Source organism: Cryptomeria japonica, chromosome 10 (genome assembly GCF_030272615.1).
Source record: "Cryptomeria japonica chromosome 10, Sugi_1.0, whole genome shotgun sequence".
Classification (NCBI taxonomy): Eukaryota; Viridiplantae; Streptophyta; class Pinopsida; order Cupressales; family Cupressaceae; genus Cryptomeria; species Cryptomeria japonica.
In genome coordinates, this window is record NC_081414.1 from 295,073,763 (window position 1) to 295,217,941 (window position 144,179).

Sequence of the window (144,179 nt, forward strand, 5' to 3'; positions counted from 1 at the left end):
AACCAAAGATAGGGCTGACTCGATGGAACACTGTGTTCCATCAGCACGGTTCTTCCAGCTTTCATGTTCCCTTTGATGTTTTAGAGATGATCTCCCCTTCTTTTTGTTCTGGCTTCCAACATCTGCCTTTTTCTTATTCCTACTTCTAGTTGATATACGTCCATTGAGTTCCTCCTTATTCAATTTTCCCTCTTTCAAACCAAGAATCCTAAGATTTCCTTCCAGGATATCCATTACCACACTATGTGATGGGGTTTGGATTGAGGAGGCTTTGGGCTTCCATTAGTTAAAAGCAATAAGGGCTCAATATCAGATGGGTTAAACTCTTGAGCTTCATTGAAGTTTTCCTCAATTGATTTTGAGAAAGAAGAAATAGGCATAGCTTCATTAGGACTTACCTCTTCCTTCTCCTGACTGACAAATCCAACCTACTGGTCCTCTAGGTTATTTTTGTTGTTCAACTCTCTTCCTTGCTCCCCCTATTTAGTACTCTCTATTTGGTTATTAGAGTAGACACAATCCTGTTTTTCATTATTACTATTCTCACCCTTCTTAACCTCATTTACTAGTTCCATTACTTCCTTATTTGGATCACACTCAACTGATGAGTCTCCTTTTTTATCAATCGTTTGCCATATCTTTTTATACTTCACATTGCTATCAGTCTTTCTTTCCTTACTCTTCTTAAGAGGACATGATTTTTCCCAATGCCTTGATTTTTTGCAATAGAAACAGGCAAACGGGAGCGATTCATATTCAATAGCTTGGATCCATTTCCCTAGTTTAGAAATAATCTCTATAGATTGGGGCATATTCATCATTTGATTAACATTTACACAGATGCGAGCAAAGACTAACCTTGATTTAGCCATCATCATTGGATCAATCGAAAGAAGTTATCCAAAAGAATTTGCAATACCCTTAAAGACTTCCTCATTCCAGAATTCCAGCAGGAGACTCGGGAGGCGTGTCCAGACTGGCGCCGATACAAAGAAGGATTCATCAAGGGAGAGGTTCGGGACCCATTTCTGAAGAGCCAAAGTTGACTTGCAGAACATCCATGGACCTTCACATAGAGCCTTATTCATATCTTCTTTAGAGTTAAAAGCAAAGGAAAAAAAAAACCCTAGGCAACGTTGCCACATCCACTTTACCTTTTAAAACCCATTTCCTCCTTATGAAATTCCTGACAACATCAATGTTAGGCCTAAAGCCAATAAATCGTCCAACTAAAGTCATGGTTAAACCAACGACAGTCGGATCTACCAGTTTATCTGAAATAGGAATAGCAACCAACCCTGAAACTAGATCAGAGATGTTTGTAACTTCTGGGAGCCCTGATTTAGCCAGCGGCTTCACTCCAAAGAGCGAAGACCATTTTTTTCCTTTACCTCTATCATGTGGGTCCCCAGTTTTGGAATCTTTGTCCTCCATTGATTTGATTATTTCCTTGTCCTCTTCTATACCTTGAGATGCCTATCCTTGCCTGATTGCCAGTTCCGACCCCAGAAAAACTACCTTCCACAAGAAATCCGCCATTCCTAGATTTGAAATTTGGGATTCCTACTCCTTGTCACTCCGCACCCATGTCGGTGTTAATATCTTCATGTAGTTTGTTAAGTTGTTATTGTATTCATTCCATTTTTATTTTCTTGTTTCCCTAGTCCATCTTTTGCAGTTTATTTTGAAAGAGAATCTAAACCATAAAAATACAAAAAAATAAAAATAAGTTAAGCTATTGGAAGTTGTTTCAACCAATAGGCCCCTATAACATGTATGACCACATCAACCATTGAGCTTCCCATCACCATCGAGAATCGACTATAGATAACTTGGAGTGGTTAGTTCCCAAAAACTTATCACTTTTCATGAAAGGTGGGGAGTGTTCACATAAACTACCTGACTATTAGTGAGTGTGTCAAAACACCTGTCAACAATAAGACCAAGAGAATGAAAGATAAATTTTATTGTTGATAAAGGCACAAGACACTATGGATGATTGGTAATTATTGTAACAAAAATTTTCACCCTACAATGATCATAATTGACCATCAACCTCCAAGTGTGGGACCTTATGCTATTGAGGTTGAATCTCGAGAGGAAGTTGACTTGCTTACCAATCTAAGTGCAGAGTGTTGGACCAATCCAACACTGGTAAAACTAATCTATCATTTGATAGGGAAAAGGGAGAGAGAGAGAGAGAGAGAGAGAGAGAGATAGAGAGAGAGAGAGAGAGAGAGAGAGAGAGAGAGGTTGCTTGAAAGAAGGGAAAGAGATTTGCACCTAGACTAAAATGTAATCTCCCTGCTTATGACTGCACAAAACACTAATAAAAATACCCAAAAGATGCACAATCTCTATCCTAATCAATCACCTAAGCGTGAGTGAGGGTTGAAAAAATCAACACAATCACCTACAGTTAAGGAAAGCAAGACGAAGATGCATTCAAAAATGAGGTAAGAGAAATGCATGCATTATAACAACTGAAATTAGGCAAGGCAAGTAAATTTCTTTAATGTGAAGGCAAGGCAATTTTTAATAGTTTTCGAAGAACAAGAAATTTTCAAGAGAAAAGAAAAGAAGATCCCTATATAGGGTTACAAATTACCTCTAAAGCTCAGGAATAACTCAAATTGAGTTGGAGTTAGAAACCCTAACCCACATAGGGTTAGGTTACAAAATATCAGAGAGAAAGAAGAAGATCAGATCGAACAATCTGATCTGATTGTGCGCAAAGGCAACTCTAAAAATATCTTACCCATCTGGGAAGAAATAAAACCCTATGCAGAAGGAGGAAATTTTTTGTGCAGATGCACTTGTGGGGCATAAAATTCATTAGTCCACATTCAATGGGCATGGATAGTGTCTAAAACAACTTACAAAAGTCATGTTTGGAGTAATAGTGAAGAAATCTAGTGGTTGGATGAAATTTGATCCAACATCAGCTACCAACCGGGTTGAAAAGGGGCCTCAACCATCAGGTCAATCACCACCCTACAAAGAGGTTTGAATGCTAAAAATCACTGTGTGTTTGAAAAATAGTCATCAATATGAGAGATTCACACAAAGATGGACACACGAGATCTCTCCAAAAGGCTCAAAAGAAGATTAAAACATGGCCTTTGATTGACCTCTTTATTACAATCTGATGACCCCATGGGTCACATCTCCATCTGCAAGGTAGGCCCCACCAATTCCTTTCTCCCAATTGTATCACTTGTTGTGGCATCGTGTGAAAATGGAACACCAGAACACTAGATCTTGTTCCAAAGGCCCTTTATAAAACCATCGTTGTGAAACAACGATGTCCTTTTTGTAACTAGGCCCCGCAAATGACATGGCATGGAGGTCCCACCTCGTTTGGAGTTTGACAAGACAAAGCCTTTCAGCTAGACACCCTTTTCCCTCTTGTCACCATTGAAACCCTTACCAAAAAGGACCCTCCTCACTATCTCATAGGCTAGGTCCCACCATCACTCATCGTGTTGTCGAGAAAAAATGGAATATTTGAATAGGGAACAAAAGTGGAAGTGTTCATATTCTATGTGACAACACGATAACAAGGAACTCCGCCAACTGATAGCATTGCTTATCGCACAATCATGCGAAAGTGGAAAAGTCACAGCAGGGAACAAAAGTGGAAAGTTCTCAACTGCGTGATGAGCGATTAAAAAAAGAACTCCCAACAGTTGGTATTGGGTGAATGTGGTTGGTCCTACCATGGAGAAGAGACCCTTTATCTGGTGATCCTTAAATGATTTGACCACCGCAACTGGTCAACTTTAAAATAAAACTTGGGGCTCAAATAAAACTTGGGGCTCAAATAGATGAAAAGATCCCAACTTCTCACTGCCAACATAGTGTGCATAACACATTGGTTATGCAAAACTCAGTTCGGTTATCTGAATGGCTAAAGTTAACACAAAGATGGTCAACATTTCTGGTGACTCAGAGGGGATGGAAAGCTTACTTGGCACAAGACCAAAAGCCTTAAGGTATCCATTAGGAATGAGTCAAGGATTGAAACAAAATAGATACTCTTTTCCCCTACCATCTGTAAAATGTCAAAAATTTCTCTGCTATACTGAAAGAGTGGAGTGTGCACATGCACTTCTTGGAAAGCTGGAAAAACTACAAAACAACCTAAACTGACTATATATACTATGTCTCATAGAGTGGGATAAAAAAAGTTGTTGACTAGCTTGTCAATGTAGTTGTCTTTCCTAACCAGCGTCTGATGCTCTTCATGCCTATTGAAAGCCATCTAGGGAAATAAAATTGACAAGAATACAACAAACTGTTGGGATGACCCCCAAAACTTGAGAGTGAAGAAACTCACCCATGCTTGAGTTTTATCCTCCTAAGGCGGATGGGTGAAAATAAATTTCTCTCCTTCATGATGCTCAACTTAATGCTTAGAAATAAACATGACAAGGGGTGAATTGTAGGTCCAAGCCAAATGTCTGATAGGGCATCCCCTTAAAGGAGATAGATTAGGCCATCACTGTTGGCTTGCCCTTCTCTCTATCGATTTGATGACAAAATAGACACCTCTAAGATATGCCCCTTCTCTTCAAATTTTATTGCATCTATTGGAAATGCAAGATCTTTCTCTTTCTCCTTTTGATTCAACTGATTGGAAGATGTTAGATCGGTGTCAAAACTTGAGCAAAATCCCTCAGGATCATCCCAAAAGGAATCATCCTTTGACTCCTCTACCCCTAGCTCAGTTTCATGTTGCAGCTCAAATGTAGGAACATTTTCCTCTTGAAAGAAGGAAGGAAACTCATCCCATAATGAGAAAACAACCTCCACCTTGTTGTCATCTTTCTTGCTAGCCATAGGGGAGCTTTCTAATTGGTTAACATCACAAAAATCTATCTCCTACCAGTTCGAAAAAAATAAAAATCTCTCTATGCCACTAAGGCTTAAGAGGCATCCTCATTCCTAAAATCCATCAAATTAGCATGATCTAACTACACAGGGACAAGTGTTTTTGAGGTGCTTATAGTTGTATGGTTTAGGCTATTCAAAGGCTTAGGGCTTGTCCATCAGTTTTGCTCTTGAAAGATGGGTCTATTCTACTGATAGCCTTAATTTTGTGGTTTATAAGGCCTGTTGTACTGAGACTGTTGCTTCTTGATTGAGGATAACTCATTGTTAAGTCCCTACAACATCTTCTACATGGAGGTATCCAAAGAGGACTACATAGCCTTATGTGAAGCCTTGAGCTCTTGAATCATGTAGATAGTGGAAGAGGTGCAGGTAGTTGACATATTGGTGTCATTGGTATTGTTGCCAAATTAGGCTATTATGTAGGAAATTCTAGGAATAAGGACATTAGAGGCCTTGGATCTAACTTTCCAACTTGAATTAAATACCTTTCTACCTTGATAGCAGTGTCATAAGCTCCTGGAAGGTTATCCTCGCCCATTGATTGTATCATTACAACTATGTCACTGTTTAGAGCCCCGAGGAAGTATAAAAAGGCATAATTGGCAAATGGCCTAACTAAAGCAAGGATTTTATTTCAAGTCTTCTGAAGCCTGTAGTTAAACTCTGCCATAAACTCATATGGGGCTCTCTTTATAGTTGTTAGTTGTTTAATTAGTGACAAGGGGTCACTCTTGTCTTCAAAATTATTGCATAATCTTTCCCCTAATTTATCCTATTTATGGATTGAACCAGAGGGTAGATCCCTATACCACTGTAGAGATTTTCCCTTAAAAGAAGAGGCTAGAAGCCTCACTACAACATTATCCTCTATGATGTCAAAAACAAAGTAGATGCCTACAACATCATTGGTGTGCTCATTAGGAGTAACAGAGGTTTTCCTAGTAAAAAATGGGATGGCGTTTATGGCTACAACTTGGATATCATTCTTTTAGGTTATAGCTAAGGGGTGGCCACCATTGAAGGTAACAAAAGTATGTATTCTAGGGACTACCATGAGAAATAGCAAATCCCTCTTCTTCTAAAATCTGAAAGTTCATACTATCAAAGAAAATACCTCTAGAAGATGCTCCTGTTGAAAACTTGATGTGAAACAACAACTGGTCTTAAACAAGAGCCTGATTTGATCCTCAAAGTTGCCAAGTACTAAATGTGACTGCCTCTAAAGGAAAGGTTTCTAAGAACAATAGTGGATTCTTTGCAAGATATTGAAATGTCGATCCCATCAGGTGTGCCAAAAATTATGGTATGGTCATTGGCTTGAAATGGGACTATATTTTTTCTTGAATGCTTTAAATGTCTATCCCACTGGGCATGCCGAAAACTATGGTATGGTCGGTGATTCAAATGGGACTAGATTTTTTCTTGAATGCTTTAAATGTTTGTCCCATGGGGTGTTCCAAAAACTATGGTATGGCCAGTGGCTTGAAATGGGACTGGATTTTTTCTTAAATTCTTTAAATGTTTGTCCCACCGAGGGTGTAAAAAATTGTTGTCACAAAAGTTTGCACCCTATGATGATCAAACTTGACCATCAACCTTATGAAACATTGAATCAACCTCCAAGTGTGGGACCTTGCATTGTTGAGGTTGAATCTCTAAAGAAGGTCACTTGCTTTCCAATCTAAGTGTAGAGTGTTGGACCAACCCAACACTGTTAAAACTAATCTATGATCTGACAAGGAAAAGGGAGAGAGAGAAGGGTTTCTTGAAAGAAGGGAAAGAGGTTTGCACCTAGGCTGAAATATGATCTCTCTGCCTATGACTGCAAAAAAAAAAATAAAACTACCCAAAATATGCACATATCTCTATCCTAATTAGTCACCTAGTCATTTAAGGAAATCAAGATGAAGATGCATTTAAACAATGAGGTAAGAGAAATAAATGCATTATAAGAACTAAAATCGAGCAAGACATGTAAATTTCATTAATGTGAAGGCATGGCAATTTTTATAGTTGTAGAAGAACAAGAAATCTATAAGAGAAAAGAAAAGAAGATCCTTATATAGGGTTACAAAATTTCCTTTAAAGCTCAGGCATAACTTAGATTGAGATGGAGTTATAAACCCTATCCCACATAAGGTTAGGTTACAAAATATCAGAGGGAAGGAAGAAGATCGAATCAAACAATCTGATCTGATTGCATGCAAGGAAAGCTCTGAAAATATCTTCCCCACCTAGGAAGAAACAGAAACCCTGTGTAGATGCACCTACATGGCATAAAAGTCCTCATTCCACATTGAATGGGCATGGATAGCATCTAAAATGGCCTTCGAAAGTCATACCTGGAGTAAAAGTCAATAAATCCGATGGTTGGATGAAATTTGATCCAAAATCGAGCACCAACTGGGTTGAAAAGGGGCCTCAACCATCGGGTTGACAACCACCCTACACAAAGGTTTGAATGCTAACATTCACTAAAGGTTTGAAAAATGGTCATCGATTTGAGATATTCGAGCGAAGATGGACATGCGGGATCTCTCTACATAGCCCTCCAAAAGGCTCTAAAGAATATTAAAACATGGCCTTTGATCGACCTCTTTATGAAAATTTGATGACCCCATGAGTCAAATAGCCATCTGCAAGGTGGGTCTCTCTAGTGCCTTTCTCCATTTTGTATCGCTTGTCACGACATCACATGAAAATGGAACATCTAAACAAAAGATCTTGTTCCAAAGGAATTTTATAAAACCATCATTGTGAAACAACAATGTCCTTTTTGTAACTAGGCCCAACGGATGACATGGCATGGAGGTCCCACCTCAGTTGGAGTTTGACAAGACATGGCCTTTTGGCCAGACACCCTTTTACCTCTTGTCGCCATTAAAACCCTTACTAAAAAGGACCCTCCTTGTTATCTCATAAGCCAGGTCTCACCATTTCTCATCGTGTTGTCGGGCGAAAATGGAGGATCAAAACAGGGAACAAAAGTGGAAGTGTTTCTATTTGATGTGACAAAGCGCTAACAAGGAACTCTGCCAACCAGTAGCATCTCTTATCACACAGTCACACAAAAGTGGAAAATTCACGATAGGGAACAAAAGTGGAAAGTTCCTGACTGTACGATGAGCGATAAAAAAAGAACTCCCACCAACTAGTAGCGAGTGAAAAGGGTTGGTCCTGCCATGAAGAAGAGGCCCTTCAACCAGTGATCCTCAAATGATTTGACCACTGTGACTAGTCAGATTTGAAATAGAACTTGGAGCCTGAATAGATGAAAAGACCCCAACTGCTCACCGCCAACATAGTGCGCATAACACACAGGTTATGCAAAACTCAATTCGATTATTTGCATGGCTAAAGTTGACACAAAAATGGTCAACAAGAATGATGTAGATATTAATGAACAAGATGTAATGATAGATTGAAAACTCATATTGCCCAATTGTTTAAGACTCTAAAATCCCAACAACTACAAGAAAATATTGGTAGGAAAATGTATAGGAATAGGCATCAAAGGTGTAGACAAATTAATCAAATGTGTCATTAGAAGGTTCAAAAGAATAGGTATACAAATCAAATGCATAGGAACATAGATCAAAAGCATAAGAAAATAAAGGTCATAAGTATGACACAAAATTGGTAATGCACAAAAATAAGAAGAAATTACACAACAAAAGGTGACAAATGCATAGAATCAGCCACATATACATAATAGCATTGACAAATGTGCAAGAACAAAACAAGTGCACCAAAATACTAAGAAATTGCCTAAAATAGCTAGACAAATACAACAAATAGTGAAAAGACAACCTTAATAATCTGACAACCTTAATTTGAAAAAGTATGTCAAGGTGCTCAATTCTATAGATAAGTTTGGCAATTTGGGTGAATAATCAATGGGCGAAGATAATTTTGTTTTTGAAGGCCAATGATCAATGGGGTTGATAGTTTATACAAGGTAGTTTTATGGTTGTGGGACAAATCAAATGCACAAGATTACATATCAAATATGTAGTAATAGATCATAGATTCACCAAAATAGAGCTTAAATGGAAAAAATCAATAATCAAAAGCATATGAAGAAACTTCAGATGTGTAGGTATATAGTGCAAATGAATAAAAAGGTTGCGTGTTGCTAATTTTGCCCAAAATCTTAATGTTTTTGCTAAAATATGAGTTTTTTGTTTGATAAATGTGCCAAGAAGACACATCAAGCAATAGAAAATATATATTGTTTTGGTTGTTTTGACTTTCTAAACTCTAAAAAATTAATATCAAAACAGGGCCCTAAATGGGGCTTAAAGGATAATTGGCTTTACTAGTTTAACACAACACAGAAAAATACCCATCAGATAAGCACAATCTAGCTACTCAAGTAGGGTCAGTTATTGGACTATGCCAAATTGTTAAAATATCAGAGTTGATAGCTAGAGGTCTAATGGCATGAGCACATAGCCACTGGCTCACCTTTTCTCTTACCCCAAAGGTTCAAAAACCTTATTACTCAAGGAGTTTCTATCTTACAAAGGAGATTAAATGTTGAGTATCTTTAGTATATGATCTACATCCCTTGCACAAGTTCAATAATTCTTTAGGCTTCCTCGACCACTACAGCAAAATGGTTTCCAGTAGGTGACTATTGTGAATAGTGAGTCAATCTGAATTAGCCTGATATTGGAGGGGTCTCCTCTTACTCCTCACCAAACAAATCTTGGAAAACTGAGATTCTTATGGCTCATCTTTGAATGATGTTGGTATCTCCTCGGGGTACATCTTTTGCTCTCCCCCTTTATATACCCCATTCAAAAGCATGGTTGAGTTCAAACCCTAGGGTGATGAAATCCCTAAGAAGGCCTCCCATTGAAAAATAAAAAAGAAGTTGTGCATATTTCTCTTGTCCCCAAGGTCCCATGAGATTGCGAGGGGAGAGGATACATACACACAACTTCAAGATAACATAATAAATTGTACAAGAACACTAGACATGACAAGCAAAGTTCATTAAACTTAAGAAATCCAAATGTGAGCTAATTTAAAAATAAAAGACATAATGTTACAATTGCCAAAATCTTCTACCAAACACATGTTGAACCCACAAATATTTTGGTAGTTTCTATTCCAATAAATGGATGCACAATAGACAAGTTGCACCACTTGGTTAATTCACAAGATTAGGTGAAAACAAAAGATAAATCTAAAAGGCAACAAACTTAAACAAAAGTGTAGAAACAAAAAATAGAAACATAGATATACCTCACAAATGCCCAAGCAGAAATAGAAAGTACATAGAAAGATAAAGCAAATGCACAGGAACCTAAAGAAGATTTGCAAGAATAGACAACAAATGCACATAAACCTAATGCTTGTAAAAAATAGAAACCCCAACAAAATAAAATGAAACAAAAGCACATTAATGGTTAGCAAATGCACAAATCTATACAACAAATGTGCAAAAGCACAAAAAAACCTAAATATAAAAAATTATTACCCTAATAAAGAAATCAAATGCACATATCTAGTTGCAAATGTGCAAATCTAGGTGGAATTGTATAGGTATACTAATAAAAAATGTCAAAACTCAATTTAGATGTGTAGTAGAACCCAACAAAAGCACATAACTAGAAATCAAATGTGTAGATCCAACTTGTAACTACTAAAATCACTCCAAACTCAAGTAAATTTTTATAAAAATGGGACTAGGGTTCCACTAGTGTGTCAAAAATGTGTATGTTAAATTTTAAACCTATTGTGAACCATAATTAGCCCATCTACAAACCCAAGATCTAAAAAATCATTCAATAACATCAATGGAGCTCTAAATCAAATGCATGCAAATGAAATCATATATTCTACCTCACACAATCAATAAGCTTGACTCCATTTTCCTCCTAAACTCAAAGTCATGTGCCAAGTGTCTCACTTCATTCCTTATCTAAGGGCAGTCAAATGTTGTATTAGTGGTCTCCCTTCTTTGTTCATCTAGTATTCAAATTAATTTAAGCCCCTCAACTCTCTAGGAGTGCTCCCAATCAAGATGTGCTCATTGATTGCTCAAGCATGGTTGAGATTCATAGGAGTAAATCCAACCTTCCATTCTCAAACTCTTAATAAATGTTTGCAGAGGTTGAAGTAAGTTCTCTTGACATTTTCCAAGAGTGATCAACTGGTTTTGAGTAGGGGTTTGGTTCTTTTCCCCATTGCTCCTTCCTTTTCCTAGTTTCTAGGCCTAGTAGCCCTAGAGCCCCCAATTAGCCCTACCTAACCAGTTTTTGTGGATTTTCTCACAATTTCCCCAAATATCCACACAAACTCCTAGGTGATTCAAGTACCCTTTTGGAATTAATTTCCAATTTATGAAGTGAGGAATCTCATTCTGACCGTACAGGTATGAAACCTGAGAAATGCTTGTTTTAGAGGGTTTTGGGCTTGTTTTGGTCTTTTTCCAAGGGTTAAGTGTCTTCCTTGATCTGCCATGCCTCCAAACTCACACATATGCTTTGCCACACCCCACCTACTCATTCCAAACACTCTTCACTTCTAACCCTTCTCATCCCTACAAGCACTTGCATAATTTCTTCAATCCATTAAGTATGGGCTGCTGCTCTAATTCTTGAAAAATGCAAGGTAAAACTCAAAAATGGTCTCCAATTTGTATTCCAATCTACTCCAGGTGTTCAAAAACCTCATTAAATTCATTCTCAAGGAATTTATATGCCATTTTTGGCCTAACTAACTCTCCATTGGTTTCCTAACCAACCCCTTGCTCAAAAATGCAAAAAGTTGTCAAGCAACTTTGACAACTTTTGCCAAAAAGTGCATTTTTTCCTTACATGCTTTGTTTTATCCTCCAAACCATCTAGGATGATGAAAGAACATTACATTAACATGTCCCAATTCCAAACAAGTCTATTCAATGCATTTTACATCAAAATGCAAAATTATGCCAGTTTAGGCTTACAAGGGCTTACAAGCCAAAATTGAGAAAATGCATTGTCCTAAGGACATTCAACCTACCAAAACATTTCAAAAACATAAGAGGACCTAAGAGAATACTCTTATTTATCATCTCAAACCAAACTATGAACAAACACACCAAAATGAAGAAGTTGGACTCAAAACTAGGTGCTCCTGCACCATACTCCCCCAAAGAAAAGAAGTCAAGTGACTCCTTGAGGCAACAAATAAAGTGGAACTCCATGCTTAAAGAAGTCTACCTTAGGTATCCAAGTAGCCTCTGATGTTGGGAAGTGTTTCCACTTGACCAAGTGCTCCATGTAGGCAGTATGCCTTGTTTTCTTCAAAATTCTAGAATCTAACACCTTCTTAGCTTGGGGAATGGCCAGCTGGTAAGGGAAGGTCTGAAAGTGCTTGAGAGACCTCTGAAACTCTTCTATCTTCAGCTAGAAGTGTGCCCTTATAGTGCACCAAATCTTCCACATTGAAAATGGGTGACAAAGCCATATCACCGGGTAAGTCTATCTTGTATGCATTATAGCCATACTTGGCCAAACATTTGCAAGGACCTATCCTCCTCATCTGAAGCTTGCTAGGGACACCTTTCTAAAGTCTTTCCTTGTTCAAATGCACCATCACCATGTCACCAACAACAAATTGGATATCTTTTCTTATCTCTTCTACTTTGTCCTTGATCCTTTGAGTAGTATCCAATAGGGCTGTCCTAACCTGCTCATAAACCTCTTGCATTGATTGAGCCATGTCTAAGGAATGTCCACTTTTCTATCCCATATTTCCCACATATCTGAGCTCCAAAAATCCTCTAGGATGAATGCCATACACCACCTCAAAAGGATTTTTACCAGTTGATCTATTCACACTATCATTGTAAGCAAACTCAGCTTGATGGATGATCTGATCCCAAGCTTGACCATACTCTTTTGTTAGGCATATAAGTAGATTTCCAAGTGTTCTATTTACCACCTCAGTTTTTCCATCCATTTGGGGATGATAGGCTGAAGTGAAAGACAAATTAGTACCCAATATTTACCACAAAGTCTTCCAAAAATGACCAATAAACTTCACATCTCTATCTGATACAATGCTGATAGGTAAACCATGGATTCTAATAACTTCTTTTAAAAACATGTGAGCAATGTGGGTAGCATCATGACTGACCTTGCATGGAATAAAATGAGCCATCTTACTAAACATATCTACCACAACATAGATGCTATCAAAACCTGATTTGGTTTCAGGCAAACCAACAACAAAGTCCATACTTACACACTCCCATGGCTGGTTGGGAATAGGTAGAGGCTGATAAAGTCCAGCATTGGAAGATGTACCCTTAGCTCTTTGGAAAACCACACATTTCTCCACATATCTTCTGATATCTCTTTGTATTTTATGCCAATAATAGAACCTTTGGACAAGTTCCAAAGTCTTGTTCAAACCAAAATGTCCACTCAAGCATCCATTATGCTTTTCTTGCATCAAGTTTTCTCTCATAAACCCTTTAGGCACACATAGTTGTCCTCCTTTGAACAAAAGGCCATCTTGCAAGGTGTAATCTGCATATTTACTATGAAAATGGTTTCCAAACCCTTGGCAAACCTTGTAGGCAACAACAAAGTCTTCATCTTCTTCATACAATTCCTTGAAACCATCCACTCCAATGCTTTTAAGCTACACTTCTTGCACTATTAGTAACCTGGTACTCAATGCATCAGCTACCTTATTACATTGTTCTTTTTTGTGTTTAATGGTAAAGGTATATGACTGCAAATATTCTACCCATTTGATATGCCTATGGTTTACCTTTTCTTGAGAATTAAGAAAGCTAAGAGCTTGATTATCAATGTAAACCACAAATTCCTTAGGTAGCAAATAATGCCTCCATTTCCTAAGAGATTGGACAAGCGCATACGATTCCAAATCGTAGGAGGAATACCTTTTCTTTGCATCATTGAGTTTCTCACTGAAGAAGGCAACCGGTCTATTGTCTTGACTCAGAACTGCTCCAACCGCTATGTTGCTTGCATCACATTCAATTGTGAAGAGCTTGTTAAAGCTTGGTAGGATAAATACCAGTTGAGTAGCCACCTTTGTCTTCAAGAGATCAAAACCTCTTTGTGCTTCCTTTGTCCATACAAACTTGGTTCTCATACCTCCCTTGATTGTCTCAAGCATGGGTGCACATATTTCACTAAACCCTCTGATGAACTTCCTATAAAACTGAGCCAAGCCATGGAAACTTCTCACTTCACTTGTTGTCCTAGGTGTGGGCCAACTAATTATGGCCTCCACCTTAGAGGTGTCCATCTTCAAATCACCTCTTGAGACTACAAACCCAAGATACACCAACTCTTGTTTCACAAACTCACATTTCTCCAAATTGATGGTTAGTTGTTCATCATATAGTTTTCTCAATACAATTTCTATATGCTTAAGATGCTCATCTTTAAACTTGCTAAAAATTAAGATGTCATCTAAGTAAACAACAACAAATTTACCAATTTAGTCCTTGAGTACTTCATTCATGAGCCTCATGAATGTGCTAGGGGCATTTGTGAGTCCAAATGGCATAACAAGCCATTCATAGAGTCCTTATGTAGTCTTGAAGGTTGTCTTCCATTCATCACCCTCCTTTATTCTGATTTGGTGGTAACCACTCTTGAGATATATCTTGTTGAAGTATTCAACACCTCCCAAACAATCCATCAGGTCTTCAATTCTTGGGATGGGAAATCTATAATTGATAGTAATCTAGTTTATGGCTCTAGAATCAGTGCAAAGTCTCCAAGTACCTCCCTTCTTTGGAGCCAAAATAGTGGGTACTGCACATGGGCTGATGCTCTTCCTGATTAGTCCATTGTCTAAGAGTTCTTGTATTTGCTTGGCTATCTCCTTGTTTTGATCCGGTGTCATTTTATAAGTTGCCTTATTGGACAAAGAAGCTCTGGGTATAAAGTCAATTTGGTGAATTATGGCACGTTGAGGAGGCAATATAGCTAGTGCTCCATCACTAATGATATCCTTAAAATGATTTAGGATCTATTGTACTTCTTTAGGAATTCTTACCTTCTTCTCCTTGTTGTCCTCTTTTCATTTTACAACAATGGCAAACCCCACTCCTTCTCCCTCCTTGAGTGTATTGATGAACTCTTTCTCACCAACCAGCAACACATTAGGACCTTTGGATCTACCCTCTACTTGGTCTCCTATGGATTGGATTTTGTAGGTGGTTCCATCCTTTTGGAAGGTATAAGCATTCTTCTCTCCATGGTGTATTGCCTTTCTGTCAAACTGCCATGGCCTACCTAAGAGTAGGTGGCAAGCATCCATGGGAAATATATCACACAAGATTTTGTCTTTATAGCCTCCTATAGTGAACTCAACCCAATTTTGTTCATTTACAAGAACATGTTGCCCTTTATTGAGCCATGTAACTCTATAGGGATCACTATGTGGTATTCTTGGCAAATTGAGTTTACTTGCCGCTTCTTCTGACACTATGTTGTCTGTGGACCCTAAATCCACCACCACCCTACATACCTTACCCATGATCTTACATTTATTCTGAACAAAGATCTCCTTTGGCTAGGTTTCTCCTTAATCGATTCTTTGATCAAGACTCTCCTTATCATGAGGTTGTCTCCAACCTCTGAATTCAAACTTACTCATGATGCTTTTATGTTTGCTACATCCTCTTGAGCATAATTCACTCTCCTCTCACCTCCTTGTGATGAAGAAAACTTCTCAGGGAATCTATAGGTCGAATGTCCAAGTTGATGGCAATTGTAGCATTTCATGGTGGCAAAATAAGATCCTCTTCCTGATCCACTAGACCTTCCTCTACTAGAGTTGCTAGATCCTCTTCCTCTATAGCTGCTCTTACTATTAGAATCCCCACTTTTCTCAACTAGCTTGGATTCCCCTTGGGATCTTTGGTCTACACTTCTTACACCAAAACTACCTCTCTAACCTCTGCCATCTCTTCCCCTACCTCTGCCTCTATTGATTTGTTATTGTTTCTTCTTGCTCTTTTCATCCACTTTTAGTGCCAACTAATAGCACTTGTGCATGGTGTTGGGGCATAACAAGCTTAATTCCTTTTGAACATTCCATCTCAAGCCATTTAAGTATTTGGCTACCTTGATGCTCTCATTCTCTATCACCTTGGATCTCAAACACAACTTTTGAAATTCCTCAGTGTAGTTACTCACATTCAAGTCTCTTTATCTCAAATTTTGTCTCCTCTTATGCATCTGGATCTTATAATCTTCAAGGATGTATGCCGCTTTCACCTTGGCTAACATACCCTTCCAAGTAGCTATGAGGTTCTTGCCCTCTTTTTGCCTCTCTTCTTGAATAAATTTCCACCAAGTCAATGTTTCCCCTCTCAATCTAGACTTGGCCACCTTCACCTTTTGTGCCTCACCGATTCCATCACATTCAAAGTGATTCTCCAATCCCTCTATCCATTCCAGGACTACCTCAGGCTCCATTCTTCTACAAAAATGTGGCACTCCTAGGTATTTTCCTCCTAAGGATTTAATTTCTTTAAGGAAAGGTTCTTCAAGTAGAATAGGGTCTGGTTAAGGTGTCCTGTCCTCTTTTACAACTTCTTTACCCTTCCCTTCATTGACTTTTATGATCACTTTCTCAATTTTGTCTTCAACTACGTCTAGTTTGCTCTCTAGTTGCACTAATCTTTCTCTGAGGAGTCTATTTTATTCTTCTTGGTCTTCTACCTTCTTGGCTAACTTTGCATTGGTCACCATCCTTAGACTATTCTCTCCTACTGATTCAGTGTTTGTCATTTGATGGCTTTTTCCCAAATCTTGCTTACTCTGATACCACTATGATGGGGAGGTAACCTCAAAGAGAGTTAATTCCTTGTCTAAGGGTAGTCAAATGTTGTATTAGTGGGCTCCCTTCTTTTTTCATCTGGTCTAAAAATCAATTTAAGCCCCTCAACTCTCTAGGAGTGCTCCCAATCAAGATGTGCTCACTAATTGCTCAGGCATGGTTGAGATTCATGGGAGTAAATCCAACCTTCCATTCTCAAACTCTTAATAAATGTTTGAAGAGGTTGAAGTAAGTTCTCTTGATGTTTTCCAAGAGTGATCAACTAGTTTTGAGTAGGGGTTTGGTTCGTTTCCCCATCACTCCTTCCTTTTCCTAGTTTCTAGGCCTAGTAGCCCTAGAGCCCCCAATTAGCCCTACCTAACCAGTTTTTGTGGATTTTCTCACAATTTCCCCAAGTATCCACACAAAATCCTAGGTGATTTGAGTACCCTTTTGGAAGTACTTTCCAATTTATGAAGTAAGGAATCTCGGTCTGACCGTATAGGTACGGAACCTAAGATGCTTGTTTTAGAGGGTTTTTGGCTTGTTTTGGTCTTTTTCCAAGGGTTAAGTGTCTTCCCTGATCTTCCACACCTCTAAACTCACACATATGCTCTACCACACCCCACTTTCTTGTGCCAAACACTCTGCACTTCCAACCCTGCTCATCCCTGCAAGCACTTACATAATTTCATTCATTTCCTAATCGGGCTATGACTGAGCTCGCCTAGGAAATGATACTCATTGGCCTTTCAATGAACTCCAAAGGAAAATGAAGAATATTTACATTGTAAAAAAGTTCCATGGCTCAATTACCAAGGGTTATCAAGGATAACTCAAAGGACTTCAAGCTGGAACCATGTTTGGGCCTCTCAAACCCTTACTAAGGCCGAGAGCTTGCAAAACTAAAAACTCAATTCAAACCTACAATAAAACTAACCAAAATGCTTCCTGAGCACTACAAAAACATTTACAGAACAAAAAGCAAAGAACAACAATGCAATCAATCCATTATGTACAGACTCCTACTCTAATTCTTGAAAAATGCAAGGTAAAACTCAAAAATGGTCTCCAATTTGTATTCCAATATACTCCAGGAATTCAACAACCTACTTACATTCATTCTCAGGGCATTTATATTCCATTTTTGGCCTAACTAACTCTCCATCAGTTTCCTAACCAACCCCTTGCTCAAAAATGCAAAAAGTTGCTCATCGTTGCAAAAAGTTGTCAAGCAACGTTGACAACTTTTGCCAAAAAGTGCATTTTTGCCTTACATGCTTTGTTTTCTCCTCCAAACCATCTAGGATGACTAAATAACATTACATTAACATGTCCCAATTCCAAACAAGGCTATTCAAATCATTTTACATCAAAATACAAGATTATGCCATTTTAGGCTTACAAGGGCTTACAAGCAAAAATTGAGCAAATGCATTCTCCTAAGGACATTCAACCTACCAAAACATTTAAAAAACATAAGACGACCTAAGATAAGACTCTTATTTACAATCTCAAACCAAACTATGAACAAACACACCAAAATGAAGAAGTTGGACTCAAAACTAGGTGCTCCTGCACCAGGGACCTTAATCCCTTGTTCTTACAAGTTCCAAGTCCTTGTCCTCTATATCCTTGTTTTGGAATCATATCATAGCTAACCTCATAGTATATTTTTTAATTTTGAAGGAAAGGGACTTTGATCATGAACTTCCCTAAAATTTGTTGTGTAAGGATAAGTTGAAGGGCCAAATGAAGAAGGAATATATTTTTTAGGGAGATTAGTCTTTCTATCATAATTATTCATGTTCTTTTTGGTAGGTTTTGAAGGATGGTCATCTTAAGCTTTATCTTTACTTAATACTATGTTAGTAGATAGGTCATGAATAAAGTGCATATCATCATCTTGTTTTAGAATATTTTGATAACAAAGATAAGATGTAGGAGAATAAGAAGGATCTAAAATGATTGAAGTGATTAAATTAACATGTTTATCTTGTCCCTCTTGCACCAAGGTATCCTTGTGAGGAGAGGGTCTTGAAGTGTGGACTCTAGCCTCATTAACAAAAGATAACCTAAAGAACCTAATAAAGTGTTGTTTACTTTAATGTCATGTCTAGGATTATAACTTGCTACAAAAGCTCTTATGTGATCTACATATGTTGTGCATATTCATAAGAATATCTATTACAAGGTGTGCACCCTTGGTCTCCTTGTTTTGTGTAGCACATTTCTTGGGTTTGTGACATGGCTTAACTTCCTCCTATGGATTCTATAAGTGTAGTGGTTTTATCAAGCATTAACAAGTCAATCTTTTGGTGCAATGACAATCGCACTTGTAACAAGTGGTATCAAATTTGGGTCATAGGTTCAAACCCCTCACTTACACTAGGGGCGATTGTTGTAAGGTGTGTTCCCTTTCTTTCCTTGTATTGTGTAGCACAGTGCTTGGGTTTGTGACATGGCTTAACCGCCTCATGTGGATTCTATAAGTCTAGTGGTTGTATCAGGAATTAACAAGTTGATCTTTTGGTGCAACGACAACCACACTTGTAACAATATCATCATAAAACAACATCCAACATGGATATGTGGGATGATGTAAAAATATTATAAAATCTTAAGGAACACCACAATAAACAACCCAAGGAAGAGGATAAAATGGACAAGGTCATGAGGGCCACAAAATATTTGAATTACAAGAATGCTAGGATTGAGAAAGGCTTATCTCATGATTAGCCTAATTATGAGAGACATGATAGGCCATGACTGGATGATGTGCCTTACAACAAATATTGGAAGGATGGAAGACCCCAAAATAATAATCTAAAGTCTTCAAACAACAAGGAAACCCCCAACCCTTTAAAGAAGCCAAGGGGAAATTTTGTAGAAGAGAATCCATGGTGTATTATGTGTAGTTTTCCACATGTTCAAGCCCAATGTGCTATTGCTAAGGTAGTAGAAGAATCTAATGAAATCTATGCCACTTGCCAAGAAGATAATTATGAGGTCAATCATATGGTGAACATGCTCTCTATTGGTGCTTATAGTGAATATGTAGGATATGATTCTTCTAAGGAAGATGGGGCAGAACTTGATGTAGATGACCATAGAGTGGAGTAAAAGAGCGCACTAGGAGGATTTTTAGATGATGAAGTTATTGATAACTTCAAAATAAATGCAGTTGATGCCCAATCTAGGGAGGTGAGCTTCATAAGGCCTACTAAGGAATAAATTAAGGAACTTACAGTAGCTACAATTTCTCAAGTTAAAAGTGACTAAAACTTGAGAGCTAGAGGTGCTCTAGCTAGTCAAGCGAGACCTAGAGAATTGTTTATAAAAGAAAACCAACCAAACACCGAGATGAAATCTACTCCTCAAAATGACAAAGACAATAATAAGGCCCACAAAATTCAAAAGACTCACCAATATGTTCCAAAGGCCACTCAAAGAGGTAAAAAGCTTGATAAAGAAATTGCTACAGAAATACCTTCAAAGCCCCTGATAACAATAGAAAAAGACAAACAAACCTACGCGATCGCGCATGAAGATGTTATTCCAAGTATTCCTAACACACCTCCATTTGATATGATTTAGAATTTTTCACAAATAAAGATATTGTCCCCTTACTAGAAAAGATGAAAATAGAGGAACAAAGAGATAATGTTTTATCCTTAATTTCAAATGCCATAAATGCATCTCAGAAAACTAAGAAAGAGGTAAAAGCTCCAGAGAATAGAAATGCACATGTAAATGATGTAGAACCAGAAGTCATGAAGGTCCCTTAAGTATCTTTAGGAACCACCATAACCAAAAACCCTTCTCAGGTTGACCCATTTTACTTGACTCTATTAATCAACAACAAATTTTTAAAAAATTGCATTCTTGATTATGCTACTACTATTAACATTATGCCTTTAGGTGTCATGAAAGAGTTAGGGTTATAGGTTGATAGTACTTATGGGTAGAGTTTACTTTAGTGGTGAATATTCGCCAATGGTGAATTTTTCATGCCGGCCAAGTTGGAAATGGCGAATATTTTGTACCATTTGGGGGTGGCCATGTCGCCAGAACATTATCAATTTCCGTCAAAGTCACGACCCAATCGCCATATGTTTTATGCAAATAAATGTTTCTATGCAATGATTTTGCCAATACAATATATGGTGGACACACGGTAAATTTAATTGTTTTGCCTACACTCTCCGAGGTTGCCTTAATAGATGACCTTAATTCGCTTATAGGCATGTGAAGATTTGTTAGCCAGGGGGACCCAATTCACCTAACATCTTGCCAACGTGTGTCTCCATTCACCCCAACTTTCACCAACTATATTGTATTCAACTATTATTTGGACCACCTATAATCGCCTTGAAAATTATATAAGTCATATTTGGATGACCTATAATCGCCTCAAAAATTACATAAGTCGTGTTATAGTTACGCGAGATTCGCCAAATATTTGTATACCATATAAAATTCCTGCAGAATTCACCATATAAGGATTGGTATAAATACATGCAAAGATCAGATCTATCTCAACACAATCTGGTGGGTTCTAAGCTCTGAATTCTAATCAATAGCAAAGTTTCAGACCAAGGAAAATCATTGTTGTTGAGTTGTTGACTGTATTGGCAACTGCTAATGACCTAAAGCCTAAAAGTGAGCGATCATATTTTTGAAGTGGTATATTATACATTATAGCCTATTATTGCTTCTTCAACAAATTGATATTTTTTTGGCAGCCTTTATTTCATTGGAGAAGTCGAACAGGAAGAGGGGTAGGAAACCTAAATGTGGGAAAGGGCAGGAGAGGCCAATGAAAAGCAGAACGTTGTCTTCGTACTTTGGCATTGGAAAAGATTATGGTACTCGTGAAAATCAGGAAGGTACATCATCACAAGTACAAGTATAAAATTTTCCACTTGCACCACATGTTGAAGACGACGGTGAACCTGATATCTTAGATCAGGATGATCTTGAAGAAGATTATCTGGTAGATACCCAAGTTATCTGGATTGATATAATCGACTTGGGTGATAATGCCATTGATGATAATGCACGAAAGGGGAAAAGAAAATCCATATCAAAAAAGGGTGAACCACAATCAAAAAAGGATCAAGAGTGGGATATGTCAGTGAGGAATTTTCAAATTAATTGGGCATCAAACTATCCATTCATTGAACCAGTCGAGAATCCAATTGAAGGCGAGCCTCCAATAGAATGCAGGTGCAATATTTGCACTTGGAAACATAACAAGGAAATTAGGTTGCAACTAAAATTTGACACCATAGAAAAGCATATGGGTAAAGTTTATGAAAAACAAATGATAGACGGGATTGAAAAATCAGTGATAAGATGGAAAACAAAGGATGAATGTAAGCATGTGAGGAATGTTGAAGAGTATTATTTTCATGAGAAATTATAGATGAAGCCTGCTGAAGTTAAAGGTTCTATTGAAGCTGTTTTTGGAAAAGCAATGCAAATAGAACAACTAGGAAAAGTTGTTCAGTTAAGTGTTGTTTTTCATATTTTGAGCAGAGGGCATACTATTACAGATTTCCCATCAATTAGTGGTTTATTACACTTTTTAAAAGTTCCTAACTATCCTAATAGACACTGGTCAGTAAATAGTGGATGGGAATGGGCAAGTTGTCTTGCTGAGGTTGAAAAAGAAGATGTACAAGAAAAATAAGAGAGTCAAACTTAATTGCATTTTCTTTAGACGACGTTACTGCAGTAGACAATACTTCATGGGTATGCATGCATTGTTATAGTGTAGAGAATCATATCAGCCAACCTGATCTACTATCTATTGCTAAAATGAAGGAGAGTGTGACAGTGGAAAATTTATTTCAACTAGTAAAGAGAAGTTTAATTGAATATGGAGGTATGGATGACATGACGGTAGCCAAAAAATTGGTTTGTGTTGGAGCAGATGGAGCTTTAGCAATGCAAGGTCACAAGAACGGACTTTGTACAAAGATTGAAAATTCATTTGCATCGTACATTACTACAATTCACTGCATGGCTCACAGAATGAATCTAGCTTTTGGAATTGTGAGTAAGTTTACTTCAGTTAAAAAAATTAAAATTTTAATTAGAGAGCTCTACTCACACTTCTGTCGAAGTCCCAAGCGATTTATGGAATTTCAAAACTTTGCTGATGGATTAACTGATGGGAACAAGCTTCTCAAGGATAATGATACCAGATGCATCTCTTTGGATGGTCCAACGCATCGAGTGTTTTCAGAATATCCATCCTTGATTGGACTATTTCACACAACTCGCAACGAATCAGATCAACCAAAATTTCCTGAACTTCTTGGTAGGTTAAGTAATTTAGAGACACTCTTAACTTTAGCAGCTCTTCTGCCCATGCTAGAGGAAATGAGGAATATTATGAAGGCTTCCCAAAAAAGAGCTCTGTATATTGTAGAATATGCTATGCTGCGTAAGATGACATGCTTGACCCTCGACAATCTCTATCGAAATCAAACAACACTATCTGATGAAAAATTTGTTAAGTGGTAGACACTCACAGATTTGAACAATCCTGATAACTTTTTACAAATCAGTGCAGATGGGGAGGTATGTGCCAATGTATGGGGAGTTGAGATACCAATGCACTTCTATGTCACGGTCGACCCCGAGGAACCAGGAAAGCGCCCCAGGAAGAAACTAGCAAGAGTTACAAAGGAAGATTTCAACAAGATTGTTGAGATTGTAACTACTTCGATGAAGAAAATTGCATATGATCTTTCCTCACAAATTAGAAGCAGATTCCCTCCTGACAACCTACTCGAAGCCATGTCTATTGTGTTTCCTCATTATTGGAGCCTCAACAGTGCATCTAATTTTTGAAGTAAGCTACTGACTTTGGTAAAACAATTTTGCATATCTAGAGAATTTAATGGAGTAACTATAAATGGAATATTAGATGAAACTCATCTTCAAGAGCAATCAACTCATTTTGCATACACTATGAAAGAACAATATGCCAAAATGGATAACCCCCGCGAAGAGGGATCAGTAACAAGGGTTTGGAAATATATAGCTGAGAACAAATCCTTGCGTGATTCAATGCTAGAATATGTGAAGCTTGCTGATTTATGTCTTACCATGATATTGGGTTCGGTGGAAGATGAGAGAGTTTTCAGTGCTTTGGGGTTCCTAAAATCAAAGCTAAGAAACAAACTAGACAAAAATTTGGAAAATTGCTTGAGGCTCTATACATCTAGGTGTGATGTCCACACTTTTCCTTATGATAGGGCACTACAAATCTAGAGGTCCAAATGTGAAAGAAGATGTTTGAGCAACACTTCAAACCAAAGTGCTAGTGGGACTACTGGAGCTACTAGTAGCATTGAGATGCAGTTCGGCGAAGATATGCAGACTCAGACTCAGAGTGAAGAAACCACAGACGGGAATCAAGAAAGCACTGAATTTGATGAGGATGGATGGCAACTGTAAGAGATTGGTATTTATTAATCTTATTACTGTATCTCATCATTCATATTATAAAAGCATATTACTTTTTGTAATTAGAATTTAATATTGATTTGTAATTATATTTTTCAACTTTCTATTTCCAGATTTAAAATAGCATAATAAAAAAAAAACCATAATGTGTTTATTGATATAGAGATGTTTATTGTTTATTTATACATGTTTGAGTCTCAAATCTGTGTGATACATTTCAGAACCATATGATACAATTCATTCAATAGTAATACACATGTTGAGAACTTAGATTTTCATTAATTCTTTCAAAATATAGCCATATGATACAATTCATTAAATAGTAATACACCAAATTCCAATCTGTGTGATTCTCCATACCAATTGCAAAAGTGAATACAAAGTTTCAGAACCCTTTGCAAATGACCCTGAATTCCCTTTTATAAAAACAAGAGAGCAACAACAACTCCTGTGTGATTCTCCAATGTCCATGCAAAAGTTAATACAAAGTTTCAGAAGTAGAACCCTTTACAAAATTTCAAATGACCTTGAATTCCCTTTTATAGAAACAAGGGAGCAACAACAACTTCAGGTTGAATTGCAAGTTTGCAACATGTGAACAATGAACTTCAAAATCATAAACTCAGCACATATTTATATGGCCATCACAGGGCGTATTAGCAATTTAACATCTGCTACATGTTTGATGTCTCCTGTTCAAAAAACAAAGTTCAAAATTAAATATTAATTCACGCCATGACAAATTAAACATAGATAATAGTAGTGCCTAAAACCTACTAATCAAAAATAGAGAAATGCATAAATGTTAAAGAAAGGGAGAATTTGAGAATACAAATTTACTGGCTGAGGTTTTGCACTATGCATCATAGATTCATAGGCTGGATTAGCAAAATAGCAATAGCGAGTGCTATTTTTTTCCTATTCATAAAATAGATTCATAGGCTGGATTAGCAAAATAGAAAACAGAAAATAAATAAAACTGTGAAATTAAGAATAAAAGAAGAAAATTGTGCAATACATACTATGATTCTTAAGAATTTTGTGCCAGTTTTTGTAGGGTGCTCCACTCTTCATCTGATGGAAGGTCAATATTCTGTAAACTATGGAAAGTCAACTCCAACTTCATCAACATTCCATATTTATAAGATTTACTTGACATCACTATTTCATCCAATACCATATTTAGAGTTGTAAATGGTTGGATGAATTCCAGAAAGCTTTTGGGAGTTGTGTCCTTTGGAAGCAAGTCTAAATCAGACTTCATTTTTATCTCCATGATTTTTTTGTAAGATTCTTCTCCAATGAATTTATTTGATGTGTCAACAGGCTTAGGCAAACCAAGTTTAATCAAATTATTTTTCATTTCTTGCAACTTCACTATCTTTTTTCCACAACTATCCATAACTTCTGATGTTTCCCTTAGCTTCTAGCATTTTTGAATGATAGATGATGTCTTAGCTGTGGCATCAATGCGGCTCTTAATTCCCTTGGATGCCAAGTAGCTGTCACTGGAACTGTAGACTACTTTCAGAATCTTTTATGTCATTTCCTCTTTTGAATAAACATGTGTGCTCTTCTCATAGTGCCCTTTGATTTTTATAAAAAATTGTCTCATACTTTCAGTCAATTGAAACCATTCACACAACTTATCACTACTCTGCATTATTCACTGCCAAATGTTTTCTTGTATATACTTCATTGTATTTTTCATATTATCTTTCAATCTATCCTCCAAAGTTTTTATTTTATCATTTGCATTGTGCAGGTCTTCTTTCATTTGTGCACATTTTTTTCTTTCTTCCTCTACTTCCTCTTGCAAATGTTTTTCTTTTTCCTTCCCATGATCCAATAGGTCCTGTAACTTTCTCATTTCTGCGGCAGCAGACTCATAACTTTTGTATAATTTTTGAAAACTGGCTTTTTCCTCAACAATTTTTTTGCTGCTTTTAGCTAGTTTTTCAATCAGGTCCTTCAATTCTGCATCCTTCTTCTCCTGCTCTGCAATTTCTACTGCACAGCCTAAATTTTTAATCCTTTTCTGTAAATCATTACACTTGCTATCTGTTGCTTTCCTCCTCGATTTTTCGTTTTCTAGGTCTACCTGTAACTTTTCTATTTGTTTCTCCAGTTTATTTTTTTCTCTCTCCACCTTTAGCAGTGAAGTGTAGACCACTTCATTAGTCCTTTTTGACACACTAATTTTGTCCACATTATGTACTTTGGAAAAATCCATTTGGAGGGTGCTAACTTGAAATTGAGAGGGATATATCTAATTGTGTGGTGGATTTTTATCTTTAGATGTGTCTGGGGGCATAACAACCATGAACTCCATCATATCTTTCTGTGGGTCATATGTTGGAATTACCCTGTTCCTTGCAGGTTGTTCATTTACAACTTCAGACACGGAATTCCTATGAAATGCTTTCTTTTTTTCTTTATTTGCTTTTGTTGTGTGTTCATATTTTTCATAGTAATCATGAAATTGAAAATATGGGCTTGCTGAAGCAATTGAATGTTTGAAAGGTGACATAGGAATACCATAGGCTCCAGTTCCACTTATTCCTGTGGTTTTAACTAATGCTTGACCAAGATTACCAACAACAGTTCCTGATGTTGTCCCACTCCCACTGACACTTTCATGTGTCATTTTCAGTCTTTTGAGGTGTGTGATTTGAAGCTGCAAATGATTGATTTATAGTATCAATGGCACTTGATATAGGATTCTCAATAGTATGAGATTGAGTATCTACCTCTAGTGGCCTCTTGCGAGAGATATTTTATTGTTTCCCTTGTCCAACACCAAGACAACTAGTATCAGTAGTAGACCCCATGCCAACCCCACCAATCACAGTGGCACTTGACTGAACAATAATAGGAATACTATCCCTAGATTCCCCGCCAGTGGCAGTGGCACTTGATTCAGCACCAATGGGAATACCATGATGTGGTGGTGGTTGTGGATTTGAACCTGAAACAAATGAAGGTGGACCCTGAGGGTAATGAGTAGTACCTATCCGTGATGAATCTGAAGAATCAAGTCCAATGATTGGTTTATAAGGACCTTTTGATTTTGACTGTAATGGAAGTTGTACCTGAAGTGGATACCAAATGCCATCTCCTCTAGCACCTAGATCACCACCTTTAAAACCCATTTTTTCCACAAGGTTTGCCCCTTTGCTATATTTTTCTTTCATGGACTCACTGACTCCACCTGATATTTTTAGGATTGTAGTAGTTGTTGGAGGGGGCTCAACGGCAACCTCATGCTCCTCATCATCACCTTCAGTCCCGCCATGCTCCATATCCCACAATTTCCTAAACTCTGCATCCTCATCGATGCTCTCAAATTCTGCACTTGTCTTTGGTTCACCGAGATTCCTCCTCATAGTCCAAAAATCATTTATTTTGGTTTGAGTGAAATAATTCTCTTTACATTCGTGCAGAATTGATTTGGGAATAGATTTTTTAGATGGATTAGCAGATTTTAGGTAGAAATTGTAGGACCTCTTATTTTGGATGCCTTGGCCCTCCTCTATTGTCCTCTTTGTGTGCATTTGCAATGCCATAATTTGTGATGAAATTTCTTCTGTTGAAATGTTATTGTCAGCTGCAATTTTCTCCATCTCTTTTTTAACCTCATCCTAGGAGTCCTTGTTTCTAATCTTTTCTAGAAATGGTTTACTTTCATGTTGACATAACGTTGAAGAGTTCCCATTTTTCTTAAGCCTTGCTTGAACTACACCGATTGGATCATACTGCCAGAGACCCTCATCACCAAAGTTAAAAATTGTCAAGAAATCATGTGCCACAATGAATGCTTTTCTCTCAAATGTGAACCCTCCACATGAGAAAGGCAAGGAAGGAAATATGCTCTTCTTTTGCTGACCATGGAAGTGTCTATCTATGCTCTCCAATTGTCATACATACTCTAATGCAAATACCCTCTTTATCACATGTATTGGAAGTCTATATGGTTTTACTATCGATCCGTAAAACCTTAACATAGTGAATTCTTCCATGAAGAACCAGTCAGCCAATTCTATTTGACTTCCAAGTTGAATGCAATCTCTACAAGACACAGGCAACCTAGGCATTGGAGTGCTTGTAATTTCATTATACATTGGTGCCAAAAAGAAGTCTACAAAATGGTTGTAGTTCTTTCTATTATCATGCATCCTTATCTTTGGGGTCCAATCATATATTGGACACTCTGTTCTCTTCCTAGTCTTCTCATCAATCTTATAGCTCACAATTTGAATCTTGTTGGTCTCAAATATTGCACGATACTTGGATAGAAGGAGATAGCACAAGTAGGATGATAACCTAAATGTCTTATAGGAACCTTTTTTGATCATTAGTAATTGTTTTTGCATGGATTTTATAATGTGCTCAATAAAATTATATCTTACTGGCTGACCTACACAATGGATATTATAAATCATTTCAAGAAGGCTTGCACCCACTTCCCTATCATTTTCCAATCCCAGGCAAAATGACAGCAAGAAAATAGTCTCCCCAACCCATGGAACAAAAGTTTTAGAACCATAAGGAGGCTTATGATTCTGATCCAATGCAATACCAGTACCAATCTTTATTAGAGCTTTGATAAATGAATCTTTGCGACTTGGATCGAGACTCTCATAATTCCCTGCCAGCTTTTCAAGGTCAATTTGGATGTTTGAATTTTGGGCTTCAAATCCTAGTTTCAAAAAACGAGCAAATTCTCCCTCGTTTATGGATAGAATTTCCTCTTTTGTATTTTTATTGACAATTGATTTTTTATCTTCATCATAATTTTTGGCACAGACCATGATAAAATCAGGGCAAGGGAATACTTCAGGTAACACCATGCTTCCCAATCCAACATCCCACAATGCGATTTTTTTTTTTTTGTTGTTGTAACATTGGGTTGAAAACAATAAATTTTACCCTGGATGCATCTGCCGCCTTACTAGACAATGTATATCTAATATCTATGATACGCTTTTCACCATGGATAGAAGGGTCATAAATATCATGGTATTCATCAGTGAAACCTGGTGTTTTAACCAGTTCAGTTAGGTACATTTTGTTTTTCACTTGGCTTCTTGTTGAGCTACTGCTTCCCATTTTCCCCATCACTATTATTGTTAATAATTCAAAATAATGCTAGATAAAAACCTGAAAATGCTAACCCTCAAATTGGACCACGGGATTACCAAAAGCAAAAAAGGTGGGATGTAGGTGTTCTAGATTTTATCCGGAAATTGGAATTTCTATTTCACTAGATTGGCATAGACAGTCTCTGTTGCAACTTGCATTCCTCAATCTAGTAGTTGTTTTTGAATCTCCCTCGATTTACAGGTTTGTCCAAGAAATGAAAGACAATTATGATTTACGAGTCTCTTATTTTGAAAACTCTAAAAAGTAGAAAAGTAAAACCTAAATGGCAAAATATCAAGAATCATGTTGTAATTTTATTAATTAATATTAATAACTATTCAATGCCGAAGGACAAAACATTCATTACTTCAGTATAAATTTCGAGGACATTAAGAACCATGTTGTAATTTTATTAATTATTATTAATAACTATTCGATGCCGAAGGACAAAACATTCACTACTTCAGTATAAATTCTGAGGACATTAAATGTAATACATTCAATTCTAGATGAAGTTCTCCCAAATGTGTTCACTTCCCACATTTGGGCCAAAATCCACTCTAAGCCATTGATCTTTGCTCATCCAATGAACGAGGGACCAAGGTACCCGTTGTGACTTTACAGGTCTATTTTTTAAGTCTGTTTAATAATTTTAAACTTTCATCCAAAAAAGTGCTTTATAGACTTACTTATATTTAATTAAATTTAAAACATTTCAATTTCGGGTGAAGTTCTCCCAAATATGTTCACTTCCCACATTCGGGGTGAATTCCACCCTAAGTTGTTGATCTTTGCTCATCCAACAGACGATGGTACCTATTGTCAGTTGTCATGGGTCCCATGACTTCTGCCAGTTTTTAGGCACGTCACCATACTCATGTCACTTTTCTGGGCAGAGTTCTCATAAATTTGTTCACTTCCCACATTCGCCTCGAAATTCACCCTAAGTCGTTGATCTTTGTTCATCTGACGGTTGATGGTACCTGTTTTAAGATGTAGTGGGTCCCACAACTTCTGCCATTTTTTTGGCACGTCACCATAATCGTGTCACTTTACGGGTTTGATTTTTAGTCTATTTAATCATTTTAAACCTTTGTTCAAAAAAAATCTTTATAGACTTAATTATATTTAATTACATTTAAAATGTCCAATTTCGGGCGAAGTTCTCAGAAAGGTGTTCACTTCCCACATTCGGGCCGAATCCACCCTAGCCGTTGATCTTTGTTCATCCAACAGTCGATGGTAAATGTTTTAAGATGTAGTGGGTCCCACGACTTCTACCATTTTTCTGGCACATCACCATACTCGTGTCACTTTTCCGGTTTGATTTTTAGTCTATTTAATCATTTTAAAATTCCGCTCGAAAAAGAGATTTATAGACTTAATTATATTTAATTAAATTTAAAATGTCCAATTCTAGGCGAAGTTCTCAGAAAGGTGTTCACTTCCCACATTCAGGTCGAAATCCACCCTACCCGTTGATCTTTGTTCATCCAACAGTCAATGGTACCTGTTTTAAGATGAAGTGGGTCCCATAACTTCTGCCATTTTTTCTGGCACGTCACCATACTCGTGTTACTTTTCAGGTTTGTTTTAAAAGTCTACTTAATCATTTTAAAATTCCACCCGAAAAAGAGATTTATAGTCTACAGACTATAGACTTTCACTTAATTCTATTTAATTAAATTTCAAATGTTCAATTTCGGGCAATAGTTTGAGATAACTATTAAATATAATGTTAATATTATTTGTAATTAAAGATGTGCAATAGTTTGAGATAACTATAAAATATAATGTTAATATTATTTGTAAAAAATTTAAATTCAAAAATAGTATAAAACATGAAACTTAGTTTCTAGAATAAAACAAATAACTAAATAAAAATATAAATTTTGATATGCAATTTGAAAGGTAAAAGTTTAATATTAAAAAGAAAACATTCAATATTAAATCTAAAATATTAATTTAAAGTTTAACAAAATTCTTTGAAAATATGTTTACGATATATAATTTTAAAAAATAGTTTTAAAATATATATAAAATTTCAACATAAATTTAGTCTATTAATTTAAAAAAATGTGCAACTGCAGTCCTCAACCTGTTAAGGCGAGCAAATTTGGAAAGTACAAATGCCAAGGTGGCGATTGATTGTTGCACAAGGAGTTGTCTATGACATGCCGCATGAAAGGAGGAAGGGGAGGATGGCAGGAAATCTTTTTCTTGATCTCATGGCATTAATGTCTTATCATGCACATTCATTACTTGGCCTATAAGAGTTAAGACGGAGGCAAATTTTTTTACCTTTTGATCTGTGTACCACTTTTTGCTTTGAAGCAGCTGCAGAACAAATTTGTAGTTCGTAGAATCGTACCTTCTATAAGACATTTTTTGCAGGAAGTGATTTTGAAATTGCAAGTGACAATGGAGGCCAATTTCACACTTCGAACAAACAAGAAGTTGGTGCCCTTTTTGGGCAAAGTATCTGATAAACGAATGCAAGGACTATTCAGGTTTAAGGAGGAGAAGTTGTGGGTGGCAGCTCGACTAATGCTTGCGGAGGAGGTGGCACATATCAGTCACTGGTATCGAACTAACATGGAGGTTTACTCTTTGATTGTGGCGTGGGCCTGTGAATTCGAACTGGAGGTGGAAAAGGTAAAAGTCACATTGGTCAAATTGATTGATGGGGAGTTTTTGATTAACCTGGATTCAATATTGGAGTGGGTGGTGTCGGGACATTCGAATTATGGAAGGGGATGACCAGGAGGAATTGCTTCCTTTTATTTGTGGCCCAGAGGATGAAATCAAATACTAGTGCTGTGAACGAGCCCAAGTGGGGTGGGAAGCGATGAAACTCTTTGTTAAATTAATGAGGGTGGATGAAGTCTTGAATGCTTTACATGTGGTGGCAAGGATGGAGGTTGGTAGGGCATTGAGAGATAGGGTTGAAGAAGGAAGGGCCATATAGCTACTGGCAAGCTTGGAGGGCGACCTTGACTTTGGGTTCCTAAACTGCATTCCAAAAATGAAAGCTGAAGTGGCAAAAGGGAAAGCCAAAGCATCGACCTCTGAGGAGGGAAGGGACTGGGAGGAGGTGACCCAAGGGGATAGTGAGACTGAGTGAGTGACCTATCGGCAATGAACTAGTTTTTTTGTCTGCTTGCTATAAGCTGTGGACAAATTTTGTATCTTGAAACTTTTCAATTAATTGAATGAAAAAACCTTGACCGATAAACTTTTGTATCTTGCAACTTTTGAAATTTTGTATTTTGAATGACTATATAGTAATAGTTTATATTTATAAAATTATAATCAACCATAATCAATGTACAAATAATTAATGGAATGAATTGAATTTTTTTTTTTATAGCATTACATAAAAAGATCACGGTATTAAATTTATTTCCATTGTTTAAAAAATAATTGAAATAACGTAGCTCATATACAAAAAGCATTTGAAAAAAATTAATTAATAAAAATGAATAGAATTATAGAAATCATTTTTATATCCATAAGACTGTAAGAGGCAAAGTGAAACAAACTAGAATTTGAAAAATTATCATTAATATTTATGCTTTTGAAATTTACAATTTTTTCATCAGAGACTTGAGTCCCCCCAAAACTTAAAAGCCAAAATGAGTGAGCCACTGGCACTCAACCTGTTAGGGTTCAAGGACATAGGAAAAAAAAACTACAGGTAGTGGAATTGTTTACAATTTTACCCTAAGAATCTGGCCCTCCTTCCATGTAGAATTCTTCAAACAACATAAGTTGAGAGAATTCTTCAAGCCATATGTAGTTTGGAAAGTCATCCAGGAGGAACCATTTCTGGAGGAAGTCCCTTCCAATCCGCACCCATTTTCTGTGATGTATCAGCTGCTCCGCATTCAAGTTTAGGAGAAACGGTTTCCTGGCCACTGGCAGTGTTTGGTCAGGGAGGAGAAGCTTGGATAAATCACTCACCCAAGGGATCCCCACCCCTACTTCTGCAAGAACGACAAGAGTAATGTCATCTACAAGGAAGTCTTCCTTAAAAACCTTCCTCAATAGCATCAACATATCCACCTTGTCTCCTCCCAAGTCCAGAAGAGATGCTAAGAAGTGGGATGTAAGGTCCATGTTAACATGGTACCTATTTTTGTTTCGCAAAAATTCTTTGCCTAGCACCATCCGCACAGCTTCATTGGTGAACAACCCAACCTCCTTGCAGACTAATTGGAGGGTTGGGTCTCTAACGGAGCCTAGAAAGGCCCTCTGGTCCTCTGCAGAAATGCTTCTCATGTGGATGGGAGTGTCCATCTTGAGAAAACAGATTAACAAATTAAACAACCTGAGCAGTGAGCCTATAAACCTAAAATACCATGAGCTCTGATGATTTATCTACCAAATGGCAAAGGCTAATTGAAGATGAAAGAAGTAGAGATCGTATATAAATTGTTGAAGCTCTTGATTGTAATAATTACTCCTTTAATAGTATTAACTACTATAAAAAAATTTAAATCTTTCATATCTCTGCAAATCTTTCCCATAAATGCATGATTGTGTGAAATTGGAAACAGCTATGAACCAGTACCAAATTGGCAAGTATCACATTGGAAGTCATGGGGACGGAGTGGATTGTCGTAAGTGAATAGAGGGAACGAAATTATCGATCGTGATTCGTGACATTTGATACGTGTCTATTGATTCCAATTCCATTCCGAGCACTTTCTAGTGAGCTATGTTCTCTTCAGAAAATTGGGCCGAAATAAAACTTCAGCCATTGATATATGATTATCGAATGGTTTAAAATCATTGATAGATTTTAGGTATGTGTCACCCTTTACATGTCAAAGAGGCCGCACTTATTGATACATCGTGCAGAGTCCGGACTCAATGTATTATGTGATGTGATGTACTGATGTGATGTGATGTGCCTTGTCTATTAATGGCAATGAATTTATGAAATCACCAATGAATTATATATTGCACCATAAATAAAAAAATATTCGCCAAAACAAATTAAATAATTTTCAAGCGGTGGATAAAAATCGCCAATACATTTAACTAATTTTTCCTTCGGAGTAAAATTTTTCGCTCATACAATTATATATTTGTTCCTTTTAACAATAATTATTCGCCTCCCATAATAAATATTTTCCCCATAGAACAAGGTATTATTTGCCAGAAATTTATGGTATTTTCCTACCATAGAAAAAAAATCGCCAATACAAAATAATTTTTTCGTCATTTAAATTTTTTTTTTTGCCATCGATATGAAAATTTCCCCCCGAAAATAATGTCTGATTCACCAGGATTTTACACAGTTCCCCGGGGTGGGTTCTTAAAGTTATCCCTACTTATGGGAAGTGCTATTCTATGGATAATAGGGAAATCCCAGTGATTGAAATCTTGAAAGATTTAGAGGATAAATTAGCCAATTTACTTGAAGCTACCTACAAGGTTGATGTAATAGTAGTTGATGTTTCACCAAATTATGGCATGTTGTTGTCAAGACAATGGATTGTTATTGTGGGAGGTAATGTGTAGTTGGACCTATCTTATGCCACTATCCCAGTGAAGAAGTGAGGTCAAATTAGAAATAGAGTCAAGATTTGAAACCATAGTTGAGCACATAGGTCCAAACAACATGGTGTGCTTCTGTGATATTGATATTGATATTGATAATTTCATAATTGAGCCAACACAACCTTTTCTTTAGAACATAGACCCTATTAGTAAATAAATGCAAACTTATCAAGAGGGTTTGTGGTAGATGTATTTTCATGGGGCTTGTAGTAAGGATGGCTCAAAAGCTAGAATAATTTTTGTTGCACCTAGTGGGAAGACATTCGAGTATTATTTCTAATTGTTTTTTGAATGCACTAATAATGTAAGTACGAGGCATCTCTCTTTTTTCTCAATCTTTCTACTAAGCATAGAATCAAGGTGTTGTTAGAATGGGGTGACCTAGAATTAGTTGTATCCCAAATAAGAGCAAGGTACTCTTCCAAAAATAAGAGATTGAAACAATACAAGTGTTTTGTATGGGATTCAATGCAACTCTTTGATTATTTCTCTATAGGCTAGCTAGAAAGATAAAAAAAATTATGGTATATTTCTTGGCAAACATTTATTAGAAAAGTATTGGCATTACCCTTGCAGGCATATCAGGAGTAGAAGTGAAAACAAGGCCATATATTCCAAATAATATTTGTAATTGGCAGGTTTTCAATGATGATGATGATTTGCTCAAATTTCTCCAGTGTATTCATGAATATGAGAGCCAAGAAATAGATTTCAATGCTTTTGTTGAACTTATTGATGGTAAAGACACAGTGTTTGGGAATGAAACTGTTCAGTTGAAAACCAATAAAATCCCAAATGGGCTTGTGGCATTAGAAAGAGTGTTTGATGGCAATGATGGTCAAGCCATGAATCCAACCCTAGTCATCAAAGAAGATTTGGAGGAGATAAATATGGGTACAAAATCATCTCCAAAAGGTGTACATTGGCAAGAGGATTGGCCCACAAATTAGACACTATTAAGGAAGTATAAGCATGTTTTTGCTTGGTCATATGATGATCTGAAGGATTACAAGGAAGACCTATTTCAACATGAAATTCCTTTGGATTCCAAAGAAAAACCCTTTAGACAAAAGAAAATACCAATCAATCCAATTCTTAGACCAAAAATGGAAGAGGAACTTGTAAAGCTCAAAGATGGTGGAATAATCAAGCCAACTAGATATTCCACTTGGGTGTCAAATTTGGTTCTGATCAGGAAGAAGAATGGGGATATAAGGTTGTATGTAGATTTCAGGAACCTAAATATGTCTTCACTTAAGGACAATTATCCAGTACCAAACATGGAATCCATTTTGCAAAAGGTGATAGGTTGTGAGTTTTTGTCCATGATGGATGGATTTTCTAGATACAATTAGGCCAAAGTGAAGGAATCTGGGCAATATAAGATTGCATTTACTACACCTTAAGGATTCCTTTTGGATTGACCAATGTTGGAGAAATATTATAGATGACTATAGATGTGGTGTTGTTAGATTTGATTTATATCATCATGATAGTTTATCAGGATGACCTAACTATTTTCTCAAAGAAATCAACGGAGCATTTTTTTCATCTTGAAAAAATATTTATCAGAGTTCTTGAGTTTAGGATTTCCTTAAATCCTTAGAAGTGTAACTTTTATGTTACCAAGGGTAAACTTCTAGGACACATAGTTTACAAAGATGGAATTAGGATAGATCCAAAAAGAGTGGAAGAAATAGATAGAATACCCATCCCAAAAACTATGAAGTCCATACAATCATTTTTTGGCCAGATCAACTTTGTCAGGAGATTTATCCCCAATTTTGTTGAGATTGTGAAGCCTATCTCTAAATACTGAAGAAAGGGGCCAAATTTGACTAAACTGCTAAATCTTTAGATGCTTTTGTGGATATTAAGTGGGCAATCAAAGAGACACTAATACTAAATCTCCAGACTTTAGCAAGTCTTTCCAAAAAAAAATCATCTGCCTCCTTTCATACAGTTGTAGCTGTGATGCTTCAAAAGAATGATGAGGGATATGAGCAGCCCATTGCCTTTTATAGTAAATCACTCCAGGCTTCCGAGTTAAAATGTGATTTAGTGGAGAAGAAGGTCTATTTATTCATGAAAGCAGTAAAAAAAATTATACCTTACCTTGTAGGAGCTAAACTTATAGCATATGTGCCTAGTGTAGCAATGAAGAACATTTTTGTCCAATCAAAAGTAATAGGGAGGAGATGCATATGGATAAACAAGATTTAGTAATTCAATGTAGACTTCAAAATCACCAAGTTGGTTAGAGGACAAGGTATAGCAAAACTCATGGCATAAGAGAATTTGGAATCTACATAGGTGAATACCTTATCAACTTTAGAGGGTAATGTGTGCAGCTTGCAACATACTCCATGGTACACAAATATCTTATACATCTTAAAACACATGAAGTGTTGAGTATGGTTTCCATTGCACTAAAAGGTCGACCTGTCAATGCCCACTATAACCACTAGACACATAGAATCCATAGGAGGCAGTTAAGCCATGTCACAAACCTACTGCCTGTGCTACACAAAGACCAATGGCATACACCTTGCAACAATACCCCCCATCACAAGTTGGGTTTGAACTTGTGACCCATCTTTGATACCATTTGTTGGGTATGGTTGTTGTTGCACCAAAAGGTCAACCTGTCAATGCCAGCTACAACCACCAGACACATAAAATCCATGAGAGGTGATTAAGCCATATCGCAAACCTACCTCTTGTGTTGCACAGAGACCAAGGGCACACACCTTGCAACATGAAGTTCCTAGATGATTTGATAGATAACCAGAAAATAACTTTGAACCTCCAAGCCCAGAAGTATGTTTGCATCAATGGAGACCTAAATTACAGAGACCAGTTTTTTTTTCTATTTTGTCTGGATGAACATCAAGCAAAAGTAGTATTCAAGGATATGCATTCAAGAGTGTGAGGTGGCCATTTCATAGCGAAGACTAAAACCCATAAGATATTGAGGGTAGGGTAATTCTGACCCACATTGTTTAAGGATGCTCATCCCTATGTCAGAAAGTGTGAACCATGCCAAAAGTTCTCTAGCAAGTTAAAATATTCAAGTGCATTACACCTCAAACCTATGCAAGTTGAAGCTCCTTTCTATCAATGGGGTATTGATTTCGTTGTTGAAATGAATGAAAGATCAAGTGACAAGCACAAATGGATTATTGTGGCCATTGAATACCTTAAAAAGTGGGCAAAAGTTGTCCCAACTAGGCAGGCAACCAATAGGGTTGTCATTGATTTTCTGATAAGCAATATCATCGTTGAGTTTGGGGTACCAATAAGGTTGATAATGGACAATGCCATGTGCTTTATATATGAAGAGTTTACTGAATTTTGTAAATCATATGCATCTCCATACCATCTAAAGGGAAATGGACAAGCCAAAGAAAGTAATAAGAGCATCCTAAAGATTATCAAAAGGACTCTTGAAAAGAATAAAAAGGCATGGGATTAAAATTTTAAAAAGGCAGTATAGCCTGATGGGATAACTGTTATGAAGGCTATTGGTAAGTCACCATTTGAGCTAGTATATGAGACACAACAAGTATTGTCGGTGAATAATCTATTGCATGCGTAAAAGTTTATCCATGAAAATGACTTGGATATGTCAAAGCCAATGGATGAAAGGATGGAACAACTAGTTGAGCTTGATGAAGTTAGGAATGAAGCCCACAAAAGAAATATAAAGTTGCAACAACAAAAGAAGTATTTGTTTGATCAGGCATCAAATAAAAAAATTGACAATGGCAGTTTGGTCATGGTGTGGAATGCATGAGGTCAAGACAAAGGAAAACACAGAAAGTTTGAAGCCTTGTGGCTAGGACCATACACAGTTACAAAGAAAAACAGTGATGATTCATATTTTTTACAAAATATGGATGGCGAAATGTAAGAATTGCCAGTGCATGGATAGTTCCTAAAACATTTCTTTGTGTAGATGGAGGAAATAGGAAACTAGATCATAGATTTAGCTTCTTCCAACATCCAACATCCAACAATGAAGTACCTGCAAATCACACACACATGCAAATGCAAATATCTAATCTAACAACACATGCATGCAAATACAAAACTCACTCCATTGCCCTCCTATTCCTCAAGATTTTGTATTTTCACAATATTGCTCTCAGAAGCACATGCACAAAAGGCTACGAGGAAACGAAGATTTAAATGCAAGATTATTGAAAGAGAAAGCAAATGCGAGATGAAAAGAATGCAAAATGAAAAAGATAAACTAAATGCTAGATTGCTATATAGCCTCAAATGAAAGAGGGGGCTGGGTTTTTATAGAAGTCCTCTAGGTGAATGCACGTTGTGGGATGAATATGGGATAAATAATATGACTTGAAAGTTTGATCCCACATATGTAAGGTGGATGCAAATGGATGAAGAAGAAAGTATAAGTGAATGTCATTGCATGTATTTGTAAAAAAGGATAGATATTATTATTAAATATATACGTGATAGATGATAAATAGGTGATAGGATAATAATATTATTAAATGATTAATGGAATAATAATATTAATGATAATATAGATATTATTGATGATATTATTGGATAAATGATAAATAATAATAATTAATGATAATATTGATAATGGACAAATGATGAATAATAATAATATTAACAAGAATATTAATAATAGATAAATGGTGATAAATGATAATAGATGGAATAATGCATCAAAAAAAATGAAGTGGATTCACTCTGGATTAAGATGACAAATTTTATGTGTCTACACTTTGCATAAACTTTTCTTCCATGCACAGTAGCTTAGTGTACATTTATGTATATATTCCTAGTGTTTTTCGTTGATCTACTCCCCTAGAGATATTGGATTCTCATCCTAATTCAGGAAATCAGGCATCCCAACTAGAGCCATTGTTAGGATTGTCAAAATTTGCTTCAAATTTTGTTAATTTTTCTCTTTTATGCCCTAGTGGGGTTAGGGTTTTATTTTTTTTCTTATATTATGAAACCCTTAGGTTTTGATCTATGCAAGCATTTCCCTTATTTCTATTTTGTCATCGATTGGTTAGGGTAGGTAATCTGTTTCTAAGTCATGTCTTGAAGAGTTTAATTTCATTTTTTGATTGGCTTCACACGTTAGAGATTTTATGTCTCACCAGTCAATTATGTCATGGGGAGGGATTATTACTTTTCTAAAAGTCTAAAGTCTAATTCACCCTACCACTCATAATCCCCACAAACCCTTTTACCCTTAAGTCTTATTGAGCGCGTGCAAAATTTCCTCACTTAAGTGAGGGCTTTAAGTCCACCTTGTGAGCTTCTTTTAGTTAAAAAAACATGTTGCAGGGCAATGGGAATGTGTTTTTAACTCTATTTTATATCTTCCTCGTGCCCTTGCATAGTTATCTTGACAACACAAATGGTGTTGTATAGCAATAGGAAGATAGTTTAGGTATTGCCTTATGACCTTCCCCACGCCCCCAGGCAGTTATCTTTATGAACAAATTGATGTTATGGGGTAGTGAGATGTAAATGATATTAAAGAAAAGGATATCCCCACAAGCCCACAGTATGAAAGAAAATCAATAAGCAATGTTGCAGGCTATTAGGATGCAACAAATGTTAAAGGGAAATCTCTTTCACTCCATCTTGTACGATAGAAATAAAACAAGAGGACCTTGCGGGCTAGCGGGGTGATGATGCGAAGAAAAGATTCCCGCTACCCCATGACATAAAATAAAGAAGAACAATTCTCATGCGGGGTAGCAGGATAAGGGTAAAATGAAGAGATGTTCGTCCATGCTACCCTATGAGATGGAAACAAAGAGACAAGTGACCCCACAGGCTTGCTAGAGAAACAACAAAGGGAAAATATGTTCCCCACCATACTGTAACGGGAAAATAAAGACGAAAAAGGTGGTGAGGGGTAGCGGGGGATAAAGATTGAAAATAAGAGAAAATTAAAGGATTCCACCTCAATAGTCAAAGGGAGTCCAGATGAGATCATGGCCATTTACTTTGAAATCAACAACGAAGTTCAAATTTTGAAGACACCAACTCACAAAGCTAACATGAAAGATATTTAATGGCATATGAATTGCTAGCATTTTATGAGAAATAAAATGATTTTTTGTCGTTCATTTGTACAACTAGCAATCAAGAGGTTAAGCTAAAAGAACTCCAAGCGACCAAAAGCAATTTGTAAAAGCCCAATTACAACCAGAAAGATTTGAGCCAAGTAAGTAGTCATTGACCTGCAACTCTATAATTTCATCAAAAGGCTTAGAAGATTATTTTAGGGTTTCTTGTGTTTGAGAAGTATAATTCAAAATCCTAAGTAGAAACCATGGCCCCCAAATGCAAGGATACTACTATCCCTATAGCTGAGAAGAACCATGAGTAGGGAGAAGGCTTAAAACCCAAAAGGAAAAGGTCTACCACCTCAAAAATAATAAAGGTCATGCCAATTGTAGTAATTCCAACCTCCCCTCTAATTTCCAATGAGCCCAATGTTGGGCAATCCCTACCTTCTAAGGCAGAAAGCTCAAAACCTAAGAGAAGAAGAGACCCTTCTGCTAAGAAGGCTACACCTTAGATTCTTATCCAAATACCACCATTAAACTAGGCTCCACCAACAACTAAAGCCTCACCACCTGTGTTGGATATTGTTGCTGCTAGGATATGTTATTGTCAATGATGTCAACATATTCCTGTGTTTTGGTGTTGCAAAGAATTATTTTGTTGATCTAGTGTTTGCAGTGAGTTGATCTATTTGTTTGGGACACTGAATCAACTAGAGATACTTCATTCTTTATTGATTTCATGATGCTATGTGATGATTTGATTGAGTTGAGGATTCCAGTATGGAGATTGGTTTTTCAGCGTTCAATGTTGCAGTGTTCTGATATTTGATTTGTTGTGCTTCGGTATGATATGATCTTGTGTTGCAGATTTGGGAAAGTGTTTTGGATGTCCGTGTGTATCTTCATTTCAGACGGTTCATGATTCGATGCTCTGTAAGTTATCTTTCTTGTCTAAGTTGTTGTTGAGTGTTAACGTGTTGATCGATGAAAATTTGATTAAGTGGTGTTGGTGTAGCTATTGCATATGATTCTAACGTACTTGTTGGTGTTTCCTAATCATGTCCTATTTGTTTTGGTGGTCCATATTGATTGTTGTGCATGTTCTTGAATATCTTATAGGTAAGGTGATATTCTTCGTGTTATGCGGTATTTTCGATGGTGTAATGTGTTGCAGTTGTTCTTGGTGAGATTTATGGTTGTGTTCTATGTTTGAGGAGTTTATTTGGGTCCATCATATGCTATATATAATATTGCATTGGTCTCGTAGATGATGTATGTATCATGTGATGTAATTTTGTAATTAGGTGTTGAGGGTTTGGCCAACCTTGTATTCAACGTTGATGACTTGTATAAATAGGTTAATATTCATGTAATTTGGGTGTCGGTGTTGTGTCTCATTATTAGAGAGTGGTGTATGTGTGAATAATCCAATTCATCTTTCGGTGGGGTGTATTGACCAAAGATTGTTGCAAGACAGATAAATGTACTTAACCAAAACTATCATCAAGCATTAGCAGATGCTATTCTTTCAGTTCATCTTAAATGAATTGTAGTCTAAATTTCATTGTAACGTAGTGAACCTTCCTTGAGGGTTGGAAACTTTTGGGTTATCATATTTTGAGAAGTGAGCTCTAACCAGTGTGCCTGAATGCATGTGCATTCCCCATTATAATATTTATACATACTACTGGAGAGTATCATCTTATTGTGGGTAGGTTCCCATCGTGGTTTTTCCCTTAATTGGGTTTTCCACATCAAAATCTTGGTGTTGGTGTTATTGTGTTTATCTTTGTTCTTGTTGTAGTTGATCAGATTTGAGATTGTGCTTAAATTTTTTAATCTAGTGAAAACTGATTCACACCCACCCCCCCCCCGCTCTCAATTTTCCTTCCTTGTTGTTTCCAACAACCTGCCCAAAATACACCACCTTCACAAACCTTGACTACACCAACCCCAAGTGTTGAGGCCCTAGCCCTATAGGTTGAAGAACGCCTGACCGAAATTTAGAAGAAGGAAGGAAGGGGTCTCCACCAAGATTTGGTGGATTTCTTCAAAGGGTCAACCATGCAAGACTCATTGAAGAATGTTTTTTTAATCAAGCATTCAAAATGTAGAGATGCCATCACCATAAATAGGAGGTGGGACATATTTTACTATTTTTATGAGAATACAAATAAGGATACACCCGTTTCCAATCCTTGGGTGCTAGACATGAAAAATTAGTTGTCTGAAATCTCTTCACAAAGCTAGCCTTCATCAAGTTTTCAACAAAACAATACTATTCAAAATCTATGACTGTAAGAACAACTAAAGGCAAAATTCTACTAGATGTGGTCAAAGATGCAATAATTTTTTTTCTTTGACCCAAAATAGAAATACCTTAAAACAAGGTGATTTGAAAAGGAATCCACCCAACCTCTTCTATCGGGTGGGAGTTTCATAGTAAAGTTTCTTATTAATCAATACCATAGAATTGTAGGGGCCCATGGCCCGTCCAATTTTATGGGTAGGGATTGATTGAAACCCCTATAGTCCTAGAATTCAGTTGGGGGGCATGGGCTCTTTATAATAGTAGGGGGATATCCCTTTAGAATAGGGGCTAACCCTTTAGAATAGTAGGGGTTAGCCCTTCAAATAGTAGTTGTGGGTGAGGATATAGATAATTTTGGGGATTATAATTTATTAGGTATGATTGGGAAAAGATGTTGTTATCTGGATACACGCCCCAATAATTAGCTATCTGCTTTCCGGTATGAATTTTTCTACTCATGTGGATCAGCCAAAGAGGGGAGATAGTGAGTTGATGGTTGAGAATGAAGGCCCCTATAGATTTATATGGTATTTAGTTGATTGATTTAGGGCTCAACCCATACTATAGCTAGACAATTGGCTCAGGGCTCGGTCCCTACCTACAATAGAGTGGTTAGGGTCGAATATATGCTTGGGACTCAAGAGATTAGGGGCAGTTAGGGGTTGAGAAGTACATCTCTCTCTATATGCCCAATGGTTTGGTAATGGAGATATTTTCTAAAAGGACCCATCTATCTATGTCTGTCAAGATTGGATATAGCCATTGAAAAGATATGGGGCATTCTATGCTTATTCTGATACCCTGTTCACTCCAAATATGCCTCACCTCTACTCTGGGATTTCTGCATCTATAATGCAATGAATTCTGCCTCTTTTTTGTAGAGATGAGGCACTTCATTTTCAGCAAATGCATACAAAATTAAAAATTGTAATTGTAAGTTACAAATCTCCCTATTTGTATATGGCATGGGGAACCTAGAGTACAATGGAGTGAGAGCTTCTAATGCATCTTCATTCCATTAAACTCTACCCGATTAAATTCACTCGGTGAGATCAACATATACCCCTATCCATATAGAGATAGGCTCCCATCCAATGGATGAGATGAGATTAGAGTGTTATGCCCCTATCTATCCCATTGGATATTGATATCAGGGGAGGTTGTCATGTCTATATAATTTGTATAGGGGAGTTCATTTCATCGTTTCAATATAGAATCAATCCTAATCCCAATACTATCAAATAGATGATTCAAGATTGACTATACATGTAACATGAGTTGATGAATCATCTAGTAATAGCGAGGGCCCCCTTATCTCTATGTGGCTATCCATATCTATATGCCATCGAGATCCTTGAACTATGGATGGGATGGGAGGTATATAAACCAATAGGCCCCGCTTCGGCTAAATGGGGGCAATAGAATAGATCTCTCTAGGGGTGAATTGAACTATGGCACTATAGATTAGATATAGCATCCCTCCCCTATATGGAGATTATAGTACACAAATGCCCACTGCCAGAGATTCTAGATAGGGGCCTTTGAGAGGTAGGTGGGGTGGGGCCTACATCTATATATGGGCTCGACATTGCCCGACTCTCTAGAGTCTGTATCCATTTCAAGGAGGCCTGAATGGAGAATATAGGGTAGAGAAATGCCCTCGACAACATATATAGAGGGGCAATGCTTGATTGTAGTTATGAGTCGATTGAATGAGTGGAGTAGATTATTCATATTAAATCAATATAAGTCTTCATATTCCACATGGGATAGAGAGAAGAGGTCCCTACCACCACTAAAATCCCCCCCAACTGGCAACGACATCTACCTCCTAGGGGGGCCCACTTGGAAGAAAAATGCACTGAAGTTGGGAGAGTCTCTCCCTGACCCTAGTATTATACCTTACCTCACTTACCTCACCTGATCCATATACCTGAGATTATATATGTCCCTCTTCCATATAGAATAGGAAGTAGTTTGTTGTTTCTCAGTAAGGTCATGGAAGTAGAGTTTATTTCCTTGATATACTAAAGTTGAACTTCAGCATACATGCCCTTTAGACCTAGTCCTTTTGGGTACTATTGGCTTGCCAAACTAGCTCGCTACTAACTAACTAAATAACTAAAGATGCAATAATTTCTTTCTTTCACCCAAATAGAAATATGTTAAAACAAGTTGATTTGAAAAGGCTTGAAGATGAATACAATCTAAAGAAAGATGCACTAGAAGGAAGAAAGAGGTGCCAAGGTACATAAATAAATTATGCCAAGGAGGAAGAAATTATTTGCTGCAAATTGAGAAAGAGCGACTTGAGCTAGTCTCATTTGAGAATTATTTTGTAAAAGCATATTATGCTTTATGCCAATATTTGGGGATTGAATATAGAAGTAACCAAATGTTGGTGGGATTTATGATGATGGCTATGACAATCCAACATCCACAATCAAATGAGCTATATGATTTTCCCACCTATGTATAGGATAAATTGCATGATGGATTAATTAAGGAAAAGGATGAAAAAGTGGCAATTGATTTTAAGCATTATTCTCTCCTTTGTCACCTAATTATTTTTTAGAATAAAACAAAGTGAGTGCCCAGTTTGAACATTAATGTGTTTGACCCCAAAGAAGGTGTCAGGTGGCTAGTCCAACTTAGGTGGACTCAAATTTGGGACAAAGGCTCTCAATGGTCAAACTATGTGACATTTTTTGATGATTTTTGTTATGAAGGTGCTAAGATGGTTTGGGCTCCAATTCCCAAGAATTCCAAGTGATATAATAAAGGCATTAAGGGTAAAAGATTTAAGGACCAAGAAGGTGCAGCTTCCAGAGGGTGCATTCACCCACAATTTTGGTATTTTTCTTGTATTATGATTGTACAATGATTAGGGTTTATGGATGTCAACAAGCCCACCACAAATTGCCAGTTTATGTTCCTCCCAAACTCACATTCATTAAATTCATGTGGCAACTAATGTGGATGGAAGGGTAGTGGATCAAGCCAAAGAAGAAGGGTACTCATATGCCTAGATGCACAATATATGGTGGTTTTACAATCGGCTATGATGCAATTGAGAAAGTGCAGGAATTTGTGAGGGATACCTACCACCTTGAAAGTGGGAAGGCAAGGGAATATGACCTTGAGGGCTACATTAATGACCTCATAAAAAATAAAATGAAGAGAAAAGAAGTATTCCATGAGCATGCTAAATATGAGGACCTAATCAGAAACTAATCCCCCCAAGATGCATTGAACATAAGGAAAATGAGGGACATCCTTAGCAGGATTGAGAAGGAGAGGAAGCAGACAAACCCTAATTTTTGGGGATTTTGTTTTGAAATTCAAAATGATTTTGTAAGAATGCATTGTAAATTAATGAGTTTTGAAGAAATTCTTGTTGAGGCACACGAAGGAGAGTCATTTGGCCAAAATCTAGAAGAAAGGCCTACATATGAACCCCTAAAAGATAAAAAAATTGATGGGAAGGGGAAGCAAATAATGAAAGGGGAATCCTCCATATCAGCCCCTCCTTAGCCAAAGCCACAAGAGAGCTAGGCTTTCTCATAACAAGAGAAGCTTCCTAAGGTTGGCAAGGTCACTCCACTTGATATAGAACAAATTCAAGATGAAGAAGATGAATCTGGAGTCCCTCCACCTTCTCCTCCTCGAGACACATTTCAGGATGTGTATTTTGCAGATGAACCACTAGATGCAGATACGACAAATATCCCAAGCACAATCCCCAAGGATGATGCAAATGTTGAAAGGATACTTCTTGTTGCACAATTTTTGTCTGACAATGAATTCATCAAGACTCATGAATTCAAAAAAATTTGGTTATTGGCCAAATAAAAGATCATGTTAGAATAAGTTCAATGGAAAATCTTGATAGGGATAATATAGATATTACTCTCGATGAGGTCAGAAGAATGGTCAAGGCAAGCGACATGATACTGGTCCCGAGACAGGATATTGAGATTTTTTTTTGTATTAGACCAGGTTATGAAACAAGAAGACCCCATCTATGCCAAAGCATTTGACACTCATAGTACTGGGTTTAACCCCAATTGGCTCAATGGTCAAGAGCCCCCAACATTGAAAAGCCTAGGCTTTTATATGCAATAGAAGAGAAAGTTAGAGATGCAATTGTAAGAACATTGAGAGACATATCAACTGTAGAGACAACTACAACTGCATTACATTCTTTATTATTTGCAAAGGCAATCGCTAAGGAAGAAGAGAGGAGACATGAAATACTAAAAAAGAAGCATGTTGCCATACATGCTAGTTTTAATCAATTGTTTATAGATAATGCAAAATTAAGAAAATAAATTTAGTAGAGAGAATTCTTCTTCTATTGTTGTAGTAGAGCAATGTCAACCTCCCCAAGGGCAACATACATAGATTGGAGTTTAGGTTGGAACTAGTGAGCTAGAGGATGTCCCCTCTACTTCTATTTTTTATCTTGAAATGTTGAGTGATGAAAATAGGGCTTTAGCCAAGGTGATTAAAAATAAGGACAAAATGCTAGATTTGGCTAAGGTCAAAAGAAAAGAGAAATTCCTAAAGATCATGAAGAATACATTTTTACATCTTCTAGGGCAAATTTGGAATAAATTAGATGAGGTTCATGCCTCATATTCACATATTTTTCAAGTCCACATGCAACTACAAGACATTCTCTCATTCTTTAAGCCATTGAAGCCCACACGGCATCCCAGAGTCACTATTTTGAAAGACACATTCTTGGCAATAAAGAACTTTTGCAAGTATATTGTGAACTATAATGAAAATGTGTACAATTCTTCAAAATTAATGAAAAAAAATAGTTCATATTGTCTCCATTTTTGTGTATGTCTTGTATGATTCTTTATATTAATGATATACTGAGTTGTCTTCTCTAATGGAGAATGTGTAATGTTGATAATGGGTCTCGTTAAATGAAGGAGTAAAATTATATTTCATAATTACTCCAATTTGTATACACTTGAATGTGATTCTAAGAATGGGTTGTATTTCGTTTCAGGAACATGACATGTAAGGCATGAAATGTCTGGTTAAGGATTAATATATGGGTATGCATTATTATTAGTTCTAAGTTTACTTGGAATTTGACTCTGTTCGAATGAGATAAGAAATGGGCATACTTTTAGTCGTTCCAAGATCATTCAAAAATGATAATATCTTTTTACTTTTTTGTTGTAGTAGTTTTAGTGTAGGAAATCAATCCTAATGGTGGAGTGAGTGTTTAGAAGCCAAGATTGAAGCCAACTCAGAAGTTTATAAGCTTTCCTTGGTATATTTTAATTGGGAGTATATGCTATAGTTTGCAATGTCTGAGGATGAAGCAAAGTAGGTTATCAAGGCATTGTATAGGGATACCCACCTTGATTTTGTAGAGCCAAAAGTGTAGGAGATTTCAATCCTGTAACCGAATCTCATTTGTTGGCCAAAATTTGGGAAGTCCATTGATGGGAACCAACATAATACACACTCAACCATTCACAAGTACAACACCCTTAGATTATTTGCAAGGAAAAATACGAACCAACTAATTGATATACACTTGAAGTTATTTACAAGAAAAAATACCAACTGACTATGAATCAATTATTAAACAATCCATAAACTATAAAACTATTAAGCCCCCTTGCTCCATCAAGAGACACAAAAAGGGGTCCTTCTCATGCAATGTACCATCTTTGAGTGAGAAGCTAGCTAAAGGTTATGATATTTATCTAACCTTGCGTACCTCTAGCATTTAATTTGTCTTAAATTACACTTATTCATTTAATGTCACATTGGACTCTCTAATAGTGCAAGCATTTGAGTTTATAACAACTCCATCAAGCATAGTAAAGATGATCCCAAAAAGTACAAGCACTATATGCACAACCATACTCAAATGTTCAAAATAACGCATTTTTTTTTTTTACCAATAATGCACCCATACACTAATCACCATTTTTCAGCTACTTAAAAAAAATGAATTTAACCTTTTAAACATCATACAATCTTCAACTACATAAAAGGTCATTTAAGGAATTTTGAATCAAACACCTTTTAATTTCGAATGAAACTTTTGTCAATCAAACTATCAATATAAACAAGTATCTTAACAGATTTCTTTAAGTTGATTTATGAGTTGCAAAAACAATAAACAAACTAAAATCATTTATCTCCATTCACCACAAGATATCACATTTTTAAACCATGTTTCACTTCTTTTATAAGCAAATGTTCCATAATAAGAATTGAGGATGTCGCTCTCATCATCTACAACAACTAGTACTTTTTCTCATTTTATTAAACACCACTTTAAGAAAATGATATATCACCTAGTATAATGTTGATGATACATCTTGCACTTCTATCATATTTTATAGAATTTTAAGAAAAATGCCTCATCTAATACATACAAAATTGATTGTGCCAAAATGTAGGCCCACCTTGTTGGAATCAAGGAACACTGAGGACGGGGGGATGAATCAGTGTTACACAATTTTTGACTTTATTAAACTGATGATCATCTAGCCACATGGCACATATGAAGAAAAGAAAGATGCATAACTATAAAGCAAGTACTCATAACACCACAACACAAAGATTTTTTATGTGGAAACCCGGTTAAGGGAAAAACCATGGTCGAATTGAGACCCACAATATTAATATACCTTGTTAGAAGTATAATAATATTGCAAAGGGGAATGCACATGCATTTAGATACACTGCCTAGAGCTCATTGCACAAATACAAGAAGGGCTACAACCCTGGGGAAGACTCACTGCCTTATAGATCTACTACAATAGATAATTGAAGTGGTTGAACTAATAAATAACATCTACAAATGCCTTGAAATAGTTTCAGTTAAGCTCATATATCAAACTACATACTCTGCAACATACTCTACTCTGATATGTTGTTCTGCTGCAATCCAGAGCACCAATCTTCCACTAGTGCACAAAGAAATACACACTCGACTACCAAAATCTCACAACATAACCACTGATCACATAAATGACACTATCAATTGCTCTTATATATCTGCAAAATTGAATTAGATCTTCTATATTTCAGCCCAAAAATGCATAACACACAAATGAAATGTGTAATATCAAGTCGACTCAATCTGATCTCCAATACGCATGCGAACCAAAACAATGTTAGCTAAGACATAGCCTAGACCCAAATCACCACCGCAAACATGAAACACCTCCAAGAATTATGCCTCGATCACCCGCAACACGCTACAACTCCATAAATGTCACATAACACAAAGAGCACCACTAGATCAAGAAAATGATCAATAACACACACAACGATCAATATGGACCAACAACATGGATAAAACATGATCTAGAAACATCCACAACCAAAGCGAATCACAATAGAAGCAACTACAACATCACATCTTACTAGAATTATCATCATCTCTCTATCGAAGCTCAAGAACACCAACATAACTGACTGTCAACCTGGAAGATTCACTTGCAGACCTCCAAATCACGAACCATCAGAATTGAGGCTACACTTGAGCATCCCAAACACTATCGAAACCGCACACAAAGATATTGCAATTCCGAAGCAATGCAGAGCACAAACCAGAATACCGAATAACACGAACAACTGAATAACAACCACAATATTGGATCTCACAACTCGATCAAATCAACATGCGAACCATTGAAACTTCTATTGAATCAACTAGAGATAAGCATCTCAAAATCCATTAAACCGCAATAGCTCATCTGCAACACACTGACCAAACCAACTCATATAATCTGACTGCAACACTAGAACACACAAGAAGAATATGTTGACATCAATGACAAAACATTGTTCCAACAAACATCTCAACAATATCTAACACACCCCTCCAACAACTTCTGCACTACCTTTTGCTAGTCATATATGCCTTAACAAATAGCGCTTTCAACAACTTACAATGTTTCAATGCCATTTTTAATTGCTATAAGAAAATATTAGAAATTCAATGCCATTTTAAGCTCTAATGACGCAAAAATAGTTATTTATGCTTCTTTTTCAACAATATGAATCACTTCAACAAACATTTTAATGTCAAATTTAAAACATTTTACTATCTAATATTATGTAGCAACAAGAAAACAAATTAAAAAGCTATATTAACACCATTTATGCTTGTGTATTAGTTAATGAATGATCAAATGAAGGAATTTTAATGATGTCCACCAACGGTCTAAGGGATCAAGAATAACAAATTAACCTGTTTTCAAATTCTTTTTTCATGTTGATTCTTCGATTATGAATCTTGAGTAAGAAACTCGTTGTTTTGCCTCCTCAAAAAGTTCATTCAACTATTCACCTTTAAATTGTTATCAAATTGACTAAGATATCTTATAACTACACATTCTTTGATGAAATGTCATTCAATTTCTACCACCCTTTGTGAAAAAATATAAGCTCTTTCTACCCAATCTTCGATTTTAGAAAAAGACTCCTTTTACAAAAGATTTTAGACCTACACTAATACCTTATGAAAGTTGTAATTTCCAATTAATTATTTATTGATCCTAAACAGTACATGGAATTTCGAGTTTTTTTTAAGTTGTCTTCGTATGCGACTCAACTGCTTATAGCTATTGATCTAGCTTCTGGGTAGTACTGATGCACGTTGTGGAATCAATTATGCGCAAAAAGGTCAAAAAGTACACATTTCAAAGTGTCGCCTGATACATAACTAAAGATGTTCAAGTAACTGTCAACTCAAAATTGCTAGTACTTGATCACAAATGTCCCAATAGTGGTGCACAAATGGGCCAATTATGAATAAAAAATTACAAAAAATGATCGGCTATTAGTACAAAACAAATTTATTAATAATATTTTCATGACTATTAGAGGATCAACATGACAATAAAGTGCCGGTTATTGGAACTAATAGACTAGGAGGAAAAGGATGAAGGTGGATCACAACATAAAACTGTGGGGAAGAAGAACGTTAATGGGTATCCATCCTGGGCAGCAGAGAGCTGATGGCCAAGAGAAGCGCGCCTCATCACCTACATCTGGAAGTCAAAGATTCTCCGATCGCCATGGGAGAATTTAATATATCCTCAAAAGGACGTGGATATGTGGTGCAGCTGATCTAATTTAGGGTTTTGCAAGCAATTGTTAACCGTTTGATTTACAGTTTTTCCAGGGAATTCCTTCGGCGTACAATATTCAACTAATCATACAATCTTGAGGTATTTCCTACTCACACTTGCATGGCACATAAAAGGTGAGATCCTACAATTGGGGATTTACATCTCATATATACATAAATCATGACTCTCTTCATTTCCTGGCGGAGTTTGAATGAGTCTTTTCCCGGTAAATATGAATTTAAACAAACAAACGAAATCGAAAAAATCCAAATAGAACGCATTTTGCCTGGCACTTGCTAAGTTTAAGCCCAGAATAGTTGTGGAGAGATGATGTAAGCCAGTGGAAAAGAATTTCCCCATTCAGCTTGTTATCGCTAGGTCTATATTTAACATTGTTTTGTGATAGCTTAACTGAAAATGAGCAAAATCAGAGGTATTGGCCCAAAAATGAAGGTTTCCAGCAACGCATGAAGCGTTAATTGTAAATGCACTACTAATGCTCCATATCGATGTGTACCCAACTACTTTTTTCATTATATATAATGGATTACATAAAAAAACGTATATGAATTTTGAAAGTTTGGAAGTCATGGCGAGGCAGCTAATGATCTTGTTTACGCTTGTTACCGTGGCTTTCTCGTTGACAGAATCCTTGGAAAAAACAAAGGCAAGTAGGAATTTGGGAATCGGGATTAAAAATAATGTCTTTGAGCTGTGCTTTGTATTTGATTGAGCATCTGTTTTATATGAATTACAGCTGAAAGATATATGAATATCTGAGTGTTCTTTAAGTTTATCGGTAATGGTCATTTGTGCTTTAGAATTACATGAAATGCATCACTCTCTGGAAAAGGGAAAATAAAAAATTGGGTGGAAAACCACTACATCCAGATTATCACATTTGTGTTAGGTTTTGTGCTTGATTACTTTTTATTGAACTTGGTGGTTTTTTTTTGAATTTTCTTTCTGTGTGGACTTATCAGTTGTCTTTCTGCATTAACATTCTTATTGTATGAATTTGGCTGGGAAGTGGATTGGATTAGGAGCAATAAATTTCTACTGATATTGAATGTCCGAGTGGTATTAGGAGGAGGAGTATGTTAGAAACTAAGAACAGGACAGAAATTTCTTATTTCTTACTTCCTTTTTCCCCTTTTTCTAACTGCCAACTCATCTGCAGGGCTAATATTATTTGTTGCAGCAACCTAAAAATAATGGTGTACTCAATTGGACCTAAGAAGGATATCTATGATATAGATTATATGCAAATGTTCTATTGTTTGATAATACTGATTATATGAACTTGGGAGGACCAGAAGGGGACTCGATTCATGTGCTGTGGTTAATGTTGAATCATTGTCATTCATTTGGATTGCTATAAAGTTATAAGCAAGGATGGAATTTTGGTGACCATGGGAATTTTGATTTTCATTTGGTTGGTGGCAGTCTTATGTGGTTTACTTGGGAGGGCATCATGATGGAAGATTGAGTGCTGTTGAGGTTGCAGATTCTCATTATGAACTCCTGTCATCTGTTTTGGGAAGGTAATAGATAAAAACTTTGGTTTAAGATGTTTAACATTTCTCTATTAATCAAATGTAATTGATATAAAAGTTCAATACATTGTACATGGGTTAAGGGGAATATATAAATCTATGATATTAAAACAATTTCTATATATATAGGGTAGGGAGAGAAGAGTCCGTGATCAGAGCTCAATCAGTCTGCATTATAAGACATTATTTGAGTCTCTTTTAGAAGTTTTGAATTTTTCTTTAATTTTCACAATCATTTACATTAATGAAGTGCTAGCATATTTTAAATTTTTTAAAAATTATATTATATTAATTTTAGATTGTTTAATTCAATTCTTATATATTTCAACTTTTCACACTAAGTAAATATGAACTTACTATATTATTTAAATTATTATAATTTACATTAAATAAATATAAATTCAATATTAATAAATTTTAAAAATCATTTAATATAAATAAATTATTTTATTTTTCACTTTTCTTCATTCTCTGTCTCATACACTATCTTTGACCTTATATAAGTAATATTTCTTCTATTGTGATCCTTCCTCTCTTTACCCTTCCAATAGCCCCTTCAAATAATTAAATCAAGCAAAATGTTTATTTTTTAACTTTTTTTACCAATGGACGCTGTTTTTTAATATGAAACGCCTCATTGAATTTTTATGAAGTTGCAAATGTCAAGCCTTCTATAATTCATATAGCTTCTGTGTTTTTCACTGCCAGAGTAATTTCTCTGATGTACACTGTTTTTGCCCCTCTTATTTTTACAGCAAAGAAGTAGCCAAGGATTCAATCTTCTATTCATACACCAAAACTATTAATGGGTTTGCTGCTAAACTCCCGGAAAATCATGCTCTTGCTCTTAAAAGTAAGTTTTTACCACCATGAAAACTTCATGTCTTTCTTCTGATTATGCAGTTACGGAAACCATATCTTTGTTTTAGTTTTCTAACAGAATGGTGCTGCTCCAGAACATCCTGGAGTAATATCGGTATTTCCTAACAGTCGGCGAAAGTTGCAAACAACTCATTCATGGGCTTTCCTGGGCTTAGAAGATGTCAATCGACAGATCCCTCCGCAATCGCTATGGAGAAAATCAAATTTTGGAAAAGATGTCATTATTGCTAACTTTGACTCAGGTAGAAGCTCATTAGAAGCCATATAATTAGACTATATGCATAGGGATTTTTCACGAATAATGCAATATAGCTGATCTTGCTTGGTCAACTGTTAGGTGTGTGGCCTGAATCTGAAAGCTTCAGTGACAAGGGTTTTGGCCCCGTCCCTAGCCGCTGGAAGGGAATTTGCGAAAATAGCACTGGATTCACTTGCAACAGGTGTTGATTTATACTTATCACAAAATCCAAACTCGTGTTCTAACACATTTTTTAGCAATTCAAATATTAGTTTTACAGTCTTTAGGATAGAGTATGTCCTGCATCTTAAACTGCTTTAGTCCTTAATTGTTACTTATCCGTCTTAATACTACATTTAATTTCTTCTCTCGCCAGCAACGAAACCTTTAAGTGCCAAGAGAGCCTGTCCATAGGGTGGAAGCCACAAGAGGGGCCGCTTTTCCTTATACAACATCTATTTTTTATTTACTACAATTAATTACATCATCGTCCCAATTTAAAATTTTTGAACCCTCCTAATTCAAAAAACACAAGATTTTGATTGCCATAGCTTGCCCTTCTACCATGTTATGTATTTCTGCAATTCTTCACATAATTTCTTTCTTCCTCTGCTTCCAGCTGCTTGTTGGGCATCCTTCTCTGTTATTCTCTTTCTATTTCCCTAATTTTTTGTGGGCTTATATGCACCTCTTCTTGTCCTCCACTAAAATCCATTCTGAGTTTTCTCATCTCTTGTCCAACCTTTTGTTTCACCTACACAAGCAATTAAAAACAAAAGCCAAGGGAATAAAAAATTCCCCTTAGTGCTTCCTCCTATGCATTAAGCCATTTAGACATGCTTTGTAATACTTCTTTCAAGTTTATATCTCTTCCATGTCTTGTTTCCCTATCACAGACTAGGGAAAGTCCATTTTCATCTTAATCTATTTTTGCTACCATATCAGCTTTGGCAATGCCCACAATATCATGTCCACATTCATTCTTCACAATGCCATCCTTCTTAGTGAGGTCTTCTTCTCCTCCCTCATCAAATATGGGCCCCAGAGATCTTCATCTTTGTTGTTGCTTCACCTCTAATGTGGACTACTTCCATAACTGCAACATACTGGGCCAATTTTAGTGATAGGTTTCATTTTCATTGTAGTCTTCTAAATCTACTCCTTTTAGGATGATCATCAAAATTTTCCCCTTATTTATATAGAAACACAACTCAACATCATCATCCCAATCATCCTCTTCCTCTTTACCTCACCTCTATCAAACTCTTTCCATAACACATTTAAGGGTCTTCTGTCAACTAGTAATTATGCCAACTCATTTTTCAGCATTTCTATTCCTTTGCCAGTCATAAACTCTATGGCTTTCCTATCTGAAAATAACTCTTACAAGATGAGTATTTGTTCCCACCAATCATTTTTACCTTCTCACATCCCTTCAATACCTTTACTTCAAATTTCTTCTTCTATGCTTTCCCCTTATTGCTTGCCTCATAATACAACATCCACCATAATTTCCTTCAACTGGAACTCCATTTGCTTTGCTTGTTTGCTGTTGGCTTCTTCCTCTTCTTTTGTCTGCTTTCGTCTTCTAACTTGGTTATCCTATTTTTCACATCAAGGAACAATTCCACCTCCGCATCCACAACCATATCCATAGCTCTCCTCTGAGTTATTCAGAACCGTCCTGACAAATTCTCTATCCCCAACAGCTTAGGATCCTCCGATGCCAAAGCCGATGCAGATTTTTCTCTAATCTACAAGGAAAAGTCTAATTGCAACTCAAAATAGCAAGCAGGATAGTAAAATAAACTAACAGCAGAAGCAAAATTCATAACAATTTGGACAACAACTCTTATTTCTGAACTTGATTATAGAAAAAATTCTTTTCAATAGTTATCCCAGCTGATTCCCTAAAACTCTGCTGAGCTGTCCCAGCAATACACCCCACTAATAAATAAAACTGCCATTCTGAAAAAGAGAAGCTCCAAAATGACCTACTACAGCAGCTATAGACCCACCAACAATAGTTACCACAAAATTTCCTAAAATATCTGAGCACAAAGAAATTGACACAGCAGGAGACATGGCATTTAAAGTTTAGTTAATCAACCCAAAGGAAGTTATAAGTTTTAAGGAGAACCAAGGATTTTTATGAACGAAATTAAGAGAATCAGAATTTGAGCCTTAAATTTTTTTTGGGCCATTGTGCTTGTATATATGTTGGTCTAACTTTAGGTAGAATCAAACCTCCAAGGGAGTTCCAAGTATTAGAGGTGGAATATTCTTATTTAACTGGATTAGAGGAAGGAAAATCCGAGTCTTAAAATTATTTGTTCTCCAACAGGAAGCTGATTGGAGCAAGATACTTTCACAAGGGATTTGAGGCTGAAAATGGGCCTCTTGACCCCAAGGCAGGGGAACAACTTTCGGCGCGAGACGATCATGGGCACGGATCTCATACCCTGTCCACAGCGGGTGGGACTTATGTGGAAAAAGCAAATGTTTTGCGATATGGTCATGGAGTTGCAAAGGGAGGGGCTCCTGCTGCCAGAGTTGCAACCTACAAGGTTTGTTGGAGCAATGGCTCGGCAGAGTTCGGATGCTATGATGCAGACATTCTTGCAGCATTTGATCAAGGGATATATGATGGAGTAGACGTGATCTCTATTTCTCTTGGAGGTATCCAGGGTGCATTACTTCTACTTTCTGATGGGGTTTCCATTGGATCACTCCATGCTGTCCAGAAAGGAAGGGTTGTGGTTTGTTCTGCAGGAAATGATGGTCCAAGTGCAGGCACTGTATTGAATGTGGCTCCATGGGTTATAACTGTAGGAGCAAGTACCACAGATAGACAATTTGCCTCAGTTGCTTTCTTAGGAAACAAGACAACTTGTAAGGTGAGCTATCTTATTTTGAAATTCCTTGAGGGTATCGTATTTAAAAATGTGATAATTTTTAATTGAAGGGCATGCTGTACTAGAAGAATAGAGATGATATGTTAAGATCATTGATGTCTAGTATTGACTCTTTGCATTGAATTTACGGATGTTAATGGTTTTTGCCAGGGACAAAGCTTATCACAGTTCCCTCTAAAAAGGAGACGGATGTACCCTCTGGTATCTTCAATAGATGTTAGAGGTAGAGGTGTAAATGAAAGTGCTGGGTATGCTACACAATTACTTATTATTTTTATTCATAAACATAGGAAGTCGTTTAACCATCAGTTTAATATTTGCATCAAGTGAATCTATCAAACTTCCAACCTCCTTTGATGATGAGCTAAAATAGTAGTAATGTAAATAATGTTGCAGGGAGTCGTGCTACCCTGGATCTCTAGATCCCCGAAAAGTTAAAGATAAGATTGTTGCCTGTGAACTGGGTATCAATCCCAGAGTGGAGAAAGGCGAAGAAGTTCGCAGGGCAGGAGGCGCTGGCATGATTCTCTACAATGATATTGGAGAAGGTGACAGTTTTGTCGCAGATGCTCATGTTCTTCCTGCAACAGAAGTGGAAGTAGTTGATGGGTTGAAAGTTCTCGATTATATCAAATCTACAAAGTAGGTTTCAAGGAGTTTATTTTAGTTTTGCAAAACTTCAGTGCTAGGTTTTAAAAAACTTACGGTCCTAAACATTCTTAAATGCTCATGCAGGTCCCCTGTTGCTTATATTTCTCCAGTGAGAACCGAGTTCAATACAACGCCAGCTCCACTGATGACAAGCTTCACCTCTTTAGGCCCAACTATTCTTATGCCAGGCATACTCAAGGTCATAATCCAACCCTAATCCAACCCTAAACTTCGGTATTTTCCAATTTCCAACATGATTCCTTTATTAGCAATATGATAATACAAACTCTTTGATTTGGTCTTAATTCAATCCTAAACTTACATATTTTGTATTTCCAACATGTTTCCATTATTGTAAATATGGTAATAGAAAGTTTTTGGTTTGTATATTGGATGCAGCCTGATATTGCAGCTCCAGGGTTGAACATCCTTGCAGCATGGTCAGGAGTTGGATCCCCAACTGGCCTTGATTTTGACCATAGGAAGACTGCTTTCAATGTAATATCGGGCACGTCTATGGCATGCCCTCATGTAGCTGGTGTTGCAGCATTACTAAAGGCAGCATATCCTCAATGGAGCCCAGCAGCCATAAGTTCAGCCATTATGACTTCAGGTATATACCATACAACGTATACTAAAAAATCATTGTACGTTTCACTCACTACATTCAAATTCGTGTCATTCTAGATTTTCTAAATCACTTTTCGTGGAAGCTATCGAACAAGGCTTGTTCTAGTATGAATGTTTTTTTTCAATTTATTTCTTTAGATTTGAAATTTTACCATGGGTTGTATTCTTTTGAGAATCTCAGCTACCATAATGGACGACATCAAGGGAGCTCAGAATGTATTGTGGAACCCAGGTCCTTTCGCCTTCGGTGCAGGTCATATCAACCCAAATAGAGCTGGAGATCCTGGCCTAATTTATGATTTATCAATGAATGACTACTACACAGTCTTATGCATTTTAGGCTGGACACCAGAGATGATAAATAGAGCAACTGGTGTACAATTCTCTTGCCCAGCAGATGCTGCAATATACAACCTCAATTATCCTTCCATTACTGCAGTATCACTAGATGAACCTCGGATATTGAAGAGAACTGTGACATATGTTTCAAATGGACCAGAGACTTTCAAAGCAGAGGTGAGATCTCCCCCCGAAGTGGTAGTTGCAGTGAAGCCCAACATCCTTCACTTCACTAAGACAGGGGAGGTGAAATCATTTGAGGTGGTGATGCGACCCAAGCCTAGTTTAAGAATCTTTGGTTTTGGATCTTTGACATGGAAAAGTGCTAAACATGTTGTGAGAAGTCCTATTGTTGTGTGTAGTGGTAATTGTTTTTAGATCAACTAAAGACGAAACCACCCACTGGAATTTATCTTCAGGTTATTTTGGTTCACTTATCATCATTTTGTAGCACTGACCCAGGAATCAAGCTAAATAAACACCATTTTTTAATCCCTGATGAGGGATTTATTTATTTATTACGCCGAAGGCGTACCCTATTTGAAGTAATTGAGTTAACTCTCAAGATCAACGGTTTACATCTTCTAAAAATTGATGCAAGACGATCGAACTTGTCATGACCATGGATATTGAATTCACAAATTTAAATTAATAATAGTATAATTTTGTGAGAGTATTTTATCAAAAAATAAATAAATAAATAAAAGTTTTACTACTTGATGGATATTGAATTCACAAATTACATTCTTTTTTCCTCATTGGCCAGTTGGGATTGAGAAAGATTTTTCTTGTAAGTAGAGTATCCATTTTTAAAATAATATTATAATTTTGTGAGTATTTTATGAAAAAAAAATAAATAAATAAAAGTTTTTCCTCATTAAAATTATAATTTTGTGAGAGTATTTTATGAAATAAATAAATAAAAGTTTTAGTAGTGGATTGATATTGAATTCACAAATTTTAATTATTCTTATTTTCTTTGTCACTCAACATTCTTTTTTACTCATTGGTCAGTTATTATTATAATTTTGTGAGAGTATTTTATCAAAAATAAATAAATAAATAAAATTTATAAAAAAATGAAATAAATAAATAGAAGTTTTACTAGTGGATGGATATTGAATTCACAAATTTTAATTAATCCTATTTTCTTTTTTCCTCATTGGCCAGTTGGGATTGAGAAAGATTTTTTGTGTAAGCAAAGCAGAGTATCCATTGTTAAAATAATATTATAATTTTGTGAGAATATTTTATCAAAAATAAATAAAAGTTTTACTAGTGGATAGAGATTTAAGTGAAAAATAGAAATAAATCATAGTAAATTATAATAGTTTGAGTTTTCATTCTATGTTTTTTATTTTTTGGTTGCTTAAAATCTAACTCTTATATAAATAAGAGACAATATTCTCCACTATGACAACATTAACTGCAAATGCAATTGCCAACATTTTTGCAGTCCTATCTATTTTTTATCCTTCTTTAGAGGTAACATGTGTAGAGTCCATAAAACAACGATATGAGAATGTGAAATATCAATTACACCTCTTTGTTGGTGTACATACACATCCTTCTCTGCTTCCTGACCAATTCAACAAGATTGTTTTGGAGGACACTTTAGTCAAAGGTTCCATCATTTGCTTGAGCGAATATACTTGCAAGAAGTTCCACAAATTCACATATGTCCACACTTGCATACTATTATTTTTAAAGTTCTCATTTATTCATCTATATCTCCTTACTAAATTTAAATCTCCTTTCATTGTAGGGCTATGGCAATTAATAGCTTGAAAATAATTTTAAATAATGCAAAAATAGTTGGAACACCAATTCCTCTTCTACAAGCTACCAACTTCATTCCATCAAGCAACTCTCTAAACCCACCCGAATCTGATCCATCTGAAAATTGTTCCCTCCAACAATCTGGAAGCCCTATAGATGAACAAACCTTGTCCCCTTTTACAACAATCCCCATCAAAAAATTGAGCTCATATCATAAGAAATGGTCAATTGAGGGTCGGGCATTGACAAAAACCACCCATCCATGAATATAAAAATGTTGGACGTGATGGGAAAGTTTTTGGCTTTGATTTTATTGACAAAGCAGGAACTGAAGTACATGTGACTTGTTTCAATGAACTTGTTGATGAGTTCTACCATGTTATTCAATCTAATAGTCTTTATGTGATCTCCAATGGTCGTGTTAAAGTTGCCAACACCAAATATAGTAGCTCCGCAAATCCTTTTGAAATATTCCTCCACAACTCATCTACCATAATTCCATCCACATCCATAGACTCTACCATACCCATGCATAGATTTTATATAAAGAGCATAAATTCATTGGAATCATTACTTGTTAATCACCTTGTAGATGTCATTGGAATTCTTGTATCTATCTTTGCAACATCAACCATACGCAAAAGGGATGGCACCAAAACAACAAAATGTATTGTTACAATCACAGACACCTCAAATTGTATTGTTGAAGTTACACTTTGGGGTCGTCATTGTCAGATTGAAGGTAACCAAATCTCTGAAATGTCCATAGAATCAACTCGCCCAACCCTTTTAATCAAATATGCTCGTATAATTTCGTGACATGGGAAAGAACTTGACACCATATTTTCCACTACAATTGTAATCAATCCAAAAATATTGGAAGCGTCAACATTGCAAACATGGTATGCTACCAAAGGAATTGACCATCCTTCCCTTTCATTGTCAAAGAGCCACCTTTCCTCCCACAACTTTAAAAATCCACAAGCTATTTCTTCTATAAAAAATAGAAGCATTTCTGAGGAGGAGAATGTAGGATTTGAGAAATACAAATCCACAGAACCCAAAAGAAACCTGCATGCAAGAAACCTGTCACAGAGAAAGAGAGAGAACGAATACAAGGGTTTTGGCTCTGACAAAGAGAAAAGATGTATTATCAGAGAAAAAATGAATCAAGAATATGAATAATACAAGAGATCAATCCTTATAAAGGAGATCAACACCAAAAGGAAAACCTAACCCTAAGGTGTGAGCATTTAATAATTAAATATTAATTATTAAATGACTAATGTATGCATAAAGAGAAATCTTAAGAGGAGAGCAAAGTTAAGTAATTACTTTACTCTAACACCCCCCCTTAAGATGAGCTACAATGCAGCTACAAACAATGCACAAGAAAGCAAAGGAACTACAATGCAAAAGAGGGTCCCGGCAACAAGGCCTGATGAGGTACCCGAATACAAGAAAATCTCTATAAAGTGGAGTAAAGGAGAAAAGCCAATGGGAAAAAACTCCTCTCCAAAAAGAGATAAAGAATCATGCTGAAAAGAAAACATGAAGGAAGGAAGGCCTCACTGAGACCCCCCAAGGACAACTTCCTTCACCCCAAGCATTGAGCGCAACTGAAGATAGCGCGGAGATGCCAAAGGTTTAGTGAAGATGTCTGCAACCTGCTCCTCTGTAGGAATATACTCCAAGATGAGAGAACCATCCTGAATCAACTGTCTGATGAAGTGCATGTGGATTTCAATGTGCTTTGTCCGCTGATGCTCCACTGGGTTGCATGAAATGTGAATGGCACTCTGGTTGTCACACCAAAGAATAGTGGGACAATCTGGAGGAAACCCAAACTCTGTCATCGACTGTCGAAGCCATAAAACCTCCTGACTGGCTAACACTGCTGCACGGTACTCAGCCTCTGTAGATGATAATGCAATAGCAGATTGCTTCTTGCAAGACCATGTGATAGGACCAGAACCAAGGCAAAAAACGAAGCCAGAAGTAGACTTCCGATCATTGACATCACCAGCCCAATCGGAGTCAGTGAAGCCAATGATGTGAGGGGATCCTGAAGAGTAGTGAATGCCATAATGTGTGGTGCCCCGAATATATCTCAAAATACGTTTGGCTGCTTGCCAATGGCTCTCATGAGGATCATGGGAGAACCGAGAGACAAGGCCAACCGCAAAGGAAAGATCAGGACGAGAATGTGTCAGGTACAACAGACTGCCAACCAACTGCCTGTATAAAGTGGGGTCTACTGAAGGAGTAGAGCAAGTGGAAGACAAAACAACACCTGACTGAAATGGAGTGGGGGCAGACTTGCAATCAAGCATGCCAAATCACTGAAGCATATCAAGAGCATACTTCTCCTGAAAAATGGAAATCCCATCCGAAGACTGAATAACCTGTAGACCCAGAAAGAAGTGCAAGAGACCAAGATCGGTCATCTCAAACTGCTCCATCAAAGCTCTCTGAACACTCTGAATCATGGAGGATGAGCTACCTGTAATGATGAGACCCCAGTCTTTCTCCATTCCCAAAGGATCCTGCTTCAGATTGTCTTGTACCCATTGGTTGGAGAGATAACACACCTTTTGATCATGATACTTTAAAGGAACTTCAATATTTAGACACCCTTACATATTCCGATGAATCAGAGGATTGTCTCACAGTTCCTACTCTTCAGACTGAGATTATACATGTATCAACATCATCTCTTTTTGTTCCTGAACAGTTTGATATTGCCTCTTCTTTGGCTCCTATTGATTCAGCTAAGCAGGACATCATACATCTTTCAGACATGGCTACTTGGGATTCTTATCTTGCAGGCATTTCATCTTTGTTTGTAGAGTCCTATATTGCAGACTTGGAGGATTACTTTGAGGATTTTCAGCTCCTCTTTGTTGACAGCTATATTCCAGCTGTTAGCCCACGGAGTCCGTATGCAAAAGATATAGCTCCTGGAGTGCAAAAAACTTGTTCTAAATTTGACTGGCAAAAAACACTGCAAAACGGCAAAATCAGAGAAAAAGACCTCCATCAATTAGATTGGGCTCGGAACCAGCTTTCCAATGCCTATTTTCATTCGAAAATCCGAGCTAAAATGCCCGAGTTATGCCCGATTTTGTAAAAACAGCTCCAAAAAACCCAGATAGACCCTTACAGCCCTCAAGGGCTTAAAAAAAATGGCCCCTGGTCAGCTGGGCGACCAGGGGCTGGCGCAGGGGTGTGGTGGCATTGAGGCAGCGCAGTGGCGGCGTGCGGGCGGCTGGCGGCACGCGGGCGGCGCGTGGGCGGCTCGTGGGCTGCAGGCGGGCGGCTGGCGGTGCTGGGCGGCGCGGCGGGGGTTACCGCTAGCGGCGGTGGCCGCCGGGCTGCGCACTGGCGGCACTGGCCTCCAAAGGGCTGCGCCCTTTTTAATAAAACTGGCTGCGCTTTTTGATTTTTTTTTTGATTTTTTTGAATTTTTGCCTCGATTTTCGTGCCCTATGGTCGTTCGGCCTTGGGGCAAAAAAAAATTGCCTTCTGGAGCAACTGTGTCCAAATCAGATGAACTTTATATGGAAATAGGGGTTTTTGGGCGCTACGAGCTCAACGGTGAGGTCCGTTTGGGCTCAAAGTGCACCGAAAAAAAATACCCCCTATTCCAAAATAAAAAACAGAAGACAAACATAGATCTGATGCAACCAAAACCTAAAAGTCAGATCTAACCCTCGTAGCTCCAAATTCTTCAGAAGACAAACAGGAAGCAGCAGGTCTGGAGCTCTGATACCATGTAGGATTTGAGAAATACAAATCCACAGAACCCAAAAGAAACCTGCATGCAAGAAACCTGTCACAGAGAAAGAGAGAGAACGAATACAAGGGTTTTGGCTCTGACAAAGAGAAAAGATGTATTATCAGAGAAAAAATGAATCAAGAATATGAATAATACAAGAGATCAATCCTTATAAAGGAGATCAACACCAAAAGGAAAACCTAACCCTAAGGTGTGAGCATTTAATAATTAAATATTAATTATTAAATGACTAATGTATGCATAAAGAGAAATCTTAAGAGGAGAGCAAAGTTAAGTAATTACTTTACTCTAACAGAGAATGTGTGTGTAAAGGCCACTATCTCAAAACTCCATGTGGATAACTTTTACTACCTTTCTTGTCCTCATATTGTGGACAATAAAAAATGCATGAAAAAAGTAATCCAGACTTCACCGAATACATTTTGTGCCCGAAGTGTTCTATTGATCTCTTTGAATGTGATTTTAGCTATATGCTAAAAATCGACTTGCAAGATGAAACAGGTGAACCCATTAAAGTTACTTCATTTGAAGGACCAGCAAATGCTTTGTTGGGTGTTGGCGCAGGAGATTTTCAACTTCAACCAGCAAAGCCTGATGGTGCTAAACAAATCTTAGACAATGTAATCAATTGTCAGTTTCTACTTGATCTCAAAATCAAAATGATCCCATTTGGTGGGCACAAAACACAAAGCATCATTATTACAGCTGTTAAGTTGCTTTAGCTTGATTGCATTTAAATCTTAGTACATATGGAACTACAGTCATTTATTGATTTGTATCTCAAAACATTTCTTACTTTTTGTTATGTACAAAGTTCTATTTCCATAACTTGTTATGTCCTAAGCTTATATATAATAGTTGGGCACTCATGTCCTTTCAAATTATGTTTGCATATATATGTAAATTGAATAAAATTAGAATTCGTTGTCTCATTTATAGGATTATTAACTTTATTAAGAAAATGAGTTTTCAACAAACCTATCCTATGATCACTTTGTTAGAAAATTTACATACTAATTTTAATTGAAGTAAATTTTAGGAGAAAACATTAGCTCTCTTGTAAAGTTTGAAATTGATAAGATTATGATTTGTAAGAACCATCTTAAGATAAACATAACATTACTTCAAGTGGAAGAAATAGTTAATTTATCCCTTTATAATTTTGCAAAGGATTTGGCATTAGTTCAAGAGAAACTAGAAGTAGATTGATAAGAATTATTTATTAGGAGCCTTATTATTATTTACATTGGTTACATAGCAAGTATTTAGACTCTTTTCTAATCTTATGTATCAAGATATTTTGTGTTACTTTAATTATATGCCACATTGTATTATCTTATAAGTTTGGTTATAATAGTTGACCAAATTATTTAAAATTATGCATGTAGATTTTTTTGTGAAGTAACACAAAAAATAATTCTTACAAATACCTAGATGATTTCAATTCACATTCTTTTATTCTTTATATATATACTATTTACATGATCATCATTTACAGATAGATCACATTATCCTAATTCTCAAAGGAACTTCAAATGGAAGAACACAACGAAAAGATGCAAGAAAAGCGTGCTCACCAAAATGAAATGCAACACATACGATACCATGCAAGGAAATATATTATTAACAAAAGAAGACGAGAAAACCAACACATCCTTCCCAACAAAGCTTCCACATCTGCATTCTCTCCATCTAATAATCATTTTCATTTACCATTAGATCCACCTCAATTACAATAGATAATTGAGCCCAACCTTTTTCGCCAAATGCAACCTCCATCACCTTTCTCTCAAAATTATTACATTGCTAGAAATAAATTTCGTTCAAAGTTGGATAGCCTCTCAAACATGTTAACATGTTTGGTTTGTATGGAAAGATATCCAGGCATCAAAACTAAGAAATGTGATGGAATAACTACTTGTTATAGATGCACATTAGAAAAGAATGGTCATCGACTCTCAAAATGGAACAATATGGATCCTGATCAGCAACCTATTTGTTTGCAAAGACTATCTCAAATTGAGGATATGTTGATTGCAAGGGTTAGCCCAGTACTTCAAGTTACTTATGCTAGGGGAGGGCAACTCAAATATAGTGGCCACACTATTTGTTTTCCTCAAGATATTACTACAATTGCATCCTACTTGCCAAGACGTGTACATGAATTGGATATAATAATAGTAAACAGGGAAAGCATTGGGCAACAGAAATATAACTTTTATGTTATTAGAGATCGTGTTCATGAAGCATTGAAATATAAGATAATCAATGAACCATACTATAAAGATGTAAAGTTAGATGAACTTGCATTAACATCTTTACCCATTACCTCTACTGACATCTCGGACCTTCTATATGCAACAACTTCAACCACTGATCCAAGAGATGCAAAGTTCACACAATCAGATATTATAGAGGATGACACATTACATGAGAACATGGAATCACAATCTTCATTTGTGGCAAATATTCCACCTGCACTTAGAGAGGTTGAAGAGGTGTTCTCTTTACTACAACTAGGGAAAGGACGACCAACTCCTACTCTAAATTGGCCACCTATTTCTCCATCCCCCATAAATGAATACACCATTGAAGGATTGTTTGCAATGACATTTCCCACTGTGTTTCCAAAAGGAAGCGCCATATTCAAACAACAATGCATCAAAGAAGTTAAGTTACATGAATATGCTCTGCATCTTCTACGATACCATGATAATAGATTTGGGAAACACCCACGATTTAGATACTTCATACTAAACATACGGATGCGTCATCGAAGTCAAGCCACATCCTCTATTTTTTTTCAAATACAACAAGATGATTCTCTACCAACAACAATTTCGGATCTATGTCAAAGTCTAAAGGACTTGCCTGATGACAAGCTTGTTGACCAACTCATGCAGTTTACCTCATCAATTCGTGGCACACGCCTATTCTGGAACAAACGTAGAGGAGAGCTCTCAGACATGGTTATTCAGATTGGTTGTCCAACACTATTCTTCACCCTCAGTGCAGAAGATACAAAATGGTCAAACTTGCATAGTATCATGTCATCCAATGCACCTACAAATCCATATGCAGCTTCTAGATGGAGGATACAAAATATAGTGCAAACCCCACACATTACTGCAATATACATGCACCATAGATTTACAACATTTCGTGAAGAGGTCTTTGAAAAACTCCTTGGTGCAAAAGACTATTGGTATAGATATAATTCTTAAACTATCATAATCTTGTACTACAACACTTGTTACTTATATTACTCACTAAAATTTCTGTTTGCAGGTATGAGTGGCAACACAGAGGATCTGCACATATCCATGGTTTCATTTGGCTCCATGAAGCACCTAACTTTGAAAAATTACAATGGAATAACATTCAATCAGTACAAAATGCACTTGACTACATTGATAGATATGTCTCTGCATGGAACCCAAAAAACATTGAATTAAGAAACATAATGATTCATAGATCTCCTATTGCTTGATGGATACAACAATGATAATGACAACAAACCCTTCCACTGAATATAGTAAATTGGCAAACCGTGTACAACGCCACACAAAGTGCACCCTACAAACTTGTCTCAAGAAAAAAGGGACATCTCTTGTTTTTCGTTACAAAGCCCCTTGGAACATGCAAGAGAAATCAATCCTCTCCAATGATGATAATGGCCAACCTAAACATACTCCTGCAAGAAATGATGATCGTTTGAATCTTCACAACCCATCTATACTCTATATTTGGAGGGCCAATGTAGATTGCCAACCTATTCTCTCAATAAATACAATTCTAAAATATATCACAAAATATGCAGTGAAAGCTGAACAAAAATCTGAAACATACCATGCTATGCTATCTCGCATTTCAACCAATTTTGAGCCTAACAAACCTACCCCAATTGTCTTTCAAAAAATGCTTATTAATACTCTTTTAGATCAAGACATTGGTTCTCAAGAGACTTGCCACCTTCTGTTAAAATTACCACTCTACATATGTAGCAGGAAATTTGTTTCTTTAAATGTAAACTGAAAAAACTTTCAACGTGTTTCAATCTCACCCACATCCACAACCATGTCCCCAAGTTATATAGATGTTTACATGACATGACCTACACATCTAGAAACATTGTCACTTATTCAAGTCACTCAAAAGTGGACCTTCAAAGCATCTCACAAGCACAACCAATGGAAAGAACGATCCACACCAGCCATTGTTCGAGTATATCCACGATTCACAAGCATCCCAACAAAAGATGACAAAGCTTTCCAAGCATTTTATTGGACTGAACTACTACTATACCATCCATTTCGCAACATTCAAAATGATATTGGTACTTCAGATGACCAAGTTATGGAAAAATGGGCAACTTTCTCTTGCTACTACCAACCATGGCATGTGCGGCGCACACCTCTACATCCAGATGAAGAAACTAATAGTGGAAGTCCACCTATTGAGGAGGACTGCATGCAAGAAGATATACTAATGAATGGAAAATCTTATCAAGTCTATATCCAGACCTCCCTATGCACATTGATGAAATTGGCATGCTTGATCGACGTGGAATTGACCTCAACCATGATTGGGGAGAGGCTCATGTAAATCCGCAAGAAGAAATAATAGCTACTACTTTCATAGACTCAAATCGGCCAACATTTCAAGCTCCCTATGATCTCAATCAAAACACCCAACTTCACCTGTCTATTGAACAAAAAAAAGCATATGATATAGTTGTTTCACACCTACAAGCCACTACTTTGTAGCTACCACTTAAGATAATTGTTCAAGGAACAACTGGAACTGGAAAGTCTCACTTGATTAAAAGCATCAAGATCGCATTGATGAGCTCAACACCAATTGGCCAATCACCACCACTACTTCTTGCACCAACAGGTATCGCAACATTCAACATACAAGCATCAACAATTCATTATTCCTTGAGAATACCAATAAAAGAAATGGCCCCCTTACAAGGACAAATGCTAGCAACATTCCAACAGAACATGTACTTAATTTGATACATTCTAATAGATGAAATGAGTTTCATTGGCCCAAAGCTACTACAACAAATTGACAGCAGATTGCGTGAAGCATTCCCAAGCCAAAAACATATCACATTTGGAGGACAATCAATCATGCTATTCGGTGACTTAAGGCAGCTACCACCAGTCAAAGATATCCCTATGTATGCTTCAACTTATTATGGGGGAATACTGTGGCATTCTTTCACAATAGTTATAATTTTGAACAAAATATTTTGTCAAATTGGAGATGATCCAACACAAATTAGTTTACGTGCCCTTCTCTCAAATTTACGAAATGCAGAGCCTACAATTGTAGATAATGTCACGATCAAGCTCCTCACTCACAAATGAAGACCAATCTCATTTATCATCCTCCATACATCTATTTGCAACGAATGAAATGGTGTCTTCACATAATAAACGTATGTTGTTATCTTCAGCAATGCCAATAGCATTATCCATAGCAGAGCAACTTAGGGGATCAACATGCTCAAATCTAGAAGAACAACAAATTGGATCTAACATACTCCTATGTATTGGCCAAAAGGTTATGTTATGTTCAAATTTGTGGGTGGAAATAGGGCTTGTAAATGGTGCACTTGGAAAAGTCAAAGCAATTGTATATAGACATGGAGAAAGACCACCTCAACTTCCATTATTTGTTGTTGTTCGCTTCAAAAATTATAGAGGACCAATGTGGGATCGCAATCAACCAAAAAATGTTCTTATAACCCTTGTGAGTTGTGGTGTTCACCATCAAATACCACTAAAAATGGCATGGGCATTAACTATACACAAATCACAGGGGCTCACACTCCAACGAGAAACAATTGGCATCGACGACATTGATCGTCAAGGATTGACATTCACAACTATTTCAAGAGTTCGTGAACTCACAAGTCTCCGCATACACCCCACCTTCACATTCGAAAGATATTCACGCATACAAACCAACCCATATGTTGCTCGTCGAAAACAAGAGGAGGAGTGATTGATAGCATTATCAAATACTAGTTCTACAAACACAAGTTAAAAGATCTCCAGGTTTGTTCACTCAAGCACTTATTTTCGTAACTTTAAAATGTATACATTAAAACCATACTTTTTGAACTTGCAAACTATTCAACAAATACTTCCTTTAATTTTGTTTGAATTACTAAATCTACAAATATTTGATAATCAATGTTAAACAAACAAGCATGTAACAAAAGTTGTACAATGTTCAAATTCTAATTATCTCTTTTCCATACTCTACAGGTACAAATTCTACAAAAGAATAATTGAACACTTATTCGCAAAACTATTCTATTATTACTACAAGTGAAAAGATCTCCAGGTTTGTTCAATAAATCACTTGTTTTTGTATCTTTATAATATATACATTAAATCTAGACTTTTTCAACTTACAAACAGTTCAACAAATAGTTCCTTTAAAAAAATATTAATTACTAAATATACAAATATTCAATAATAAATGTTAAACAATCAAGCATGTAACAAAAGTTGTACAATTTTTTACTTTCTAATTATATCTCGTTTTCATACTCTACAAGTACAAATTTTACAATACGATAATTTCCCTTATTTGTAACACCATTGTATTATTAGTTACTTCCAATTCAAAAGAGTTTGCAAAAATAATTTGTACATAAAAAGGAACATTACAATGTTAATTGCATATACTGTTCAAGGTCCAAAACTAGCTTAAATACAATATCAAAGATATCCTCGACATACCCATTGCACACTAAGGTGCGATTGCTAGTTTTATCCCACAATGGTATACTTTAAGGTTTATGCCTGTGGGGTGTAATTTTTTGAAGCTTATTGTGCAAATTGGTTGTATTTATTAATAAAATAACTGCTGATTTTTCAAATTTATTGAGGATTTTTTCAATGTGTACTATTTCACAATTAAAAGTATTTTTTTCTCATTTTAAAATAAGTTGAATATATCCTTTCTGTTGAGGTTATTAATAGATTAGGAATGAGAGTTAAATTTTGAAATAGAAGGATTATTTGAGTTTAATTTATGGAAGATAATTGCATAGTATTTAATAATAAGTAATATGTCTACTTGTAGATTTATTATAATTTTTAAGGTCATTATGAGGTAAGGTGTATAAGAATCTTCAAAGTATATATAAATTATTTTCGTTTCAAATATTATTAGTTCCATTAATTATTCACAATCACTTATTTGAGAATTTGTAAATATATTAAATATATATATTTTTAATTATTATATATGTTTTATTCATGGTTCAATTTAAATTTTTAATTAAAAATTTAAACATAATCAAAATTTTGACGATTTATAAATTCATGAATTAATTGTATTCATATTTTAGTCAAGTCTTTCTCCCAAGCTACACGTTACCTCTTAACAAATAAAATCATTCAATAGAAAAGCAAAGAAATCAATCTTAATAAAAATATAAATTAAAATCACATACCCTCTAATTGCAAGCTACAAAGCCCAAATTTGATAAGTTGATTCAGATCATTACTCCAACATAAACCCGCCACTTTCCAAAAACTAGAGTCTTCAATCTAACATCCAAATATTTAATGGCATGTTACCAACATCTTAGATGAAGTTGCCACTAAACTACTTCAGCTAGACTTATCAAAAAGTAGAGTTCTCATCTTCTCATGTAACTACACTCCTAAGGAATTCAAATTGCCAACCAAATTATCCCAAAATGTCAAGAACTCTAGGTTTTTATCCAATTCAACTGTAGATTCTAATGTAGTGATGTTCACCATAAATTGTAAGTACAATTCATTTAATTCATGGGTATATATATATATATAGAGAGAGAGAGAGAGAGAGAGTCTTAAAAATATTTTAGTCATAAAGTTATCTAAAGTAGATGAATGTGAAAATCAACAACCAAACTTAAATAACCATAATTACAAATGACTTTTGACCAAGCATCATAAATAAATACAATAGAAATATGTTTCATGTTTACTAATGAAAAATATTACAAACACAAGAGCAAATTAGATAACTTGTCTACATATGGATCAAAACTATGGAACCCTCCTTCCATGACCTTTGTTGACTCTATATTCGTTTACGATACCATGACTTTTATTTGATGTTTCATGTGTTTATGGTTAGACATTACTAAGAGTTCTGGATGCCAGTTATTTATATACATAGATTATGTGTTATGTTTATAAATTTTATTTTGGTTTTCATATGAATTTGGATTATATGATGGGTTTGATTTATGATTGTTAGTGGTAGTGATATTATGTTATCAAAGGAGTTGAGGCGATGTTTATTAAGTTAAATGTTCATTTGTGATAATTTAATTATTTATATAAAATATATGTGATTTTATGGATGATCATTGTGTATAATGTTTTTGCGATATTGATAATTGTTTCAAATGTTATCTTAGTATGTGATAGATTTTTTGACTATTATTGTTGTTGTTTCATATGTCATACAGACACCTTTTGCTAAATGTTATCTTAGTATGTGATAGATTCTTTGGCTATTATTGTTGTTGTTTCATATGCAATACCGACACCTTTTGCTAGATAAGAGGAGACCACATAACTAGAGCATTTGAGTGGTTTAGTGGATTGTGATGTGGTGCATTTGTGTAAGTCCTTATTTTGGATGTTAGGTGAATTTGGTTATAGTGTTTATTTTTATTTTATATCATTTTGAAGTTTGTAAGGGTTTTAAGTGTGTGAAACCATGTGCTAAAATGTCCCTAGGTGTTTAGGTAAGAGTCTTAGGGGTTTGTTGGGCCATAGGAACACTTTTTAATTTTTTTTAAAGGTCCTAAAACTTGTATTTTTCAAGGGTGACAAAAAATGGAGTTGGTTGAGTAGTAATGTAATGCCTCTCACATTTGTATTCTAACATGTAAATTTCGAGACATGATTTGTATAGCTATACTTGTACTATATTTAATTTATGATTCTTTGTATCACCATTCTTTTTTGTATTGACATTAGCATTAGATGCACTTTAGGAGACATTGATAGTGTTATCATAGTATGTTTACGATGATGTGTTATTTAGTGTAATCATGCACATTCATGTTTATTTAATTATTTTCTTGATTATGATGTTGCACTTCATTCGAGGAGATTGTGTGTGTTTCATTTATTATATATATGCATAGATACTCTTGACGTGTATTGAGTGGCTACAGGTATTGGAAATTTTTTCACCTGGCTTCATAGGTCTGAGTTATTCCCTAGTACATTAGCCATATCGATTTTACCTCACCCATCGTAAAAAACCCTAATCCTTATATGTATGACCAGTAAAGAGTGCTTGAATGATTAAATTACGATTTTCGTAAAATTCACATATGAAATAATTTTTGTGACCTTATGGCATAATTGCAAGATTTAAATGCCAATAATGTGTTTTGAGAATTAAGAGTGGAAAATATGTATTTAGGAATTAAAAGAATTAATTAATTGTTTTATTTTCAAAAAGTGAAAATGGGGTTTGGATAAATAGGGAAAAGTTATTCATTTTTGCATTATGACATTATTGGGAAGAAAATGGTGAAAGAGGAGAAACTCTATATCTACAAAATTGATTTTATGATTGTGGGAGATAGAGTGGGTGAATTTGCATGAGATTTGTTGCATTAGGATAGCAACTTGATGGAGTTTATAATGCTGCAAGGAATTGTGCATTCATTGTGTGTGTGGGGGAAGAACTTGGTTGATTTTTCAACAAAACTTGAGGTAAAAACCTTTGTTTCTCTCTCAATTCGTCTCATTCTTGTTTTTTATTGTTTGAATAATGTTAGAAGGGTTTGGAAATTCATCTCCATCATTTTAAATCTTGTATTAGATAGTTTATTAATTTGTTTGAATAATTTTTTATGGAATTTGCCCAAAAACTCCCTCATGCTGCCCAACCTTCTATAGGATGAGTGAAATACAAGTTTTATGTTAAAAGAGGTGTGTTGGGTGCATTTAAATCAAAAGGGTATTCTTCAAATTTTGATTTTGAGATTTTTAAAATTTGATGAATTTTGAGCTATTTCCATGGAGTTGCTAGAAATTCTTGGTTTTTGTTAAAATTGTGAAAAGTAAGAAAAATGTGATTTTATGGTGTTTAGCATCAAATTATTATGTGGGGATATTGTTACACCTTGGTAAAAGTGGAAATGGATCCATTTTGATCACGTCTCATGATTTGGTTGGAGATTGAGAAAAGTGTACATTGACGTGGAAAGTAAAATATGTCATGGTTGTGTTGTTATCACACATTCATTGGTGATGTGATGAGCTTTAAACATAGGTACTAAAGAGGTTTAAAGGAGTGGCTTACAACGTGACCTCGACTAAAAGAGGTTGAGTGAGGTAATTGATCAAATGAAAACTAATGAGAACATGGGTAAATAATTAACCAAGATAATGGTTTCCCCTTGCATGCCTTGAGTGCTTGTAAAGAATAAGGATGTCTTAGGAAGACAAGGCTACTCTAGGAGTGTGGTACTTGTATGATTGAGCATCCTTGTATGCATGAGAGTTTATTTGATTCCACCTGGTAGCTATTCTTGTGCTCGATGATGACACTCCATAATGGGCTTTCTAGCATATAATCCTATTGTATAATGAGTAGCACCTAAAAGATGTATTATAATTTCCTATGTTGATACTACTTTACTTCATTGGATGTTGTGTACTCTTTGTATTTGATGTGAATGTAAGTCTTCTTAGGATGGTGGGGTGAACCTATTTCGTTCCACAAGGTTGGGTGGTGCGGTAACCACCATTGGGGACCAAAGGCTATTGATTGGAGGCAACAATAGATACCAACTGTCATCATTTTTCTTATGCAATTCCAAGACATTTAAGTCCTATGAAATGTAACTTGTATTTATGTTTATTGGACGCCTTTTGAAGAGGCATTTGTAATTTGAACAAATGATAATGGATTAGTTTCAGTTATGTGCCTTGGTGTTGATATCAAGCTTGGATATTGTATGTATTTTTCACTTTATGTTTCCCATCCCCTCGACACCTAGCCCCCTCTCATAGGATAGATGTCAAAAAATCAATATTTTGATTGATCATATCTCTTCTATCATTTATTGTTTTCTTCTTGATCTAGTAATCGTTTTAGAATTTGAAATTTTTTCTTGAAAACCTTAACAAAACCTAACCAGGGTATCAACAATAAAACCAATGTTAGCAACAAATTTGATGGATACAAACGAAAGTTATGTACCCAAAGTATTTTTTATGTTGTAGCCTTCTTACCCTGGACTTAAAACCTATTAAGACAACAAGGAAAGGTATTTTGGATCCTATCTTAGTTGTAAATCAGAATAAAATATCACATACACATGTAATAGACCATAAATCAAAATTATTTGTATTCATATATCAACATATATCCATTACATTCCCAATATCTCTTTTTTACACACACACAGATATATATATTATATATATATATATATATATATATATATATATATATATATATATATATATATATATATATATATATATATATATATATATATATATATATATATATATATATATATATATATATATATATATATATTCTATCTTTATCTATCTCATCTATTCTGGTAAATAGATCTTTCTTATCTACTTATATTTGCGATAGGGGAAATGACCCTCAAATGATTTCTCTAAAGTACAACCTATATTCCAAAACTTCTATTAAGGACCCTTATTTCCGGTTTGTTATTACATATTTTTGGACCAGTGTATGTATACTATTTTTTGGCCAATAGGTGCGATTATAGTTTCCTTCGTTAATTATATTAGAGTTGGGGTTAAGCTAGTGCCCCTTGGATTATGAGACTTTGCAACAATACAAGACTGTGGTTTAGAAAATAGCTTCATGAACCTTAAAAGAATAACATAATGAATAAAATTTCCTCTAATTGACTTGCACAAAGTAATCTAGAGAGGATTTGGAATTGCATTTATAAACACCCCACCCCCTTCCATGCATACTTTTCAACCCCTAAAACCTACCCATATCATATTAATTTAGAGCATATCCTTCCCACATGTTGAATCTTGATGACGCCTTCCTAAGTTAGTTGTTATGAGCCAACATGCATTTTTTTGCTAATTGATATGTTATGTTGTATTTAAGGACATTCACTCATTCATTTTGGGATGCTTAAGGAGATGCTAAGATAATTCTAAGCTATCTTTGAAATAATTATCATAGAGAATTTATGGTAACATCATAGCATCTTATCAAATCATTACATTAGTAGACACAATCTTAGGTCCATTAGGTGCTTTATTTTGTAGACACCTAGAATTATCCTATCCTAATTAAATAAATATTTTTATTTATTTATTTTATCCTAAGCCTTCTATTAATTAAATAGTTATTTATTTATTTAATTAATTCACTTATCCTTTTCTAGCCTTTCCTTATTTAAATAAATATTTTTATTTATTTAAATTATCCTTTCCCTAAATTAAATAAATATTTTATTTATTTTGTTGATCCCACTTCTTTTATTAATTAAATAGATCTTTATTTATTTAATTAATTCTTTAGCTTTTTCCCTCCATGACACTTGTCATTCATCTCTTGATTTTCCTCTAACTGCTCCATTCATATTTTATTATTTTCTCCACCTACCCTTTAATCCTAGCTAACCATTTATCCTTTTACCTCTTAATCCTATCCCTCCATTTCGAAGGTTGATAATATGATGAATCAATAAGGACCCGGTCAACTACTAAGAGGGGGAGGGGTGAATTAGTAGATAGAAAACAAACTAAACTTTCACCAAACTTAATCCCAACTCATAAACCATTCATTGAACTAACTAGTTTAAACAATGTACCATAAACTGCAACTGCACTGTCAAGCTTACTGGTTGACTAAAATATCAATATAACAGTGTAACAGATCTGAAACTCACATACCATTTAACCAAAACATTAAATCACTTTACTAACATCAGTAATAATTCATTACAGATCACTTTCGGTCATCTAATCATATCAAAGTGTCTTTACCAGTTAATCATATCAACCATATCAAAATATATAACCACAAAATCATTCACCACTTGACACAATGATGTTTGACATGGAAACCCAAAAGGGAAAAACCACGGTGGGGATGAATACCCACAAGTATTTTGAACTCTTCTGAAGTTCGCCATGTTAGGAGCCAAGCCTTGTTAGAAGCTTTACAAAAATGTCTTGTTAGGAACATATTTGGTTAAGGACCACCCCGTTAAGGGATTGACAACAATACCTTGTTAAAGGCAATGCCCTGTTAGGAGTAACCTCGATAGAGAATTTTAAATCCAAGTTAATGAATCACCTCGTTAAAGGATTTAGACAACACCGAGCCTGTTAAAGATTACCCATTTAGGGGATTTAACTGTTGTAATTGTTAGAGAACAATAGGGTTTTTGTTGATCTAGTAATAACACTATCTTGCTTAGTCAGATCCTTTTATGCTCCTATCTACGTTCAAAACATTTTGCTGATACTCCTTCTAGTTTGGTAACAGTCTCACTATCACACCTAACAAAATTGCCAACACAATTACAAAACAACTCATCAACCTTATAAACAAATACAATAGGTTGGTAACACATCACAAAACCTAAGATCTCATAGAGATTACAAACATATCGATTCAAACATGATTGTTGGAATACATAGCAATCAATTGCACATTATTCAAGACAACTTCGACTGCTCCTGGATCACCGCGCATTGGATCCTGTAACTCATCACGCGTTATTCACTTTATGCTATGCATTTTCTCATTCCCAAGATAAAACAGTTATCTCTATGTGCCAAAACCACTTTAAAACTCATCACGTGCATCATGCATATGTGGCATCTCCATCTTTGATCACCATTCAATCATAAATCAACGTAACCGATTCACCAAGCTCCATCGGTTAGGGTTTGGCATATCAACAGGTTAGGGTTACCGGTTGATCACTCTGCTTCAAATACCAATACCGGTTTCCATCACTGCTCTACTACCGGTTGCATTACTGCATCACTACTGTTTGCAATACAACTCCATTACCGGTTACTATTGACATCAATGACAACACTATATTTCATTAATACAATCTCCATGCAATGCCAACACAGGTGTCTTATATATAAGAGGATTCCTTGAGCATCCCTTCACAATCCTAACCAATCAACTAGCTAATCATTTCAAGCGACTAAGCCTTTCCTACGGTCAAGCGAATTCACAACCACAATCTATTCTTTATTGTGCTCTTGTGCACAATACAAAATCTGAGAGAAAATATATAAAACAAGATCAATGGAGATATGAGACAATGGAGATCAAACCCTACTAAGCATGTGAATGGTATAATCTTTCATGTTTTGCATGTTTTAGGTTCTTCATTGGTGTATGGTGGATTCTTGATTGTAGAATTGGGGTTTTATGTGGTTGGATCTTTGTTGGTTTTATAATAGTTTAATCTTCCAAATTTCACCATATACAATTTTTATCCTCAATCCTTGTTCCAAAGTCAATATATCCAACTAAAGGGTTTGACTAAAGAGAACATGACCCTCATGGTTCAACCATTTTCCCAAAGGTGTTTTAGAACATTGAGGAAAGTAGATTTCAAATAATTAAATTCAACCAATTAATTTTGGAAGTACAAGTTCAGCTACTTGTGACAAATCAATTCTCTTGTTGTGGATCTAAACAAAGGCAAAACATAATGAGTTTGCATATTCTAAAACACCTTTCTACTTAGGTAGAAAATTAATTCTTGATGTCTTCAACATCATTTTACTATCTTAAAAATCTAATTAAATATTAAATTTAAATTAATTAATTTAATTTTTAGTATTTTCAATCTCAACTCATAAATCTTAAAACTACTTATTATTTAATATAATGAGAAGGAACTTTTTATAATTAGAATTAATTAGTAGGTGTCTTGCAATAACACATTTTTTGTTTTATATTAGATAAATGCTTTTGACTAGAGTTATGAATCAAAAGAGAGTTTTGAAAGGTTCCCATAACCTTATAAATAAAGGCCATGCAATATTCACAAAAGATTAAAACACTAGGAAGGAACCAACATCAACATGAAATAATTATAAAAAAAATGGGCGCTTAAACTAGAGAAACCCTTAAGAAACCAACACCAATATTGCAACAAGAGGACAACCATGACAACAATCATAAGGGTTTTAGCCAAACCAAGCCAAAGAACTCTCAAATGGAGTCAAAGTCTAATTGAATGGGTCATCCTACCTTTTTTCAAAGAGGAGTTAGGTTCAACCAACAAACCCTTTATAATATCATTATGTTCTATTTTCCTTAAGGGGAGACCCATGCGTCCCCATTACTAGGACCCACAACAACAATGTCAAAAACCTTTCTTTCATTCCTTGTAATAGATCACTCTTTAGTAACATTATGACATTATTTCCCAAGATTGAGAGGATTCATGATACCTTGTATCTTCTTGTGATGTTTCTCTTTGAAGCCTTGATAAGAATCAGAGAAGCAACCAAGTTTATGGCAATGCAAGCAAATATGAAAGGAAGACTTGTAATTGATTTTCTGCTCCAAACACCAAATTTAGAAAAGAGTTTCATAAAATTTGGCAGTGTCTTATCAATATTAACACACTCATAATTTAGCAAGAAAAATATTCTTAGATTCTGTGATATTATCAATAGATAAAATTTGACCAAAAGAATTGGCAATGTCATGATTAACCTAGATTCATCCCACTACTCTTAAGGAAGTCTTATGAGTCTAACCCAAATATAGACCTTGTTAAAGCTTTCCTTGGTAGCATCAAGACTAGGAAACCATTTTTCAATGCAAGACCATACTTATTGTGGAACTAGGGACATCTTTGTAGAATTATCACGCTTTCCTCAAAATATTGGAACGAGAATAAGAAGAAACCATTTGTCATGACAGTCACGTGAATTTTCTTTTAGGTTGGTGGAGGGATGCTCAAGGCAACAAATTGAGCAACTTCCATTTGTGGAGGAGTAAAACCCATACAAAAACTTCCATTAAACAAACAAGGCAACAAATTGAGCAACATCTTCCCGCTTGCATCCCTAACAAGTATCTCCCAATCATCCCCAACACCAATCCGACCATTCACAACAACCGATTGGTCAAACCCACTTAGTAGAATTCACAACCACAATTTGCTCAAATCGATTCACAATTTTAACTCTTATCAGATTGACACCCTCCATATAATGAATATTAGCCTTAATTTTTTATTTTAGAAATATAATAAATATAATAAAAATTGATTCCTAATAAAGACAATAATCTAACAATTTCACTATAGAGTTATACATTACCTGAAAATTTTATTACATTTGACAGATAGCTCATATATTATAAATAAAAATATTTAAATAGTCAATAATTAACTAATCATACAATTTGATGTATACTGTACACACATTAGCATGGCATTTAAAAGTTGATATCATGTACTTTAATTATTCTCTTAAAACCTACATTGAACAGTTAATTTCACCTTTAACAAACAAACCAAACCGGAAAAATAAAGACAAAACCAGAAAGAATCATTTTGCCTTGCTAAGTTTAACCTTAATCAATATGTGGAGAGAGCTCATTTAAGCTAGTAGAAAAGAATTTTCAAAACCAGCCAATCATGGCCAAGTCTATATTTTGACATAGTTTTGCGAGAGCTCAACTGGGATTGAACAACAGCAAAAGTATTGGCCCAAAAATGAAGATTTCCAGCACCGCATGAAGTGTTTTAGTTAATTATAACAAAAACAGTTTTGCTAAAACAATTCTCCAGATCCATGTTCGCCCAACAATTTTTGTCGCTATATATACACTGAAAGCATGATGAAAATTTTGTAAGTTTGGAAACCATGGAGAGGCAAGTAATGATCTTGTTTGTACTTGTTACAGTGGCTTTCTCACTCACAGAAGCCTCGGGTAAAACAAAGGCAAGTAGGATTTTGAATTGGGCTTTAAAATGGTTTTGTTAAAGCTGTGCAATGTATTTTGATTGAAAATTTGTTTTTTAAGATTTACAGCTGCTCCTAAATCTATTTTTTCCTGTTTGATCTCTGGTAGCACCTATGGAGCTGGCCTGGTCTCTGGAAAGGCCAACCAATTCCGTGGTTGAACATTTGTTTTTTAAGATAACAAATGTTGTGTAGCAGATTTCTGATTTAAATTGTGGGCAATCTTTCATCATCAACATTTCAGATCATATTATATACTCTTTATCTGCTCTTTATGTTTTATCCTATCATCATATGATTCAAATTGTTGATGATGAAAAACTGCACAGAGTTTAAGCCAGAAATCTGCTACACATCTCCATGGACTGACTATATAACGTTAATTAAACAAATGCTTCTAAATCTGATAACAGTCATGGAGCTGGCCTGTTTTTGGAAAACCTCACCAATGAAAAGGCCAGTTCCATGATTGAAAATTTGTTTTTTAAGTTCATCAAATACTCCTAAATCTATTTTTTCTCGTTTGATTTCCGGTAATAGCTGTGGAATTGGGCTTCTCTCAGAAGAAGCTCACCAATGAAAGGGCCAGCTCCATGATTGAACATTTGTGTTTTTTAAGATTTACAAATGTGTCTAAATCTAACTTTTCTGATTTAACTTCTGATAACAGCCATGGAGCTAGCCTTATCTCTGGAGAAGCTTTCGATTGCTTTTCTGTATTAAAATTCTTATTGTATGAACTTGGCTGGGAAGGGGATTAGATTTAAGAGCATGAAGTATCTGCTAATATTGAATGTATGAGTGGCATTTGAAGGGGAGTATGTTAGAAACTTAGAGCAGTGTAGAAATTTCATTTGCCTTTTTCTTTTCTTTCATAACTTCCAATTGATCTGCAGGGCTAATATTATTTGTTGCAGCAATTTAAAAATGATGATGTACTCAATTAGACCTAAGAAGGATATGTCTGATGTAGATTCTATGCAATTTTTCTTTCGTGTGACAATGCTGATTATATGAACTTGGGAGGGCCAGGGAAGGACTCAATATGTGTGTAGTGGTTAATGTTGAATGATTTCAGCTCATTTGGATTAGTATAATGTTATGAGAAAGGATAGCAGAATTTTGATCATGATGAGATTTTGACTTGGTTGGTGGCAGTCTTATGTGGTTTACATGGGAGGGCATTTTAAAGAAAGATTGACGCCTCATCTGGCTGCAGATTCTCATTACGAATTCCTGTCATCTGTTTTGGGAAGGTAATAGATTAAAACTTCGGTTTAAGATGTTCAATAGGGCCATATAAAATTGAATTATCCTCTGGATCCATTGTTTTACATGAGCTCATTATTTGATTCAAGTCTAACAACTCAATTTTTCAGTGTGAATATAAACCTAAATAATATTATATAAATCACAATAATTTGCACTAAATAAATATGAGCTTACTGAAACTATATAAATCTTACAAAACACAATCATTAACATAAATTTTCTTGATGTATCTTTGAATTTCTTCTGTTCTCTTGCCCAAATTATACTGTTCTATTGGTGTCCTCAGTCGTTTCTTCAATTATTTTTTATCCTTACAACAATCCTTTGTTGAATTCTACGCCTCTTCATTATAACTCATTTTAGCATTGTGAAAGGTTTAAAAACCTTCCAAAACCCCTACTTTACCCTTTTAAGAAAAAATGATAGTTGTTCTATTTTTCTCACAAGTCCTCTGTTTTCATAGATGACAGTTACTATATTTTTCTCACAAATCCTCTAATTTTTCAGCAAGGAAGCAGCCAAGGAGTCAATCTTCTATTCATACTATAAAACTCTCAATGGGTTTGCTGCTAAACTCCAGGAAGATCACGCTCTTGCTATTTCAAGTAATTTTTTACCACCATGAAAACTTTGTTTGTTTCTTCTCGTTATGTATTAAGCAAACCATATGTTTGTTTTAAGTATTCTAATAGAATAGTGCTGCTCCAGAACTTCCAGGAGTAATATCCGTGGTTCCTAACAGTCTGCGAAAATTGCAAACTACTCATTCATGGGGTTTCTTGGGCCTAGAAGATGCCAATCAGCAAATCCCTCCGCAATCACTCTGGAACAAAACAAAATTTGGACAGGATGTCATTATTGCTAATTTGGATTCAGGTAGAAGCTCATCAGAAGCCCTATAATTAGACTATATGCAGGGGGTTGTTTCATGATTATACTGCAATATAGCTGATCCTGATTGGCCTCCTGTCAGGTGTGTGGCCTGAATCTGAAAGCTTTAGCGACAAGGGTTTTGGCCCCATCCCTTCACGCTGGAAGGGAATCTGTCAAAATAGCTTTGGATTCACTTGCAACAGGTACTGATTTTAGTGATTTATACTCATCACAAAATCCAAACCAGTTTTGTAAGTTTCTAACACATTTTTGAGCAATTCAAATATCAATTTTACAGTATTTAGTATAAAAGATGTTTTACATTTAAATTCAAAGTTTTCGACAGATAACTGCGTGCAGGAAGTTCTAAATGTTAAGAAGAACCAGGGATCTTTAGTAACTAGATTAAGAGAATCAGGTTATAAGCCTTTAAATTATCTGTTAGGTCATTGCGCTTGTATATACGTTGGTCTTACTTTCGATTTAACCAAACCTCAAACTTTAAAGGGATTTCCAAGTAATAGAAGAAGAATGTCCCTTTATTAACTGGATTAGTAGATGTAGACGTATAAAAATGACCATATAGTTTTATTCACCCACTTTTCCCACATACAGTAGAATCAAAATCTGCGTCTTAAAATTATTTGTTCTCCACCAGGAAGTTGATTGGAGCGAGATACTTTCACAAGGGATTCGAAGCTGAAAATGGGCCTCTTGACCTCTCTGAAGGAGGACAACAACTTTCGGCTCGAGACACGCATGGGCATGGATCTCATACTCTGTCCACAGCTGGTGGGAATTTCGTGGAAAAAGCAAATGTTTTTGGATATGGCCAAGGAATTGCAAAGGGAGGGGCTCCTGCTGCCAGAGTTGCAGCCTACAAGGTTTGTTGGCAGCGGAACAGTAGCAGCACAGATTCCAGATGCTATGATGCAGACATTCTTGCAGCATTTGATCAAGGGATATATGATGGAGTAGATGTATTCTCTATTTCTCTTGGAGGTGTACAGGGTGCATTACTAGCTCTTTCTGATGCTATTTCCATTGGATCACTCCATGCTGTCCAAAAAGGAAGGGTGGTGGTTTGTTCTGCAGGAAACAGTGGTCCAAGTCCAGGCACAGTGATGAACGTGGCTCCATGGGTTATAACTGTCGGAGCGAGTACTACAGATAGACAATTCACCTCAGTTTCTTTCTTGGGAAACAAGGAGAATTATACGGTGATCACTGAGAAACTTTTTTCATAAACATATCAGTTTCATGAGCTTATCTATTTTAAAAGTCCTTAAGGGTTTCATTTTTAAATCTATCACATAAGAAGGTTTAAATTGAAAGGCATTTAGTTGCAGAAGAACACAGATGCTCTGCAAAGAGCATTGATGTCTAGTTTTAAGCCCTTGGATTGAATTTTTGAATGTTTTATGCTTTTGCCAGGGACAAAGCTTATCTCAGTTCCCCCTAGCAAAGAGACAAATGTACCCTCTGGTATCTTCAGTAGACGTTAGAAGTTCAGGTGTAAATGAATCTGCTGGGTATGCTACACAATTACTTATTATTTTGATTATTCATAAAAATGGGATGTCATTTAATCATCAGTTCAATATTAGCAGCAGTTGAAGACACCAAACTTCTAAATTCCATTGATGATGAGTTCAATCGAGTAATGTAAATAATGTTGTAGGGTGTCATGCTACCTTGGAGCTCTAGATCCTCAAAAAGTCAAAGGTAAGATTATTGCCTGCCAAATGGGTGGCAATAAAAATGTCGAGAAAGGTGAAGAAGTTCGCAGGGCAGGAGGGGTTGGCATGATTCTCTACAATGATCTTGGAGAAAGTGACAGCTTTCTCGCAAATGCTCATGTTATTCCTGCAACTGAATTGAAACAAGTTGATGGAATGAAAGTTCTTGATTACATCAATTCTACAAAGTAGGTTTCAAGGAGTTTATTTCAGTTTTACCACATTTCATTGTTAGGTTTTGAAAAACTTAGGGTCCTAATTCTATATGCTCGTGCAGATCCCCTGTTGCCTATATTTCTCCAGTAAAAACCACGTTCGATACCACGTTCGATTCAGAGCCAGCTCCAGTGATGGCAAGCTTCACCTCTCTAGGTCCAACTATTTCTATGCCAGGCTTACTCAAGGTCATAATCCAACCCTAAACTTTGATATTTTCCAATTTCCAACATGATTCTTTTATTAGTAATATGACAATAGAGTTTTTTTAAATTTATTTCCATTATTGTCAATCTGATAATAGAAACCTTTTGATTTGTATGTTGGATGCAGCCTGATATTGCAGCCCCAGGGGTGAACATCCTTGCAGCATGGTCAGGAGAAGCATCCCCAACTAACTTTGCTTTTGATCATAGGAAGACTGACTTCAATATAATATCGGGAACATCTATGGCATGCCCTCATGTAGCTGGTATTGCAGCATTACTAAGGGCAGCATATCCTCATTGGAGCCCAGCAGCCATAAGTTCAGCCATTATGACTTCAGGTATATACTATACTATACTAGAACTTCATTGTTAATTTCACTCCCTCTAAAATTTATTGAAATTCACATCATTTTTCAATTTTTTAATCATTTTTCATGGAAACTACTGATCAAGGTTTGTCCTAGTGTGAATGTTTTTTCTGTTTGTATTCTTTAGATCTGTATCATTGACCATGGGTGTATTCTTTTGAGGATCACAGCTACCATAATGGACAATACCAAGGGAGCTCAGAATTCATTGTGGAATCCAGGTCCTTTTGCCTTCGGTGCAGGTCATATTAACCCAAATAGAGCTGGAGATCCTGGCCTAATTTATGATATGTCAATGAATGACTATTTTACAGTCTTATGCAATTTAGGCTGGCATTCAGACATGTTGAAAAATTTAACAGGCACAGCATTCTCTTGCCCAGCAGATGATGCATTAGACAACCTCAATTATCCTTCTATTACTGCATTATCCGTAGATGGACCTCGGACTGTGAAGAGAACTGTGACATATGTTTCAGAAGGACCAGAGACTTTTAAAGTAGAGGTGGAATCTCCTCCTGAAGTGTCAATGACAGTGAAACCAGACAGCCTTAACTTCACTAAGACAGGGGAAAAGAAATCATTTGAGGTGGTGTTCCAACCCAAGCCTGGTTTTGATTCAACCTTTGGGTTTGGATCTCTGACATGGAAAAGTGCTAAGCATGTTGCGAGAAGTCCTATTGTCGTGTGTAGTGATATTTGTTTTTAAATCAACTAGTCCTTGAAGACGAAACTACCCCTAGAACTTTGTTTCAGGTGGTATTAATAACATTTTAAATAGTATTTTAATATATCATGCAATTTTTATTTATTATAAGACATCAGTGTTAAAATTTTACTTCTTGTAGCCATGGAAGTCATTCTATGCCACAATTTTGCATGCTCATACTAATATGTTAAGCTCCCAAACAAGGTCATCCCTAGACCCACACCTATACCTTAAGGATTCATTCTAAATGGTCTTGCTTGTATATCCTTTTCCGAAAATTACAAGTTTTGTAGTTCATGTATCAATAATAGAGACACTTCATTATCTCATAACCTCACTTTTACATCACAACATTACTTGAGCTTATGCTTCCAAATCAATTCATATGCGATAGTATGAACCCACACAAAACCACATGGGGACCTCTTACAAACACATGTTCACACAATGACTAGCTCAAGCACACACCACACATGCGCAATGTGGCTAGCTCACTCATACATCACATATACTTAGCAAGTGACTAATTCACACATACCTCATAGGAACACACAATAGCTAACTCATGATATATGACATGTACATAGTGTGACTAGCTCATATAAATGTCACAAATACACTTAATGATGAGCAACATGCATCACATATATACATTTTGACTAATTCACACATATACACAATGCGATTAACTTGTGCATGTATCATATATACATATTGTGGCTAGCTCAAACATGTCAGATAAACACAATGTGATTGGCTTATGCATACATCATAGGGACACATAATGAATAACTCATGCATGCATCACATATACATAATGTGACCAATTCATAAATACATAATGTGACTAATTCACATATACACAATGTGATTAACTTATGCATGCATCATATGTACAAAATGTGGTAGGCTTAGGCACATGTCATATGTACATAATTTGACTAGTTCATACATACAACACATATACACAACTTGAATAACTCAACAACCATACAAGTACACATAGTGACCAATAGGAAAATAGAAAGTGGTTACAACCTTACTTCAAGAGTCATCCCTTTTACCTAGTTCATTGATGCGTAAGTTGTTAAGTGCATCCCAACTAAAAGAAGGAATGTCAATGCATCCCGTATTATACTGTGGGTTCAATTCTTCTTCTCAAATCATGGCCTATTGTGATGACAAGCAATAATCTTATACTACATGTGATTGGCACCAACAAAGATGTAAGTCTAACAACACACAAGGTCATTAATATATATGTCCACATAGTGATTGACTCACACATACATAGTGACCAACTAACCATAGGAAGTGAATGTGATCCTAATGCATACCTCTTCCCCTTGTAAATAGATAAATTTAATTTAGCTAAAAATTTGTCTTTGTTTTCTAACTAAGTGATTTCCACCATATTAATTTATGATTAATCTAGTTTCAAATGAAATATACTTTGCTACCAGTCATTTCAAAAAGAACAACACAACTCTAGAAACCACAAAAATACTTTGAGCTTCATAATAAAATAATTTCACTAAATTAGAGTATAAAAGAAACAAATAAAATGTTATTTTCTAAGATGTAGAATATAAATTAATAAAAAACAATTTTAGAATAAAACATAACATGGAAAATGGAATCTCGCACTAGAAGATGAAGAACATTGTCTAGAATGCCAATGTGTCATCATAATAAAATAATTTCACTAAATTAGAGTATAAAAGAAACAAATAAAATGTTATTTTCTAAGATCTAGAATATAAATTAATAAAAAATAATTTTAGAATAAAACATAACATGGAAAATGGAATCTGGCACTAGAAGATGAAGAACATTGTCTAGAATGCCAATGTGTCACACTATCATTCATACAACTCAAAATGCTAAGAAATCTTTAGAAAATACTTTGTTTCCATCCAATTATTCACCCAATTTGCACAACTAGAAATAAAAATATACCGACAATAATTCAAACAACAAAAAGATAAAAAAATTGAGAAATAATAAGATTACTAAGCAATAGATAGGGAAACACCTGAAAATGCTCCATATGGTTAAATAGTCCTAAAATACCTATAGTGGCAAGAAAAAATAAAAATGGTTGGAGTTATTTGGGAGCTTGCTAAAAGTGCTCAAGCTCTTATGTTGGTCTTTCAACTTTCACGGGTAGTCAATGATAAAGAGAGTAGAAATATAATGTGTGCTCTTATCTATCCTCTATGCATCTAGGAATTTAGAGTAGTGACAAATAATATATATGAGTATCAATCATAGTCTATAAGGAAGAATACCATTGTGTGTATTAATAAAATGGGTGGTGGTCTAGACCAAAAGATTGCCAAAAGATAATGGAATATGCAATATAGAATTTGCAACATTATCATTCAAATGTAATAAGAATAATATTACAAAACACTTGATGTAGGAGAGAAATGATGAGTTCCTTGGAGGATTTGATCAAGGTGCAAAGAAAATGATCCTTCATGAGCTTCAACAAACAATGTAGAATAGTAGTGTGTTCCAAACTAAAGTTGAGAAAGTGAGATTGTGCTGGCAAAAAGAGTTCTTAATCCTTGCAATGGAATTGTAGTATTGTTTTTTCAAGAGAGAAAGATTAGCTAAGAGATTCAAAAGTTGGTTTTCCAAAAGGATGTGAGGGAACTGTTGGGTTGAATTCATATAGAGAGGGCATTAATATTCCAAGCAATGTCATAGCAAGTAGAAAAAAACAACTAAGCAAGAAACCAATGATTCAAATTTTGAAAACTTTTGGGATGCTAGCCCATCATACTCACACCCTAGGAAAATTCTCTAAAATTTGGCACATGTCCCTAGAATAGAAGCGAGAAAAAAATATTGCATTTCAAAATCTTGGCAAACCTTGGTGAAGGGAAGATAGGCCACGATTTATACTAAAATAAACCTAAAACATGCTACTAAAATTGGCATCAAAACATGTTTGAAACACAATGTGAAATTTTGAGGATACTCAATTTTCTAGATTATATTTTGCCTTCACCTTAATATAAATGATTACACTAAGTGATAAGCTATGCAAAGTATATAAATGAAATGTTGAAAGCAAATATAATCAGGAAAAGGATACCCAAAAGGATATTTGTAGAGGATGTAGAGATTTTTCAGGTACAAAGATGATGCCCCTAGACCAAGAACTTGCAAAACAACAATGTTAGGTGTCACAATCTTCTAAAATCAAAATGTTAGAAAAATGTATAATCCTACAAGATAAAAGTTTATCAATCTAAAGCCAAAACAATAAAAGTGTGTCAATCTTCCCCTTCATTTTTGGGAAATTATTAATTTTTAGGCCATTGACAACACTATTAGTCGCTTCTTGAAGGTTGATGATGCTACTACCTTCATGGATCTTTCTACATTTGTATGCATTCTAATTGATATTGAATCCTACGAGGATCCGGTTAATACTGAGAGGGGAGGGGGGGGGGGAGGGGGGTGAATCAGTATTAAGACCAATTGAAACTTTAACTCAAACAAACTTATCTCATATCTGAAACCATTTAACAAATATCTCAACTTCTGTAATTAGATCTAATAACCTCTTTATCAGATTTGCTTAACACATTAGTCAAATCATTTACCAAAACTTTCACCACTAAAGCAATCATATAAACTTGATCATTTACCAACTCATTAACCTTATCAATAAGATCAAATACTTTCTCAAACAACTACTTATCAGTACCGGTAACCTCTGATAAACTTATGATAAAACATCATAACCGGTGTCTTAGAAATAATGCATGAAATGAAATATAAACAATAACATCACATGAAAAAACATTCCACACATGAACACCATAAGTTTTTGACGTGGAAACCAAAATAGGGAAAAAAAAATGGTGGTAGTTGGCACCCACAAATATTTGTACTCTTTCAAAGTACCCCCTGTTAGGAGCTTACAATACACCCGGTTAGGAGCAGACCCTGTTAGGAGTCACCCGGTTAGAGGATTTGCCTTGCAACTCGGTTAAGAGCTTGATGATATGTTAGGATCAACCTCATGAGAGGATTTAACACTCTTTTGAGAGCTACCCTGTTTGGGGACTTAAATGTTTAAGGCCTGTTAGGACCTACCTGGTTAAGGGACTTAACCTGTTGCAACTGTTAGGGAACAACATCGAAAGAATGATGTGTTTACTTGCACTTCTCTACTTGCTTGATCAGATCCAATTATACACAACACTCTACAACTCTTAGGCAGATATCACACTTTACTTGGATGGCTTAACACAATCTCTAAGACCACCGACACAATGACCATCAACTGTGTCATCCTAAATAGCCATCTCAACTAGGTCGGCCACAAAACCTAATTACATTGTGAATTTACAATTAGATCACCAGAGATCATCATAAATCGTTATATAGATCATTACAACAAATTACAATGCAATATCAACCATTGGTTGATCATAACTCATCACGGAAATCCAGTCTGTATCCTCAAAACACTTTACTAAGCGTTTTGCTGATTCCCAAGAAAATATTCCTTGAATTGCACCAAAACAACTTTCAAATCTTTCACACAGGTTGTGTCATGCTACCAACTTCTTGTAGACTCACCGTCGATCACCATCATAACAAAAATCATTACCGGTTTGATGATTTCTTCACCGGTCTTTAAACCCTACTAAAACCTTAGCAAAACTTCATCAGAAATTTGAAACACGCCTTCCGGTAATCTCCACAAGTTTTGGTTCTAGGCAGATACTTTTTTCCATGATACAAGTTCATCATCTAAACCACAAATCACCAATCATCACCGATCAATCAATCCAATCAAAACAACTTTGCTTTACCGGTTAAAGGCCTATTTCACAGACTTTAGCTCTATGTTGGTAGCAAAGTCTTCTAGTAAACCAAATCACTTAGATGACAAAACAAAACATCAGTTGACATCAGTTGCCAACAATGACAACACAAATAACTGATCATGTCATCTATTCATAGAATCTCAATCTCTTCATCACAAATAGACTTATATCCTTTACTGGTGCAGTCAACCATCTTCAACTGCATCACCTCATCTATATTAGTTATGCCAAATGCCAACAATTTCCCCCTTTGGCATTGATGGCAACACTAATCAGATATACAATTAGAATAACATCATCATTTGCAACTAGCTTGTCCATATCACATCATCCGTCGGTTCTCCTCCTTTTGTCATCTCCCCCTTAATCAATGCTTCTCTCAATCTAATCATTTGATCTTCAACTTCTCCCATATATGCCATATCTGATTTCTATTCATTTATTCTCCCCTTTGACAACAATGCCAAAGATGTAAATGCATCACTTGTCTTCAATTTTGTTGTTGCCTCTTCCATCAACTCTGCTACTCAAATCAGAAAATTATAATAGAGCATTGAATCATAACTTTTAATCAAACTTGCTCCCCTAAAGGAGTAGCATGTACCTCCATCAATCCTTAGTGAAAAATAAACATGAAATCCATAGGATTGATGGATCTCCATCATATTAGTTCTTCCAATGTAGGGGTCTAACCCCTAGTTTACCTCTAAGAAACTCAAAGGTATCCTTTGGTAAGGGCTTAGTAAAGATATCAATTAACTGATCTTTACTCTTCACATATTCCATCTTCACCTCCTTTTCTTGAACTCTTTCCCTTAGGAAGTGATACTTCAATTCAATGTGCTTGGTTCTAGCATGAAGTACAAGATTCTTAGAAATGTTGATTGCACTTGTATTATCACAATAGATAGTAATCGGTTCTGACATACCTATCTTGAATCCTTCTAGCACATGTCTCATCCATATTGCCTATGTGCAATTCATGGATGCAGCTACATACTCAGCTTCAATTGTAGATTAAGAAACACAAGTTTGTTTATTGCTCATCCATGCCACTAATCTTCCTCCATGTAGAAAAGCTCCACCGTTTGTGTTTTTTCGATCATCCACATTACCTATGCAATCAGCATCAGTAAAGACATCCAAAGTAAAATCTCCTTTATAGGGATAGCATAAACCATAGTCTATTGTGCCTTTGAGATACCAAAAAATTACAAGTTGTGTAGTTCATGTATCAATAATAGAGACACTTCATCATCTCATAACCTCAATTTTACATCACAATATTACTTGAGCTTATGCTTCCAAATCAATTCATATGCGATAGTATGAACACACACAAAACCACATGGGGACCTCTTACAAACACATGTTCACATAATGACTAGCTAAAGCACACACCACACATGCGCAATGTGGCTAGTTCACTCATACATCACATATACTTAGCACATGACTAATTCATGCATACCTCATAGAAACACATAGTAACTAATTCATGATACGTGACATGTACATAGTGTGACTAGCTCATATAAATGTCACAAATACACTTAATGATGAGCAACATGCATCACATACACATTTTGACTAATTCACACATATACACAATATGATTAACTTGTGCATGTATCATATATACATATTGTGGCTAGCTCAAACATGTCAGATAAACACAATGTGATTGGCTTATGCATACATCATAGGTACTATAGTCACACAAATCTGTCCAGCTTAATTAAATAAATAATTGCTATTTATTTGATTAAAAATACACTAGCCATGAGTTAATTAATTTATATTTAATTAATTCATCTTCAAACATTCTCCTATTAATTAAATAAATTATTCAATTTATATTAATTCATTCATTAAACCAAGTTCACAAATCAATTAAATAAATAAAATCTATTTATTTAATTAAATCCATTTTCCTCTTTTAAATAAATTAAATTAAACATTTATTTAAATCATTATCCCCCCCACTTGCATTTTCCTACAAAATGCAACTTGCACACATTTATTGAAATAAATGAATTTTTATTTTAAATAAAATCCTATTTTCCCTCACCCACCAAATCCAATTGCATTCCTAAACCCTCTTCTAGATTCTTCTAGCCCCCTTCCTAATTAGCCTAATCCATTCCCTAATTATTGTCACATTCCTAAGCAACTTTAAGTCACTTCTCAAATACTCCAAAGTCTTTGAAAAGCATTTAATGCTTTGTGTGTTCAACAATTTAACCTCCAAAGTCTTCCAAAACCACTAATGGCTCTTACATGACCATTAATGGCTCTTACATAACCATTTATGGTTATTTCAACTTGTCTCCCCAAGCATTTATTGCTTTGACCATGTTTATCCCTCTTGCCTTTGCACAAGAGTTTATCCATTGGATAAAAGCTTTTATTCTTTGAATAAAGAGTTTATTTATTCAACTAACCTTGACCTTAACTCCCAAGCTCATGTCAAGCATTTAATGCTTATTCCCTCTCCTCTCAACCTATCTCACATTGACACATGTCATCTTGGGATTGGGTTGAAAGCCCTCACATGGATTTGAATTCATTCAATCCTGACCCTTGTTGAGATTGCTCAATCTCAACCATCCATTGCTCCATTTTCCCTATAAATAGAGCCCATTTCTTCATAATCCAAATCCTGAAAACTTGTATGCATTTAACCTATAGGCATTTTAGAGAGCATTTAGCATAGCATCTAATATCTTGTTATTTTGGTTAAAATCAATCATTTTTAATAGCATCTAGTATTTTAGCTTTTCATCTTACATTTGGAGCAAAATACTCAAATCTCAATCCTCCATAAGCATCCATAGTGCAAAAAGTTGTTGAGAGCTACACTATTTTGGAACTTGGAGAGGAGAGGAACAAAGGAGAAGGAGCCAAGAGCATGTTAGGAGGCATTTGGAGATGCCTCATCATATTTGCTTCTTTAGTTAAATATTCTTTCATGTTCTTAGTATCTCTTTTGATATGCCTGTTTAGATTAGCTTTTGGTTAACTAACACTAACGATTTCTTGTGTCTTGTGTTGTTTGTCTTTTGCTAACCTTATCCATTTTGCAGAGCATCATTTGGTGAACCCGACGTGAATCCAAACACCCAAAAGATCATTTATTTTTAACCAATATCATGTTTGAATGTTGAAATTGTCACACAGGTTGCACTTCAGCGCTATTGATCACGTTATGGTGCTATTGAAACTTCTTACAATAGCGCTATTGTTCTTACAATAGCACTATTGTATCAAGTTTAGCACTATTGACATTGTTTGAGCACTTTTGACCCTATTTTGGCGCTATTGATACTGTTTGAGCGCTTTTGTCTTCTCTGCCTTTTTTTTCTTTTAGCGCGTTTGTGTTAAATAGCACTTCTGTTCAAACACAGACTAGCACTATTGTAACAGAACGTTGTAACAAAGACCTTGTAATCGAAAAAGTGAAAAAATTTAGGCTTGTGGAAGCCCCCCTTAGATATGGATTTTACTAACTGGTTATTGTTTGTGCAGGTTTAAAAACTCACCTTTTTAAAATCAAAAACTTTATTTTGGTGTTTTAAGAATTGAACAAACAAACTTTCCCTTGCTTTCCAGTTAGGATCACTTGTTTTTGGTGCATTAAAATTGAACAAAACAAAATTTGTTTTCTTGCAAGTTAGGAAACACACTTTATTTGGTGCTTAAAATCAACACCTCAATTTTCTTGCATCAAACTAAAGAATTTACAATCCACACTTCAATTTTTGGTGCACATAAAATACACAATCAACTTGTTTAAAACTTTTTGCAAAGCGATTTTTCTTCATGCATACGTGCTTCAATTTCAATTGACCAGGATTTTCAAAATTCTAGTTTACTCAAACCTTTGCATTTGAAGTTAAAAAGAACACCATGAATGTTGGAGCAAAATCTCCAAATAGTTAGATCACATTGCAATGACAAGTTAAAAAGAACAAGTGTTTTTCGTGCTTGGCACACTTGTGCAAAAAGTTGGTCGAGTGGTCCTACTTCTAACACACACTATCCTCTCCCTTGGCTTTCGTGGTCCTATGTTCAAGAGAAAAGTGTTAGTAACACTCAAAAAATTTATCTTTTTAAGAGAGGCCTACCAAGAGACACATCACTCTTGGGAACAACCTCGTGCAGTAAATCCTTCGAACTGCTATAACAATCAGGTGAGAGCGAAAGCTGTAGCCTTGGGTATAGTTGTTCCTACAGTGTAACTGGTCGAAAGGACAAATGGGCCCCACCACTGGTTACAAGGCTCTTAAGTGAGTCGCTGTAAAATGAACTTATGTCTAAAAACATCGAACATGAATAAACACCTTTAAGTAGTAGCCCATCCGTTCTATTGATTGAGGATATTTGCGATATAATTTAGTGCAAGAGCATAGATGGTTTTGCTCCCAAGATACTCACCATACATATTTCCTTGAGTAGAAACATAGCTTTTTGAAAAGTCACTTGTGGCTTGATAAAAGTGGTGACTCCCCCATCATAGGGATCATCTATTTGTTATGCTCGTGCAAGACTTAGTATACCACATCATTACCTGCCACGGCGGGATTCATAAGGTATGTAGTACCAAAGTCGAAGAAATATCAAGATGTGGGCTAAATTTATCACAACTGGTCATTTGGCCTTAGGGATAAAAAGTGTTTGAAGTGTTTTCGTTTTAGTCAAGACCAAGTGCAAATTGAGCCGACTTCAGGCTTTAGAAATACACCTTAAAATACATCTAAAGGAAGGGTCATATAAAAGTCCAAGGATTGGGTTGATCTAGACCCATACTCATTTGTGCCTTTGAGGCAACATTCTTGTGTTTGTGTGCTTTCTTTGTTTTCTTGTCAAAGAAACATCAAAAGAAAAATCAATTCTAAAAACAAAGTATTCATCCAACCAAACATCTTTCAAAACAACCAAAAATATCAAAAACAAAGTGCAAACAACAAAGAATCAAACTTTATGACCATTCTTCACATCTTGCGAAAGAAGAAACGTCATCAGAATATCAACTTGAAAAGAAGACCATTGAGCTCAAAGGCTTTGATCAAAAGGAGGAAATTCTTCTATCTAAATAGACAGATCTTTGTCTCCCATAGAGTCTTTCTACGTCGCATGTGTCTCTACCTTCAAGGAAAAACAAACGAATTTGATTCAAAGTCATTGAACCGCAGAGCTTTTATGCAATATAGAGCTTTGAGTTATCACAAAAACCAAGGAGGTAAGATTAATCCCAACTTTTTCCCAAACGTCTATATCACATACAACGTAGCTCAAGAAATACCACCAACACCCGAAAGGGAAGAGGTAGAGTTTGTCCCATTTGTGACACAAAGCTTTTATTGAAGTTAAAAACATTTTCATCCATTATCTCACTCATACATCATCGCTTCATCATCAATCTGTTCCAACTCTCAAAACATTAAGAAATTCTTGTCCTGAGTTCTCTTTTTGTATATTGCTTGAATCAAACACATCACATCACTTTTTAGATTGTTTCTACATCTAGGATAAGGTCATCCTAAGAGACACATCTACGCAGGTTAAAACTAGTTCATGAGTGAATCATCTCATTACTAGGTAGTTAAATCTGTAACACATCTCATATTTCTCTACACCTTATTACATCCAACCTTATCAAAAGCAAACAAGCAATTCTAAGAAGGAATTTCGGTTACATCCACCGTTAAGTGTTAGAGATCCATACGCAAAACACTTCACCAACCATCAATCTTTCATTTTATCAACAACTCATCATCATTTTCACACAACTTCAACAAAAGCTTGTAAACAAAATGGCCCAAACCCGGTCATAGTCAAGGCAACGAGAAATAGAAATTGAGGAAGAAGAAGAGGAAAATCTCAATGAATTTGAAGAAGCACTTGGAGGAAATGCAAATGATGAAAACCCAAGTACTCCCACTCCTGCAACAATAGAAAGGGCCCAGCATAACCCTCTCTTTAATAGAATTTTTGACAAAATACTCAGGAGCAATGCGGATGCTCACTTTTTAAAGCTCACTCAAGAAGGAGCCAAACTTCCCTCTGACTTTGATCTTGCCCAATTAAGATAAGCATCAGAACGACAAAGTCACCATGAGGAGGAAAGAGGTAGAGATCCCATCAGATATAACATTCCTCGAGTTAACCCACCACCTCCTCCTCCAAATGAAATGGAGATGTTGCGGCAACAAGTCGAGAATCTCGCCCAACAACTTCATAGTGGTGTCAAAACTAACCAATTCTCACTCAACGACATCTGTCCCTATCCTTTTGATAGGAATCTTTATATGCCACCATTTCCATGAGGATTTGAAACACCCAAATTCAAAAAATATAGAGGAAAGGGAGATCCTCGTGATCATGTCAGAGAATTTCATTCCACTTGCCTCAAAGTGGCATATGAAGACACATACCTAATGCATCTTTTTCCCCAAAGCTTGGGTGAAACAACCACATCATGGTTTTCCCGACTATCAGGTGGCATTAGAACATTTGAGGAACTCATCCAGAAGTTCCTAGCTCATTACTCTCATAACATTGAACGCGACATCACCATGGCTGATCTATGCAACACTAAACAAAAACCAGGTGAAATATTCTCCGTATTCTTGCAATGATGGCGTCAAATGTCTAGCAGACGTTCTCTTCAATTACCTCAACGAGAACTAGTGGAAATATTCATTTCCAACTTAAACAAAGAAATGGAATTTCACTTGGATGTGGAAATATTCATTTCCAACTTAAACAAAGAAATGGAATTTCACTTGGATGTCAAAGACACAGACTCTTTTAATGATATGATCACTAAGGGTTTGAAATGTGAATGAGCCCTCATCAAGAAAGGACTTATCAAAATCTATAATGAACCAAAGGATAGTCCTTGCCCACATTTTAATAGTGATAAACCAAGCTTCTGGAACAAAAATAAGAATATCGTCAACGATGGGGTTGTGGATGCCAGGACTATAAAAAGTGCACAACCTGTGGTTTGGTTTGTAGGACAAAATCCTCCACCTCAAAATAACACAAATATTCCTTCCAATCAAGGTTGCATCACATCTCACGATGAACCCAGACCTCGTCAGCAAAAACAAAAACAAACATACACTCCCTTAGGGGAACCCATTGAAACAGTATTGCGACAACTCATTTCTCAAAATTTGGTCACTTTACCTAAAACATCAAACTATGAGCCTCAGGTCAAACCTGCATGGTGGCGAGATACTGAACACTGTAATTTCGACCAAGGGAGAGGACACAAAACAAGTAATTGTCACCGATTGAAAGATCTTATTCAGGATCTTACTGACCGAGGTGAAATTAAAGTTGAAGGACATGACCCAAAAATAACAAACAATGATCATCTGATGTTCAAAAATCCACTTCCATCACAAGATCAAAGGGGTCCTTCCACTTCCAGGTGAGGCACTGATACCACGGATTATACGCAGGCTACATATAATTACACTGTAAATCACTTGTATGATGCCAGTGAACAAGTTGCAACTATAACCATCAAAAATCCCAACTCCAATTGCAATGTTGTTACACGTCGCGACAAGGTTACCATAAAGGCAGCTCCACAAGGCACCACCTCCATCCCAAAGCAATACAATCTTGTGGAACAATTAGACAAAATGCCTGCGCTCATATCCATTTTAGAGCTATTGTGCCTATCACCATCTCATAAAACAATCTTGGATCGAGCACTCCAAGAGGCGTCAGTCCCTGCAAACTTGAATACAGACCAATTTCAAGCCATGGTTGGAAGTCTAAAGTCATCACCTTGTCTCACTTTTTCCAAAAGTGACAACTCTTCCTTCCAGCAACCTCATAACGCTTCGCTACACATTGAAGGCTTTATCAACCAGCATAGGATCAAGCGAGTCTTGATCAATAATGGAGCAGGCCTGAATATTTGTACCCTACAGTTGGTCACAGCATTGGGATATGCCATAGAATCAGTGGATCCTCGCAAGAAGATCACAATTAAAGCCTATGACGATGCGGAGCGTTCATCCAAAGGAGCGGTGGTACTACCAATCCAAGTGGGCCCTATGGTAAAACACATCATCTGTCAGGTTCTGGACCTTCCTCTACCATACAATCTATTGTTAGGAAGACCTTGGATACATGCCATGCAAGCCGTTCCATCTACTTACCATCAATGTATCAAGTTCCCACATAACGATGTAGAGATCACAATCCTGGGTGATGCAAATCCCTTTGCATATTGCCATAATATTAGCCATCAACCAGAGATTACCATTCCTAATAATAAAGAAGCCATTTCCTCCACATCATATATAAGTCCCGCCTCTCTTGCCAGTTCGAACACCACTATACCAAAGCAAGAAAAGCTTAAAATGAAAATAGTAGAGGAAGGTCCTAGGGAATACAACTTGAGTCAACTCTTTTGTGTGGGACAAATGCCCACTTCTCCTAGAACACATGGTAAACCACAACAGTTACTCCAGCAACCACTAATCATGCCAGCATGTGCTTTGACGCCTTTCATCCTTGGAAAGAGTCAAGAAGAAGAAACCCAAGATGAGGACTTAGCAGAATGGATCTATAAAGATCCCATCACCACTGATATACCACAAGTTAAGCTTCCTACAGATCAGTATGGCAAAGGTCTCCTCATTATGCAAAGAATGGGGTATGATGGTCAGAGTGCCTTGGGATATTGCAAACAAGGACGACATGAACCTCTACTGCCGGAATTAAAACCCAAAGGTAATACAGGCCTAGGCTTTGAAAAAGAGATCTTTCCTAAACTCAAATTCAAAGGAAAACCCAACAAACCATTATGTTAGCCTACTGCAAAGAGGACATCTTTTATTATCAAAGCAACATCAAACACCATCACAACTGCCCCACCGAGGCTCAAAATCCCAACACCACCATCTACAATGCCAATCATCCCACCAATCCAACCAATAATCCCATTCGTAGTAGCCATCACATCAATAGTACCACTAGCAACAACAACTATATCAGAACCCACAGCAGCATCTACGACACCAGCAGTTCCAGCAGAAGCAACTGAGTCAACACTACCGATACTCCCCGTATTGGATTCCTTAATCCCCATCGACCTTCCTGCAACACCAATCACTACAAAGGTACATCACCCAATCACACCAGCAGTATTTAACTCAAAGGACATCCCAATATGGTATAGTAATCGGATGCTGGAAAGTGACTCAGAGACTGACTCCCATGAGTGGGAATTTGATTCTTTACAGCTTAACACTTCAGATGAGGAAGACACATCACTACCTCCGCCATGCAAAGACATCCTTGTTTACGGAGAAGCACAGATAAAGACTTCTTGGGTTCCTGAGTTGGAAACATCTTCCACAGACCCTACATCTCATCCTATGCCTGATTCTGACAGGGAGAGTACCATCAACAACCTTCACCACAATGTCTTAACCCTCTCCGATACATCTAATGCACTTAACCTAATCGATCAAGTACTGCCCATTATCCACCTTGAACTCATCGAATGGAACCAACCAAATCCCCCATTTCTTGACTTCTTCCAAAATGATGAGGCCATCATTGACTTTTTGGAATTAAGGGATAACCTACCAAGCGGGGATCACAAAGCTGGACTCGCCATAGAACTAAATAGTGTAGGATACTTCAGGGTGGATGCCAAACCTTTTAGCTGCAAAAATATAACAATAAAACATGGATCTTCCAGTGAAAACCACACCATGGCACTGTTTGATCCAACAAAAGTAAAAAGAAAGAGCGTATCCAACGATGAAAACCTCTCTGAGGTGCCTGAGGATGAAGGGTTTAACATTCTCCCTGCTAGTACACAACAAGAATGATCAATGATTCTCATCGAGGAAACCAAAGAATACAATGTGGGGACTCCTGAAAATCCTCACCTCATACATCTGGCATCTCTTCTCACTCCAGAAGAAGAACCCAAATTTATAGAGTTCTTTCAACAATGTCAGATCAACTTTGCATGGTCATATGCAGACATGCCTGGGCTTGATCCTAATTTAGTCATGCATCACCTCACTATAGCAGAAGGAGCCAAACCTATCAAGTAGAAGCTTCGTAAAATGCATCCTCAAATTGCAGTACTAGTCAAAATAGAACTCAAGAAACTCCTAGATGTTGGTTTCATTAGATCAATTGATTATGCAGAATGGATCTCCAACATTGTGCATGTCGGCAAACCAAAAGGGGGCATCCACATTTGTACTGACTTCAGAGCTCTGAATAAGGCATGTCCTAAGGATGACTTCCCCCTACCAAATATCGATATCATAGTAGATCTGATAGCAGGACATGCCATGCTTTCACTCATGGATGGTTTTTCAGGATACAATCAGATAAAGATCACACCAGAAGATCAACATAAGACAACCTTCACATGTCCATGGGGCACATATTGCTAGAATGTAATGCCTTTCGGTCTCAAGAATGCAGGAGCGACCTATCAATGAGCAATGACCACCATCTTCCATGACATGATGCATACTATGATGGAAGATTATGTTGATGACTTACTCGCAAAATCACTCACAAGAGAAGGACATCTCAACATATTAGATAAAATCTTTGATAGACTGGAACAATACCATGTTCGACTCAACCCAAAGAAATGTGTCTTTGGAGTAACCTCCGGGAAGCTTCTAGGATACATTATCTCAAGCAAAGGTATTGAGGTCGACCTAGCAAAGGTAAAAGCAATCATGGACATGCCACCACCAAAGAATATAAGTCAGCTAATGACATTACAAGGGCGGCTTCAATCCATCCGAAGATTCATTGCACAATTGGCTAATAAGTGTCACCCATTCACACACCTACTACACAAAAACATTCGCTTTCAATGGGATGCTAGATGCCAGCAAGCATTCCAGATGCTTAAAGACTATCTCATGAATACACCATTGTTGATCCCACCAGATCCAAGTAGACCGTTATTACTCTATATTTTAGCAACAAGTACAGCATTGGGTGTACTACTGGCACATCATAATGCAGATGGGAAAGAGTGTGTTGTTTACTACATTTCTCGAACACTAGTTGGCTATGCACTCAATTACACACCTATTGAGCGAGCTTGCCTAGCAGTAATCTTAGTAGCCACTAAACTGAGGCACTATCTGTTAACACACAAGGTACAACTCATTGCAAAGATTGATCCACTCAAGTATTTACTCAGCAAAGTAGCATTGACAGGCCGCTTGGCCAAATGGGTGCTGATTCTAAGTGAATTTGACATCGAGTATGTGGACCGTAAGGCTATCAAAGGACAAGTTATTGCAGATCAGTTGGCCGATGCACCACTCATAGGCGATCATCCTCTCATTTCCAATTTTCCAGATGAATAGATATTCATGATCACAACAGCACAACCATGGAAACTATACTTTGATGGTTTGTATACTAGGCATGGCTCGGGGGTAGGCATTCTGTTTATCACACCTCAAGGTGATAGCATCCCGAAGTCTTACAGGCTCATATTTCCATGCACCAACAACATAGCAGAGTATGAGGCCTTGATCACAGGACTCAAGCTAGCCGTACATTGGAAATTACAAGAACTACAAGTATATGGCGACTCCCAACTGGTCATTCGACAAGCAACAGATGAATATCAGACCAAGGATGATAAACTCATACCATATAAGCAAATGGTGGACAATCTAAAGGCATCATTTACTACAATTACCTTTGAGTAGATACCAAGAGATCAGAATCAAGCTATTGACGCCATGGCTACCATCGCATCTCTCCTAGATCTTCCACAGAATTCAACACACTACGAGTTCTTGGTAGAACAACTTTGGATCCCCGCTTATGATATCCCCAAATCTGAAATGATATGTCACCTTGTCGGTTCTAAATCGCCATGGTACGGTGAATTCTACACCTATCTCCACGATCACACCCTTCCTCCCAACCAATCGAATAACCAACGTAAAACCTTCATTCGCTAAACTGCTCGATATACCATTATTGCTGAAACCCTATACCGACACAGTCTTGATGGTACTCTCCTTCGATGTCTGGAACAAGATGAGATAACAAAGGCCTTGGAAGAAGTACATGAAGGAATTTGTGGGACTCACTCAAGTGGTCTATCACTAGCCAAGAAACTCCTGCGCAATGGATACTATTGGCCATCTATGGAAAAATATTCCTACTACTTTGTCAGAAAATGCAAAAAATGCCAAGTTCATGGAGACCTGATACATGCACCGACATAGGAATTGCAACCAATCATGACACCATGGCCTTTTTGTCAATGGGGTCTTGACCTTGTGGGTAAGATTCATCCATCTTCATCCAACGACCACAAATTCATTATTACTGCCACCGAATATTTCACAAAGTGGATCAAAGTTGTTCCACTTACCCAAGTCACCAACAAGCAGATCGCCTCATTCATCCTCAATTACATCATCTGCCGGTATGGTGTACCCATGTCCATCATCACAGATAACGGTCTCCCTTTCAAAAATTAGGATGTCCGTGAACTTGGTGAGAAATTTCACATCCAACACCGCTTTTCCACTCCCTATTACCCACAAGGTAATGGTCAGGCCGAAGCATCGAATAAGAACATATTAAGAATCCTCAAGAAGACAGTAAATGATACTGGCCGTGATTGGCATGTTCAACTGAATCCAACAGTATGGGCATATCGAACTAGCATTCGAACCCCTACAGGTGCAACTCCTTATTCATTGGTCTATGGAGGTTGAGATACCATCTCTACGAGTTTCCTTGCATAACCTCATTGATGATGAAGCTTATAGAGTATCCCATCTTCAGGACTTAGAGTTACTCAATGAGAAGCGACAAGCTGCATACAACCACCTCAAAGCCTAGCAGCAACGCATGAGCAGAAGCTACAATCACCGAGTTAGACCTCGTACATTTGAGGTAGGTGATCTTGTTCTCCGAGAGAATCCTTGCAACCAACCAAACAGAGAACATCAGGGAAAGTTTGAATCAAATTGGTTGGGCCCACATGTTGTCACTGTTGTATTTGGGTCTGGGGCATATTAGTTGGCTACTTCAAAAGGAGAACCACTAGCAGATCCGATCAATAGCATGCACCTCAAACGGTTTTATACCTAAGCTGAATAGAGCATCAGGATCCCTTGCATACCAGAAAAACAATCCAAAAACATTCAGATAAATGTCCTAAAGAAAATACAAAAACGTCAAAAGAATAAAGAAAAATCATGCATCCAAACGGTGAACAAACACTCCGGTGACACCTTGGGTAAGTGCGATGGTGAAAACCTGGCAAACAGGTGCCACTCGTAAAGACTATGGCTCCATTATCTTTCAGGCTCATTGCAAATCACCTTCATACATACACACATCCATCCATCCAAACCATGGCTTATTATTTGATCTACAATCAAAGAAAGTACTTATGCGTCTTGTATCCCACTTTTTCATAGTCATGTCTAACTTGGGGGCAATGCCCTTAATCTCGTTGATGGAAGTGGATTCTACATTACTTGTGATTCATTCGGTTCATCATTCAAAACTGTCTCACAAAATCCAAAAACATTCAAAAATGTCTCACAAAAAATCCAAAAACATTCAAAACAATACAAAATCCAAAAACAACGAAAAACATCGGTAATCACACAAAAACATGGCAACACCTTGTACATACTCATCCGCACAGATACCAAGCAAATATTGAACAAAATACTCGCACAAATGATCACTTATCAAAATTGACCAAACCAATCGACATCAACAATCAAACTGTCTTAAAAAAGGATACATCCTTCCTTACCAAAACAAAGACAAAAATGACGTTTTCTTTGACAAGAAAATTATATTAAGCTATCAAATACATGGTTGATTTGTGAGTAATTCATTCATTTATCTATATCAGGATCTTTCAGCATTATTTTGTATTGTCTGCACATTATTTTCGATGAAGTACTGGGGCATGTACTAATGGTGTCTACGTGGGAAGTTCACCAAGCTACGTGATCTTATGCAAAATGCAGTCATAGATCATTACGGCTTGCTGACTACAGCGTATACCTTAACCTTATGAGCATGAACCATTACCAAGGATCCATATTCTTTTATTCTTTATGTATATACTGTTTGGTTGCAGGTACAATGCTCTTCCTTTGGTTCCTCCTACCTCATCCAAAATTGGATAAAGGTTTTATCTCTTATTACGGTATGCACTTATCTCAGGATATGATCAATTCAAGATCAAGGAGGACGATCCAAGTCATGCATGAATGGAGATGATCCTTGTCTGTTCCGCAAGCAATACTCTGGTCGACTTGACCCTTATATCCAGTCGTTTGTATTAACTTGCTATATAAAATCCATGTAAGAAATACTCAGGTCATCTTGAATCATTATGTCAAGATGCTTGTATTCTCTTCCAACATTTTACAGCCCAATGATGAAAATAGAGCACTATGGATCATCATTTCATCTCATATGTTTATATATTGCATTCTATTGCATATCATCCATCCATTCACTCATTCATATGTAGGATTTATATGCAAATGTGACCATTAAGCTGGTCTTGGATACAATCATGACCAAGTACTCTGATACATCATCAATGCATCATGCAAAGTCTCAAAAACCTTGCATTCCTCATGGTCATATCATCATTACATTTAGTTGCATTTTTGCATTAAGTACATTCATGTCATTTTAATTAAATTGCATATAGTTCATTTAAATTATTGCCATTAGTCTTCCTTAAAACATTTGCATCATTGCATCAGTCATTCATATGATCAAAATTATCATTGATTATATTGAAACCATTTACTATACATTCATTTAGTATCAGTTATCCATTATCATGTTATCATCCTTTATCATCCTTTATCATTTCATACATTCACTTATCTATTCATTAGTTAAAAGGTGCATTCATTCATCCATTATTAAGTATCTTATTCTGCTCATGTTAGGATTCATTTACATTGCATTCATTATACTTTTTTAATTGCATTAAGGTGCAGTTATTAAAAACCATAAGTTGTAATATCATAACATTATCCTTTTTTTACTTAAATCATATTAAGGCATTTAGAATCATAAAACCATTTGTTTCCAAAACATTGGTTCATACCATTTTATATATCCATTATACATATGCATTCATTTAGACATTATCATATAAACATTTGTACTTTACATTTTGTTTATCCATATTACATTCATCTAAAAAACATCTAGATACATATCCATACATAACATCATTCATTCAAAAATTGCATTAACATCATTGCAAATCATTATCTCATCATTATATCAAAATAGGAAACACCAAAATCCTATTCATAAATCATCATAAGCATACATCATCATCATGGCATTACATACATAAAGCATTATATCAAAATAAAACGTACACACATGTATAAACCTACATTCATATGTCAGTATCCAACATCATAAATCATCATAAAAACATGCATATAAGAAACATCTCGTCAATGCATACATATACACGTATCCATCTAAGCAATAAACTCATAAACTCATCATCCTACATAAACATCCATACATATCAAATGCATGTCATCAAAATATGGGATCTCCTCATATATATATCTGATATATCAGAGTACAATGAAGTCTACAAAATTGGCTACCAAGAGCCATCCAAGATACAGTCCAAAAATAAACAATGATACAATACATATATGCACAAATGCTCTCTCAAATGCCACTCTGACTAGATGTTGTACCACCATCGCCACCTACTCCCCCACTGGTCCTCGCACCATCTGATCTATCTCTCCATGGAGGCCCCATCAAACCCCCACTCACTCCTGCATCCCCTGATCTCTCTCTGTAGAGGACCCATCACACTCCCACTGCTTTGCACCCTCTGTGATCGCTCTAATCTGGCCTGCCGCATCTGTGAATAGCTAAGTGCTCGCTGACTAGCTGGCACCACCTGCTCATATAACCCCCACTAGTAGTCTATCTCAGCTTGTGCTCACCGCATCTCCCTCATCACCTCCCCCGTAGGCCCCTGTGCTCCTACTCCAACCCAGACTCTCTCCTGTAGCTCTGCTAATCTCTCCACCGCACTATCCCTCTTCTACAGCACTATGGCCAGCTCTGACTCCTGTGCAAATAGCTGCACATCCCTAGCTGCTACCTCCGCCTCCAAACCCTCCACACGGGTCTGCAAATGTGCTATCATATGATCCCTAAGATCTCCAATGGCTCCCTCCCTGGTATCCATAGCAGCCTCACTTGTATCACCCTCTCCAATAGCTCTCTCCCCCCTGTCCATTGGGATCTCTCTCTCCATACCTCTACCACTCAGTCTAACTCCTCCATGCATTAGCGGTCCCTGTGATATCCGTAGTGGCAGTCCACCTCTCCCTCTCTACTGAATCCGAATCCCCAACCCACCACCTCCTCCACCACCACCTCCTCCATCTCCACCATCTCCTCTCCCTCCTCCACCTGCCCTTGGTCCTCGACCTCCTACCCTCCTCCGTCTCTGTCCCCTCTCATCCTCAAAATCAGGCACCGACTCTGCTGGATCAGATATTCATAGAATCGGATGTGCCACCCAGTACTGTGTGTACTCATCTGATACCCCTGCATCCACGACCCTCGGTCGTATGTCCCAAGGTCTCGCCTGCAGCGTTCAAAACTCTGCTAGTGCCTGGTCATACGATAGCACTGGCCCCCATGCATATCTCTCCTGAATCACCCGAGCATACTCCCCAGATCCACTAGGCAGTCCCTGCTACTGTCCAAACTGCCTCATCACTCTCCCCGACACTTGTCTCTCTACATGGTACGAGGTCCTCCCAATGAGGAATCAGGTCATGAACACATAGGGCAGTACCTCCGCATCATCATCCCAAGGCTCGCACTCCAGGTATGGTCGCCATATAACTACATCCAGATCATCTAATGTCCGCCGCCACCACTCTAACTTCCCGAGGTGGGGTTGACTCATCATACCGCTATACATAAACATATATGACTGATCCACTGCGCGAAACCTAAGACTCACTAGTCGAGTCACTGGTAGGTGCTCCCATGCCCAAATATGTAGCAGCGTCACTTCCACTGCTAAGGAACCCCTCCCACGGTAAACCACCTCATGAAGCTCTTGATACAGGTGCGCCAGTATGCATGGCCCCCAAGCAAATCGGGTCCCCTTGGTAATTATCATCTCAATCACCTGCCCCCACCCCACAGCCAAACCATGTGATTGTCTGTCTGGACACAAAAGTCCTCCCACAATGTCTGATAGAATAGCCGGTAAAGGCTCGTATAATGCAGCTATCTCCTCCCACGCAATGGAGCCATCATTAATGAACACATCCTTATCGAAGAACCTCTGAACCGCTAGAGTCCCCCATGATCTGTCATATGTGACCAGCTCCCCCCAAATCAGAATACGCAGGATGCGCCACACATCCTCCAGAGTCACTATCATCTCCCCCTATGCCAGATGAAAGGTCCACGTCTCACTGTGCCACTGCTCTACTAATGTCGTAATCAATCTGTGATTCATCTGAATCACAGGCATGTGCATCACATCATATAATCCAATCATGGCAATACAATCAATCTTCGCCTCTGTCAAACGATCTCGCAACCTCTGTGTCGTCGGATGTCTCTCATGTAACTACAACACGCGTAGATCCTCCTGCACATGGGCCTCCATCAATCATCATCAGTTGTTTTGTTTCAAACTTTCTTAAGTTTAAACCTAGACTATCAACAGATACTTTGATCAAGTATCTTCGGGTCTCAACAGGTAAGCAATCATGGCAACCTAGACTTCAACAGGAATTTATCCTAATGACCTAAGTCTCATCAAGCTACTATGGTTCAAAACAACTCCCACTTCACCTCGCCATCCATCCATCATTGGCATCGAGAGATTTTATTCACGCAGACTAGGGCATCTATTTTATCCTAACACAAAAGTGCTATTTTTTACACAAAAGCGCTACTTACCTACAATAGCGCTGAAGTCTTAACGAAAGCACTGAATCAGCTATGCAAAAGTGCTCAAATTACCAAAGAGTTAGAACAACAACACAATAGCGCTGATTCATCACAATAACGCTCAATTAGGCACTCAATAGCGCTCATTTATCAAACACGCCTAAACTACCCTACAATAGCACTAAAAATTTCAAAAGCGCTCAAATAGCACCTCAATAGCGCCATTGCGGTACAGTAGCGCTAGTTAATTGGGCAATAGCACCAAAACATAGTTTTAGCGCTATTGTTCTGACTCAACCTAGACTCAGCAAAAAACGTCTCAAAAATGCATAAAAATTAAAATTTCAAATTTGCGTACCGCTGGTCCATAGTCGTCTGGCCGCTAGAACCGATGAACTCGCTCGAGACGATGCTCTGCTACTGGTACCCGGCATCCTGATTGCTACTCGCTCCTCTCAAAAGTCACTATCAGAGCTATAGTTTCACACTGGTCATGGTCACAAATGTTCCTATTTTCACCCCTTTCTCCCCATTTAAACCCTTCGCAATCACCATAATTTTCCCCCGCTCGCTGTCATGGTCCTCGTAAACTTCCCGAGTCTCCCATTTCTCCATTTTACCCCCGATTTTTTCTATTTTTCACCACCATTGCTAACTTCTTCTCTTCTAACACCTTGCCAATTTTCATTCTTTTTCGAGAGATCGCCTGATTTTTCAAAAAAATTCGGCCCATCTCTTGAGGGGGCATACTACCCTCTAAATTTACATTTTATGGGGAATTTCTTCACACCAGTTTTTCTTTCTTTGAAACGACGCGATAAATCGCACCGTCTCAAAGAGGGGCAAATGTAGTCACACAAATCTGTCTAGCTTAATTAAATAAATAATTGTTATTTATTTGATTAAAAATACACTAGCCATGAGTTAATTAATTCTTCTTCAAACATTTTCCTATTAATTAAATAAATTATTCAATTTATTTTATTTAATTCGTTAAACCAAGTTCACAAATCAATTAAATAAATAAAATCTATTTATTTAATTAAATCCCTTTTCCTCTTTTAAATAAATTAAATTAAACATTTATTTAAATCATTATCCCCCCCACTTGCATTTTCCTACAAAATGCAACTTGCACACATTTATTGAAATAAATGAATTTTTATTTTAAATAAAATCTAATTTTCCCTCACCCACCAAATCCAATTGCATTCATAAACCCCCTTCTAGATTCTTCTAGCCCCCTTCCTAATTAGCCTAATCCATTCCCTAATTATTGTCGCATTCCTCAGCAACTTTAAGTCACTTCTCAAAGACTCCAAAGTCTTTAAAAAGCATTTAATGCTTTGTGTGTTCAACAATTTAACCTCCAAAGTCTTCCAAAACCACTAATGGCTCTTACATGACCATTAATGGCTCTTACATAACCATTTATGGTTATTTCAACTTGTCTCCCCAAGCATTTATTGCTTTGACCATGTTTATCCCTCTTGCCTTTGCACAAGAGTTTATCCATTGGATAAAAGCTTTTATTCTTTGAATAAAGAGTTTATTCATTCAACTAACCTTGACCTTAACTCCCAAGCTCATGTCAAGCATTTAATGCTTATTCTCTCTCCTCTCAACCTATTTCACATTGACACATGTCGCCTTGAGATTGGGTTGAAAGCCCTCACATGGATTTGAAATCATTCAATCCTGACCCTTGTTGAGATTGTTCAATCTCAACAATCCATTGCTCCATTTTCCCTATAAATAGAGCCCATTTCTTCATAATCCAGATCCTGAAAACTTGTATGCATTTAACCTATAGGCATTTTAGAGAGTATTTAGCATAGCAATCTAATATCTTGTTATTTTGGTTAAAATCAATCATTTTTAATAGCATCTAGTATTTTAGCTTTTCATCTTACATTTGGAGCAAAATACTCAAATCTCAATCCTCCATAAGCATCCATAGTGCAAAAAACTACTGAGAGTTACACTATTTTGGAACTTGGAGAGGAGAGGAACAAAGGAGAAGGAGCCAAGAGCATGTTAGGAGGCATTTGGAGATGTCTCATCATATTTTCTTCTTTAGTTAAATATTCTTTCATGTTCTTAGTATCTCTTTTGATATGCCTATTTAGATTAGCTTTTGGTTAACTAACACTAACGATTTCTTGTGTTTTGTGTTGTTTGTCATTTGCTAATCTTGTCCATTCTGCAGAGCATCAGGTACACATAATGAATAACTCATGCATGCATCACATATGCATAATGTGACCAATTCATAAATACATAATGTGACTAATTCACATGTACACAATGCGATTAACTTATGCATGCATCGTATGTACATAATTTGACTAGTTCATGCATACAACACATATACACAACTTAAATAACTCAACAACCACACAAGTACATATAGTGGCTAATAGGAGAACAGAAAGTGGTTACAACCTTACTTCAAGGGTCATCCATTTTACCTAGTTCATTGATGCGTAAGTTGTTAAGTTCATCCCAACTAAAAGAAGGAATTTCAATACATCTCATATTACACCGTGGGTTCAATTCTTCTTCTCAAATCATGGCATATTGTGATGACAAGCAATAATCTTATACTACATGTGATTGTCACCAACAAAGATGTAAGTCTAATAGCACACAAGGCCATTAATATATATGTCCACGTAGTGATTGACTCACACATACATAGTGACCAACTAACCATAGGAAGTGAATGCGACCCTTATGCACATCTCTTCCCCTTGTAAATAGATAAATTTAATTTAGCTAAAAAACCATCTTTGTTTTCTAACTAAGCGATTTCCACCATATTACTTTATGATTAATCTAGTTTCAAATGAAATATACTTTGCTACCATTCATTTCAAAAAGAACAACACAACTGGAGAAACCACAAAAATACTTTGAGCTTCATAATAAAATAATTTCACTAAATTAGAGTATAAAAGAAACCAATAAAATGCTATTTTCTAAGATCTAGAATATAAATTAATAAAAAATAATTTTAGAACAAAAGATAACATGGAAAATAGAATCTGACTGTGAGATTTTTCCAAGATCAAGGGCACAATGAAAAGTATAAAAGAGAGACAAAAGAATGACAAGAACAAACTATATTCTCATCAATATGCAAATGATCAACTAGATTAACCAATACAATGAATATAGGCCAACGTATATAGGCAATGCCATATGGATGTATGAGCACACAATCATGACATGTGGGTCAATGAGAAACAAGGGTAGGTAAGAAATACTAGGGGTAGGTAGGAGAAATAATATAATATTCCACAAGAGGTCGATGACCCACCGAATGTGGAGTGTAATAGCAAAATAAAACCACAAAAGGTGGAATTTCTCCTACAAGCTATATCCCTATGTGCACATTTCCCTAAGTGTCTCAAATCCAAACTACAAAGAGATGCATTATCCTGAGTTAACTTAAGTAAAGTGTGATAATATCCATAATGAATATTTATTTACACCAACACCCCCCCTTAAGTGCAACTTAGGGGAATGAAGACTCAAGTCAACAATGCAAGATGGGTCCCAACTACTAGGCCATGATAGGTACCCATGTACAGTATGCAAATGCAAGCAAAACTATGCAATACAATCTCTCACAAACGTATAAAGGGAGAAAACCCAATGGGAAAAATCTCCCCCCCAAAAGAGAGATGAATGTACAAAAGACTCTCAAACAAGAAGGACAAAACCTCAAAGAGGAAAAAGTCCCCCCCATAAGAGAGGAAGGAGAAGTCAGCTGACTCCCCCTAATGAGACATCCTGCACCTCCAAGAGAGCTCGCAACTGCTGGAACTTACTCTTAGTGAAAGGTTTGGTAAAGATGTCTGCAACCTGCTCCGTTGTAGGACAATATTGCAAATCTATGCCCTGCTCCTGAATCAACTCTCAGATATAGTGCATATGGATCTCGATGTGTTTGGTCCACTGGTGCTGGACTGGTTTCTTCGAGATTGCAATAGCACTCTGATTGTCGCAATGTAGTACTATTGGTCATGGAATGGTGAACCCAAACTCTATGAGAATCTGTTGAAGCCAAATGGTCTCAATTGTTGCATTAACAACTCCTCGATACTCAGCCTCAGTCAAAGAGAGAGCAATAGCATGCTGCTTCTTGCTCTACCAACAAATGGGGCATGAACCAAGGTGGAAACTGTAACCTGAAGTAGACTTACGATCATCAAGATCGCTAGCCCAATCGAAGTCTGTGTAACCAACCAAGCGAACTCTTGTGCCTGCTGCATAGTGAATCCCATAGTGATGTGTACCCTGGATGTAATGAAGGATGCATTTGGCGGCTTTCCAATGAAGCTCATGTGGTTCCTGCATGAAGCGTGAAACCATGCCAACTGCAAATGAAATATCAAGGCACGTGTGAGTCAAGTAGATGAGACTACCCACAAGTTGACATACAATGTGTCATCAACTGGTGGAGAAGAACACTGAGCCTCAAGCTTGACTCCTGAAAGAAAGGGATTCGGTGCAAGCTTACAATTAGCCACATGAAAGGATGCAAGTAGATCAAGAGCATTCTTGGCCTGCGATAGTGTAATCCTAGAAGGTGACTGTGAAATCTCTATCCTGAGTAAGTAGTGCAAAAGACCCAAGTCAGTCATAGTAAATCTGTCATGCAAAGCATATTTGACCCTGCTAATGATGGATGCGGTGCTCCCTGTAATGATCAAATCATTAACATAGAGCACAAGTATCAAGTGAGAGTCGTCCTGTCGCAAAATGTAGACATTCGAATCAGAATGACACCTGGTGAATCCTGTTGAGAGAAGAAAGGAATCCATCTTGGCATACCAGGCCCTGCCTGCTTAAGGCCATAGGGAGATTTCTTTAGTCTGCAAACCAAGGAATTATCCTAGATGAAACCATGTGGTTGTTCCATATAAAACACCTCATCAAGATCACCATGAAGAAAATCACTCTTCACATCCATCTGATGTACAACCTAACAATGAGCTACAACAATAGCAAGTGTCAAGTGAATGGATTTCATCTTGGCTATAGACGCAAAGGTCTCACCTGAGAGAAACCTTTCACAACAATCTGAGCCTTATACTTATCCACACTACCATCCGCTGCAAACTTGGTTCGATAGATCCACTTACATTGAACCATCTTTCTCCCCTTAGGGAGATGGACAAAATCCCATGTGTTGTTCCTCATCAAGGAACTATACTCTTCCTCCATAGCTTGGTCCCACTCAAGAACCCCTGATGCTTCCCGAAATGTCTGTGGATTGGAAGCGGTAGCAATGAATGCACATGGAAGATCCTGATGTTGTGATCAAGTCCTTCGTGTATCTGAAGGATCCCCAACAAGAGAACCCACAAACTCAAGTGTCTGTCGAGCCCAACGAGGTCAAGGTGGAGGTGGAGAATGAGGCTCCTCAACTACAAGTGGACCCTGAGGAGGTGTAACCCTGTGAGTTGGAGTTGAAGGAGTCTCATCATCTGAATCACTAGCATCACTATCCACAATTGAGGAAGGTGGAGGAGGTATAGAGGCCAAGCTAGGAGAGCTTTCCTCAAAGTGAACACTCCTCTCAATAAACACCTCATGTGTCTCAGGATCCATCAATCTATATCCTTAACACCCTCAGGATATCCAACAAATATGCAAGGCCTAGTCTGAGGTTCCAATGCCTTACATTTTAGTGGAGGTACGCGAGCCCATGTTGGACACCCAAAGACTTTGAAATGTCTCACAATCGGTTTCCTACTAGCCCAAGCCTCAAAAGGAGTAATACCTTGCAAAGCTTTGTGAGGAACCCAATTCTGGATGTGTGTGGCACAACTGGTAGCCTCTGCCCAAAAGGCGGGATGAAGAGAATGTGCATGTATCATACAACTAGCCATTTCTTTGAGAGTTATATTCTTGTGCTCTGCAACTCCGTTCTATTGTGGAGTGTATGCAACAGAATGCTGAAGATCAATCCCCTCAAATGTACAAAAATCCTCAAGTCTTTTATTCACATATTCCCTTCCATTATTTGTCCGAAGAATCTTGACCACTTTCCCAGATTGCTTCTCCACACGAGTCTTGAAGTCCTGAAATCTGTCAAATACTTCACTCTTATGAATGAGAAAGTAAACCCAAGTGAAGCAGGAGTAGTCACGAATGAAGGTGAGGACACAGTGGGCCTTGCTAAATGAAGGTGTTGGAAATGGACTTGCTATATCATTGTGAACAAGTTGAAGAACTTCCAAAGCTCACCAAGCTTTCCCCTTATCAAACTTCTCCTCGGGATGCTTGCCCATGGAACAACCTGAGCATACACCCTCTAAAAAACTGATTCAAGGTAGACCTGTGACCATGTCTTTAGTGTTGAGTTGCTGAAGATAGCGGTAGTTGAGGTGACCAAAATGCTCATGCCATAGCTTACTTTCTAAATTTGAATGAGTAAGCAAGGCCCTAGAAGGAGAACCTAGCACAAAGTGGGAGAATGAATAAAGCCTTGAGTTGTCATTGACTTGTCCCACTACTACCAAGGCATCATCATCAAGTTCCTTTACCACAACTGAATTAGGTGTAAACTCAACCTTTTTCCCATTCCCATAGTGAGTGATTTGGTAGATAGAGAGAAGGTTGGTAGACAAGTTAGGAACATATAGAACATTCTCAAATGTTCCATCATCCATGTCAACTGAACCTTTCCCTTCAACCTCTACTTGTTTATCATCACCTATGTAAATGTAAGGTACCTTAGATGGCTCCAATGAAGAAAACTACTCCTTTATAGAACCCATGTGATAAGAGGCACCCGAGTCAAGTATCCACTGCTATGAAGAACCTATTGTAGCCACAAAAGCTTGCCCTTTTCCCTTAGACTACTAGGAAGAGGAAGGAGATGAATCCTTCTTTGTGTAGGCAGATGGCAAGTTGATGTTGTTTTTCTTAAGAAGATTTTTCAACTCATCAACTTGCTTGGTGTGGCATCGATGCTCATCATGACCATACTTCTTGCAATATGCACAAGTTGGTTTATCCTTCTTAGGTGGAGTCCCCTTCTTGGAAGAGGATGAAAAATCACGTGGTGATGGAGTGGATGATTGCCCTTTTCCTGTTGTGGCTTTGACTTAGATTGCTTCTTCTTCTTGTTGGAATCTTTGCCTTGACTCCCTTGACTCCCTTGATTAGCCACCAAAGCCTTGGACTTTGAAGACTTGAGAAGCCTCATGTTCAACAACTTAGATTGTTCCAATATCAACATTTCTGTGAAAGCATCAAATGAAGGCATAATGTAGGAACTCCCCACTATCAAAGGATGAGTTTGGAAGCTAGATACAAATGTTGCATATTCTGGTGCAAGCTTGTCCAACAAGTTGAATATCAACTGAGCATCCTTTTTGTCAATTCCACAATCCTTAAGCTTTGCTCTTAGCTCATTTGCTTTGGTGACATAATCTTGGATTGTATCAAAACTATTGGGATCCAAGTTGGTGAGCTCATTGTCAATCTTGTAACCTCTGATTTCATCAACTTGACCATACAATTTCTAAAACATATCCCAAGCCTCTTTGATTGTAGTACCTCTGATTTCATCAACTTGACCATACAATTTCTAAAACATATCCCAAGCCTCTTTGATTGTAGTACACTTCTCAATGTGAAAAATGAGGTCATCTGATACATATTTACGCAAAGTTCCAAGAGCCATGCAATTCTTAGTGAGCCATTCTAAATGAGTATTAGAATTAGCCTAAGGATCAAGTGGTGCTTCTATTGTTCCATCTATGTAATGCATGAGACCTTTTTCCATTAATTTGCTCCATGTGTTAATTTTCCATGATACATAATTATGTGGAGTTAAAGGTGGAAATTTATGAGGACTCATTGCAACAAAAATGAAAGAGAACAAGGAGAGAGAGGCACACTCACACAAGACACCCACCAAATTCACTCAATCAAAGAACCCCGCCCCCCCCTCAAAAAAATGATGATTTGGCACTTTATACTTAGTGCGTGTACAATGGGCCACTTGCAAGAAATGGCAAAGTGGACTTCTGATTTCAACTTTACAACTACCTTAATAAGGCCAAAGAAGACTCGAATTAATAATGCAATAGATCTAAACTAAGATCCAAGCAAATTACAAGTACCAAGTAGGCCAAATAAGACCAATATCTGAAAGTACAATTTCCACTCAAAATATCTAAAATCTGATCATAGATTATGAAAGTAGACGAAAAAATATGCACTTTCAAAAAAAATGACACATGAAAAGGAGGTCATGTGAGCTCAAACGAAGCCTTTGAAGTTGCAAAATTGAAGATTGGACAGGTACAGATGAGAGAATCCAAAAATTCCAAAAACCATGTGCACCAAAATCAGAAAATAACCACACCACTGCGAAGAGCACAAAAAAATAGCCCAAATAAAAAAAAATTGCACCCAAAAAGGAGCAAAATTGAGCAAGATATGGGCCTCCAAAGTTGACCCAAAAATCCAAACTTCTCAATGGAGAGGGGTCTAAATTTTTTTTCAAAAAATGCTAACTGAGTGACTGATTGTGTGTTGCTGACTGGGTAGAAGGTACAGACCCGCAAAAAAATAAAAATTCAAAAAAATCTTTTGCAAAACTGGAAAAAAAAATTCAAATTTTTTTTTTTTGAGATCCGGAAATTCCTTACCTTACCACCCAAATTGGGCAAAAAATTCCTTCAACACCCAAAATTAGATTTTTGCCAAAATAGGTTGAGTTTATACTCAATTTTTATGGAAACAGCCTCCCAGACGCAATGGGGAAGTCAAAAACGCTCTAAGATGCCTCCAAAAAATGTTGTCCCTCAAATTTGAAAATAGAAGCATTCCAAGATGTCTCCAAAAACCAATCAATTGAAGCCCCAATGGCTTTGATACCATGTGAGATTTTGGCAAGATCAAGGGCACAATGAAAAGTATAAAAGAGAGACAAAAGAATGACAAGAACAAACTGTATTCTCATCAATATGCAAATGATCAACTGGATTAACCAATATAATGAATATAGGTCAACTTATATAGGCAAGGCCATATGGATGTATGAGCACACAATCATGACATGTGGCTTAATGAGAAACAAGGGTAGGTAAGAAATACTAGGGGTAGGTAGGAGAAATAATATAATACTCCACAAGAGGTCGATGACCCACCGAATGTGGAGTGTAACAGCAAAATAAGACCACAAAAGGTGGAATTTCTCCTACAAGCTATATCCCTATGTGCACACTTCCCTAAGTGTCTCAAATCCAAACTACGAAGAGATGCATTATCCTAAGTTAACTTAAGTAAAGTGTAATAATATCCATAATGAATATTTATTTACACCAACACTAACACTAGAAGATGAAGAACATTGTCTAGAATGCCAATGTGTCAAACTATCATTCATAAAACTCGAAATGCTAAGAAATTTTTACAAAATACTTTGTTTCCATCCAATTATTCACCCAATTTGCACAACTAGAAATAAAAATATACCAACAATATTCCAAACAACAAAAAGATTAAAAAAATTGAGAAATAATAAGATTACTAAGCAATAGATAGGGAAACACTTGAAAATGCTCCATGTGGTTAAATGCTCCTAAAATACTTATAGTGGCAAGAAAAAATAAAAATGGTTGGAGTTATTTGGGAGCTTGCTAAAAGTGCTCAAGTTCTTATGTTGGTCTTTCAAATTTCATGGGTAGTCAATGATAAAGAGAGTAGAAATATAATGTGTGCTCTTATCTATCCTCTATGCATCTAGGAATTTAGAGTAGTGAAAAATAATATCTATGAGTATCAATCATAGTCTATAAGGAAGAATACCATAGTGTGTATTAATAAAATGGGTGGTGCTATAGACCAAAAGATTGCCAAAAGATAATGGAATATGTAATATAGAATTTGCAACATTACCGTTCAAATGTAATTAGAATAATTACAAAACACTCGATGTAGGAGAGAAATGGTGAGGTCCTTGGAGGATTTGATCAAGGTGCAATGAAAATGATCCTTCATGAACTTCAACAAACAATGTAGAATAGTAGTGTGTTCTAAACTAAAGTTGAGAAAGTGAGATTGTTCTAGAGAAAAGAGTAATTCATCCTTGCAATGGAGTTGTAGTATTGTTTTTTCAAGAGAGAAAGATTAGCTAAGAGATCCAAAAGTTGGTTTTCCAAAAGGATGTGAGGGAACTGTTGAGTTGAATTCATATAGAGAGGGCATCAATATTCCAAGAAATGTCATAGCAAGTAGAAAAAGACAACTAAGAAAGAAACCAATGATTCAAATTTTGAAAACTTTTGGGATGCTAGCCCATCATACTCACATCCTAGGAAAGTTCTCTAAAATTTGGCACATGTCCCTAAAATAGAAGTGAGAAAAAAATATTGCATTTTAAAATCTTGGAAAACCTTGGTGAAGGGAAGATAGGCCATGATTTAGACTAAAATAAAACTAAAACATGCTAATAAAAATGGCATCAAAACATGTTTGAAACACAATGTGAAATTTTGAGGATACTCAATTTTCTAGATTATATTTTTCCTTCACCTTAATATAAATGATTATTCTAAGTGATAAGTTATGCAAAGTATATAAATGAAATGTTGAAAGAAAATATCATTAGGAAAAAGATACCCAAAAGGATATTTATAAAGAATGTAGAGATTTTTCAAGTACAAAGATGATGCCCCTAGACCAAGAACTTACAAAACAACAATGTTAGGTGTAACAATCTTCTAAAATCAAAATGTTAGAAATATGTATAATCCTACAAGATAAAAGTTTGTCAATCTAAAGCCAAAACAATAAAAGTGTGTCAATCTTCTCAATCTTCCCCTTCATTTTTGGGAAAATTTTTATTTTGAGGCCATTGGCAACATTATCGATCGCTTCTTGAAGGTTGATGATACCACTACCTTCATGGGTCTTTCTACATTTGTATGCATTCTAATTGATATTGATATCTACATACCCCTTCCTAGAGATGTGGATCTCATGGTTGGGGATAGGCTATGGAATCAATTGTTGTATTATGAGCCTCTCCTTTTGATTTCGTTGTTGCTTCTCTACTAGTCACTTGGCCATGGATTGTTCTCTCATGTCATAAAGGTGTTGCCACTTGGTGGAAGGACACTAATGGTGATCACCTGATTATCTTGGCTTCTAATTTTTTCTCTAATAACTCTTCATATTTTGATGATGATTCCTCCTAGTATGATGTTTTTCCTCCTATTGTTGGTTTGGCATCCCTAGGCCTTGTGGATTCTTCCCTACCTCTTGTTGTTTGTGTAGCCCGCTTTGGCTTTAGGGACCCTTCTCCACCTATTGCTCTTATTTTTCTCCAACCTTTGGTGGTTGACATGTGGCCTGGTCAATATTATGCTCCTTGTACTAATAGTCTCACTAAGGGGATTTCCCCTCTTGATCCCACTTGCGATGGTTTTCCAAATAATAGTATTGCCTAGACTGTTTTTCATTGACAAAGGAGAGACCATTCTTCCTCCTCCTCCCAAAATCTTCCCCGAGTTGTGGGTGAAATTTCTCCCCACCCTTGATGTGGGTTACTAGTTGTTCTACAAGAGTGTTGTAAGTGGTTTTTTTGGGCCTTTGATGTCAATGGTATGTTCTTGATCAATTGTAAGTGGCCCGTTTGGCCTATCCTTGTATAGGATCAACACCCTTGTTTTTCTTCTTTTATAATAAAAAATAAAAGAATTCTAGTATAGAGAGAATACTTATATGATAAGAAAATAGATAAAAAAATAAATACAAATGCATATATGCCCCCTTATGTTTTTTCCTGACATCTAGGAGGCAAAAACAAGAAGGAGGATTCACCACTATGAGATTCAAGATAAATTTTGGCAAAAATGATATCCAAAGGGTTATTTTAAACTATATCAAATAAAAAATTCACAGGACAATCAAGGGGATACAACTAGTATCCACACAAAAGGAACAACACAACAATTTGAGCTCATAATAAAATGTTGTGAAGGTTTTTGTATAATAGGTTTTTCAAAATACACTTTAATTTATTTTTTTAAATTTAGTATAAACTATAAAAAAAATCAAATTTAGTATTCCTTTTTATTTTCTAAAAATAGAATTTTTTTGAGAATCTAAAGCATTTTGAGAGTGAAAATTCCACATAGAAAAGACTTCCAATGCCCTATACTAGACCGACTGAGAGATGGAGTGGGGTAGGGTCTTAGCTTGCAAGAGCTATGATGAAATTTTGAGTTTATGTGTTATTTTAACTCATTTTCAATGCTTGATGGGTCTTACAACATATTGGCATCCTTCACCACCATTAGTTCTCAATCAATGCACTACCATCCTTAGAACATGTAAATGTCTTTTGAGCAATGCCATCATCCTAAGGGTACACTAGTGATTGAGGACATAAGTGTCTCTTAAGAAGGTGAAATTTTAAAGTATTAAAAAAATTTAAATTAATGAAGTGTGGTATTAATGTTTGTAGTACCCATCAATGATGCAAAAGCATACATTGGGGGGAATTATCAAATCATTTTGGAGTTGACTTAGAGTGTTTTTTCAAGAGGAAATTATACCAATACATCAAGTGGGGATGTATTGGGCATTCACGATGCCAAATATACAATTTTGGAATTGTATGCTAATGACCCTGATGGAGAGTTGAGATGTGGATATCTTGGTCTTCTATCTCCCTATTGGGGATATGACAATGATGTTGGAGGATATCTACTTTATTTTGAGATTTACTGACAAGGTTTGGTAAGTTTCAATCGTCAAGCAATGATCAGTGCCCTATGCTCAAGAAGAGTAGCTAAATTTGATTAATCGAATTATGCATGACAACCAAATAGAGGACATCTATATGAGGTGGCTAAATCAAGGGGAAATGTATATCCCTTTGGTCCAATACATTATGATTACCATTGTCATCATGTGCATCACTCAAGATAGAAAAGGCAAACACTTACATGGTGGGCTTGTCTATACCATCAAGGAAATGGAGGAGACAAGGATAGTTTTTATGTGGGGATGGAATATGTTCACCCACTTTTTCAACAATATAGCATGCTACATCCATTGCAAGGGCCACAATTTGATGACCTACATGCTCTTACATTTGTGGAAATTTGATCACATTATATGCATATAGTCAATCTATTACCTATCAATGGTTGTATGGGATGTACCATGAGTGCACACATACACATTGAGGAGGTCATGGAAGTGGGGAAATGTTATCTTCTAGTGGTAGACATTTAATAGGTTGTTGAGCATAATTATAGTATGGTAGCTATAGGAAAATAGTGGGAAGGATGGGCATAAAACTTATGGTTTTTGGGTTGCTTATAATACATCATTGTGCCCTTTTACTATGGATGGGTGATGAGGTAGTTAGTTCAAAATAGGTTTATTTTCCTTGTAGTTGTGTCAATGTATGTGTGCTCGAACCATAGTGTCATTAGGCCAGGATATCGGCCTCCATATATAATTATTAATGTCCCACCCAATGACTTTGATGATGAGGGATATGATGTAAGAGCATTATATTTTCATGATGTTGGAGTTGCACTAGAGTTTATGGAATAGTTGTAGAATTCATAAATGAAACCTAAACATTCAATGGATGCCCCTATTATAGACCCTAGTCATTTAGTAGGAGGAAATTAGAAGTGAGGAGAAGAGTGACAAGGAGGGGGAAGAGAAAGGGGAGGATACACAATTACCAATATTAAGGCAAAAATGTAGGGATGAGAATACCATCATTATAGATTAGAAACCTAGAGTTTGACCTCAAGTAGTACAATCAACACCATCTATTATTGGTGTGTTGAGCCAAATTGTTCATGGGGATTCAAGTACTACACCTAATATAAGGCTCTCCATTGTATCATCAATGATAATGGTAACCATATAATCTATAACATCACCCTATTGGCTACTACATTGATAGCTCCCTTAGATCCCAATTGGTAAATCGAGGACCCAAGTGAGAATATTTTTATTATGTATTGTGATTTGAGTAGAATACTAGATGCAAATTGATTTTGATTACTTCATATGATGATAAACTAATTAGGATATTTTTGGTATTTCATAGTGCATACACAAGAGGGTTTGGACTTTATTAGTCAAATCTAGTAGATATGGTGTGGAGTGTGTAGCTTAAGAAAAGTGTGTAGGCTAGTTATAAGCCACATAAGACTATTGATTGGCACAAAAAAGAGCTAAATGTGTAGCTTAAATTTTCCAACCATGACCATTGCCTTTATATCCATTTTTTATTATAGAATATTGAAACTACAACCATAATTAGATAGCAATTTGATGAAAATAAGAATCACCATAAATGGAATATCAATGTGGGATGTGTAGTCACATGAACATTTGGAATGATTATTAGAAGCATTAATAGTTTGAGATTCAGAATTTATAAATTGTTGAAATGGTGGAAATGTGATCTTAGTCTAAAAATTTAAACTAAGAGCTTATTCATTCATTATTTTCATTTTTCATTGGAGGAACAATAAATTAGGTCCAACTTTAGTCCTCAATGGGAGCTAGATAATATTGTTAATCACTCCTCTTTTTTATTTGAGTTGTTGTTGGATATGGTTGGATATGAAATATGAAAGATCTAGGTAAAGTGATAGGATATTGACAACCTTTTGCATAAACAAAAATATGCAAAACAACAAACTAAAATAGAAGTTCAAATCCGGAAATGAGATGTAGAGAGGAACTTGTAATAGTAATCTAGGGTAGAAAGTGTCAGACTATGGAGCTAGGCAAATTAGTCTTGAAGGTGCTTTTTGTTTATCAGTAAAATTCAACATAGCTAACTAGAATAATAAGAAATCATGAATCCTATCTAGTTAATGAATTCTAATAAATATCAATGAAAGTAAGCATTCAAAACAACAAGGCTATAAAATGTCGACAAATAACAAGACATATCATGTGGAACATGGAAAGCTCATGTGGAGGAGGAGTAGACAGCAATGGAAGAATTCAAATTTTGAATTCTCTACTAGGTGGGAACTCTAATTCCAATGGAGGTAGCGGCTAGATCGATGGAGCTGGCCAAATGAGGAAGAAGGATAAGCCTCTAGATATTCTGCAGGCTGATAGTACTCTGTTGAAAAAGAAGGCGGGTCTTGGAAACCCGGTTGGGGGGTCCAGCCCACGTGAAGCTGTATTGGAGAATGGAAAAGAAATTAGAAGGTGGTCAACCCTCTTTGGAACTAGACCATCTGGGAAATCTTCCCTGCCTCCTATTCAGAACATATCGGACCCGACTAGTGGTAAGTTTGCCACCTCTATTCTTGACTTGGTTTTGGATCATAACATAAGTAGTATGTCAAACTCTCTAGTGGGTAAATTCATGGGACCACGCCCAAACATTGAGGTTGTTAGGGCTTATGTTAAACGGAAATGGGCCTTGAAAGGCAATGTTGAAATTTTGGCTCTGCCCAAAGACCTTCTCTCCTTTGCCTTTTCTTGTGAAGAAGACAAAATAAGGGTTCTTTGTGATATCCCTTGGTTGGTCAGAAAGATAGCTCTGGTCCTCCAGAAATGGCATCCGAATCTAAACATGAGTGAATCTCTTCTGGTGCAAGTCCCAATCTGGGTTAAGCTCCCCGACCTGCCTCTTGAATTATGGGCAGAAAGTATTTTCTCAAGTATTGCAAGTTCTTTTGGTGAGCTCCTCTCAATAGATCTGGTCAGAGCCTCAAGAAGAAGGCTCACTCATGCTAGATTCTATGTAGGGGTTGCCCATGATGCATATATGCCCAAGCAGATAGATATTGTGTCTAAGTTGGGTACTTGGAAACAACATATCGAATACGAATCCATCCCCTTTGCTTGTTTCCACTATAAAAAAGTAGGTCACTGGGCTAAACATTTTCCTCTAAAGCCCAGAGGGGATAATAAGCAAGCCAAAACTGCAGTTGAGAGTAGAAAGGCTCCAGAGAAAACGGTCTGGCAAGTCAAAAATACAAAAAACAAGAAAGTTGACCCAGCTGAGATCAACTGTTTTGGACCCCTAGGGAGAACAAGGATGTGGTCTCCTCAGCCTATGTTTCTAAACATCATTCCCCCCAGGAATATTTGAGTAAGGAACGTATGGGAGCAGATAATATCCCAGGAGGGCAGATCCCAAGAGAAGAAATAAAAGAACAGCATGAATCTTCTAAAGAAACTACCCAGATGGTGATTGCTGACACCTTGGCTAGTAAGGAAGCTTCCAACAAAGAGAATTAGAAGGATAAGGATATTAAGAAAGTGGAGCAATCTGAGGAAGGGGAGATCACTGGATCACATGAAGAGAAGGTTGACTCTTCCCCTCTCACAAATAGTTCTGATTTTCAAGAGGCCTAGAACTGGGTTATATTGGGACTGAATCTTTTTGATTCAGATCATGCCTCTAAAACAACTATTATCTCTTCACATGACTCCAGATCACCTATCTGGGGTAATGAAGAGGAGATTTCTAGAATCCTTAGTGATCCTGAAGTGGGTTTTGAGAAAGAAGCCGAGTGGAAAATACCAAAACACAAGAACAAGAAAGGCTCCACTCCCTTTGCTGCCCAAATAAGGAAGTCTAGGAGAATTGCTCAAGTTGATCTAGCGTATGTCTCCTCATCCCCAGGATGACCTTCAAACCACAATGTCAGAGATCAGGAGGCTAGCAAGAACATAGAAGATGGGACTATGAGGACTCTAAAGGAGTTAGGAATTGGTAAGTGATTATGAAGATTGTTTCTTGGAACATAAGGGGACTTAATAATCCCCACAAGCATGATATTATTAGGAATATGATTAGGGATAGTAATTCTGACATTTTTCTTATTCAAGAAACTAAGATGAGTAGAGAAAAGGTTGAAGCTTTGAATTTATTTAAATCTAGTAGCATCTGTGGTGGTAGCTCTGAAGGTGCCTCTAGAGGCATTGCAACAATCTGGAACCACAATAGTATGAGAGGTCAAGTTCTTATTCAAAAGAGAATTTTTTGTTGCATTAAGCTTGAGCATTTAAAGGATGACACCTCTTGGGTCCTCACAAACATCTATGCTCCCAATACCTTGAAAGCCAGAAGCAAGTGTTGGAAAAAACTTATGGAAATAAGGGACAACTTCAAGAACCTTAGTTGGCTGGTCATGGGAGACTTTAATACCCTGTTGAAAGAGGAGGAAAAATTTGGTGGTTGCCCTTCTCAACTAGACAGTTGTAAAGCGGAAAATCGCGAGCGAACCCTAAGTGTTCCCCCCACCACTCCGAGGAGAGGGGAAGGAGATCACTAGGGTTGACGGTTTTCACTTAGGAGAGACTTTACATTCAAAAGAGGGGTTGAAACCCACAAGATCCAATCCCACACAATGCAAGATTGGATTCTAAATGAGTTTCAAGGGTTAAGACAGCAAGGCTACCCTCTTTTGTAAAGAATGTAGATAGAAGGATCAAGCTAGGAATGCATAGAAAGTGAGAAAGATTCACTTATAAACTGAGATAGGGATATAGGATGAAGCTGCAGACCTAGAATTAGTAGTAAAATGTCAAGACGGCGCTGTCCTGCAAATTTGAGAGAAATTTGACAGGACGATGGCACCCGGCGTGCACACGGTCCTCCGAAAAATCCGCGAAATGAAGAGGGATCTGTTCGTCTCTGCACAAGGATTCTAGATCTTCAATTACAGCTGCGTACCTACAACCTACACACAGAAAAGAGAAGATGATTGGGGGGTTAGGGATTAGGGGTTTGCCCTTAGGTCAAACCCCAGTTTTGGAATTAACCAAGAAATGAGAAATGCTATAAATGTAAATGATTGTAATGTAAAACAAGTACTAGTACCTTGTTGTAAGAATGTTTGTATTCTTACATGCGAAGGTGTAGATGTTGTTGTATGTTGTATGTTGTATGTGGTATGTGATCTCCTCTTCAATGGTTGAATCCTTGTCTTGAATGCAACACTTAGCCTTGAATGGAGACTTAGAACGATCAATTGCTTGAAGGAATGCTTGAATGCTTGAATGTTTGAATATCGTTTCTGCGTCTTGTACACATATATCCTCCCTCTTTTCATCTACCAAAATGGGAGAGGAAAAGTAGTTTATATACTTGCCAATTAGGGTTAATAGACTGATTTTTCCGACCTTAGGCCGACCAGGAAAGATTATTTTCCAATTTGCAAACATAAAGACCCGAGACCCAAAAGAGACCGGGCCCAAAAATAGGGCCAGGGACCAGGGCCCTGGGCGCCATGGTCCTGGGGGACCAGGGCGCTGGGCACCCTATTCCTGAAGGACCAGGGCGCTAGGCGCCCTGGTCCCACCTCCAGGGACAGCAGGGTGCAAGGAGGATCAGGCCAGGGTGCTGAAAAATGCAGTTTTTGATGTCATGAACAAGTTTCGGGGTCTCCATTCAGGTTCGATGTTGCATCGCCATCGTGAAGACCCAAATGCGGTCAAAATTGCAAGTGTCGCAATTTTAGGATGCTACAACAGTAGACTGGACCTCATGGATTTTATAAACACTCAAGCCCTTAATGATGTGGAGATGTAAGGTTTCAACTACACTTGGACTAATAGGAGGGCTGGAAATGACCTTATTCAAGTACACCTTGACAAGGCTCTTATATCTGATGATTGGTTCAGACATTATTTTTGCTCTTTGTTTGCTCACATTCATGTTGGGTCTAACCGCTACCCTATAACTCTTATTACTGACCCTATCAACAGGAGAAGGCATTTTCCCTTTAGGTTTGAAAAAATATGGACATTACATCTGGATCTAACTCATAAAATTCAGGAATGGTGGAACATTCAAGTTGAGGGTACTACCATGTATAAAGTTGTGAAGAAACTTAAAATCATAAAAGATAACATAAGGACCTGGAATAAATCCAGCTTTGGGAATATTTTTGAGGCCAAAGGAAAAATTCAAGAAGACCTCAACAAAATTCAAGTCCAAATCAGAAGGATGGATTCTCCACTGTTATAATTGCAGAAGAAAATGAGATCCTTAAAAGATACCACGATATCATTGCAAAAGAAGAAGCTTTTTGGAAGAAAAGATCTAGATGCATTTGGCTAAAGGAAGGGGATAAGAACACCAGATTCTTCCATATGTCGACTATCAAACACAAAGCTACTAATAGGATCAAAAAACTGATGGTGGACAATGTGGAGCTGGTCAAGGAGGAGGAGATTAGAAATGAGGCAAAAAGTTTCTTCTCTGGTCTTATTTGTAGAGATCAGAGCTTGGATGATGCTGCTCAAAATGCCTTCCTCCATAACATTCCTTTCCTTATTGATGAGCATAAGAATGCTTTTTTGACTTCTATCCCTTCGGATTTGGAGATCAGAAGTGTTGTCTTTTCTTTTGAGGGCAATAAAGCTCCTAGGCTTGACGGTTTCCCTATGTTCTTCTTCCAAGAGTTTTGGGATATTGTTGGGAAAGATGTCTCCAATGGGGTTAAAGAAGTTTTTGGGGCAAGAAGATTACTGAAAGAAATTAATGGCACCTTCATTTTTTTGATCCCCAAAATTCAAGGAGCTGACTCCATGGATAAGTTCAGGCCTATCAGTTTATGCAACTCTTTCTATAAGATTATTTCCAAGGTCCTCACCTCTAGACTCTTAAATGTCCTTCCCTCCCTGGTTAGTCTTCAGCAGAATGGTTTTGTGCCAGGAAGGAAAATTCTTGATTCCATCATTACTGTCCATGAGAATATTCATTCCCTTGTTATGGCCAAGAAGCAGGGTTTTATTCTCAAGCTTGATCTCTCCAAGGCTTATGACCAGGTGGACTGGTCCTTCCTCATGAAGGTTCTCTTGGCTTTTGGCTTCTCTAACAAATGTGTGGACCTATTCAAGCAACTTCTCTCCTCCGCCTCCTTTGTTGTTCTTGTTAATGGCTCCCCCTCCCCTTTTTTTAAAGCCTCCTAAGGTTTGAGGCAAGGGGATCCCATTTCCCCTATTCTCTTCATCATTATGGTTGAATGCTTTGGCAGGTACATGGGAAGTATGGTAACTAGAGGTATCTTTAAAGGTCTCCAACCCTCTTCTGCTAATCAAACCTGCTACCACCAGCAATTTGTGGATGATACCATCGTTATGGGGGATTCTAGTATTTCGGAAGCTAGAATCCTGAAGGAGACCCTGCGCAAGTATGTGTCTACTTCTAGATAGCTTATCAACTGGGTTAAAAGTGAAGTGTTTTTCATCAACACTCCTAAGAAAAGACAACATAGAATTAGTAGAATTCTGGAATGTCAGATTGTTGTTCTTCTTGCTACCTACCTTGGCCTCCCCCTAGGCATCTCTCCACCTGATTCCTTTTGGAGTTCTTTGGTGGATAAATTTCAGAGAAAGCTTGCTGGTTGGAAAGGTGCTTTCTTAAGTTAGGTTGGCAAGTTACAAATTCTTAAAGCATCCCTTCAAAGAATTCATATTTATGCTCTTAGTCTCTTCAGAATCCCTGTTAAGTTTGCTAATGCTATTGAAAAAATCAAAAAAAAAATTCTTTGGTCTGGGGTTGAGGAAAATAAGAGAATGGCTTTAGTGGCTTGGGACAAGGTTTGTAGATAAAAAAGAAAGGGTGGTCTGGGTCTAAGGAGAATCAAGACTCTCAATGAAGCTCTTTTGTCCAAGCAGATGTGGAGACTGTTCCACTCTGACAATGAGTGGTGTGAAATTTGGAGAAGTAAGTATCCTCTCTTGTCTTCATATCTTTTCTCTTTTATCAACTCTGATCTCAACATCAATGGCTCTCACATTTGGAACCATGCTTCAAAGTGTAAAGACAACATAGCTAAAGGGGTTAAATGGAGAGTTGGTAGTGGTAGGAAAGTCAGATTTTGGGAAGATCCCTAGTTGCTTGATAAGCCTTTTCTGGAAATCCCTGACTAGGCCCCTTTTGCTGCTCCTTGTAAAAGAGTTTTTGGTTCCTTGGTTGAGGGGTACTATATAGGTGACAAATGGAAAAATATTGAAGGTATACACCCTGTCCTCATCAATCTCAAGAAACACTTGTTTTCTGCTTGGCTGAATAATGAAGAAGATATTATTATTTGGAAACTTGAGCCCAAAGGCAACCTTATTGTTTCTTCCATGTATGGAGTGTTGACTCCAGCCCCCTCAGAGAACCCCTTCTGGTCTAAAGATTGGATCAAGGGTCTTATATTGAAGATCAATATCTTCTACTGGACTATCCTCCAAAACAAAATTTTGACTCTAGATAACCTGAATATTAGAGATTTTTATCTCCCCAATAGGTGTGTTTTGTGTCATGAGGAGGAAGAGTCTGTGGACCACTTGACTATTCATTGTTCTTTCACTGTCTCTATCTAGGAAATTTTTCTTAAGAATTTTTGTATGGTATGGGTGTTCCCTAATTCTATTCAAGACTTGTTCCATTCTTGGAGCTACCATTGGTTTAATCCCTCTTTGAGAACTTTGTGGTAGCTCTCTCTTCCTAAAATCCTGTGGGGGATCTGGAAAGAAAGGAACAGCCACATCTTTAGGGATACTTCTCTCCCCCAAGCTGTTGTTTTTCAAAAAATTCAAAGGGCTATAGTGGAGAACCTCAGGACCATTGGAGAACCTTGCACTCCTGTCAATTGCGTGGAAGCTCACATCCTGAACTCCTGGAACCTAAAGAGTGTTGTTAGGATTGATACTAAACAAAGTAAGAGACTAGAAGCTAAGTGGTACTCTCCCCCTCCTGGATGGTTCAAAATCAACTTTGACGGTGCTGCTAAAGGCAATCCTAGACTAGCAGGATGTGGTGCAATTCTCAGAGATGAAAATGGCATTTGTAAGGAAATTGTTGTTGTTCCTATAGGTTGCCAAACTAACCATATGGTGGAAGCTATGGCTTCTCTCCAAGGCATCCTTCTGGCTAAAAGGTGGAACTGTCCTTATCTCTGGATCGAGGGGGAGTCTAATAATATCATTAACTGCCTTAAATAAATTACCAAGCCCTCATGGACTATTAACAATATTATTAAGGCTGCTAGGGACCTTATTAAAACCTTTGATAAATGTTTTATCTCACATTTATCGGGAAGCAAATGGCCTCGCTGATTGGGCAGCTAACGTGGCGGTCACTCATGAAAACATGATTACTTGGAAGGGTGAAGTGGATCTTCTTAATGATGTCAGATCAATCATTTTCATTGATCAATATAACTGCACCTCAAATATTTTAAATGGATTATGTAATGATTAATGACATGACTTGGAGAGCTAATATTAATTATTATTGTGTTAGTACCAATAATGATAAGACGAATGCCACCTTCTCCCACACTTTCTAGGTTTTTGGGGCTGCATCTAAAGATTTCTTTCCATTAGCTATCTGCAACTCTCAAGTTTTTGGTTTGAGCTATGAAATCATGGGAGGTAACAGGCATAGCTACAAGCCCAGTAATTGTAAAGAATGGAAAGAAAAGGAGGAAATCTGGAGTATCTTGCAGAAGGGTGGGCTAACGATGTACATGGAAAGACTCCATGGGAGGGATGCTGAAATCTCTAAGTTTTTCACCAAAAATTGGAGGAGGGTCACCTTGAAAATAGGAGATCAAACTATCACCATCGATGAAGACCTCATTGCTCAGGTGATGGGTCTCCGAAGGGAGGGAAGTAATTTCTATAGGGATAGAAAGCTTAGCAAGGAGGCCATTGAGCGATACCCTGAAACTATTAAGGAGAAGAAGTGCCTGGTTAAGCTTAGAAAGACCTACTACCCTCTGAGGGCCTTTGCTAAGCCTTGGAGGGTGGTTCTATTTGCAATCATGCACTACATCACTCTAGATGGCACATTTACCAAATTCTATGGCTACCATTTCATGTTGCTCAACCACTTCAAGTATGAAGACAAAGTCAACATGCCCTATTTCTTGATTTTCTTGATGAATGCCACTATCAAATCCCACAGAGAGAACCCTAAGGGAGACATTTCTATGCACCAAGGTCTAATGGTTGTAATCTATGAACATATTAAAGCTAATCAAATTGCCTACCCCCAGCTTTTTGTCTCTGAATCTGAGGAGGAAGGGTCAGACTCTGAATTTTTTCTGGGTGAGGATTCTATTGGTGATTCAAAAAGTGAGACTGAGGAGAGCCTGGAGGACTCCGAGGTTGAATTGGGTAAGAAAAGAAAATAGGACAGCAGTAAGCCATCCTCTTCCAAGGGTAAGAAAAAAAGCAAAGAGAAGGTCTTCCAGATTCACTCTTCCTCAGAGGAGGTCTCTGGGGAATTTGAAAAGGATGACTCTCTATCCCCTCGAAAGAAGAAACCTAAATCTTCTTCTTAGAAAAGGAAAAAGAAGAACAGGCAAGGCAATTCTGAGCTAGAGACGGAGGACAAAGAGCAGAGCAAGGATTCATATGCGAACCAAAAAGTTGAGGAGGAGATTATGGGGGATGGTTTCAACCAAAGTGTTGGTGGTGATGCAGAACAGAATATCGGTGATGAAGACCCCAAAATTGATTAGGCCAAGGTTGGTGGAAAATCCCCCCCTTCTAACCCTTCTATTGAGGTTTTGAAGGGGTTTGTGGACAGCCTCGACTGGCTCATAAACAGTCACAAGAAAGTTGTGGAGGAAAACAAGAACTTGAGTCATAGGATCAAATTCTAGAGACTATTAGCATCGGTGAAGGTAAATCCATGGCTGAGCATGTTGATGATTTGGGAAAGACTATTTCCAGAGATGAAGAGATTAGGGATGCCTTTAATCCAAGGTTTGAGCAAGTGGAGAAGGCCCTAGAGGAAATAAAAAATAATGACACTGTTAGGGACCAGAGAATGGTGGATGTTGAAAACAGACTCAACAAAATCGATACCTGTCTCAAAAGCATTGCTGAACAAAGTTATAAAATTCTGAAGGCCTCGGTTGACAACATCAAAATTCTAATCAGTAAGCTGGAGAATGAGAAGGGATCCCTAGAGCAAGAACCTGACATGGAGGGCATGGAAGGTGTGCAAGGACCATGCACGAGGACCAGAGGCAAGAAGAGGGAGAAAAAGCCAAACAAGGAAATCAAAGAGCTCAAAGTGGCTTTGGCGAATTATGACCTATTGATCATCAAGGCTGTTGAACTTCTTAAGTCTTTGTAGGTGTTGCTAACTGACTAGGTCTTTCTTTCCAATTTTTTCTGCTTTGTTGTTCCTAGTTTTTTGTTGTCTGTTCGAGTTGTTGGCTTTCTTGCTAGTCTTTTGTATGTTGTCTTTATGTTGGTCTAGTTGATCTTTCTTTTGATCTTTTTGTAAAAGGTTTTGGGTCCTTAAAACCTATTTTTCTAATTAATCAGAACAACAAGGTTATAAAATAAATCAATCAAAACCCCATGTTGCATAGATGCAAATCACTTCCATTGTTCTTCTCTTCTTTGAGTGATGTTGGCTCTTAGATATTATGTCGCTAACCTACAAAATGGCACAAAGATTCAAAGTTTGTGATTGTTCAAAAAATGGAGAATTGATGTTGAATTTATAGATTTTTGGAGAAGATTGATTGAGAGGTGGAACTCAAGTGAGCTCACATGTTGATTGATAGTTGAACTGGAACTCAATAGATTGAATAGTTAATTAAATTAACTGAGGAGATGACTAGTTGAATGCTTTTTAGAAAAAGTTGATTGGAAGATAGAAAAGGAGATTGAAGAGTTAATTGAATTGATTAATCAGTTATAATTTTAGCATGTGCTATAGGATTTTTATTTGAAATTCAATTCCATTTGCATGTAAATTGAACTTGATTCAGAAATTCAATTTGATTTTCTTTTTTATTTAAATTTTGATTTTTGAAAAGTGAAATTGAAATGCTCATGTACTTTAAATTAATTGAAATTAGAATCTAAGGAGATTTGAATTTGAATTTGAATTAGAAGAATATTGAAATTAAATGAAATTAAAATTTGGGGATTCAGAAATTGAATCAGAAGAATTAATTAGTTAATTAAATAATTTAAAGAAATTATTTAACTATTAGAAATTGAATCTAATTAAATAATTAAGATTATTTAATTAAAGGTATTAAATTGGAATTAATTAAATAATGAATATTTAATTAATATTAGAAAAGGATTAAATGATTAATTGATGAAGATAAAAGTTGAATAATTAGAATGTTGGAAAGGGGCAATGATTAAATTGCGTAATTAATAAGATGAATAATTAATGTATGATCGATGAGATATTTTTAGGTGTCTACATTTGCCCCTCTTTGAGACAATGTCATAACGATATTGTTTCAAAGAAAATGAAAAAATTTCTTGCCCCGGTAATGCTTTAGGGTGTAAATATGCCCCCATGGAAAAGTGACCAAAAAATTATGAAATTGAGACCATTTCAATAATGCCATGTTAGTGAGTAATAGTTTCCAATCTCACACGATTTGGAGTTTGTTTGACTTCCCTACAAATGTGTTGAAGTTCCCCGACCATGATCATTTTGGAGGGGGAAAACCCTAATTTTGGGCTACAAATAGAAATCAACCCTTCATTTGCTCATTTGCTTTGTTTTGAGTTCATAGATTCCTTTAGTGATTTCAGAGATTTCCTGTGACTTTTTGAGTGTGATGGTTGGCTTCAGAGCATGAATTCACCTATCCGAGCAGGTCCGATCATACCAGAGATCGCCTAGCACTGGAGGCATGGTGAGTTTTTGAATAATTTTGCTCATTTTTTGCTTATTTTTTGGATTTTTTAAAATTTTGACAGAGGTCAACTTTTATGTGTTTCACATTTGTCTATCATTCTTTTCACATGCATCTTAAGTATTTCACATTCGTCTTTAATGTTATGCATTCGTCTAGAATTGTATCACATATGTTTTAAACTTGTCACATTCAATTGCTGATTTTGCATTGGTTATAAACTTGTCGCATGTCATAAATGTTGTACATTCATTCCAAGTGTATCCAAAAAGTATTTATTGTGTCGCAAGTGTTTTAAATGCATCACATTCGTTCCAAGTGGTAATTTTTTATGTTGCATAATTGAAATTTTTGTCGTGCAATTATAATGTCTGACATATTTATTATTTTTCTCCATAGGAGACACTTGGTGTTCTGGGTACTAGGCAGAATAGGCCTAGTAGGCTCACATTGCGTATGCAATTACTTCCTAGGGATATTTCTCTTATTCACAAGGTTGTTCTATATCATGTTCTCCACTTGCCTAAGATTACGACCAACGAGGCCTTGATTACTGCTTTAGTTGATTGATGGAACTCTGAGACATGCTCATTTCATCTTCCAACCAGTGAGTCATCCATTACCCTTGAGGATGTTTGGTGTATATTGCATATCCTGATTCATGGTGAGAGGGTGATTTATGCTCATAGGGCAGGTATCACAGTATTGTGCCAGCTATTTGAGTGTGAAGAGTAGGATCTTCACATGAGCGGTCGCTATGAGATAGCTTGGGGACAGTTGGAGGGTGGCTATGATGATCTAACTGTCATACTCTATAGTCTAATAGTAGGTCCTCTAACTCCTAATAGGAGATGTCATGGTTTCCTAGTTGGTTGGGGTAGGATGATTCATGATATGATTGTGGAGAGATGTGTGTATGCTTGGGGACCATACCTCTAGGCCATGTTATACTATCAGATGAATGGCATTGTATACTTGAGATGTATATCTATCATCTATGGTGTTATGCTTCTCCATGTTTGGGATTGGGAGCACATAGCCATCTTCAGACCAGTAGTTCATGTATAGCTTTAGGCAAGGGATCCTTATGCCTATAGGTATATTGCAGGTATTCATCATAGGGCTCAAGGGAACATCCTATACTGGAGACAACAGATAGATGTATTACAACACTTCATATGGAAATCATACTTAGATTGCCCCGATTGGGTAGATGATGCTCTACATTTATCATTTTGCAAACAATAGTGTTATTTGATCAGGCACATAGTTGATATGCAATGCATTATTTAGGTACACCTTCTTGGTCGAGTACTTAGGTAGTTTGGAGAGGTACATAGAGTACCAAATGTGACTGCATATTTTTATAGGGTTGCTCAAGAGGTTTTTGACTGGAGGACTAGCATTCAGCCTCATGTTGCTTTTACCAACTTTGATAGTTTACAAGTGGTGCATTGGGGTTGGGTTGTTGGGGTTATTGATCCTAGCATGATGCCATAGTATGATGCTTGGTGACTGAGATAGCATCATATTCCTCATATCGATCCTACTATTCAGATCTCAGCATAACAGATTAGGCAATGGAGACAGCAAAGAGGAGATGATGGAGATGAGGAGGGAGATGATGGAGGAGATTAGGAGGAGGGATATGATGGTGAGGAGGGTGGTGATACAAAGATAGACATCAGTGGAGAAACCAAGTCAACCATTGAGGATGATGATTCTCCTTCAGGATCATCTAGTGATGATGGCAGGGATGAGAGCTCCCATGACACAGATATGTCAAAGCTTGAGGATGCTCCTGCCATATAGGATAGAGGATAGGGATAGGATGACGATGATCCACAAATGATGAGGGCACAAGTACAGATTTTTAAGGATACCCCAGATAGAGAGTGGTAGAAACGTAGAGATGATCGAGCCTTAGTCTGCTAAGAGAAAGCAACATGGATAGCTGAGAGAGATGCTTTGATCATGCAGAGGGACCATCTCTGAAGAGAGCGATATGATGTTGTGCAGAGAGAACAACTGGTACAGGATTCTTATGATCAACATTTTGCTCCAACCATAGACATACGGACTCAGGCGGACAAACTCTTCTATGCTACTTAGGAGGTCTTATACTACATACAACATTATGAGGTAGTTATTCCAAAGAGTCAAAGGGTACACAATTATCACTCTTACAGGTCTGGGAGCAGGTCGAGTAGATCTACGACTTAGGGGACTAGCAGTGGGGGAGTTATGGGTCCACCTCGGGAACCACCGAGTCATCCTAAGGCAGGATCAAGTGGACATGGTCCTAGTCCAGCTCCTGATAGAGGCGGTGTTGGCTGACACTCATTTATCATGTTACTTGAGCCTTTGGGAATTTGATGAGATTGTATTCTGACACATTACCATTTTTGATATATATATATATATATATATATAGTAGACACCTAAAAATGTCTCATTGATCATGTACTAATTATTCCTCTAATTGATTAAATAATTATTTAATTATTTAATTTAATTAAATAATCTTATTCTTTGAATTTCATATTTCCTCGTCATCTTACTAATTATTTATATTTCAGTTCTATCATCATTTAATCCATTTTCTAATGTTAATTAAATATTTATTATTTAATTAATTATAATTATTACTCCTTAAATTTAAATAATCTTTATTTAAATAAATTCATTTTCTATTTCTATCTCTATCAAACCCTTTTTCCAAATGTTAATTAAATATTATTTATTTAATTAGTTGTCATTTTAATCCTTTAATTTAAATAATCTTTATTATTTAATTAAATTCAATTTCTAAATAATTAAATAGTTTCTTTAAATTATTTAATTAACTAATTTATTTTTCAAATTCCAATTCCAAATCCCCAAAATCTAATTTCATTTAATTTCATTAATCATTCAAAATCATATTCTTCTAATTTCTTCTAATTTCAAATACATGTGCGTGATTTCAAAAATCAAATTGAAAATCAAAGTCAAGTTCTAATATATTCAAATAACAAATTCAATTTAAAATAAATTCAATATTTGAATTAATTCTCATGCAAAGATTAAATTGAAAATCAAAGTCAAAGTGCAAGCACATGCTAAATTAATTAATTAATTAAATCATGATCTTTCCAATTCCTATTTCTATCTTCCACTTTGTTTTTTTCCAAAAAGCTTTTAATCACTTAACTATTCAATCTATTTTAATTGATCTTTTCAATTAATTGATTAATTACATCATTTCTTTGATTCTCTCCAATCATTCTTTTTCTATCTTCTAGTTAGCTTTTTCTAAATAAATCTTTCTTTGTCATCCTCTTAATTATTCTCCAATTCCCCTTTTTCATCTTTCAATCAGCTTTTTTTTCAATCAGTTAACTCATTTAATCTATTCAATATATTATATTTCACCTCCAGATCAGTAGTTCAACTATCAATCAGCATGTGAGCTCACCTGAGTTCCACCTCTTATTCAATCCTCTACAATAATCTATAAATTGAGCATTCAATCTCCATTTTCAACAATCACGAACTTTGAATTTTTGTGTCACTTGCAAGTTTCTAGCATGATATCTGAGAGTCACCATATCACAAAGAAGAGAAGAACAATGGAAGCCATGATGCAAAATAGGGAGTTTTACATTGTTTAGAATTATTCTATATGCATCTATTTTCATTGAGTTTGTTTTTTAAATTCTTTAATTGAATAGGGATTCGTGATTTCCCTTGTTTTTAATTTGATTACATGATGAGTTTTAGCATACACATTTTGGTGAACCTGACGTGAACAACAACTAATTAACCTTCTTTGTTTTCTGTGTGATTTGTGCAAATCATACAGAATTTTCATTTTTTTTGCAGGTTTGTATGGATTGCACAATAGATTAAACAATCCCACAATCGCATTTACAAGATCACGTAGGATCATGCAATCGATCACACAGGGTCATGCATTTGTGTGGACCCCATCAGGCAAAAGCCTTTATCCTATCATGCATTTGTTCAGAGTTTGTCACGCACTTGACAGAGTTATTTATATGTTCTATTTATCTGATATTTCTTCTTTCCTGCTTTTTGTTCTATTAAATTTTGTATGCAATTCCTTAAATTTGAACATTATTTGCCCTTATTACATGCTTTAATTATGACATGTTATGGTATGTAAGGTACAATTCAGGATTTCAGGTGTTAGGAGGACAAAGGAACAAATAAGACAAGCTAGACACTATCAACGAATCCTAAAGGCAGAAAAGCAGATACAAGATCTAGAGGACCAACCAGCCATTGATAGATACAACAGCCTAGTTCTCTCGTATAGAGTAAAATATGATTTTCTTAACATAGAGTGGATGATGAGAGATCTTTCTAGGGCATCACAATCTGTTTTGCAGGTTCCAGATCAGAATTAGCTTTTTTATTTTATTTTTTGCTTGGTCTGTCTGTGTTTTACGCATTCACCTAGATGGGATCACGCAATCATTTTGTTAGTATCACGCATTCAATTTGTCAGAATTACGCAATCGCTCTGTCATTATCACATAACCACTCACTTAGTATCACACATTCACATGCGTATAATTATGCATTCGTGCTTTTCATAGTTTAGTTTTCTATTTTCTGTGGATTTCCTTGGGTTACTAATAATTTGTTTGCAGCATGTGATGAATTTACAGAAAGGATTGGATTATTACTGAATCACAAACACCTATGTTATCACACTTCAATTTTGGGCTTAAAATAAACATGATTAAAATGGACATGCATGATTTCACAATTCAGTTTTGGGCTTAAAATAAACATGGTTAAAAATGGCATGCATGCTTTCACACTTCAGTTTGGTGTTTTAAAATTGGCATGCACATGTGTATCTCACACCTAAATTTGGGTTTTAAAATGAACTTGAATGAGGATTATCAATAGAATAGCTCGCACTTCATTTTATTTAAGGGAAAGAACTTTTTATTGTGTTTGGGGTGGACCTACTATTGCATCAACTACCTTTCCACCCACCTTCGAGGTCTTGGGAGAAAGGGAGAAGGTGATAACAACACCCAAATTTTTCATTTTAGTAGTGAGGACTATCTTTGACTAGGGATTTCATCACCCCATAGAGGTACTTCGAATTGGGATGTGTTGTGGATATCATATCTCTCAGCGTACTCTCGAGCAGATTTTTTGAGCTGCTATATAAATATACTGGTCAAGCGGCTAGAGTGTTGAGTGAGTTTGACATATGTGGGGGCCTTCCCTACACCGATAAGCTCAGCTAAAGTCTTAAGTGGATTTTTCTGAGAATCCGTCATTGGATCAAGACCCCTCAAAATTTACAGTAAGAACCAACTTAGTAGCCCAAATCCTACATTCAGTGATTCCACGAGTACAGATCGTACCCCATAGATACCCCTCTCGTACATTGCATTATGAGACAGAAATCCCTTGGTGATAAGATCTTCGGGGTAAGAGAGACTGGCATGCTTGAGAAGTGTGTGTCATGGAGTGGAGCCAGTGCTGCCAGACTCTCTATATGTTCATCTTGATTTGGTATTTTGTTGTGGGGGCCTCACTGAATGGTGTCCACTTTCCAACCTAAGATTGTCTTCTATGCTTTTATATGTATCATTGTACCAGACCAGTATTGAGTCAGTATTTGGGCTATTTCAAGCCCTACCTTACGTATCTTTGAATTCTTAGAGTTGGTTAGAACACAATTCAGTCAGCTATATATGTCTTCAAACAACTATTCTCAGATTTGGAAAATAACAAACTTGTCCTACATGCAGAATTACTTGAAACAAAGTTTATCTTGAAACATTAGACGGTCCTACAAACTCAAATAATTTTACATACTTGTGACCATAGGAAGTCTTTTCATAGTCCTCATATATGTCCTTATTATCATCCTCATATACATCCTTAGAAGTTGCATAGTCCTTATTTACGTCCTTATTATAGTCCTCATATGCATCCTTATTATCATCCTCACATATGTCCTTAGAAGTTGCATAGTCCTCATTTATGTCCTTATTATCATCCTCATATATGTTACATAATTCCTTATTTACATCCTCATTATCATCCTCATATACGTCCCTAGATTTGGTCCTTATTAGACCTCATATACATCTATCTTAGTCTGTCATCATTTGCATAATCATCCTAGAAAGTCATAGCATGCGTCTTAATGGTTCTCTCGGGTGATGGTTTGCTCCCCTTCAAGCAACCTAATCTAGTGCCAAATGACGGTCAATGAGAAATCATTGACGGTTTAGGTAACTTGCCCTAGCGATTAAAGATAAATGCACCTTAGTACATTAGAGTCGAATATGAGCTAAATAGAGAGTATAAAATTGCCTGTAGAATTGATAGAGAAATTGCTACAGAACTTCTAAGAGAAGAACTTGAAAAACTTGCGTTGCAAAAATATCGAAATACTCAACAAATCTCACGTCTAAATCCCCAATAGAGAGGCTGGTCTAGTGTTCCATATTTCGTATTTAGGTCTAGAGTCTTACATTATTGTCATCTTGTATTAGGTTCTAAACCATCCTCATATATAAGTCTTAAATGCCCATCACAAGGTCACAAAAGGCAAAAAGTAAGATGGGCCCAAACAACGACCTGTCAATTAATCCAACTTGGAAAATGGACATATCAAGCAATCAATATTCAAATCCTTAGGCAATGCCCATAATACACGAGCTAAAACAAAATTTAAGATGCGAAGAGATTGAGTCAGCTCAACAAGACCCACATGTCCTTATGATTCTAGATACTCATATACATAATTATAAGGACAAATATATCTCGTTATTACAAAATGGGGCCAAATTACCTGAAGATTTTGATATCACAACAATCTTACCACTAGGAACTACTTTAGGTCCAAATAGCAATCAAATACCACATATGACACAAACACAAGCGATAACCTCAAGTTTTCCTCAGAATACACCAACATCATCTATACAAACAAATGTCATTTCAAATGCGACTTCTCAATCAAGTGCATCATCCTCAACAATAAACGTCAGTGTACCAACACAGGCTATCCTAGCCTCTCACACAATACCAATAATGTAAAGTGTCTTGGAACCTATTCAAACACAAGTTTCTCATGCAACAAGTGTGACTCAACATCTGGTTTCCTATTCCATAGGATCTACATACAGTCATCAGAATACAAACCCAGGTTCCACTAATACAATGAGTACAACCCAATCAAACATGGGTTCATGTGTCGCTTATTTCACAGTACCTAGCAGAACCCATAACACACATAATTATAATTATAGTACCTTTCAAAAACCTCCTAGTTAAACTACCATGAATCATTTTGTGGGAAATATACATGCGCAAAGTGTACCCCTGACTCAAACAAATATTTTATCCCAACGAGTACAAAATTTGCAACAACAGATGGCAACTATGCAAGCTGGCAAGATAAAAAGAGCTACACAATGCAAGACTTATGTCCTTATCATTTTGATCACACATTATACATGTCGCCTTTCCCACAATATTTTGAAACACCAAAATTTGACAGATACCAAGGGAAAGCTGATCCAAGAGATCACATCAGAGAGTTTTTTACGGCATGTATAGAGGTTGCAACTGAAGACACTTATCTAATAAGATTGTTTCATAAAAGTCTGGGAGGCTCAGCCTTGGAGTGTTTTTCACATCTACCACCAACTATCACATCATGGGGTGAATTAGCTGAACATTTCATTGCTAACTTCTCGCATAACATTGAAACCCCAGTCACTTTGATTTACTTATGTGCCACAAAACAATATGAGAATGAAATATTTGTGTCCTTCATACAAAGATGGAGATCTCTCTATATAAGGTGCAAGATTATTATTCTCAAAATGGAGCAAGTTGACATGTTTACAGAAAACTTAATCCCTAAAATCAAGTACCTAATACAAATGCAATGTTTGACCACATTTAAACAAATCACTGAAAAAGCCCTAAAGTCTGAGAAAGGACTAGTAGAACAA

General features: G+C 36.6%; 3 protein-coding genes across 4 annotated transcripts; all 3 read left to right on the forward strand.

Moving 5' to 3' along the window:
• The first annotated feature begins 36,002 nt into the window (after window positions 1–36,002).
• LOC131029333 (subtilisin-like protease SBT5.3) lies at window positions 36,003–60,291 on the forward strand. Its single transcript, XM_059212401.1, has 11 exons — window positions 36,003–36,197; window positions 53,844–53,956; window positions 54,724–54,821; window positions 54,925–55,092; window positions 55,188–55,290; window positions 57,433–57,985; window positions 58,154–58,251; window positions 58,400–58,645; window positions 58,739–58,853; window positions 59,054–59,267; window positions 59,466–60,291. The coding sequence occupies exons 1-11, from the start codon at window positions 36,003–36,005 to the stop codon at window positions 59,999–60,001; spliced, it is 2,439 nt and encodes an 812-aa protein (XP_059068384.1). The 3' UTR covers window positions 60,002–60,291.
• A 4,296-nt stretch (window positions 60,292–64,587) lies between these two features.
• Window positions 64,588–68,691, forward strand: LOC131858917 (uncharacterized). The gene is made up of 3 exons (XM_059212402.1): window positions 64,588–64,789; window positions 67,086–68,406; window positions 68,490–68,691. Exons 1-3 carry the CDS (start codon window positions 64,588–64,590, stop codon window positions 68,689–68,691), a joined length of 1,725 nt encoding a protein of 574 aa, XP_059068385.1.
• Window positions 68,692–81,808: 13,117 nt separating this feature from the next.
• LOC131029353 (subtilisin-like protease SBT5.3) lies at window positions 81,809–87,751 on the forward strand. Of its 2 annotated transcripts, none has more exons than XM_057959816.2 (11): window positions 81,809–82,210; window positions 83,390–83,487; window positions 84,011–84,108; window positions 84,212–84,379; window positions 84,477–84,579; window positions 85,035–85,596; window positions 85,811–85,908; window positions 86,058–86,303; window positions 86,393–86,519; window positions 86,665–86,878; window positions 87,079–87,751. In XM_057959816.2, the coding sequence occupies exons 1-11, from the start codon at window positions 82,133–82,135 to the stop codon at window positions 87,615–87,617; spliced, it is 2,331 nt and encodes a 776-aa protein (XP_057815799.2). In that variant the 5' UTR covers window positions 81,809–82,132; the 3' UTR covers window positions 87,618–87,751. The 2 variants fall into 2 exon arrangements, with proteins under 2 accessions (XP_057815799.2, XP_057815800.2); XM_057959817.2 differs by lacking the exon at window positions 81,809–82,210 and adding an exon at window positions 82,244–83,278.
• The last annotated feature ends 56,428 nt before the right edge of the window (window positions 87,752–144,179 follow it).

Excerpts from the sequence above, each read along its gene's own strand:
- LOC131029333 (XM_059212401.1), top strand. The coding sequence starts at position 36,003 with ATGGAAGAGGAACTTGTAAAGCTCAAAGATGGTGGAATAATCAAGCCA. Across the intron at positions 55,093-55,187 it reads TATTGCTAACTTTGACTCAG|GTGTGTGGCCTGAATCTGAA; the intron begins GTAGAAGCTCAT and ends GTCAACTGTTAG. Across the intron at positions 58,646-58,738 it reads GATTATATCAAATCTACAAA|GTCCCCTGTTGCTTATATTT; the intron begins GTAGGTTTCAAG and ends ATGCTCATGCAG.
- LOC131858917 (XM_059212402.1), top strand. The coding sequence starts at position 64,588 with ATGGCCCCTGGTCAGCTGGGCGACCAGGGGCTGGCGCAGGGGTGTGGT. Across the intron at positions 64,790-67,085 it reads CGCCGGGCTGCGCACTGGCG|GCATCAAAACTAAGAAATGT; the intron begins GCACTGGCCTCC and ends AAAGATATCCAG. Across the intron at positions 68,407-68,489 it reads CTTGGTGCAAAAGACTATTG|GTATGAGTGGCAACACAGAG; the intron begins GTATAGATATAA and ends TTCTGTTTGCAG.
- LOC131029353 (XM_057959816.2), top strand. The coding sequence starts at position 82,133 with ATGGAGAGGCAAGTAATGATCTTGTTTGTACTTGTTACAGTGGCTTTC. Across the intron at positions 84,580-85,034 it reads TTTGGATTCACTTGCAACAG|GAAGTTGATTGGAGCGAGAT; the intron begins GTACTGATTTTA and ends GTTCTCCACCAG. Across the intron at positions 86,879-87,078 it reads TTCAGCCATTATGACTTCAG|CTACCATAATGGACAATACC; the intron begins GTATATACTATA and ends TGAGGATCACAG.